This window comes from Ruditapes philippinarum, unplaced genomic scaffold (assembly GCF_026571515.1).
Source record: "Ruditapes philippinarum isolate M1 unplaced genomic scaffold, ASM2657151v2 ctg3091_1_1_1_1, whole genome shotgun sequence".
Classification (NCBI taxonomy): Eukaryota; Metazoa; Mollusca; class Bivalvia; order Venerida; family Veneridae; genus Ruditapes; species Ruditapes philippinarum.
In genome coordinates, this window is record NW_026860740.1 from 2,180 (window position 1) to 146,358 (window position 144,179).

A 144,179-nucleotide genomic window follows, 5' to 3' on the forward strand; every position below is an offset into this window, starting at 1 on the left:
TTCCTTAGATGACTTAAAACACTTAAAAAGTAGAAACATATGCAAAAGATGATTAAAAAATTTTCTTAGAATTAAATCGAAAATATTTTTTTTTTATGCAATTCTCAGCCCATTTTGAGCTAAAAGCATATATAAGCCAATGTCTTTTTTTTGGGTCATTTGCTCAAAATTGAATATTCTAGAAAATTGGAGTGAGCAAATTATCTGCAAACTTAACCAGACTTTCATCAAATGGTACGCAAAACCTTGAAAAATATATTTTCAGTCCCATCATGTAAAAAACACACACTCAGTTGAGTCCCTGTAAATTTTCAATTTCTGTATGATAACAATCTAATGTAAAGCCTTATTTTAAGTAGCTGATTTTAATCAGATTGATTAAATAGTGGCCTGTAAAATACAGACATGAATAAAAAAAAATCTTCCTGACAAAACTTATTGTTCAATAAGTTTGCCTGTTTAGATAATAAATTTTTCCTTAATTTTAGATTAAATTTTAAACAGAATTGGTGTTGATAGAATCTGATACAGTATTAAAGCAGTATACCTCCATATTCCTGTTATTTTTTTGTAAAAATTATATCATTTTACTATGAGAAAATGTTGTCAAGTATTAGTTTATCCAGAATTTATTTTACTTTGATAAGCTTATTATAAGACACACAATCTGTTCCTTGAACCAACCAGTACTGAGCAATGAGTGTAAAAGGTTCATGCTCAAGGAAACAACTCAGTTGCCCCTGACCGGGATTGGACCCATGCGGCTTGCAATCATTAGATTTATAGTCTGACGCATTAACCACTTGGCCATGCAGCACCTGACAAGTATCAGCTGAATTTATTAAATTGACTCCTTTTAAGCTTCCATATTATTTACTATTTACTTTCAATTTTGAGAATTTTGATTAAGACAAAAATTTAAAATATGTTAAAAGAGGCAAAGGCTTATTACTTTCGGTACCAGCATAGTAAAGGCTAAAGGGCACTTAATTTCTTCAAAAATAACTTCAAGGGTGTCAACAATATACAGAAATTCTCAATCTAAGACATTTAGAAACATTGTAAATAAAAGGGGTCTAAATATGGTGATGAAAATAGCAAATCAGGTCAATATACAATGTCATGTATATTGCATAAAACCTGAAAAATATCACTTAGATTATATATTAATATATGAATAATTTCATTTTTCTAAAATTTGATGTTCTGAAATTTTTGTACTCTGATCTGGAGGTGTGAAACTTTAAGATATATATGTTCTTTGTTCAATTGGACCAGCAAATATATCTCTCCTGTTTTTTTTCCAGACCTTGAATGGTGTGACCATAACGTATAGAATCTGTCCGTAAGTGAGTGATACAGTACGGGGACCAGACTTAAAGATGAGCAGTTTGGTACCAGGTCCGATATTTGTTACTACCGGATTGAACCGGAATTCAACTCCGACACCACCAGATACAACACCAGCACAGTTAGACAGGAGATACCGCAGGTATGATACTCATTACAAAGCAAAATACACAATCTAAAATTATAATAGACATGGTCCTCGATATTTTGCAGCAGAGTATAAAGTTGCATTAAAGATTGTCTTTCATTTCTTCAGTCTATCTTTGTGTCACACTTACATTTCTTATAGCACATATATCTTAAATATTTGGTGGCTGTACTTTTTATTGTCCTCTTCTCTTAAGTCAAGATTCATGTTTTATAGGTTAAGGTCATTGTCACTAAGTCTAAAAATAGATGTTCCTGTTTTTTGCTTGTTCTGATGATCACCATTCAACTAACTGAGCAATGTTTAATTTTTTCAAGTTGTGTGATTGAATCATCCATCATCCCTGATTCAAGTTACATCAAGTCAGTGATTTACATTTTAAACCTCAAGTCATGTCAAATGAATTACGTTTTAATCTCAAGTCATGTCAAGTGATCTACATTTTAACCTCAAGTCATGTCAAGTGATCTACATTTAAACCTCAAGTCATGTCAGGTGATCTACATTTTAACCTCAAGTCATGTCAGGTGATCTACATTTTAACCTCAAGTTATGTCAAGTGATTTACATTTTAACTTCAAGTCATGTCAGGTGATTTACATTTTAACCTCAAGTCATGTCAAGTGATTTACATTTTAACCTCAAGTCATGTCAAGTGATCTACATTTTAACCTCAAGTCATGTCAAGTGATTTACATTTTAACTTCAAGTCATGTCAGGTGATCTACATTTTAACCTCAAGTCATGTCAAGTGATTTACATTTTAACTTCAAGTCATGTCAGGTGATTTACATTTTAACTTCAAGTCATTGTCAAGTGATCTACATTTTAACCTCAAGTCATGTCAGGTGATTTACATTTTAACCTCAAGTCATGTGATTTACATTTAACCTCAAGTCATGTCAGGTGATACACATTTTTCTCTGAGCTAGACCTAAGATATATATTTTTTCTGTTTCAAGTCAAGTAATTTACATTTTTCCTCATTCAAGTCAGGTTATTTATATTTTCCCTAGATTTGATTAAAGATTTTTTTATCCTGATTCAAGTTGAATGATTGACATATTTCCCTGATTTAAGTTACGTGATTTCAGTTATTTTCCTTGTTTAAAATTGACTGACATTTTTTTTCCTGTTTGAATTTTTTTCATGTTTCAAGCCAGGTGATTTACAAATTTCTCAGATTTAAGTCTGGGGGGATTTTTATTAAATCTTATCAACAAAAGTTTAGTTTTACAGTTCAGAAAAAGAGCATTTATTATCATTAATTTGAACCCTTTTTAAAATTTTATCTGTTTTACTTGATAATATGTTATGGGTATTTTTAATGCAAGCACAGTCTAATTTTTTTTGCCACTTCCAAATATTTTTTTCGTCATTTGCGGAACTGGAGAATTTCAGCTGAAACCCTGTCTCATAATGTTTTGTTTTTTTAAACTGATAATATTTTTTAATATGTTTACTTAAATACCATGACCACTAAGCAACAATGATTACACTTCCTTTAAAATGCCCCTAAAAAAAAAAATAAAAAAACTTCATCAAATCATCCAAAAATCTATGAACTATGCCACTTAGACTACCTGGTTCAAAATTTACTTTACCAATGATGGCTTATCATTGATTTCCTTTAAATGGCCTTTTATAGACACATTTTGGTTTGTTCAATAGTTTGGCGGAGTAAATTCCACAATTTGTTTGTTTTTGGTGATTGTCACTAAGATGAAAGGTCAGTATTCATAACTGATTCACGTTTTATCAGACCTAACACTTTCAGTGCTCATTGATTCTACTCTATATAGTTCACTTTTATCAGCTCTATGGTAAGTTATATACGCTGATAAAAGCAGATACGATGGCTTATATATGTACTTTTCTGTATAAGTTTTCTCTAACTTCAAGACATGGTGATTCGGTCTTGGTTTGATTGTTTTAAATTTACATTGATAAAAAGATTTTAATAAAAAACAACCGATTTTGCCATTTGTTTGATTTTTGTAAATTTACATTGAAAGAAAGATTTAAAAAAACAACAGATTTTGCCAGTACATGTTTTGCATTCCTCAGTTGACAAAAAATTGAGGGTTGACTAAAAACTGTTGTAAGTCCTTCTTCTTTACATATAAGTTACTGCAGTTTTGCGGTCAACCCTCATAATTAAGGAACACACCAAACAGACATCTACATTGAGACGCCTACCTTAGCGCAAAAAATAAATATTATAAAATAAATCATCAGATTATATTAATCTTTATATGATAATATATATATGAGTATACACATTATCATTTTAATAATTACCGGTTCTCAGTACAATTATATACTTTTCGAAAGATTTTTTTCATCGAAATTCCAGTAGAATGTTCTGAATTCGAAGCAGGATATGTTGAATTATTACAAAATATTTAGCACAATGAATATTTTATTTGAAGTGATCATAAATAAGTCAAGATCATTTTTGTACTAAAATACAAGCTAAGATATCTCATGCAAAAGTACAGGACATTCAATACAAATTCACAGCTCTGAAAATTAAAATTTTGAAAATTATTCCATTAAAGAAAGGATCACGGGGGACAACTATGCAACATCAAATCATATAAAGTTTAATTTAATTTTCAGAGCACATAAAAACAGTAATGACCTAAACGAACAGACTCCATACATTTGTTGGTACAATTTTATGATATGGATATGTAAACCCCTCAAAATCAGAATGAACTTTTCCAATTACAAAGTGGGTCAAAACCATTAACACAAATTTAGCAGTATACAGGGCCAGGGGTCAAAATGTTTTTAATGCATTTAATTGTTAGAAACAAAGAATACATTTCCTTTTTTCTTCATTGATTACAACTAAGGTATTTTGAATCAACATTTAAATCATATAAAGATATAACTAAAAAATGAATCTGAAATTTTTTTATAACATTCAAAGACATTTTTTAAAAATATTTTCTTAAGGTTTGTGTACACGGCATTTAATAGAGCTTTCAACTTCAGTTTGCAATGTTTACATATGTAATTTAAACATTTCTTTAGATCTATTCTTACTAAAGAATGTACATTTTTTGCAGTAACAGATTAGATTATTTATTGATTACATGTGTCGTTGACTACAGATAAATTAAATAAACACTTTTATGTGTAGATCGATAAAAGACCTATTCAATGCTATATTACCGTAGCCGATTTTTTGATGTCACGATTGTCAATGCTGTGATTTCCTCTCGACATTTGAATTTGTCCCGTCCCATGTCATAGAGATTAGTAATGTCACATAGTGTAATTTGATACATGTAATTAGAATGTCCGTAGGAAACCGTAAGTGGTTGGGCGGTAAAAAATCAATCTTATCGCCTGCCTGATTGATATACTGCATTATTCGCAATTAGCGTTTCTGAAAAATTATTCCGTTATCAAGCTCTCTTGTCAAGATAACGTCTATACTGGATTATTCTTTTCATTTGCACATTTTTGTTTTTGTAATAGTGCAAGAGTATAAGATCAAAGAAAAATTCAGTTCTATAGTTGCGACAGAGAAGGTGATAATGTGGCAAGAGTAACTATCAAAATGGATACACATTAAGAAATTAAAGGACTGTTTTATGTCTTTATGCTAATTTCGGGGCCTAAAGACTTGCATGATTTTTGTTATATTCTTTTCCCATTGAATTATAACAATAGTAGTAGGTGGCTAATCATAAAATCTTGATAGTACAAATAAAACAATAGAAAGTGTATTGTATTTCGTTTTGAAAAATAAAAAAAGGAGAAGTTTTGTGGAATGGTAACGCATTAAGTCATTACTTAAATATAGTGCACACGTACATGTTCAAAGTGGAAATTATTCTGTAGCTAGGGGATAGTTGTTGTCAGGCAGTGGCATTTTACTCTGACAAACTACAAACGTTATGTCAAAATCTCCGTTGAAAATTCACGATACGTAAGTACAGTTTTATGATCTGTATTTACAGAAGTAAATCTTATTGAACAATATAACTTAATTGCTGTCATCTTTTGTTACTACTGGTAGAGTAAAGGAGGTTTTCTTTTTAGCTGTTTAAGCCTTAAGATTACACTTTGATGCAATACCAAATAAAAAAATAAATAAAAAAATAAAAATCAAATAAATTTATAATATATACAACAGGTTATGAATTAGCATAGTTATTTGTTGACTTGAAAAATAATTCAATCTATTGAGGAGCCAGAAAGCATAATTTAAATCGTATTTATACCACTTTTTTTGCTTTTATCCAAGTCCTTACAAAACTTTTCTGTACAACAATTCACAATTTATGTGTTTTTGAGTTTTGATATTTATCAGTTGAGGTGAATTCAATAATTTTCATTTTGTTATGCTTGAATGTTTTATATCTTGATAAGAAAAGAAATTGAGATTGAAAAATTAATTTGATGTTTTATTTATGATATTTTGTATTTGTGCTTCAACCTCTACAGATTTTTGAATAGCATAATTATATATTGTGTAGTTTTGAAAAATATTGAAAAGATTTATTTGTACAAGTCACATTGAAAGCCTGCATAGTTTCAAAGACTATTAACCCCTCAACCTTCTGTATTTGTGTAATGGATTTGCCCAACTTTTAATTTGGAACAGTCCATTCATAGTTTAAAGGATTTCAACATAAAAATATTTAAAAAAATGTGCTACTAATGGTATAGAACCTGACCACGGATGTTCAGACTGGCCTGGGAATGGTACAAAACCTGATCACGGATGTTCAGGCTGGCCTGGAAATAATACAGAACCTGACTTATAATGGATATTCAGGCTGGCCTTGAAATGGTACAGAACCTGACCATGGATATTCATTCTGGCCTGGAAATGGTATATAACCTCACCACTGATGTTCAGTCTGGCCTGGCAATGGTGCAGAGTCAACCATATACATTCAGGCTGGCCTTGCAATGGTTCAAAACCTGACCACATATGTTCAGGCTGGCATGGCAATAGTAGAACTTGACCATAGATGTTTGGCTGGCCTGAAAAAGATTTGAATTTGTGCTAAATCTTAAAAAGTCATGATATTATGACATGAATATTATATTTTTCAGAACTGACTTCAATGGTCACGAGTGGCCATGTGATAGTCCTGTATCTAGAGCATATGATGTAGCTAACACCAGTACTAAACTTATCATACTCAACAACAAGTACGGAAAGGTATGTAGTCTACATCTTCCTTACATAACAAAAATCTATCTTTCCGTAACAAAAACAACAATAATGGACTTAAATAAGCTTTTTAAGGAAGTGTTGTTATGACCCTCTCCTCGACGTCGGCATTGGTTAACCTTTTCATTAACTTCCTGTTTCACAGCTTGGTACACATTTTTATTGTCATAAAAGGGCGGCATTTCAAAACAGTATATAATCCAAAAATTATTTTTTGCCAAGTTATGCCTTTTTTTCAACTAAGATTTTCTGTGGGGACAGGTCTTGTTTGAAATTTGAACAGTTAATTCACTAAAATTAAGCAATTATAAATAATAATTTCTGAATTTTGAAAAAGTGACCTAGAAGGTCAAGGTCATTATAATGTCAAGGTCAAGACCATAAGTCTAGTCTTTGCTTCAAAATAAGGTTTTCTTTTCCAGAAGTATGTTGTATTAAAGACTTATAGGCTGATGCTTGTAAAGATAAGATGGAATTACTAAGGTGATGGTTTTCCATAGTGATACAAAACAACTCATACAATTGAATAGAAAAAAACAACAACAACAACAAAAAAACAACCTGATAATGTATATTGATTTGAAGGCCATACATATTTTACATTTATAAACTAAGAGATTATAAAAAACAAACAAATTAAGCAACAATGAAAAGAAATTATTATGAAAGTGAAATTTCCATTGTCATGTTTTGTTGATTTTATTATATTTTGTTGAGTTTTCATTTTTGTTGCAGAAAGGGACAAGATTAAGGGGCTATTACACAGGACCTCAAAAACCAGAAAGGTATTTATTGTTTACGATTGTTACAATATGATATACTGAGTATATAAAAATCTTGTAGGCTAACAGATTTACATTAAGCCATATGGAATCAAAAGTTACTTAAACTCTTTACCTGATGGAGTTCTAAGTGGTCAGCCTTAGCCACCAGTATAAAGCCAGGCTACCTGGATCCGGTTGTTCAAAACATTGGTTAGTGTTAACCAGTGGTTAAATTCATTATCCGCTGGTTTAAATTTGTCTGTTGGATAAATTCTGTTGCTCAAAACTTATCCAATGGATAAAATGCGTTATCCAGCGGTTAACTTTAACCAGACCTATGACCACCGGATAACGCCCTTAACCAGTGGTTAGTAACATCATTAAAACAGTAAAAAGCATTAAAACTTGTTTAAAACCAGATTTTTCTTACAAATATATGTTTATATTTCTTAACTAGAACATTTCATATTAAATGCATATGATTAAATTGAAACATTTCTGAAAATGTGCTTTTAGAACCCTTTTTATCTAAATTTGTTGTTGTTGTAGTTCAGAAAATTCAGTTAAACAGTCATAACTTTCTTATTCTTTAATAAAACATACAAGTGTCAGTACTCATTTTCTTAGTTAGAACATTACTCATCTAATGGAAGTAATTTCAATTCAAAATTTGAAAAAAAGTAGTTTTTGAATTTTTTCTTATGTGTGTCTAAAGGAAAAATAAATCTTTCAATACTTTAAGGCCTCTGATATACTTTTTGTTTAATTCCAAATACAAGAAAGCACAAAACATGCAAAATTATTTTTTGGGAGCTTTTTGATTCTAATAATGTATTATTCATCAAAAAATCGGCCATTTTGTTTCCAGAATCACTAACCAACCCTGTTGCATCGTGGTACTTAACCAGCGGATAAATACGCTATCCACTGGTTAGGTAGCCAGTGTACTAACCAACTGTCGAACAATGAAATTTTATCCACTGGATAACTGGCCACTGGTTAAGGATTTAGCCAGTGGATAAGCTATCCATTGGTTAATTTTAACCAATGTTTTGAACAACCCGGTCCAGCAGATTCATGCAGTTTGGCCAGGCTCTATACTGTTGGAAGCTCAGTTTTTGTACTTTGATGTTGAAATCTCTTAACCTATTCATTGACTGATCCAAATTAAAGCAGGACAATCATAGCAGGTAAAGGTTAAAATAAACAAGTACCAGCCTCTATTAACAAAATACATGATTGTATTCTGACGCAATATGTCGCAAATGAAGCCCACAACAAAACTAAGGTCCTAAACATATTAGTTTACTGGCTGCTATGCTAGTTAGATATAGAACCTTAAGTGTAATATTGTTTAAAATGGGAGTGAAAAATCATTATATATGTTGAGGTAAAAATAATTACTATATTTAGGTTGAGACACACAACCCTTAACCTTTAACCTACTAAATTTATCAAATGGACTTGTCCAGCTTCTATTTTTGGAACTGTCCATTATCAAATCAGGGGTTATCAAGATGAAGATTTAAATTTAGCCAATAGAATAGAACCTGATCGGACTATAATGTAGTGCAGGCTGGCCTGGCTTTATCTTGGTGGCAAAGGCTGATCACTGGTTCAAACAGGGTAAGGGTTAATCATTAGGCCTTTTATTCACCTAATAATGAATGTGAATTGAAGTATTTTAAATATTTCCATCCATTGAATAATGATGAAATTTTAATGATATTGATTTGAATGATGATTACTTTCCCTCACTTCAACTGAGGGCAACCTGACCCTAGGTAAATTTACCGTAAAACTTCATTTAAATTATTGAGATATACTGAATATGTGAGCACTTTCACAAACCTGTTGAACTTTATTAATATTGACATTTATGAAAAGTGTTATAATACCAGTGAATAAAATGACATATCAAGGGTCGACTGCAGAACTGTTGTAAGTCCTTCATTATTTCATATAAGTTACTGCAGTTTTGCGGTCAACACTCAAATTATATGTTCTAGCAGCACGCTGTTAAGTCCATGTAGTATTAAAGTGTAAAATGTGCATACTAATGCAAAATCTATAAACATATGTCTTTTGTCAGTCGAGTACAGATCCTTTGCATAACTGTTGAATGCATAAATAATTATTATTTTATTATTTAAGTTAAATAGTTCGACTAATCGACTTAATAAATATGCTTCTCCGTTGAAATCATGTTGATGATTAAATACATTAATAGAATTATTCAAACACTGAAAGAAAAGTAAAAATAGTTTTTAAAAAACTAAAACAAAAGCTAAAGAAATAAACATTGTAAATAAATAAAATATATTTTAACAATAGAAAACTTCTGTATTGTCTGTAAGCGTGACTTATTTTTGTACATTTTTGATATACATGCAATTATGTTTACTATTAACTAAACATTTTATTTTGCCACCTTGTGTCACATTATATATTTGATGCCATGTCTGTTATGTGTTTATCATTTTGATGAAGGTATCTAAAAAAATTGTAAAAAGTAAAAAATTGGAAAATATAAAATATGTGTTGTAGTTGCACAATTTATGTTTGAAACAATAATTAAAAAACATTTGCCACCAGTATCATAGCCAAACCTATTTATTGATACAGTTGGACCATTGGACAAGTCCATTCTATTCAATCTTTTGGCTGATCAGGTAGATAACTATAATAAGGGTCCATACATTGTTTTAGCTGTGCTCAGGTTGTGTAATTAGATATATAACCAACAAGATTTTTTTTGGCTTTACGCAGAATTCTTTTATATGGAAGGCCCACATTAAATTCAAGAAGACTTGAATATGTTTTTATAGTTTGCTAATGGGACTCTTTCAGGTTATTATGACCCTTTTGATATATTATTACAATAAAAACAAGATCTGTACTTTCATTTGAAGTTTTTTTATGACATGTTAATATTTATTTAGATAATAAATGTGAATTGTTAAGTCCTGAACAAACAGTATTAGTGGATGCTCATAATAAAAGAATTAAAGTGGGACATAGAACTATTGAAAATCTTCAGTGCTGGAAGAATGGTTACCACAAAATATATCAAAGACATATGAAGTGCATAGTTAGTTTGAAAGGGCCATTAATGCTCTAGCATTTAAAGTTTGTTTCCTGTGCCAAAAACAATTTAATCGATTTCAGCTGTTTCATTCATATATCTGCATAATTTTTGTAATTGATTCATTTAAGCTGTTCATAAATCAGCATAATTTGTGTAATTGAGTCCAGCAGTTTGATTCATTAAATCTGCTTAATTTGTGTAATTGAGTACAGCAGTTTTGTTCAGAGCTCTGCATAATTTGTGTAATTGAGTCCAGCAGTTTTACTCAATTATTAACTCTGCATAATTTGTGTTATTCAGTTCATATATCTGCATGATTTGTGTACTTGAGTCCAGCAGTTTTATTCATAAATTTGCATAATTTGTGTAATTGAGTCCAGCAGTTTTACTCATAACTCTGCAATATTTGTATAATTGAGTCCAGCAGTTTTACTCATAACTCTGCATAATTTGTGTAATTCAGTTCATATATCTGCATAATTTGTGTAATTGAGTCCAGCAGTTTGATTCATATAACTGCATAATTTGTGTAATTGAGTCCAGCTGTTTTATTCATAACTGAGCATAATTTGTGTAACTGATTCCAGCTGTTTTATTCATAAGTCTGCATAATTTTTGTAATTGATTCCGGCTGTTTTATTCATAAGTCTGCATAATTTGTGTAATTAATTCCATTTGTTTTATTCTTTACTCAGCATAATTTGTGTAATTGATTCCAGCAGTTTATTCATAAATCTGCATAATTTGTGTAACTGATTCCCAGCTGTTTTATTCATAAGTCTGTATAATTTGAGTAATTGATTCCAGCAGTTTATTCATATATCTGCATAATTTGTGTAATTGATTCCAGCAGTTTTACCCATAAATCTGCATAATATTTATAATTGATTCCAGCTGTTTTATTCAGAAGTCTGCATAATTTGTGTAATTGATTTCAGCTGTTTTATTCATAAGTCTGCATAATTTGTGTATTTAATTCCATTTGGTTTTATTCTTAACTCTGCATAATTTGTGTAATAATTGATTCAAGCAGTTTTATTCATATCTTTGCGGACTACTCAGCATAAGTTGTACAATGGACTTCCCCTGTCTTTGAAATTGATTTGAAAGTGTTCATTGTTGGTTTTAGGGATTTTGATATCAAAATAATATCTAAATAGAGTAGTCAACACTATAGAGTGTTGTGAGACATTAAGGACTTGTAGGCTGGCATCACTCAGTATAGGTCAGGTTGAAACATTTGGTCATTTAGGCAGCATCAAAGCTTTCATGTTTGAGAATTTCACTTCATTTGTTGGCTCAAACTCTGAGGCCCCATGCAAATTTGTTTGAGATCTATCATGGCACAAGATTGAAGTATTATCATGTATAATAAGATCTCATATTATAGGGGATAAACTTATATTTCAATGTTGTTTTTCTACTCTGAAATGCTTTAATTTGTTTTTAATGTTTCATTTTTTCTTTTTCTTTTCAGACATGTTGATCCAAATAGACACAGAGGTAATTAAGTTACAATACTGGAAATAGAAATTTCATGTTGTTTTATAGTTTAATTAAATTTTAATATTAATTCTGCATAAAGCTATGTGAATGCAAAATTGATCAAACTCAGTGAACCGAGTTAAATTTAATGAAAGATTTATTTAAATCATAGGAAATTGTTGCTTATGCTGAAAATGTGATTGATTTGCCATGGTTTTGAAATCAATCAGTTTAAGTGGCGGCATGGCCGAGTGGTTAACATGTTGGATTAGTAATCTAATTTTCACTAACCGCATGAGTACAAACCCAATCAGGGGCAAGTTGTTGTTTCCTAATTGAGCAAGACACATAACACTAATTGCTCAGTACTGGTTGGTTCCAGTTACGGATTTGAAAGTGTGTCTATAAGCTTATAGCTTCCTACACAATCAAACTAAAATGAATTCTGTATAAACCAATCAGTTTGGTATGAGTAAAAGCTCTTTAAATAAGGGAAGTAACTTTTGGCCTGCATTTTGCACAGTCCAATGAAACCAAAAGTATGTTAAACTTCCGTTTAACAACTTATGTTATGTTCATACTGTGTTAATTCTATATTTCAGCGGAGTCACCTAGAAATCCAAGATTTCACACAACGTGTTTTGATTCTAGTTCACCAAAATTTGAGCCAACCATAAAGACAGAACTGGAATGGGTAAATTCAAGTCACAGACCTCCAAATGCGTTGATAGGTAATGATTCCTAAATTTCCTTAACTTATAATTATCTCATTCGTTCAAATGCCTGAACCCTGATCATGCTGAATTTGTGAAATGGACTTGTCCTGATTTGGAACAGTCCATTATAAGTATTAGGGATTTCAATATCAATACATGTATAATGAAATAAAGCAGCCAACAGTGCATGCTGGCCTGGGTTTTTCCAGATGCCCTAGGCAAGTCATTGTCACATTAAGAACGAGCATGCACGCTGGCCTGGGTTTTTCTAGATGCCCTAGGCAAGTCATTGTCACATTAAGAACGAGCGTGCACTCTGGCCTGGGTTTTTCCAGATGCCCTAGGCAAGTCATTGTCATATAAAGTACGAGTGTGCACGCTGGCTTGGGTTTTCCAGATGCCCTAGGCAAGTCATTGTCACATTAAGAACGAGCGTGCACTCTGGCCTGGGTTTTTCCAGATGCCCTAGGCAAGTCATTGTCACATTAAGTACGAGTGTGCACGCTGGCTGGGCTTTTCTAGACGCCCTAGGCAAGTCATTGTCACATTAAGAACGAGCGTGCACTCTGGCCTGGGTTTTTCCAGATGCCCTAGGCAAGTCATTGTCATATAAAGTACGAGTGTGCACGCTGGGCTGGGCTTTTCCAGATGCCCTAGGCAAGTCATTTGTCAACATTAAGAACCGAGCGTTTGCACTCTGGCCTTGGGCTTTTCCAGATGCCCTAGGCAAGTCATTGTCATATAAAGTACGAGTGTGCACGCTGGCTGGGCTTTTCTAGACGCCCTAGGCAAGTCATTGTCATATAAAGTACGAGTGTGCACGCTGGCTGGGCTTTTCTAGACGCCCTAGGCAAGTCATTGTCACATTAAGAACGAGCGTGCACTCTGGCCTGGGTTTTTCCAGATGCCCTAGGCAAGTCATTGTCATATAAAGTACGAGTGTGCACGCTGGCTGGGCTTTTCCAGATGCCCTAGGCAAGTCATTGTCACATTAAGAACGAGCGTGCACTCTGGCCTGGGCTTTTCCAGATGCCCTAGGCAAGTCATTGTCATATAAAGTACGAGTGTGCACGCTGGCTGGGCTTTTCTAGACGCCCTAGGCAAGTCATTGTCATATAAAGTACGAGTGTGCACGCTGGCTGGGCTTTTTCCAGATGCCCTAGGCAAGTCATTGTCATATAAAGTACGAGTGTGCACGCTGGCCTGGGTTTTTCTAGATGCCCTAGGCAAGTCATTGTCATATAAAGTATGAGTGTGCCGCTGGCTGGGCTTTTTCCAGATGCCTAGGCAAGTCATTGTCATATAAAGTACGAGTGTGCACGCTGGCTGGGCTTTTCCAGATGCCCTAGGCAAGTCATTGTCACATTAAGTACGAGCGTGCACGCTGGCTGGGCTTTTCTAGATGGCAAGTCATTGTCATGTTGAAGAACTTGAGCACTGTGTGACTGTCAATAGGAACTTATTCTATATACATTGTTAATATTAATATTTTAAAAAATTTAAATGAACCTTTAATATCTTCTTTTTTATTGCCATGTTTATAAAGACAGCAGTAAGTTGCATTTTTATCCTAATTTTTTCACAAAATATATTTTTAACTTTATTAATATTTTTAAAAAAATGAACATTCTTGCACCAACTGTAGAATAAATTATTTTTGTTCACAGTGTTTTTAGGTTGCACCTCTGTAAAAAAAAAAAACAACTCACTATTAATTTAAATAATGCACCAATTTCTTTTAACCGTTTGTTTCTATTGTAAACAAGTTACATTAGGTGAATGATGTTGGAAACTTAAGGGTTAAAAAATGTGAACATTCAGCATCAGTAAAAGTCTATTTGGATATTAAGCTCATCTAAGGGAGAGCATTTTTGGTATTTAGACCTTTGATTGTTTGGATTCTTTTTGGAGTTGTAGTAGAAGAAAATATTTTTGTGGCAATTTTGCTTGATAACAATGTTATTTATTGGAACACATTCAAAATGATCAATGTGGAAAAATTATCAGTCACATTTTGGATAAACTGGTCAGTACTGGGATAATCTAGGAAAACTTGCAATGTAGGCAGTCAGTTTATTTTGGTGATACTGTTTGAAACCTGCCCAAGACAAAATGTTAGTATAAGTTAAATATAGGTAAAAGATACAGGAAAACCTGCTACTTCACGTTTGGCCTTTGAAGGAAAAGGTTCAATTTAGTTTGAATTAGTGTATTAATTGTATTCCAGTTACAATTATCTTATTTAATAAGAGAAGTTTTAAAAGTTTTATCACCATATTTCTACCGTGTTATTTAATGGGTAAAGGTTATTTTAAGATAGTTTATGTAATTAATGTGGTTTGCACGCATTTCATCGTATCTAAAAATAACACTTTTGACAGTTTCAAACCATTTATAAAAAATGTTCATTAAAATAAGGCATGCTGCTTTCATTCGTATAAGTTACAATCATTTTGTGGTAAGACTTCAATTTTTAATCAACTAAAAGTTCTAACATGATCTGTGACAAACAAATACACCAAGGTGAGTGGTGGCCTAGTGGTTAAGGTGTCTGCCTCTAAAGAGATTGTCAGTTGAGCCAATACTGTAATCACTACCATGTTTCCAGACATGACACCAGTACTGGTTAGTTCCTGACAGCCGACATGGGAATGGCTCAAAACCACCTTCGGTCTTTTTCACTTTTATGAAGCTGAAGATGTACTATGCTCAAATTTTGATTTAAAAAAAAAACCCTGATAATTACTATAAAATAAACATCTTTCTTTTGAATACACATAGAGAAAATATGTTACATTTTAAACTCTAGCTATACACACTACAGGTAATCACAGTATGATTACAAAGTGTCATAAAAAACCTGGCAGTTTTTATAAGAATAGACCAAATTAATTTGATAAGTAATAGAGAAATGCAGCTTCCATCATAATATTTACTTATTAAAATTAGACATATTCAGGAAGAATTTACTAGATTTCAATAAATGTTTGCAATAAAAGTATTTTACCTAAAGATGAGCATAGTATATCTTTAAAAAAATGTGTAAACTTAACTAGTTCACTAATTATAACAGGTGCTCTGTTAAGTTTGAGTGATGACCATTGCTCGGAATTGGATCTACCAGTATCTATAGGACAGACAGACGGACGGATAGATACTGTGTCTGTCAATTTATCTAGTGTATTTGATATGCCACTGGAAAGACCTCCAATTAAATCAAAGAAACTGCCTTTGCATAAAGGTTTTTTTTCCATTCCAGAGTGATTTGATGTTGGAATTTTGTTGCGATAATTTTGTAATAACAGTTATGCATTTTCATCTTCTGCAGTGGTAGCAGTTTTTGTCTAAAAAAATCATGATATCTAAAGCAATGCATTGGTCAGTAACCCCAAAACTGGCTTCAGGGTAAAGAAAAAGAGAAATAGGGGGATGGGGGTTAGAAAGGAAACTTGGATGAAAATGCAGTTATGTTTTTCGTAAGACTCACTAGAACCAAAGGTTCAGGGCGAGTCTTTTAGTTTATGTTGGATGCTTTTATTAACTTTTTGATTTCTTCAGCATAATCATTTTAACCTGAGTAACTGTATTAATTTTACTGTGGTAACAAAATATTTCATATTTGTTCTGTAATATACAGTAAGTCCCCATTTAGTGTCAGGGGAATATCAAAATATTGAAATAACGCTGTCAAGACAGTATCAAGCCTGGTCAGACTACATTGATGTGTGGTCAAGTTGTTATTACTGTTGACATTCAAAGGGTTACCAACAAACTGATGCTTATGAACAGGCTCGATCAAACCCAGCCTTTAAACATTTTTTAATTTTGCCTTGTTGGCTACCTTTATGGTTTCTATTTTGAGTAGTTTGATATGATACATTCGAGGAAGCCTTGAAGAATAGTTAAAGACCCTATAACACATTTTTTTATGTTTTATATCATAAATATGTTGCTTAAATGAAGATTTATCAATATTGCAAGTTTCAAAAAGCATTATATGTAAAGATATATCCGAATGTAACAGTTCTTGTAAATAAAGGGAGATAATTAGAAATTTATTTTTGATAAAGTCTATTTTAGCCAGGTTTTTTCAACAACAAAAAATGAATGCATTAATTTTAACGTTTAATTATCATGTATATAAACATTTGCTGTACATATTTAACATATTCTTGGATGTTTGGAAATTGTTTTAGAAGAATAATTATATACAAATATTATAAAACTTCACTTAACTGTATGTACATGTAGCATCCTTAATTTCAACATAGGCTCTTAATAGCTTTTCTTTTATCATTCATGTATATCTAATATTTGATCCACTGGAGCCATAAAATTAGACAGAATTATGAATATTTTTACGATGTGTCTACAGTTAAATGGTGCATCAAGAACATGTTCTGTATAATGAATAAATTTTACCAAATTCAATGCTCATCATGAATAATTCAATGGATACTTGTATAAAAGCTTTGTTTCTTAAAAAAGGTGCATATTTACATGAATGTGAGTACAGTTCATATGCATGTTGAAGTTTTATTCAACTCTAGGATTATTTTACAGAAACTTTAAGCTTGTATGTAGTGTACAAATATATGCACTCAGGCAACATCTTCTAGTGATTTTGCTATATTTCTTATTTTACACGTTGTAGATTCCATCTTTGATGTCACTTTATTAGAAATTTTTACACATCTCGCCTTTTCCCTTTACATTGTAAAATACATGTATTAGTTCTTAACGTTTGATTCACCATCTTTGATGATTGATTGATTGATTGATTAATAGATGTCGCTTTCCAAGCACACCTTAAATTATGCCAGTTTTTTGAAAATCTGTTTGCTTATATCTCTCTTATATCAAGAATATGACGACTAGATTGTCATTTGATATAAACTTTTATGGAACAAGTTTTAGGGGAAATGTTATAAATCCAGTCTGAGTTATAAGGGTGAGCTTTAAATAGAATTTTTCTGACGGGCGAGTTTCGTAAAAGTTTATATCTCATGACAATTAACTCATGTTTGATTCTTTTTATCACATGACTCTATTTTACCAAAACTATCCGTTCATTTTTATTTAGTGACGCGACTGTCACAGTTCATAATTATGTGATATATAAAGGCATACATAATAATTGCATAGGAAACAAAGGAAGTCATGTGATAAACGTGTATTTCATTGTAGTTTGTAATTTTTGTAAGATAATTTAATTTGTCTAAAGAATTTTTGATCAAGCTTATATCTATCAATATTTTTTAGCCTAAGAGAATATCATAAAGAAAACAAAAGTCATCTCTGTTATATGACTGTAATTGTCTCCCTTTGTAATTTTTTTCTTTTCATGTACTTGAAATGTAACAAAAGTAGAAGAAATAGAATAAAAGTGAATCTAATCGTACAAAAGATAACAATGTGAAAATAACAGTGGTCACTTAAGTTTGGCAAGTTTTTTCGGAATCAATTAATGTTAAAGACTAAGTTTCATCAAACGGGAACAATATTGTACAATAATGTTATATACATTTGTTCATGTGTTTGTTTTGCTGGTAAATTATTTAGTTGTATTTAGTCAGGGTATTTTTGAAAATTGCATGCTGAACAAATCTGTATGTGTGCCTTTTGGAAAACTTATCTATAATAATCAAAATATATTTTTCTTCTAAATGCATGATCAATGATTCATGTATCACCATATAGAACAGATTTTTACTGTCTTTTTTTTCCGTCTGCTTGACTTTATTTTAGAAGTTTAACTGTGTTGCTTTTATAACTCTGTGTATGACTAATTGCACCATTTTTTATCATCTTTATGCACATATCATTATTTAATGACGTATAATTCAATACTGTAAATAAAATTTAACTAAATCTTTGGTTACTAAAAATTAAAAATAATAGTGTAATTTCATTGGTTATAGAGATCATTTCTAAACATTCACTTTACATTTTTTCTAATTCCACACTCTTCATTACACATTGCATCACTATATACTGTTTTTAATATGTACAACCATTTAACTACTAAAGATAGAATACCAATGGATTAGCCAATGAAAGATTTTGAGACAAAATAATTTTTAAAAAAAGGACGCCAAAAAGTGCTATTTTGTCAGTTCCTGGAAAAAGAAATTCAAAATTGAAAATAAGAAAGATGAATCTGGAAGTTGTGAAAAAAATTAGAAATCTGCAATGAATTTCAAAGTCATGAATTCAAATGGTTTTTTTTGTTTTTTTCAGAATGATTTAAAAAAAAATCAAATTGCAAAATATTTATTTTTGTTTGCAAGACATTTTCTTGACTTTGCAGTAACTGTTTACTTTGAATTTTAAAGTCCTGTGCTTTCTTCATACATGTTACGTATTTCAGTTTTGCATTTTTTCTTTGAACATCTATTGACAAATCTATTCAAATAAAGGGACAAAAATGGCTTGTACTTATAATCATAGCATTACAGTAATCCAGTGGTATTCTACATGCATAGTAAGATTATGTTAATTAATCTACGTCTCATTGTATTCTCTTTTTTTGTTCAGCTCGTCATTCTGTGAATCCAAGACGTCATGCATCATGCATGGCAACCCCCGACTTGCCATACGAAGATATAAGATCTAGGAGTCGTATGTCATTGCCGCCAAACAGATACTTCACTAATAGGTATGATTATTTTTCACTTTTTCCCCCATTATATTTATAATGGACTTGCCCGTTTTTTAATTTATGAATGGTCCACCATTATTTTAAGCAATTTTAATAATAAAAGGAATAAGATTGAGAGTCAGGTGGCATAATTATGTAAGTCATTATATCAACAGGCTTTTGTTTTAGTTTATACCAACTTATTTAAGTTTGATTGTGTTGGAAGCTATAAGATTATTGAAACACTGTCAAAACTTTTCCTGGAACCAACCAGTGTTATTTGAGCAATGAGTGTCAAAGAAACAATGGCTTGCACCTGACGGGGCTTGAACCCGCATGACTTGCGAGCATTATTTAGATTACTGGTTGGAAGCATTTACTACTCAGCCAATTGCTCATACAAATTTTTTTTTTAATAAAATGGAATTTTTTATGTCGTATTCATATATGTCAAAATAGGCAAAGATATGTCTTCCGTCTGTAGAAATGAGGTAGAAATAAGATGATTACAGAGTCAGTCAAGTCATATTCTAAATGTAACATGTAAAGCCTTTAAGTATATTGTTCATGATTAAATTCTGATACATTTCTTAAGCTCTTAATGCATTTTTATTGCTCATAAAGATTGATATTCTGAAAATATTTTACTCATATGGAAAGGTGAGGCAGTTTATAAGCGTTCAAAATTTATTTTGCAATATTTGTATATCCATAAAACTTTCAAATTTAACACTTTTGCAAGTGTTTTATCAGCCTGGCCTTGAACAGAGCAGTTTATTTCAGACAATGATAATTTATCTCAATATTTCAGTCAGTTTTTTTCTCTGTTTATAAGTGATTTGTTATGTATTGTTTGACTGAAATTGAGCTTATGTCTGCTTGCAGATAGAAATTGATCTATTTTCTATTAAGCCGACAAAGATCCGGCAATATCTTTAAGGATAGATAGACGGCTCTAAATTGCGATGTTTTTCATAAGAATGCAGATATAAGTGCATATCGATTTTAGTTTGATGAATGTATTTTCTAATAGATGTGGGATTCTTGAAGAGATAAGACTTAAACCTATGAAATGCATTATTTTAAAAAATAAATTACTTTAAAGCTGCCCATCTCCACATGAAGAAAATAGTTTTAAAAATCTCAATGCTAAGAAGGGGAGGGGATTAGGAGTTTGACCACCCCTCCCATCTCCCAGTTTTCCTTGAATCCCTCTGAGATTTAGGTATCAATCTATGTTTTTTGGTAAAAATCATGGCAAATCTTATTACCAACTGTGCTCTCGAAAACTAATAAAATGTCAGCTTTGGACATGAAACTTCATAGAATGATAGACCTCATTAAGAAAATGTGCAGTGTACAAGAACCGGTACTCTGAATTTCTTATTTTTGAGTTATTACTCTTTATTAATTTTCATACTTTATTTTTGTGCAGGCAATTTCTCATAAATTATAAAAGATATGGACTTGAAACTTCATAGAATGATAGATCTTATTGATGAGAAGTGCAGTGCATAGAAACTGCTGCTCTGCACTTATTATTTTTATATGCCCGAAAAAATTTCGGGCATATTATGTTATACCCCCTGGTGTCCGTCCGTCCGTCCGTCAGTCCGTCCGACTTTACAGAGATGTACGCCCGTCCGTCCGTTAGCAATTTGGTTTCCGGAGCATAACTTTAGTTTCATTTGGCCCACAGTGTTCAAACTTCATAGGATGATTGTCCATATTGGGTAGAAGATCCCTATTGATTTTGGGGTCACAAGGTCAAAGGTCAAGGTCACTATGACCTTAAAACTGAAAACAGTTTCCGGAGCATAACTTAAGTTCGATTTGGCCCGCATTGTTCAAACTTCATAGTATGATTGTCCATATTAGGTTGAAGACCCCTATTGATTTTGGGGTCATACGATCAAAGGTCAAGGTCACTATTGCTTAAAACAGTTTCTAGAATATAACTTAAGTTCAATTTGGCCCACAATATTCAAATTTCATAGATTGATTGTCCATAATGGGTAGAAGACCCCTATTGATTTTGGGGTCACAAGGTCAAAGGTAAAGATCACTATGACCTTAAAACTGAAAACAGTTGTCGGAACATAACTTAAGTTTCATTTTGCCCACTGTGTTTAAACTTCATAGTATGATTGTCCATATTGAGTAGAAGACCCCTATTGATTTTGGGGTCACAAGGTCAAAGGTCAAGGTCACTATTACCTTAGAACTGAAAACAGTTTCCGGGGCAAAACTTAAGTTTCATTTGGACCACAATATTGAAACTTCAAAGGAGGATTGTTTTGTGAAGGAGGTAATACATTATTTAATTCCCATGTCTTACAAATGCTTCATCTTTACTAAAAAAAAAAATCACTTTCAGGCATATAATGCTCCGCCTAACGGTGCTCTTGTTTGAGTTATTGCCCTTTGTTTATTTTCATATTTCATTTTTGTCCTGGCCATTTCTCCTAAACTGTATTGTTCACAAGGCTACACATCAGACTCCCGGAGTTCTAGTTTTTCATAAAATTTTGTATCACTCTGGAGTCAAGCCACTTTAATATAAAAAATTTAAATCACTGCTTTTTTCTACTATGTACAGTGAGTTCTCTGACATGAGTATAGGTGAGAAGATTTACCTGTGGAGTATAGAGAAAATCTACAACATGGACAAGATGAAGCAGTTAAAGCAAGAACAATATAAAAAACTACTAGATATGGAGGCCAAGAAAGGTGTGTTCATTTATAACAATATTTTTTATAACCCTGAATTTCTTGAGTGGACTTGTTCAGCTTTCTTATTTTATGACTAGCCCATTATCAATTTTGGAAATTTCAAGATGAAAATTGAAAGTTAGAAAGTCAGCTGTACCACTAGAACCTGGTCAGTGAAGTCTGGCTGACACCTATACTGGTAAAAACTGCAATTTCAAGTCAAATGAATGACAAGTTTACACAGTTTAGTTAGCATCTAGAAACATTGCAGTAATACAACATCTACATCTTAAAAGTGAATTATTTGAGCTAACTTTTACTGCAAATATTATAGTTCAAAAGCAGAATTTAAATCAAATTTACTGACTTTGATTTGTATATTACCATTTATGCCATAACAAGTATGCCCTGTTTTGTTTTTAATGGCCCGGTATGCCTTGTTTTGTCTTAATTGATTATGCCTTTTATTGACTCAAGTTTGTATACTCTGTTTTGATTTTGGCACTGTCTTTTGTCCAGCAGTCAACCATATAACATTGTGGCCAGACTGTACAAATTACTGTCCAGGCTGACCTGGCTGTATACTGCAAGTTAATTCAAGGGGCTGTATATAATATATGAATATTATTGACTGGAAATTAAGTTATCTCCCTTTATTTACACTTCCGATTATTATCAAATCTATGAAAAAAACATAGTTAAAGAAGTTCAGTTTTCAATTTGTAAAAACACTTGTAATGGCATAGACCCAACATACGACATTTCTGTAATGTGCAACTTGATGATATAATAAATTGCCTTAATATGCAATCCAAAAATGAATATACATGTAATTAACCTTTTACCATTGCTCTGCTTTGATACTGGAACTGACTATTGCCTATTATACAATTCAATGATTAGATTTTAATGAAATAATATTCTTTTTTCAAACATACTGATTGATGATTACTATTTGTTGCATACATTTCTTACTAAACTGTTGTTGTTTTTTCCCACAAAATTCTAGGTTACCACGGTTACAAAGAATATTCCAAATATATGCGATACATAAATAGTGCTAAAGATCGCAGCTATGGAACTGGGACACCGTCAGACAAAAGGTCAAGGTCAGCTTGTTCACCAAGGTCACAAAGGTCAAAGAGTGCCACTAGTCGGACAAGTCCTACAAAAACTGAAAGGTATCTTTTATTAATAAGATGAAATTTTTATGTAACATGGGGATTATTTTTGAGATTTTCTGCAAGTTACTTTCAACTCCCGGATTCTGTATCATTCCAGATTATATTACAAATAATATAAAACATTTGACCTTGAAAGTTTACCTGAAATTTGGATTTTGATATAGAGAGTACTTTACTGTTTGTAAAATAATTTAAAAAAAAAGTGAAATATAAAGTTTTTGGACAGGTGTAACATGATTTGTTATGTGTACAATACTTGGAGATAAGAATTCTAATGTATGAATATTGGAACATATCTAGTTTAGCCAACCCCAGAAGATAAACAATATCAGCATACTTGCTTATTTTGGGGGCTGCTGCCCCGAAACCCTTGCTTTTTTACATAACTATATGTATTTTTAAAACTACATCAAAACTCGGAATAACACTTAATACAGAATAACAGCATAGTTACAGATATGTATTTGAACTTGATTATTTCAGGTGTTGGCTTAAACTTTATCATGTCCTGAATAATCATGATATACATGTATCTAACATTGTATCAGGGAGCTCTATGATATGATATATGTGTATCCTTGTGATCTTCAAAGGAAAAGCATTCAATTATAGACAGTTTCAGTTTCATGATAACATCAATACACTATCCTTGGACCCCAGATTGTTTTCTCAGAGTGTACTGCGTATCTATTTTCCAATTTGTTCATAATCTGTTCAGAAATTAATGCATACCTATGTTACCTATTTGCCAACTTTGCACTCATATAAAGTTGGGCATGTGTAATTGTATATTCAGACATATTTTGAGGATAGTTTAAAAAAAATGTTTACTTTTTTGTGCCCCCACTTTAGTGGCGGGCATTTAGATTTACCCTTGTCTGTCCGTCCGTTCACTTTTGTGTCGCACGTAACTCAAAAAGTATTTGACCTATGGTCATGAAACTTTACAGGAATGTTGATCAGCATGTGTAGTTGTGCACCTGGGTATTTTTGTCTGGATATTTTTAGTATTTTCAGAGTTATTGCCCTTGACTTAGTAAAATTTTGCAATTTTCAACTTGTGTCGCATGTAACTCAAAAAGTATTTGACCTAGAGTCATGAAACTTTACAGGTATGTTGATCAGCATGTGTAGTTGTGCACCTGGGTATTTTTGTCTGGATATTTTTAGTATTTTTAGGGTAATTGCCCTTGACTTAGTAAAATTTTGCAATTTTCAACTTGTGTCGCACATAACTCAAAAAGTATTTGACCTAGAGTCATGAAACTTTACAGGAATGTTGATCAGCATGTGTTGTTGTGCACCTGGGTATCTTCGTCTGGATATTTTTAGTATTTTCAGACTTATTGCCCTTGACTTAGTAAAATTTTGCAATTTTAAACTTGTGTCGCATGTAACTCAAAATGTATTTGACCTAGAGTCATGAAACTTCACAGGAATATTGATCAGCATGTGTTGTTGTGCACCAGGTATTTTCGTCTGGATTTATTTAGTATTTTTAGAGTTATTGCCCTTGACTTGTCGCAAGTTACTCAAAAAGGATTTGACATAGAGTCATTAAACCTTATGGGCAGGTTGCTCAGCATATTTAGATTTGCACCTGGGGTTTAGCTTGTGGATTTATCCAGTATTTGTAGAGTTATTTACCTTGACTTAGTAAAAAGATTGATAGAACAGTAGCGCGGTGGGGGCACCCGTGTCCTATGGACACATTTCTAGTTTTACTTTATTTATATGACAATGTTTTAGGTCTGAAGAAGATCATCAAGAAAAAGAAAACAAACAAGAGAGACCAAAAACATCTTTAGGCCATTCTAGACAGGAACCTTTGAATGACAGCAAACCACCTGCTGGTGATACTAAAAATAGAATATCTTCCGCAGATAGCCGTAAGTCTCCATATGGTAGCCAAAAAAGTCTACAGAAATCTCCTTCTTCTAGTCGTAAAAGTTCTGCTAAATCTGCAAGGTCAAATTCACAAAGGTCATTAAGGTCAAGGTCAGAGAGTAGGGCATCAAGTGCATATTCTGCAAAGAGTGTTGGAAAAACAAATGGTGACCAGTCTGATTCTTCATTATCAAACCTTGATAGTGGTAAGCCTCAACTACACACAGAAGGAAAAGATAGACCGAAATCAAGATTGGGCCACCCAAAAGCAGACAGCTCAAATCAGAGTGATACAGATAAGGAATTAGAGCTTCCAAAAGGGGGAAAAGGAGAGGTTATACATTTTGAGGGTGTAGACAGGCCAAAATCACGACTAGGTCATCCAAACGGCCAAAATACAGATAGAGGTATAGCATTTAGTTGTATTTTCTATGTTGCCATATTTAACTTCATTATTTCTCCTGCATATAGAGTCTGTGTGTCTCTCTTTCTGTCTTTTTCAAGTCCTTTAGGTTAATCTATGAATTTATTATCTGATATGTTTTGCTTCCTTATTTCATTCATTTAAAATTTATTTATTTCAGACTGTGATGAAGATTTCAATTGTCCTATAAGATAATAGGGATTTCTTTTTTAAAATTAAGTTGATCGATTAGTATTTTAACACTTAACCTGCTGGTGGCAACTGATTCTACCCATGGGAACAGTGCAGACCAATATCAGCTGGCACATATGTGCCGTCTGATAATAGTCTTCACTGTTCATTATTTAGTAAGTTTAAGTAAATATTTTGAAATTTCCCCTAAAAATGATGAATGGTTTTGTCCAGAATGAAAGATGGACAAGTCCATTTAAGATATTTAGCGTGGTTAGGGATTTCAGTATCAAAATGCTTACATACATTTAAACACACTACCGAATTGCGTCTGTCACAATCAAATTGCATCTTGTCAGACTTCATTGCATTTGGTCAGACTTCAAGGATGTACATGATTGTAGTCCATTTACGCCTTGCATGACTTTATACTGATTTTATAGGTTCAAAGTCATTGCAGCTGGCTCATTAATCCTTTACCTCCTGAATATATTAAATGGACTTGTCCTGCTTCTGTTCCTGGAGCTGTCCATTTTCAATTTTGGGGATGTCCAGATGAATATTTTGTCAGGCAAAAGTATAGAGCCAGTGTTTGGCCTGGCTCTTTTCTGGCTACCGGTAATCTTTTCCAGCAGGTTAAAGGTTAAGATAAGCCATTTTTTGCCAGTCAATTGATTACACATTCAGCAGAACTCATCATCTGATTGGTCAATTTAAATAATACTCTTTAATCTGGAGGTAACTTTCATCCAAATAAATTCTTTTGTTGGTTATTGTGAACAAAAGATTTTAAAATCGAACAAAAGACACAAAGAATGGTAGAAAGATGAATCAGATGCTGGTGTATATGTATATGTAAAGTTTCTGAAGACATATTTATGTAAAAAAATATTTGCAAAATCATAACTGTCACATATTTATGTATATTTAGTTTTATTATTATCTTTATAATGTGTACACAGCACCATATTTATTCCATATACACATTTCTCAGGCAGACATTTCTCATATTAGACTAGGACAGTTATAAATTCAAAGTAATTCAAGACTATTTCAATGTTTAGTTCTCGTAACCTTGACACCTACCTGAAAATATGTGTATCATGAATATTTTAAAATCTTCAAACATACAGGCAGTTCAAAGGTCTGTAAGACAGTATCAAGTTACTGTGAATGGCAAATAGTTGTTAAAATATTTCGCTCCTCTATAGATACTAATTTAGGATTTATCAATAAGAAACCCTCACACTGTTTAAAGGTAAACAAATAAATAGATTTTGAGTTCACTGAAGTGCAACTTTACATTATTATAATAATGTAAATATTTACAAAATATGCATATAGCACTATTGGTTACACTATTTTAGAGGATATTGTTAAAAAAAGTGAATTTGGTCACATTTTAACAATGCATAAATGTTATCACATAATGAATATAATTTTAATACATTTTTAAACTCTTCAAATATCTTTTATAAGTTTGATTTTTGAAACATTTGTTAACTAATAAAATTAAACTAATATGAAGGTGTATAGCTATATGTTCTCAGAATGTCTGGTAAAAGTCAATTTATAATACTGCATGTTTGTAACATCACTTTTCATTGGATAATCATGATGTTTATATCATCAATATTCCGGCTTCTATCATTTTTATTAAGTAATTTTTTTTTCCATCAAACAATCTAATTCTGCCGAAAAATATTGTAAAATTTATTATTTAAATGTCTGGCATGTTACATGATGGTGTATAAATGGTTGTTTGCAATATAACCTAGCACCTAACAGCTTGGGTTATATAAACTTACAATCATTTATACTGGGCCATATTACAAACCAGTCAGGCATCTTTATAACTAATACTGTAAATTCACTTAATTTTGTGGGAATGCAATTTCGTGGTTTTGTCATAAAGATCATTTTTAAGGATTCTTGAATTTGTGGACTGGTTTTTTTCTCTCTTAAAGGTTAAAAGTAAATAATGGGATACAAAGTAACCTTACATCAGACAAAATAAAATTTTGTTGGATCTTAATTTCAAACATATTCACAAAAACTGCGAATATTTGCTCCCCACGAATAAAAATGATTTTACAGTAATATATGGAATAAATATTGTGTACATATATTTCACAATAAAAATATGGTAATATATCACACAGATATAGCATGAATTATAAATAATCTTTACTACCATTATTTTAGAACTTTAGGTAAGTCACATCACTGTTATAGTACTATCAATTAGTGAGATAGTCACTTTTGCACAATTGGTCTTGGGTTTTGATTTTTTTTTTAATAGTTCACTTTTACCATAATTCACTGAAAATAATTGTTTCTAGCTGTTTAATTAGAAAAATAAAATTTCCTACTATAAAATAGTTTTGAATAAAGGAAAACTTATACCTAGAATATGTTAATTGCCTTAAATTGTTGCAATGAAAATAGAGTTGCACTCATTTTTATAAAAATCTTTATAGACCCGCAATTATTTTACTAGAAAATGAAAAGATAAAACTTATTTATATAAAGTACCTCAATTTCTTTTAAAGACAATTTTTGCATATTTTGTATTAAAAATGAGCAGGACAAAGTTTGAGATAGCACACAAACTAAGGTTATAACTTTACTAAATCAACTGATATTAAAACTATTATTTACTATTATTAAACAATTATTACCTCCCTTTAACTATCTGACTGTTTTAGCTTGTAGTACAAATACATATTTCACATTCAGTTACTATATAATAATATTTTAATTGAAACCACAGCTTTGTAATTAAAGCCATGATGAAATGTAGATTTCTGTTACTACTGTAATAGCGTGGAATTGAAAAATTGTCTGTGACAGTCACAAAAAGTTTTGAAATTTGGGGAAATTGTGCAAGTCATTAATGAAACCAAGTCTGCATTAATTCGGTCAGTTAACCCATTACTTCATATACACGCCTTTTAACGCCTTTTTCACCCCCCCTTTTTGTTGTCTCAAATGATGAAAAAATGCCTTATTTAGGCCCCAAACACTTGTTTTTGTTTGAGAAATGTTGTTAAAAAAAGTGACCTCTTTTTCGGCGCGGCCCCCCAACCAAAAGATACATCAGGGGGTTGCCAGAAGGGGGATGTGCCCCTTCTGTTTGGGGGGTTTGAAGGGGGGCGGAGTCCCCCTCATTGCCAAGAAAAAATTTTGGACTTGGGAGAGGCTGTAAATGACCCCAGATTGATCATAAGGTAACGTGTAACCAACGCTGAAAAGCATTTGACTCTATCTCAATCCATTGAGAAAGTGCAGCACTTTGAAATCAATTTTGATGGAAAAAATCAACGCAAAATAGTGATTTTTGGCAATTTTGAGATGTCCCCTCGTTGCCATGGTAACAGAAAATTTAAGCCTGAGCATGTTGTTGCAAGTGCAATGGTCCAGTCAACATTTGTGCCAAGTTTGATTAGTGTTGAAGCAGTTTTTATAGTATTATAGCAATTTGAACTTGTAACGGGAGACTTTTCAATGAAAACAGCCATTTTTCACAAAATGCTCATGAAGTAATGGGTTAACTTTATTGTTAGACATTTTAGTAGAAAATATAGTTTTTGCAGATGATCGTGCCTTGTGTTTTTAAACATACATAAAATGACAAAGTGTCTATGTAAAGTGTTTACATGGCAGATTATTTACTTTTATTAATATGTCTGCCACAGTTTTTCTAAATTACAATGTTTTGTGATTCAGGAATAAATCACATAAAAAAAAACAACAAAAACAAACAACACAGGTACATGAAAATTTAATGCTGTTTTTATTTCAGTATTCTATGAAAAATTTCAAAGACTTAGTCTGACTTTTTTTTCATAAGTCAAGATTATACTGTGTTATTTTGGGCTAATGTAGGGGCTAACTTTACCTATGTAAAAGAGAGATTCTGACCCAAAACAGAAATATTAAAGAATTCGCTCATTGACACATTATTTAAACTAAGAATTGGTTTCGACATTCCAGTATGGTTATATTTTTTGTGTAGAATGTATTTGAATAGAGCATTGAATTTATGTGAGCTCTATTAATATAGCCTTGAATCTGTATAACTTTAGATTTATATTTTCTGTGATTGACGTTTGTCTAGAACTTGCATATATTTTTTCTGAATGATCAGGAAGTCAAGTTGAAACAGAAGTATTTGAATAAACTACATGCTCCTATGGCAATTGATCGAGAATAAATTAATTCAAACAATGTAAGTCTTATTTATACAGAAACACTTTATCAATTTTTAAATCGTATTCCATATGAGCGATTTAAAAGAAAAGTATCATATGACAGGGTTTTTCTATTATCTCAGAATTGATTGCTAACATATCAGCTTCATCATAGATAGTTCCATTGATTGCTCTCAAATTCACGTCATTATTTTAAAAACGCATGCAATGTACATATAGACACACTCGAAAGATTGGAAGTTTTGAATCAGTATGTGTGTTAATTAAAACTGCTGAAGCAGGATTATAAACAGTTTTATGGAAGGATATGTGATATTATAGTGTAATTACAGATAACTTTCAGAAATACATGTACTATTTTTATGCCACCGCAGCATCTGCGATGCTGTGGCATATTGTGATTCACCTGTGTATGTGTTTAAGTTTAATACAGCAATGTAATACTGTTAAATATCTAAATTTTTATCAAGTAAGAGTACCTTTATTTTGAATCAATTAATATAATATGGCCTATGCATCTGAACATTAGACACATCTGCACATTTATCTTTCATTTGACATGCTGAAATATGACCTTGACCCCCAAGACACTCCTGCCTTATGGCAAAGTTCATTGTGGCAATTTAGTTCAATTGTATGGAAACAAAAGAAAAAAAACCTTATGTTTCTATTATTCAGTGTTGAATTAAAGCGGTGGCATAGCATTTTTTCACAAATGGAATCTTGTAATTGTAACATTTTTTATTATCATATTAGTAATACTATGCATGTTATATAGTCATGAGGAATAATTGATTTTGAAAGATTATCAATTATTGATGCCTATCAAACAGTTTTATGAAACAGTCAATATTTCAACATTTGAAATAAATGTTTGCTGAAGTCTGTACAGTACATATATTTTGATTTAAAGGCAAGGCAAAATTTTGATACTCAACTTCAAGATGTTTTTTTTTTCATATAAATTGGTCATATTTGTCAGTTTGTGTTTTTTATTAGATTATCAAGTATATATATATGCAGTCATTAAGGATCATCACATAAGTTTTTATTTCATTAAGACTTGTAGTCAATGTTATAAATGTAGTAAATGTTATAAAGACTTACTACAACGAGCTCTCTTTAAGTCTAATGAATGTCAATCGTTTGTCTTTAATTTGCCGCTGTTTCAAAATTATGTGGGATTGATTAGTTGCGAAGATATTGGTATTTAACTGGTTAGTAAACTGGTTAGGTGGACTGAATGCTAAAATATGACCAGAAAATTGTATTAAAATCAATGTTAAACTGTTCAGACAAATTAATGCAAAGGATGTTTTGGTTAAAGGGAAAGAAAATTTTTACATACCAGTACAATCAACAAAATATATTGAAACATAGTAATGGACTCTGTGATAATTCAAGTTTTTGTTTTATGTTTAACCCTTGCGATTCTAATTATCTTAAAAGGACTTGAATGTCCATTTTTCAATCTAAACACAAAACTTTTTATAAATATTTAGAGAAAATTTTGAGATGTTAGTACTGATGGAATAACAAACAGTGCAGACCATGATCAGACGGCACCGTTAGTCATGGTCTGCACTTGTCGCATGTTTAAATTCAGTCACCACCAGAAGGATTAAACACTTAACTTTAAATGATGAGGTTAATTCTGTTTAAGAAATAACAGTATGAGTGAATCACTTTCACTTAACACCCTACCAATATAAGTTTAATAACCACTTCACTAACTTAATAAAGACACATTCACAATTTCCCAAAACCATCTCACTGTGTTATAAAATTTAGGTACCTTTTTACTGACACAAAATTTAGTGAACAACATTTTTCTGCTAATGCAATTTATAGTAAACTGACATAATTATTCTTATAATTATATGTAGATAAATTGTAGCAAAATACTTGTTTACATTAAATATAGCATGATTTAGTATGGCTTTCTGACATCAAATATTTCACAATTGCTTTTATTTTGAAGCATGTTTTTAATTACAAAGTAGAATGCATATTTTATAAAAGATGATTGCTTGAATACCCAGATCACGTTGCAGTTTTTATTAAATGAGCCGCAACATGACAAAACAAACATAATGGGTTTGCGACCAGCATGGATCCAGACCAGCCTGCGCATCCGCGCAGTCTGATCAGGATTCATGCTGTTCGCTTACAAACCCTATAGCAAGTAGAGAAACTAATAGGGAACCGCATGGATCCTGATCAGACTGCACGGATGCGCAGGCTGGTGTCGCAAACCCACTATGTTGGTTTTGTCATGATGCGGCTCAAATAGTCAATATTTACTTTAAAGCTCTAAACTCTGAGAACTGCATGTGCACTGTAAAATGCAATGTCTATTAAATGGTGAATGTTTAAGTTGAACTTTCTAACACTGCAATGCACAGAAATTGCAATATATGTTACAGAGCTTTTTTTCACAGGTATAATTGAGTAAGGAATATTTTACACAATATTTTTGCAAAATGAAAAGAAAGAACTTGATGTGAAATGAATTGCACGGTTTTATACAATTTTCCTGGGAGGTAAACACATGTTAAATGGACCTTCTTTTGATTCAGAAGGAAAAAGGCCTTTAAGTATTTAAATTACATTTAGTCAACTTTTACGTCTGCAAGCTTAAATGTATTTAAAAAATGCCATTTTGTGTCAAATGGTAAATGTTTGAAAGTAAAAATTTTAAACTTTGATGGAAAACAAAATGGCTGTTCAGAATAAGGTATAGTTTTAAGAAATAGGATATCTATGTAAAGATAAACATAAGCTATAAGGATCATAAGGGTATTGTTTTCATCATCACTAATTATTGATGATCTTTAGACATGTCAAGATATTAGTTACTGTGGCAACAAGTAAATATTTTGTAATTATATCTATGTCAATGTCTGTTTCACATACTTCATTATGCTTAGGTGACAAAATTTTTAAGAAAACTATTAATACTGATAAACAGTGATATGAATCCTTACTTGAAACGGATTTACATAGTACTTACAGTATTTGGTATGAAAAATTTTGAAGAAAAAAAATGCTTCTGTTATGAAATTATTGTAATCCTAAATCTGCTGAATTTTCTCTAACTTCCATTATTTTATGTTTGAAAGTTTATTATCAATTTAAGGGTCAATTTTGAAAATATGAAAGTAAGCTTTACATAAGTCTGTGGTATTTATTCAGGTGGCAGCTCCTGTCTGAAATAATGCACATTGGGGCACATGTGGTACCTCTTCCATCAGTAAAGCTGGAAAGTCACCATATGACTTTTACAGTGTTGGTGTGACTAAAAACCAACCAAACAATAATAAACATTGTTCAGCCAACAATATACATCCTGATAGCACTGCATGGCTTTGCAGACAGGCCTGACACTACTACATGTAATTTCAAAGCCTGTTTAGTTTCTGCATCAGCATTAGTTTATATTGTTATTATTTATTACATTGATTGTAAAGATATACATGTGGTTTACATAATTTTAGAGTCTTGCACATGATAAAGACATAATTACGATCATACAAAATCACCCATCATAAAATAGAATCTGACAGGTATTGAAAAAAAAAATTAGGCGCAACTGTTTCCAGATAAGAATATTGTAACTTTCTTTGACAAAGATTTATTGTATGACTAGATATACAAAGTTAAATGTTACAGATTTCATGAACCAAACAGTAAGCCCATTATTATAAAATATTCAAATACTTTTCTCTTTGTATGTTTTCAGACTCCCTTCACTCATCCACACTTAGTATTAAATCTGACACCAGCAGTTATAGTCATGATAGTGGTGTAGAAAATGGTAGAAAAGAAAAGAAAAGAAATCAATCATCCGATAGCAGCAGTATTAGTTCATTAGAAAATAGGAGAAATAATCAGGATCGAAGACGTAAGACCGAACAACCATCTGTACAATCCAGACCAAATCGGATAATGGGAAGCAGATCGAGCGTAAGCAGTAAGTCGTCAGCGAAAAATGACACGGATAATAAAAGAAATGAAAATCAAAATAAAGGACATAAAAGTAGTGAAAAGGTTGATAACAAAGATAAAATAGGGAAAGATGTGAAAGTTGAATCTGCAGGGAAAGATGCCAAGATTCATAAAATTCCAAGTGCCTCTTTTGCTGAAGAAGGTACAGTTAATGATGAAAAAACAGCATATAAAACTGATGACGAAAAAGTGACAGAACAGAAGAAAGAAAAAGAAAAATCAGATGCAGAAATGAAAAACTCTAAACAAGCCACTATAAATGAAGAAGAAAACAAAAAAGATGATACAGTTCAACCTGACCAATCTGACAATAGTAAAAATGATACTGAAGTTAAGGCAGAAGAACATCCTGTTGTAAAAGAAGAAAAATCAGAAGATAAAAAAATTGAAGAACAAGAGGAAATCAAGGATAATGTAAATGATAAAGGAGACACTGACACTGACAAAAATATTAATAAAAAAGAAGATGATAAGATTGATGCAAGGGAAACAAAGGCTGGAGAAGACCAATTGGATAATGATAAACCTGACACTGATATAACCATTAAAGTTGAAGAAAAATCTGAAGCAAAGGTGGAAAACACTGAAACCCAAGAAAAAAATAATGAAACGCAAGAAAAAGTAAATGACACGCAAGAAAAAATCCATGGAACACAAGAAACAGAGCAAGAAAAGGCCATAGATGAGGCAACTGATAAAGAAAAAAATAGACTTAGCAAACAAGATTCATTTGAAGAAGAGGATGAAGACAGAAAAGTGAACAAAGATCTAGACAAAATTGAATATTAGAAAACTAACTATATTGCTGCTTTTATTTAATAAGCAAATGGATGTAGAATTATAGAAATCAAGATATGTTCCAGATTTTTTTTTGCTTGAATGTTATAAAATTAATAGAGTTCTAGTATAAGCTGTTCACATTTCATCAAGGGAGATCATTATGATTTAAATGTAAAACAAACATTGCTTCACTTCAGATGATTTATTATTTATATTGATGGAATTAGATGGTTGAATTGCTATAGTTTTTTTATTTTATATCTTTAATCCTTTTTTCAACATAATAATTGTCTGTTTTGTCTTGAGGTGGGCTCAGTTAAATAAGTTGTGTGCTAATTTTCCCATTGCTTGTTGATGCATTTCATTAGTTGTTCTGTTTTTTATACATTTGTTTTTCTATGTATACTTTTGGTCCTTAAGGAATCCTTTAGTGATATGAGAACTGTAAAAGAAATGCAAAGCATAGCAAAAACTAAAATGTTGCAGGCTCAAGTTGCGTAACAGGTTGGTCAGATTTACATATTTTTTTTATATACGAATACTTAAAGAAAAGATATTCTTGTCATAGATTTCATGAAAAGGCTTTAATCTGTTATCACTATCAGGTTATTCCATATTTTTTATCTATCCTGAGCTTGGGATATTGATTTTTTACTACAACTCTCTGATGGTAAATTATTGTTAAATTTTTATATTTTTTGATCATAGCGAAAATTTCTTTATGTTTTATCATTATTTCTTATTTTCTCCTTTAGCTAAACTAGCATTTTAGAGATATTACTGTTACATTTCATTTAGGACATTTTTAATTTTATCATTCTGCATTTTTCTTATGTGCCTTAAAAGGTATTTTTTGTCTATAATGTGTGTGTGACTGCTGAAAGATAACAAAATATCTAAATGTATATGCTTAGCTTTCTTGTTTACAGATGAAGCCTTGATATTTTGAATATTTTTAGTTTTAATTGAGAAATTGCAAAATATGATTTTATAATCTACTCTGAACAGTTAGATATACATGTATTATTAAACCCTTAATCAGCTGAATATGACAGTTAATGGTCAAGTAGTTTCAAACCACTTGCCCCTCTCTGCTTTAGATTTGAATACAACCTGGACATTGGATTTTTTCATTTGAGGAAGCTATCTATCTACTATGCCCATGACTGCAATAATGTATGGAGGGGCCCCTGAGGTATTTCTCAGCCAGTAGGGCTGGTAAGTCGCCATATGACCATTACTGTATTGGTGCAACGTAAACCTAATGGAAAAAAATAGAAACTGGTTAGATTGCACATTTGTGGCAGGGTAAGGGTTTACAATGCAACAACCTTTTTCATTAAGTTCTGAATGTTTTGGATTAATTGTTTTTTTTTTATTTCACTGTTATTTTTAGTGTATGTGTTGTCACCCTTATTTTGAGATATGGCAAAAAATGTTATTTTTTATTTTGAAGACGGCTTAAAACCAAAGACGCTATTTAAATTTCAAGAAGGAATCAGTTTGCATTATATTGGTAGTGTTGGTTATAAATATTTATGACAGTTATATGGCACACTTATAATAGAAACAGATGCATGGTTATTTATAGCCCTAGGCCAGAGATATTTAACAAAATACTACATGTATTTAAAAATAAGGCCATATAACCTGTTAGAATTGTTTTTTTCAACAACAGTTATAATTTTGTATAATTACTTTATCTTAATTTTTCCTTTTTTTTTATTGAAATTGAAATTTTGTTATAAATTTACAGCGGTGTATGTAATTATATACACACCATGACTTTCCACGGAAAATTGCTGTTACAAACATGCATAATTATAATAACCAATGAATTTTTTTGATGGAAATGTTAGATATCATCAAAGCTTCAGCTGTGATTTACTTAAATGTGTACATGTGTATATTTTCAACTTTTTTTATTAAATCAAACAAAGTCAAGTTTACAGTATTTTCATAAAATATAGTACATTTGTACTGTTTATGTATAGCCATAGATAAATATATTATTTTTTATTTACACAGGAAATATTTACTTTTATATACCTTATTTCCTCCATTATAAGGCGGGAATTTTTTCTTCCATTTTGAAGACAAAAAGTGTATTTTCCATCTTATAAGCATCAATGATGTTGGCTAAAATTGTTCTTACTTTAAAATTTTGATTTAAGAATGCTATTAGAATGCTATTTTCCTGTGGGCATTTTTTATTACTATTTAAGATATATGTAAATTGTATATTCACAAAGTGCCCTTTTAGCACCATTTTTAGCTTGAAACAAAATTAATTTACCCCTTTTATTCTTCTGTATCTATAATACTGCCTTGTTCACAAGTCATTTATTTGGAAAGGTCCATTATCAATTTTAGGGGATATCAAGATGAAATTTTAAAGTATAAAGTAAATTAGCCAATGGTAAAGCGCCTTGTCAAGAAGGTGCATGTACATATGTACGTACATATATGTATATGTAAATGCTCTGTGCATATATACATATTCTGTACATATGTACATGCTCTAAACTGGTGATGAAAGCTGTAAACCTTTTGTTCAAGCAACTTTAGGTTAAAGATTGGGGCAGCAAACATAAAAAAAATTTGTATTCTATGGTAACTTTTTATCATTTGTTGTAGTTTTTTTTTGCCAATTTGTTGATATGTAACTTTACATAATAATCTTTACAACAAGTAAATATTTGTGACTGAAACTAGAAAAAAATGTTCATATTTTATTTGTTTTCTATGTAGTATTTGATATATACTGTCAGATTGACTGTTATTTGCATTTTTAACTTTTATGTATTGATATGAGCTGCGTCACGACAAAACCAACATAGTGCGTTTGCGACCAGCATGGATCCAGACCAGCCTGCGCATCCGCGCAGTCTGATCAGGATCCATGCTGTTCGCTTACCAACTCTATTAAAAATAGAGAAACTGATAGCGAACAGCATGGATCCTGATCAGACTGCGCAGATGTGCAGGCTGGTCTGGATCCATGCTGGTCACAAACCCACTATGTTGGTTTTGTCGTGACGCGGCTCATATAAGATATAGTATTTGTAAGATAACTTTATACTTGTAAATTATTTGCTAGAACTTTTGAAATAAACTATCTCAAATATACTTATGTGGTTTTATTTCATAATATTTAAAATTATTATTTTAAGGAACCTATTATAGATTAACTTTTGTATTCAGATGTTAGTGAAAGGCGAAACACTTTTTTAATCTGTGGTATTTTTGTAATGGTTTCCCCCGGTGTTGCATTTGGAACTCCATTCAAGGCTAAAAGAGTTCAATTTCAAAATACAACAAGAACTACTGCACACAGAGAGGGCCATGCTTGAATATTTTTTCTTATATCCAAAGGCAAACACACCAGAAGGACATTGCAGTGAATGGTCTTGTGTACAGAATTGAATCAAAATTTCATATTTGTCCTTGACACTTGACAGTTAAGGTCATTTACAGATAAAGGTCATATATGTCTATGTAATCATTGAGGTTGTTTGTATGTATCAAATCTGCCTATTAATAACAAAGTTATGGCACTTTCAGCAAAATTCATTAACTTGGAACATGACAATCAAGCTTGGTCAAGGTCACAGCAAATGATCTGAACTCACAACCTAAACCAACCTCTCAACTAGATGATCATTTACCTTTATCTGACATAATAATTTAATAAAGAATCAAGCTACATGTACCGGTATCTATTTAAATTTTATCCACTTCTGGATAAGCAGGAAAATTTGGAAAAAGGTTTGAAATTATGCTTACATTGAAACATTTTACCAAAAAATGGCATACAGATTTAATTATAAAACCCAAATCTCTTTTCAATTAGTTATTTCTGCATTATGTGAAGAATTCCACTGTGATCCAGTCACTGTATAGGACATATGGTGACTTTCCAGCTTTAATGGTGTATGAAGTCCTCCAGTTCTACGTGTAACTTCTATGCTTCATTATTTAAGGTATAAACATGCACCGGAGTAGAACCATCAGGTAAGCTACATTTATTAAGCTGGATAAACCAGACAGGTTTTTCAAAATTGTTGGTATATAATCTCCCTAAATAGTAAAATACAAAGACTGGATGTAGCCTGGGTGTGACGGTTAACCTCAAAATATTTCCAGGAACAAGTTTTATTTGCATCGGTGATCCAAATATGATCATTTTCATTGATTTCACAGAATACAGCTCAAAATAAATTTTCCTCTTTCAAATGACTATCAAAATGAGATCAATGAGTAAATAATTAGTACAAAACTAATCATTGCTTAAAAAACTTATTCCGAATGACTCACTTCAAAATGCAACTAATTTCTTATGGACAGACTTTGGTAACTTTTGCTGGTAAAGTTAATTAAAAACAATCTATCCATTTTTTTTTCAAGACTAGTGACTAGTATGTACTAGAAATACATGCACATTCATTTTTAGCCTGAAAAAATCTCAGAATGTTTTTTATTATAATTTTTGTAGAGAAAATATAATATTTCTATGAATAAAGAGGATGCAATGGTGTTAATTGAATCTGCCAATACAACCTGTCTTGTCAATGCAACCAGTTTGGTCACAGTCTGCATTGTTAGCTACGGTAGTCAGAATAATTTTGAAATTTTCCTTAAAATGATAAATGGTTTTGTCCAGGTTCAAAGATGCACATTATCATTCAAGATATTTTGCATGATAAGGATCAATATAAATCTATTACAACAAAAATGAATAATTTTACATACATGTATTTATTATTTTTCACTTTGTACTCTTTAACAAGACAAAATATACATATCATATAAAACTCATTTAGAAGATAAACATTTAAATAATTGGACTATCATTTTTGACATCAAAAATATTGGAGAGCTTAAAATTGGATCTTCCTAGTTTTAACAAATTTTATGTTCATTGGTTAGCCGACTATCCAATTGCTACACTGGGATAATATTTAGGTGGTGTAATCACTGGTTGAACTGGTTTACACAAAAAAACGCTTAATTTTTTTGTGATACTGTTTGTGAACAAGTGAACAATTGACCAGGCAGTGAATAAAAAAGGCCGGGCTAAACTTTTCACTGCTAAAAACTGGAAAGGTCCATTACCAAAGCAACAGGATCACTTAAACACATATAAATACATTTATTTATACTGATGTGAATTTTCAAGTTGATTTTGAAACAAGTTAATTTTAATATACAGAGTATTAACAAAATACTCTTAAAATTCTGAATTGATTAATGTTATTTTACAACACAAACTATTGCACACTTCTCCCACTGGATCTTTTTGTTACGTAATGAATATCAAGACATTTTTTTTGTCAACATAATTGTGAAATTCCTTACAATCTGATAAAGACATATTTATCGTTTACAAGCTAAGAAACTTAAATAGAAGTGGAAACTTAATAAAAATGTACGTAAGTAAAAATGTTGACTTTTGTAACCTTTCGAACATTGAATGAAGTTACAATATTGTTACATGTAAATTAATTTTATGATTTATTGCTATAAAGCTATTACTGAAAAAAGACTACCAGTTGACATTCATATTGTACAGAATGTGCAACTGTATAGGTTACGGTACTCACTCGAACCCTTAACCTGCTGGAGCCCAGACGTGTTAAGCCATTACCACCAGTATAAAGCGAGGCCAGTCTGCACGTCTGTGCAATCTCACCAGGCTCTATATTGCTGGTAGCTCAATTCTTATAATTTCATCTAGAAATCCCTTAAGCTTAGAATGGACTTTTCCAAATTCAAAGAAGGGCAAATCCATTACACAATTTTCAGCAGGTCAAGGATTTAAATGTATGTTGGAAAATCTCACTTCATAAAATAAGTAGACAAAAAAATAAATTTAACAAATTAGAAAAAAATGTAACAGGCAGATATTTCCTGCAAAATTGGATTCATCGTTAATAACCTCAAGAATAAGCTAATGAAAATGTGACACAATTTTTAAACACTTCTTATAACATTGATCCCGTTTAAAGTTTCACTTTAGTTGAATACGCCACAAGTTAATGTCTCAATTTTATGCCTGTGATTTGCTCTGGTTGCAGTTTTTTCAGTTTTTCTTGTACTCTATTCTTTCAACTTTGACATCATCATTAATCAGTTTGTAAACATAAGCAACAACTGTGGACTGTTGTATATCTAAGATCACAAATGATGGGACAACATTACTGAAATAAAATAAACAATAATAAGAGTAAAGTTTGACAGTGAAAAAGCTTTGAAATTGATCCGTTTTAAGTCATCTTTTCCAAAACTATCCAGTGTTAGTATCCTATGAACATCTATATGACTTGAACTCATAATTCCAAGATTGAGAGGTATAACAACTTTATAACTAAGCCTAGGAAAAACTGCTTCCAAATTTTCATTGTAAAAAAATAATTAGCAAATACCTTGCAAAGAAAATATAGAATTAGATTACAAAACCCAATATTGGCACACAAATACAGTGTAAGAAATTAGGTTTTGAATCGACTAGGCTCGTCGGACTACCAAATTGGAATATTCAGTAGCCCAAAAGATATTTCACTAGCACAATTCATTTGTTCAAAACAGTTGTTTATATTGCCTCTGAAAATACAGTAGCCTGGTCGGGCTTGTTACTGTGAAAAGTTGGTAGCCCGAGGAAAAATCTAGTAGTCAGGGGCTATCGGACTACTGCTAATTTCGAACACTGCAAATATTCTTCCACATAAAAACTGAAACAATTCTAAATCTTTCGAAACATGACCCGAAGTGCCATTCATGGGCATTATTTCTGTCACAAATGGGAACTTGAGTAGAACCACTACTACCCTTAAACTAACTGGACAGCTCCTTCACATGAAAGAAGACATAATCTTTAATCGAGAATATTTATCCCCTTGTCTAATCAAAGTTCCTTGTGGATTCTAACACACACACAGTGATAGAGGGCAAGTTTTTCTACAGTGGCAAAAAATAGTGAATAACATGACAATAGTCAAATCATATCAACAAAATCATTACACATGTCTTTCCTAGCACACAATTTAACAATCACATTATATAAACTACTTAAGCCCTCTTTTTAACAATAGCTAACTGAATGTAAATTTATTTCAAGTTCTTTTTATTACCTCTCCGTTGGGCTGTAGGCTCCAGTTGCCGACCCAGGATTTATGTAAAATTTGTTCTCATGCTCATATGCTTCAAATTTATGTGTGTGACCAGAGATGAGTATATCGACATCGAGCTGGCGCTGTACCATAGCGAGGCTCTCGTTATCTCCCCAGGGTACCACCTGATGCCCATGACACATACCAATTCTAAACTGTCCTACTGTAACAACTTTTTGTTCAGGATAATTCAAGTTCTACAAATGATAGGGAAAAAAAACAAGAATGTTTTTAAGTTTTTTTTATAACCTGGGTCATTAAACTTCAAAGTGATGTTGTCTGAATGCTTTGAAATGACACGCCAAAATGAGTGAAGTATATCCTCGCAATTGCTACTTCAGGAAAAAAATATTTAAAGTATAAAAAATGTCCAAATATTCACAAGACAGGGGTAACTTTAACACCATCATTTTACCCTGTTACTGAGTAAGTAATATTTTCTGTATACATTTGTGTGGCAAACTCTTGTACTTTAAGATAAGTTTAATCACTTTTACACTTAACAATTAACATTTCTTTTATTGATGAGAATACATGTAGTTATTAAATTTTCATCAAGACCACCAAATATTGAGGCAATTGCTCCTTCAAGCACCAAGATGACTATTTCATTTTACATTATTATGTTAAATCAAGCTTAACATTTGAATTCTCCTATGAAAAGTCAATTAAATTGTTAATTTTTTTTTAAAATCAAAAAAGTTATACATGTATATTGCCATTACCCTCTAAAAAAATTACATGCAATCTTTGAAAAAGGCTTACATATTTTACAGAAAACATGACAAAAGATATATCTACAAGTCATCTATAATTTCACATCATAATATGTATTATTATGTTATACACACCTCCTCAAAGTCGCCCCTTACAACATGTACATCACTCGCCAGTGTTTTTAGATAGTCAAATGATTCTTTAGTGCACAAGTTTCCAGTACATAAGATGTGTTGTATCTTGCCAGGAACCAGCAACTTCTTGAACTTGGCTGGTACTCCAGCACCTCTATGTGGAATGTGAAGATCTCCTAACACTAAAACCAACTGTGGAATAAAAGAAAATTCACAATTTAAGACAATGACAATATTATACTAAAACTAGAGCTATATGAATAGTATATTTATTTTTTGATTAAAACACTTACTATTTATTCATTAAAATTCTTATTAAAAACAAAAAAGTATGAACCATATATAATACTTTTGATGGTTAAGGATAGACTTTTTACTTTATTTATCTCATGCTCAATAGAGTATTTTTAACGGACAAAGAAAGATATATCTATTGTGCTATGTTTGCATTTACAGGTATGAAAATATGTCTCATTTCAAAAAATGCGAGAGCGAAATGTTGACTGTGACGGGAAATATGCTATGGCGAGTTTTATGACTTGTAATAGAGTGCTAGATAGTTACTTTATTCTTGATGATCAAGGGGAAATTATTTAATGATAATTTGACTATTATTTGCAATACAACGAATGCCTGTGGGAGATGGCAGTTAAACTGGTACAAAAATATCCTATGCCATGTTCAGTTTCATGACTGAAAAAACATGTTATATAGAGATATGACTGAAAACAGATGTCATATATAGTCTTATATTTTATCTTTGTCTCTGTGTCATATGAGTATTTTTATAATTTATCATGTTAGGTTGACACACCCCCTAGGACCCTCACAAAATTATTTAAAATCGTTATTAACGTCGGCAGTGACAACTCTAAATCTTTTGATGAACAGTGAAAAGACAAGCCTATGTCACAATATCACATGTCTAGCCTTTGTTGCTAATGTAAACGTAAATTGTAAATAAATCTAAAAAAGTGAAAAATTACCATTGTGACAAAATTCTGGATTTGACACTTCCGCTTCCGGTCTTGCCAAACACTCGTTTGTGAAATTGGTTTTCATTGGTAGTTCAACCAAAAATTGACTAATCACAAGAGTGATCAGAAATGCGAGTTTGTGATGTAGAATGGCGCGGCTGCAAGAAAAGTTTTGTTTTGTTTAAAATCTGAAGACCTTACTAGATCTAATTGACAGTGGTTCATATTAATTACTGAATGATGTCTTTAGTTGTCAACCTATTCGAAATGTAACGAAAATGAAGTGTATTATTCCAGGGAATAATATCAAAGGTACAGGCAGTGATGAAATATGTTTTCGCGATGCCCTTATTTGTAATTCTTTTATTTCCAATTTTAGTCAGCTAGGCCCTAAAACTAATCAGGGACCAAGAACTTTTCGGCTCTTGACAAAGTCTGCATTGGTAAATTGGGCATATATTACTGGAGTAGTGACGATGTCCTAAAATCAACAGTATTTCATCACGGATTTATATTACAGGGATCAGACACTCCCAAATAACCCTATATAAATGCTTAAATATCTTGTCGTGCATCCGATAAAGGTACATCGATCGATAATTTACCGGCGCTAAGCGTAAATGCCCGTTTGCAACGGATACCTACTTTACAAAATACCATATAGCTTTTCCATTTATTATCCGATTTTGGAAATTTAAAGTTTATTTTGAAGAAAAATACTTGTTAAATTCAAATATCTAATTTATTTTTTAAAGGTACAGTTTATCTGACCGCAACGACGATTAAAAAGTTAACTTGAAAAAAATCCGGGGTAAATTTACATTTTTATATAAAAAGTAGGTATTTGAAATTTATTATTATGGTAACATAATAAATTCAATTTCAAAATAAAAAATAAGCCGATGTAAGTTATTCACAGATGATCAAAGATGCAATATTTAAGATTAATTGGGTAATGTAGTCAAATTTATTAACGCACAATTGTTTTACGGGAAAGTATTGCGGGCTTTACAATTCGCTCAACACGTGAAGAAAATTTATTTATTTTTTAGTACAAAATATTGCCGAGATTTTAATATTGCCATATTCATAGAATATTTAAATTTCCTTCATCATTTATATCATTATTATTTTTTTGTAAATCTGTTTTCAAAAGTCGGTGCAGTGAAGAAGATAATCGTCAAAACAATTTTAAAAGTACTCTCGTGTGGCTGTCTCGATTCCGGCCTCGTATATTTTAAATATTCTTTTTATTTGAATGCCTGTAGAAAGATATTATTGATATATTTTAATGTAACGCTAGAAAAACAATAAAAAATCTTAACAGTTTGAGTAAGTATTATGCGAAATAAAAGTAACTTTTGATTATTTTTTACACAACGCTTAAATTTCTTTGAAGTTTAATTACTTTTGAAGGGGGTTAATTACCAGGTAACAAGTGATAATTGAAAAACTTTATTTTCAAACTTTCATTACCAGGTTACATGTGATAATTGCAACACTTAATCTTCAAAAACAAATAGTATTTGAATGTATATTTTGTAAGTGCGCAGTCTTTAACTACAGTCCATGGTATGTGTGGTAAGAAAATGATTCTGAAGAGGATATATATCAATACAATGTAAATCTATTTTCTTTATTAACATTTATAAATGAAATAGAAAATATACAACTAAATTTGTATAGCCCTTTCTTTGAAAACTAATTAGTATAAACATATGACAAATAAATCATTTAACGTGAATTGTGAAGGATAACTATGAAAAAAATCTGTTTCAAAATAAAAAAAAAATATTATAAAACAGCTGTTCCGTATGCAAATAAAAGTTTCTTCCTTGCCAATCTAATGAATTAATCTATATATGAACGCTTGTCTAGAATGATCTGAAAATATATTTAATACACTTAATAGTAGAATATTTACTATATTTATACTAATTAAATATACAGGTAATCAAATAAAAAATGTACAAATCATTTGGAAATAATTCACAGAAATAAAGACAAATTTCAAATATAAATTTCTTCAAAAGTTTTTAAGCAATCAAGAAAATTTTTTTTGCAATGCACCCATTAAACCATGTAAAAAAGAATTATCTGAATCGCGGTTATAATTTGTGCTTGAAGTTAAAGGGGGTCAAAGTGTAGAGAGTATGCCTAAACAATAGGCAAATATTTTTTAAATTAGGTACTTTTTTAACTAAGCGTAGCATCGTTCTATCGGCATATTTTAATATATAAATACTTTAGCGACACAAAATAATACTGTATCGATACATTCATATGTATATAATTTTTCACAAAGCTACAATAACACCACATACTCTTGTGAAAATCAGTCATATTTCGCACTCGGCGCGTTCCGCCATCTCACATTCTGTCCACCTTTATCCTACGTGCGATTCCGCGCATGCGCGCGACGAGACTTTAAGCTAAACGGAAGTGTCCGATCCTTGTAATATAAATCGGTGATTTCATGCACCACTTCCATTTTCAATCGCAACACCTCGATGATTATTCTTAAGCAGAAAAGTTGCGATTGTTCTGTTATCTGAATACCCTAGCTATTATCAGAGTAACATTAAAAATGGCAGCACCACATTAGAATTGACACTGAAAATTCCACTAATTTGTTTAGAATTCTATACTGATTGGTTTAGAAATTGAATTCTATAAATCCTCGAGTGACCAGTTTCGACGCCCTTAAGGATTGTTTTGTATACGTCTATAAAAACTATGTGATTGTATTGTATAAAATGTTTTAACTTTTTTAAAAATCTGTAACCTTTATAAAATGGGTAAATTTAAGCTGTTTTTCGAGCTATTCCTTTTCATGAACAATCCTACTTTCACTTCATCCAGGAGCGGCCATTTTTATTGAGATAGTCCTTCATTGAAAGATATTGCATTTTCTTTTTTTACAGTTTGAGGTTTATCAGAAAATGCGAAGTCTTTCCATAAGTGGCTAATTTCCCATAGCACAAATCGACACGCTTCTTGTGTCGATTTGAATTTACCGGTAAATTACAAATTAAATGCTATTTATCACAAAAAGCAATTGATTGCATATTGCATAAATGACGGAAGCATATTTTCCCTAAAACTGTAAAAATATGCAAAAATTACTCATGATAAGTAGTTTATTTATCCATATATTTAAGAAGACACATTTTGTGTTGACCCCCATATTGGAATTTCCCAGTCATGCTGTGACGTCACTCAAAAAACAATAGTACAAATTAGTCTGAATGAAAAAAAATTCTGTTGTGATTTTAGACGCTGACAGGTGCACTCAGTAAAAATTTCATCTAAAAAATTTGGTTCCAGTAATCACCGTATTGCGTAGTAGACACCAATATGGAGGCTGTTTACACGATTTTTACACGGGATTTGTTTAAAATTTGAATAAGTTGTTTTTGAGAAGGAAAATACACATTTTTGGTAGGATTATGAATACCAAGCATTATTTGTAACATTTTACATAGGGAGTTTGAATGATTGTGCATGTTTATTGTTTTTCATTTTGCTATGGACTTTTAAATAGATATATTTAGACGTTAAAGCGGATTTGACCCATGTAAAAAATAGCTTCAAATCCGCGGTTACGTCTAAATATTTGGAATATTATTGAGAGTGCTGTAAATCAACGCCATTGATTGGCTTCAACGCCATTGATTGGCTAATTTAACTACACACTACAGGAGACTGTATACCATAATACTTTTACTTACGTTGTTCACCAATATCAAGAGCGTAGACCTGCAAAGTATCAACAAGTGAAAAATAGTTTATCCTTTATTTCTTTTCATAAATAAAGCATAATTATATGTGGTAAACGCTATTGTTGTATTTTTACAGTGGTTTGGGTGGTTGCCTTAGTCAGTTGACCTCCACTGCTGAAAAAATATAGGTTGGAAAATAGCACCTTTACTTTCTTTGTCGAACCTGCAAAAACAAGATAATACACTTAGTGGAGCTACTAATTAAAATATGGCAATTCATTCCATCCAAATAAGATAAACATATCCAATTAATTTTCAATTAACATTCATTCATCGATTAATAATTGTAAAAAAAATCTGCAACGCATACAGGTTGCTTTAGGGTTTAAAAATGCGCCAAAAATAAAACTGTTGGGTAATTTTACTGCCATGTGACCTGAGAATAAGGAAATGAGGTCAGCAGACAGGGAGGTATTTTCCAGCCCATTTTTTTGCAAGGAACATGACATAGTAAAGTGAGGGTCAAAATTACATTAGTGAAAACATACAATAATGTCTTGAATAAGGTATAACATGCTAAATCTTACCTTTGGGTGTCTTACTTACTACATATTGTTACCTAACCAACTAGAGGAATCCCCTTTTGCTAAAGCATAGTACAGTAATGATGTAAGCGGCCGCTTACGTCAATATAAATGGCGTCGAAATAGGGCAGCGTAAAAACGGGTCACTCAAAGATACTTTAATTTTTATTTTATTCCCTTTGAAATATACGACTATAGCCGGGCAAGCCTTCGCAGGGTGGTCTTTTAGCCTTTGACTTCCCCGTAATAAGATGTTTTATAACACTTTAAATTAGAAATTGTCAGTTAAAATATATACATGTATGTCGAGTGACCTATATATTTGTCCTAAAGTCAATAGTACTTCTGTTTTTGTCACAGAGTATCATCAGGAGTCCATTCAGAAAACAATTGGAATATGTTCTAACATCAAAATTAATTAAGAATTGGAATTTTCTTGAGAGAATAAATTTCAATGATTAGCAAGCTGAAAATATGAGCTATTAAAAATTTGGACAAAATAGCCTATGCATTGTATTTTCTGCTGGTTATCTCCATAAATGAATTGCTCAAAAAACATTATCACACGGGTTCCTCATACAATTAACATGGTATGTCACTGCAATTTGGTACTGTATTATAATGTATATGATATTTTCTGCTGATTTTTATCGGTAATCACTATTCACATATAATATGATATATAATATCTATTATTGACATACAATGTAATTGACAGCAGAGATTTAGCTCTGTGTAAAAAGCAATTAAAATCAGAGGAATTAATATTTTATGGAAAGCATCTGCAATAAACATGTACAAATGTTTCCAACAATTATCCTTCTAATTAGTGATGGAAATCGGATGAAATTTGTCCCAATCGATCATCGGTTCAGTCGGATGGGACATAATCGTTAACTTTCGAATAAAGTCGCGTTAAAAGAAATAGGAAAGTAACATTTCTTACCAAGGCACTTGATTATATTTAGTAACACGAACTTCATTTAGCACTTTTCAACACCTTAACCTTATATAGTCATAATTTTACGAAATAGATTTTATTTTTCAATGGATGTCAAATAATACCATTCATATCACATTATATTACTATTGTTTACATCATTTATTGATCCTGTTCAACTCTAAGATGTCTCTGAGTGATTTTTTTGCGATCGGCGAGATGTTCCTAAAAGAAAATTACCGTCAGAATTTATTCCCTTTGATACTTTAAACATTTTCGACGACGTCGTGGAACAAATTTTTGTGAATCGATTATTGTCGTTTTACATAACTGTAACTGATTTTCGGCGACTTGCGACAATCGGAACATCACTACTTCTAATAATCTATTTAATAGTCCAGATTGGCATTTATAAAATCAACACCAGTTTTAAGAAAAGAAACTGTGATTAATAATGTGGTGTTTTGATGTATATGCCAATTACACAAAACTCAACACAAGACCTCTGCTGCGATCAACTAGATTATTGGGAAAAACTTGCAACCTGATGTGCTTATGACTGTTGACAAGTGTGAAGCATCAACTTTAGAGTTAACATATTTAGCATACTTTCAGCAAATTTTATGCACTTCTGAGGCACAATATCAGACAGATTTGAAAAAAATTGTTCGTTATTTTAATTTTTATGTGCAAGATTTTTTCTTTTTAGTAGGGCCGGGAATTATATTCGAATATTCGAAACACTACCGAATATTCGAACATTGAAAAACGAATACGAATATTCGAAAAAAAGGAGAAAGGTTTCATTTTTTGTCATTAATTTCAATCAGATCGTAAATTAAACCTTTGCCCTTTCCTTCACCAGGTGTTCAAATGTTTGTATGACGCGTGTCAACAATTATCGCCAATTAACTGTGAAAACTTTGGGGTATAGTTGATCAAAAGGGCACCCGTTTCACAGTTTGCAATTTACCTGTTGAACAGTTTATAATGTAAATTTTTCCGATTTTAATTATCTAATTTATAGTTTTCTGTGTTAAAATCTTTCCTATTAATCAATAATTGTCTTAAATTTTGTGAATAAGAATAAATTGGCACGCATTATTCGGCGCGTTATGAAAGCATATATGAAGTGTCTAAATTCTGTCAGAATATATTTATTCCGTAGACATTAGACTCCGTGTGATATTTACCTCGTTATAGCTTAACTTATCTTAAGAATATTTTAAACTTTATCTAAAATTATAAATAAAAAATATTTAATACAAGTTAAGTTTCAATATCATTATGTGTCTTTGGGGATAAATGGCTACGATGATTCATATTACTGTCAGTCAAGTCACGTGAGTTACCTCCCGTTAATAAGACAGCGGTCAGGTTTACTGAACAAAATGTAATCAAATTATGAATTTATTTTAAAAGTAAACATATATCTCGATTTACACTATAAAAATTAAAAAAACTTAGACATAGCAAAAAAGGTCTTTTTAATCGCCGATTATTCCAAGCATTTTAAAGTAGTATATTATTCGACGCAATCAATTTCGGATACGTATACGTCAAAGAGAAATATTGGAACAAATGTTGTAAAAACGAATATTCGAATATATTCGAATATGGAAAACGAATATTCGAACATCGAATTCCTTATTCGTTCCCAGCCCTACTTTTTAGTAATTTTTATGTGATATTTAATAATTGTCCCCCGCCTTTTCGAAGAAATAGTCTCAATAATAAGACGTTATGTCATCCACAACACCTGCTCCCCTACCTCTAAGGTCAAGGTCACACTTAGAGGTCAAAGCTTAACATGATAGGTTTTTAAATTCCGTGTTTCATTTTATTTTTTAACAGATTCAGAGCAACAGATAAGCTTTTAAAGTGAATTGGGTATTACTCCATCATTTCCTTTGGAATTGGGTATTGGCTCCATTTAATTGGGTATTCCAAAACTCGATACCCTATGATTTCAAGATCAATTGGGTATTCAATTATGAAGATATGAATTTTATGGTTTCAATATCAATAAAATTTAAACTGTTTTAAAAAGAAAATAGGAGATTAACAATTTACTAGAACTTTTCACAATTGATTTATTTTTTATATAAATATAATATTTTTAACAAGTTTGTTTTCCGACTGATTTTTTTATTAGATCTATTTACGACTGTTTTGTTTCAAATCATTTTCCCTTTTGTGCGACCCCATATTGCTTTCAAAGCGTCTCTTGATACAGCTGGGACCTATTTATTGACGGTCTCCGCAAAATCAACGGTCTCTGCCGGTCTGTAAAGACCGTCGACCTGAGTAGACAAATCATCAGACTCATGCTTTATTGATATGGCTTAGTCAGTCTTTGGAGACCGGGGACCGTCGAAGACCGGAGACCTTTGATTAGTTAGCATTGATTCGGGAAGATTCGGATAGCATGCATATCGATATAATTTGTCCAAAACTACGAGAGTACGACAGATTTTGCGGTGATGAAAATGACAATTGTGTATTTTATTTTTTTTAATGGGTTTTGATATGCGTTCTTAAAAAATCAATTGGGTATTTGATAAAATTAATTGCGTATTTACGCAAATACGCACCTTATCTGTTGCTCTGCAGATTTATTGTTGCATATGCAGATCAAAAATTGATCATAATTTTGGACTAAATGTCCTGAGATCCATACCTCAATCTTTTGAAATAGCACAATTTTATGCTTCATATAAAACTTCCCGAGGCGGGGGACCTTAGTAACTCTGTTACAAATTCTTGTTATATAATGAAAATGGGAATACTTTTATTTTATTTCTTTATTATTTTTTTTTTGTAGTTTTTGGAAGAGGAATTCATTCTTTGTCAAAGATTGGAGAAGAACTTTACATTGAGCCACTGGAGCATGGTGTAAGTACTGGTTTTAATCCAACAGTGCATTGTTTTTTCCCCTGCTTTGGGAATGGTGTTGGTACCGAACAGATTGGGAAAAATCCATTGGTTTGACTAAGATAGGGAATTTTACATAAGATACAAATATACATTGGGAATTTCTTTTATCCAGGAAGACATAAAAATTATGGATAATATACACTTTAAAACCATGTATTATTAACTTTAATGATTATTTTTGCTACTTGAGGTTGAAAAAAAAGAAGATAATCATAACAATTGTACATAAATAATGTTTAGGTGTGAAACACAAAAGACGTAATGAACTGGGTACTAATATCACTCATGTGGTTATACTTGGTTTTTATTTGTTTGGGTCGTCAGACCAAACAAATAATGGTAGCGAAATTTCAGACTCTTATGCTGTTAATTGCAGATGCCAAAAGTGGTCCGCTTTTTTGAAGCGGTTACTTCCCTTTATATGTAACACTAAGGCCGAAAAATTCAGGGGAGATCACTGCGTAAATATGGTCACATGACAGGCGCATTAATTTTCAAGCAAAATAATTCCCGAATGGTCGAAGATTTCTAATATTGTTTTATTCTTTATAGATATACATGCTTATAGTAAGCGCCATGATTATTTACACAAGTGTTAAACAACAGTTAGCGTCGTTACAAACCCTAATTTAGAATAATATGGTTTTCTTCAGGCCGTTAACATATAAATTCACCGTGGCCGAGGGGTTTGCGCGCTCGCTTAGGAAGCGAGAGGTCTGGAGTTCAAATCCCAGTTAAGGCAACTCATTTTTTTTTCAAATTGTTTAAGTCAAATAAACATTGGATTGAATATCAGTGTTGCAATTAGTCTTATAGCCAATCTACTACAATTAAAACGCTGGAAAGCATTGGTGGCACTATACAAAAACAAATTGTTTTATAATCTCACAACCTTCACCTTTCTGACATTCTGAGACCCAAACAAATTCAGCGCCTTCTGTGCTTTGATTATCGTATGTCACTTATCAATATGGAAGCATCCATTACTATTTTGTTTTCCTTTAAATTTGCTGATTTTTTAGAAAATTTTCCATGATATTTTGGAATTTATATGTCATTAATTGGGAAACTTACTGTCTATTTTCTATTGGGAACGGTGCCGTTTTCCAGTATCAGTTATATATGGAAAAAAAACACTCTTTACAAGAAAGCCTCACAAAGGTATAAGTTGAAATATGTATGGTCCCAAGAATAAGTTCAGTGACTGTTGCAGGTTTTTGTAATTGAATTAATTTCAAAACAAGGTACATATTAAATCTTAATATAGCCTTTAAGGGCATTGTATAATAATGTTTAAACATTTTCATCACTTTTTTATTTGCCATTTTTGGCATAATACATTTAATGATGTAATTATCCTCGGAATTTAAATAGTAGTAGTATGTTGTATGTATAATTTGCTAAATTATTTTGTAACATTTAATGATGCCCAGTCATTAAAATATTAGGTCTATGATACAGGAGCAGAAGTCCTCTGGCATGTGGATACCCATGTATATTTGATTTTAGCAGTATGATAAATGTATGCCAGTTTACCTTTATCAGCCCACTTTCTATTGGAGGTTTACCACTACCATTAAAGCTGGAACGTCATCGAAGTCTTTATAACAGTATTTTTGTATGTCCAAAAAAATAACCTGGAAAAAACTAGTTTAAATTAATTAAAAGAAAAAGTCATGAGTTACAAAATTAAAAGATAAAGTTGTGAGTAAGAGTTACAAGGGCTAGAGTGTAACAGCATAAGTTATATACTTAGTAATAGTGATAATCAATTTCAAATGATAATTCTTTGTTTTATTTATCCTTTTTAGCTTGCTTTGAGGACAGTGAATTCATCTAGGTCAGCATATGCTTGTTTTCTGTTTGCTCCAAGCTTCTTTCAGTACTATGATGATGGATCAGGTGATATATCCTCGCAGGATAGTGACGACACGCTTCGGTGTAAAATTGCTATGAAGGTGAGAAGACTACAATTAATAATTTAATAGTAAAAATGGATAAATTTCAGAGAAGGATTGACATTATAAATTGTCTTTTGGTTGGATTCATAACAAAACTTTTAAAAGTTTGTCTCATCTTAGTGAAAATTGGTTATTTCTGTTGGCACATCTGTTTCATCACATAAAAATGAAAACCCTGCAACAGCATTAGATTATTAATGCAGACTGACAATTGGGAATTTTATGCCTATCATTTGGGTAGAAACATACATTTTGATAATGGGAATGCATCTGTGAAAAAATCCCTGTTCCCCATTGGTTGTCAATTGAAAGAAAAAATTCTTGTATATTAAACAGTTATGAAAATGTTTTAATGAAAAATATACCTCATTATTTTAGATATATTATGGTTTAGATAATTATATTATGGTTTAGATATGATATGTTTTAGATATAATATGTTTTAGATACGATATGTTTTAGATATAATATGTTTAATATATAATATATTTCAGTCTATTCTGACGGTGTTCAGGTCTTTGTCTACATTAGAGAAGTCTGTAGAAAGATGTAAAATACGTCTTAATATGAAAGATTCCAGACTAGTATTTCAGTTATACTGTAGACATGGTAAGTTTGTTTTGTATGTACTGTGTTGTCCTAATATGTGGAAACAGGATCCATGCTCAGTGATTTTCCTGCTTATATCACAGACTCTGATAAAAAGCCTCTTCCCAATTGCAATTTTCTTTAAAATCGTGCAGTTTTCCAAAAAATCTTAACATAAACCTTCTTTTTTACTTCCCAAATTAGCAATTTTAGCAATAGTTTTTCCCAAAATCAACAGGCTAAGGCCTCTTCCCAATTAAGTGAGAAAAATCACAGATGCTCTCAGGATGTGGGTAAACAGTAGGCTGGGTGATAAAGGTAGCCATTTTAATATACATGTTGTTGGTTTGAATCCAATGAAAGACGTTGGATTCTTTCATGCATGGAAGCTATCCAGCTAGCTTACGTCCCCTCAATGGCTTTATTTAGGTGCCTGCTCATGCTTGAAATAATGCTTAAAGGGATATCAATAGTCTTCCTGTACCAGTAAAACTGGAAATTCACCATATGACCTTTAGTGTCAGTGTGACCTCAAACACAACAAAACAAAATCAGGATTGGGAATTTTAACAATGCTTTGTGGATGACTAGGAATTTATAGATAGAAATCTTGACTAAGTTTGTCTCAAGCCAACAAATGAAACAGGTGACATATTTAACAATAGTAATCATTTTTACTTCAGCATTTTTAATTAATTTTTTTTCTCCAAGAATTATGAAGTAAATATTAAAGTTGCTGGTATGTTTCTATTAAGATTTATAAAGTCATTTTTTTTTCATGTTAAATTTTTCCAGCTATTTATCCAGAAGTTACATAATGCAGGGTCAGTGCCAGTGAACTAGGAGGTTTCAGTTTACTAGCACATCTTTCAAAGTTTACCATTAGATTATTTTTGTTTGTAATTGAAATTATATTTACTATCTTGATAGATGCATGGATAAATGTTTTAAGGAATAAATTTTCAGTGAAGTCGAGGCCTTTGAAAGCCTTCTTTTTGTATATAAAACTTTTATATCAAATAAAGAATTTCAGGTTTTTAGTTTTACACCTTTTTAATCCTAATGCAATATTATCATATATTTTAGGTATAGTGAAGACACATAACTTGGCATTTATAGAATGTGAGACATTACAGGCTGTTTTCTCTAAGGATATGTGTCCTAATGCTTTAACTGCCTCGTCAAAGTAAGCTTCTTCTTTGTTCTTTTTATTAGTTACTTGAACTCACCAGAATGCAGTAATGGGTAAACTGCTATTAAACTTACATGAAGTTAACCCATTATTGCACTAAGGTGATGATATATATTGAATAAATTAAGTTCTTAAGATATGATGTAATTAACAGCTTTTTAGCCTAAACAGCTGGTTCTACCAGTTTAAAGCTATTTAGCTGCACCAGATAGTGTAGTTAATTTGAGTACTCCAATGTTGAAAAATACGCTTTAAATTTTAGCACCCAAAGCTTGTATTACATTAACAAGAGCCTTAATGTTAACTTTGTGAAAAATCTCATTGCCCTACAAAAACAAAAACAAAAATTTTCAGGATAACTGGGTTGTCATAAAAAAGTTATGTTTTAAGAGGTCCTTTTTGGTTTTATCACATTCAACATAGGAGGTTTTTCAAGACAGTCAATAGCCACCTCTTAATGACATTTCTGTGATAAGTCACAAATATACTATTATTAGTTTTAGAATTTTTAAAAACTTGATCAAGCAAAGTTCATTGTCTTACAGTACATGCTTCATAATTAATTTTCTCATGCGACCTTGGTCCTTAGAAATCAACGGGGAAAAAAAATATGTGTTCCAGATATAAGTACATTGTGGATTTTGGTACTTTTAAAAAAATTTAATTTTGATTCCATTTGTTATTTCGCAGGTTACTATGTGATGCTGTGATGAACTTTCAGAACAATCAAGAGGAGGTAACTCTGATTGTTAGTCCAGAAAAAATAGTCCTCAAGAACTATGTTGATGATGAGCCAGGTATTTTGACTGCTTTTTGTTACTTCTATTAAATTTTATTTTTTGTAGTATTCCATTTATAAATAGCTTTAATATTTTTGGCCAACTTTTTTCTCTTCTTATTATATACCAAATTTTGGTCTCAAAGGCTGATTGGTTACGATACCAGACTTCAAACCACATGCATCTCACTGCTGTGAGTGCAAATCAAGTCAGGGATTTCGGGTTTGTGGTTCTACTTGTATACCCACTCATGCCTGAAAAAGTGCAGAAAGAGGCACTTGAGATCTTTATCAACAAGCTTTATTGATGTTGCCATATAACATAATGGTGCCAATGTGACATAAATAATCAAACCTAAAGAAAAGTAAATTCTAAAAAATCCATAATTAATATTTATAAGGTCATCCATGACCAAGTGGTCAAGGTCTTTGACTTCAAATCAATTGCCCCTCACTGCTGTGCGTTCAAATACCAACATGGACTCTGGATTTTTCATGTGAGGAAACTATCCAGCAAGCTTACAGAACATTGGTAGTTCTACTCAGATGCCTGTTTGTGCTTGAAATAATGCATGAAGGGCACCCCTCAAGTCTTCCTCCACTAGTAGAGCTTAGAAGTCACCATATGACCTAAACTGTGTTGGTCCACGGTGAAACCGAACAAAAAAAATAAAAGTAGCCTTATATTTCTTATGCAATTATTGTGTGTGATCCAGATGGCTTACAGATTTGAAAAAGGTAAAAAGTTCACCCAAGAGGCCAACCAATGTCCAACCCTTGGCCTGCTGGCAGCAACTGGTGCTACCCATACAATCAGAGTAGAACAAGATGTACATGCTGATCATAGTTGGCACTGATTGCTAATCAGTCAGTATATATTTTGAAATTATCCCTGAAATGATGAATGGTTTAATCCATGTTGAGAGATGGACAAGTCCATTTAAAATATTTAGGATGATAAGATTTACATATTGCATGGAGTATCTGTGGGTTCTGCTCCATCAGTAAAGTAGGAAAATCACTATCTTAATCTTAAAAAAATAACAATAATGTAACTTAATTTTGTTGTTTGACTCTAGATCCCACTAAAGTGATGCACACAAATTTGAGCCTGGAGCCAGATGAATTTGATAACTGTCAGATAGGAGTTGATACTGAAGTCACGTTCTGTCTGAAGGAGTTAAGGGTATGCTTTAAGTTAAATAGTTTATCAAGTTCTATAAAGGCCCATTACCCCTGTCTGTCCGTTAGCAATTTGGTTTCCGGAGCATAACTTAAGTTCCATTTGGCCCACAGTATTCAAGCTTCATAGGGTGATTGTCCAAATTGGGTAGAAGACCCCTATTGATTTTGGGGTCACAAGGTCAAAGGTCAAGGTCAGTATAACCTTAAAACTGAAAACAGTTTCCAGAGCATAACTTAAGTTCCATTTGGCCCACAGTATTCAAACTTCATAGGAAGATTGTCCATATTGGGTAAAAGACCCCTACTGATTTTGGGGTCAAAGGTCAAGGTCACTATTACCTTGAAACTGAAAAAAGTTTCCAGAGCATAACTTAAGTTCCATTTTGCCCACAGTATTCAAACGTCATAGGATGATTGTGTATATTGAGTAGAAGACCCCTATTGATTTTAGGTTAAAGGTCAAGGTCACTTTTACCATGAACATGTAAACAGTTGGCACATAACTTAAGTTCCAGTTGGCCCACAGTATTCAAGCTTCATAGGATGATTGTCCATATTGGATAGAAGACCCCTATTGATTTTGGGTCACAAGGTCAAGGTCACTATTACCTTAAAACTGAAAATAGTTTCCGGAGCATAACTTAAGTGTCATTTAGCCCACAGTGTTAAAACTTCATAGGATGACTTTCCATATTGGGTAGAAGACCCCTTTTGATTTTGGGGTCACAAGGTCAAAGGTCAAGGTCACTATTACCTTGAAACTGAAGAAAAGTTTCCAGAGCATAACTTAAGTTCCAGTTGGCCCACAGTGTTCAAACTTCATAGGATGATTGTGCATATTGGGTAGAAGACCCCTGTTGATTTTGAGGTTAAAGGTCAAGGTCACTTTTACCTTAAAAGTGAACACAGTTTCAGGAACATAACTTGAAGTTCCATTTGGCTCACAGTGTTCAAACTTCATAGGATGATTGTCCATATTGGATAAAAGACCCCTATTGATTTTGGTGTCACAAGGTCAAAGGTCAAGGTCACTATTACCTTAAAACTGAAAACAGTTTCCGACGCATAACTTAAGTTCCATTTGGTCCACAATATTCAAACTTCATAGGAGGATTGCTATTTGAAGGAGGTAATACTTTATTTAATTCGCTTGTCTTTACAAATGCTTCATCCTTACTGAAAAAAAAAACACTTTCGGGCATATAATGCTCCGCCTAGCGGTGCTCTTTTTTGTGTTATGTTATAGTTTCCAATAAGTTACTCAGTTACTCATAGGCCATAATTATAGTAGTTTGTTTATATTCTGCTACTTTTATGACAGATTAATTTACATCCAGCGCTACATTCAACAAGCAATCAGCATCTAAAATGTTCTAAAAAGCATTATTTAAACATTATAAGACTCGGGTTTGCCTTTTTTAAAGGACGGAAATTTATTCATTTCTGGCGCATACTTTAAAGTAACATAGACTTATTTAATATATATGTGAATTCTTGCAAAGATACTAGGTATGTCTTAAACTACAAATTAATTGTCCTTCCTTCAATTCAAGTTCATTATATAAATTTAGCCTTATTTTGGGTTTAATATGGAAGTAGTAGTAGACCTTTTATAATATAATTTATTGTTTACAGGCAATCTTAGCATTTTCAGAAGCAACTACCCTGCCACTCACCCTGCAATTTGAAACTGCTGGAAGGTTAGTGTAAAGATCCCAGTTTATCCTACCTTTAGATCTTTTTTTCACACTTAACATTTCTGACAACATTTTTATTTATTGATGTTTATGTACTTTAGATGTCACTTCTAACATTGAATAAGATTGGAGATGGATTTGAGTCAAAAATGTTTCTGCTTTGCCTGCAGAGTTTGAAAATTTGTATTGATTGTGTATAAAATTTGTATTGGCTGTGTAAATCTCAAAAAAAAATTTCAATCCTATCATGTCAAATAATGAAATCATTATAACAGACATATTATTCATTGATAGTTCTTCTGTGCAGTACTATATTTAAGAACGATACATGACATTTTACTTGTGTGAAACTAATAAGATAGAAATTTGGCAATGAAATATGTGTACTTCATCTATGGTCTGAATCCCAATAGGAATATAAATAGGAATGTTCTGTAATGAGGAAATAAATAGAAGTTGTCTATTTGTGAAAAGAATACACTTGGGCTTTTTGGAACTTCTTTCAGCATTTAAGCTGGAATGTAGCCATATTACTATGGCATTGTTGATTTTAATTTTAAAAAGTAATTTAAATTGAATTAGAAAATTAATTGTACAATTTCAGACCAATAGTGTTTACAATTGATAGTGACAGCACATTTGAAGGTAATTTTGTTCTAGCCACACTAGCTGATCAACAAAGTCAAAGCCAGGCTCCAACACATTCCAGGGCACCAAGTACACAGAAAAGGTTTGAATCATGGATTTTTATGCCCCAATTTTGCTTCATATGAATGTAATTTCCAAATTCTGGGGTTCAGATCACACTCCCTAAATTGTGAGGGGAAAAACATGTTCGTAGACTGTCCACATTCTTTGGTGACAATGCTTCAATAAAGATTTCACTGGAATTACTGCTTATAGCAGCAGTTTAAAATTAAAGTGCTTGTTTAAATTTGTCATTTGGACTTTGTTTTTTTATACATAACCTGAAATAGGGAAATCTAGTGTAATGCAAATAAAAATAACAACCTTTTGCATATTAAGATTTAGCATATGAGCCATGTATGAGCGTATGACAAAACCAACATAATGGGTTTTGCGACCAGCATGGATCCGCGCAATCTGATCAGGATCCATGCTGTTCGCTATCAGTTTCTCTACTTGTTATAGAGTTTGTAAGCAAACAGCATGGATCCTGGTCAGACTGCGCGGAAGCGCAGGCTGGTCTGGATCCATGCTGGTCGCAAACCCATTATGTTGGTTTTGTTGTGACACGGCTCATATGTAGAATCTGCATATTAAGACATATTCATCTCTTGCAATATAAGACATGGCATCTATGTAGTCATGGAAAATACTCTGCATATATAGGCATAGCATTATTCGACATTCCTTGCAAAATTAGACATGGCATAAGATGGCATTATTTTCATATTTAGACAAGTCCCATGTAGGCACTTTGCATAATATAATTTACACATAGCAAGGAATATATTATAGATATTTGCCTTTTCTTCCATTTTACAGAGCACAATCACGATCATCCAAGGCAGTAGGAAATAGACAAAGATCATCATCAATGTCTCATACCAACCCTGGTAATAATGGTGATAGTATACAATCTGCAAGGAAAACTGGGTAGGTACATAATCTACAGGAATTTTAAGTTAAAAGATGTTTACAACATATTCCAATGAAAATAAAATGACAAAAAGTTTATGCCATGTACAACATTCACACATGGGTAGGGTCTAAGTAATAAGGTGATATTGTAAAAAATGAATGTAAAACAAAGAGTTAAAACTTGCTATGCAATCCATACCTGACATCTCTTTCGTCCATGTTACATGTAGTTCGCAAGGAAAAGTTATAATTGGCAACAAATAATTAGCTGCCAAATAAACATTAAAGCAGCATGCCCACAGATAAGCAAAAACATTTCAAGAAAAATCAACCTCAGAAAAATGTACTAAGATTTTAAGAAAAGAATCGAGTAATAATTCACATGCTGTGTGCAATTTATGTCTAATTTTGTAGTATTAATCTCTATATTTCTACTGCTTTACTAATATCATTCTGGCTATCCATATGTCACACCAGCAAAGTATATAACTAATGATATATTACAGAAGTAGCACTGACCTTGATAGATCACAGAGACTGGAATCAGCGTATGATGAACTGATGAATGATGATGATGACTTCGATGAAATGATAATACAAAATGACACAACTGTTACAGTGCAAAATAGTGATAGAACTAAACAAATTGACCAACAAAATAAAAGACAACATATCAGTGGTGTTTATTCTGTACAAACTGTAAGTTCTAAGGGAGACAACATAGTGAAACATGTCCGGAGTGACTCCCCAGTTGCTGGATGCTCGAAATCAAGTGAAGAAAGTCCAGTTATACCAGTTCTAGGCTCCAAAGTAAAGGTAAGGTGACTTAGATAGCCTTCAAATTTAAACTTGGTTTGAGAAAGCAATTCTTTTTTATTAATAATTAATATAGAAAGTGAACTGTAAAATAATAATTATAGCTATCGTGACCGATTCTCTGGGATATATAAAAACATTATAGCATTTGTCACTTTCTAGTATGGTAGCCATGATTTTGAAGAGGGAAAAAAAGGCTTGAGCACTCCTTATATTCCTAGGTTGAAAATTGACAAATTTTTCTAAGCTTGCTTTACACCCTCGGTAATTGTTGTTAATACTTTCTTTCTCTTTTAAAATCAACATAAATTTTGTAAAATGTATTGTAAGAGGCATCTATATTTATTCATTTTAATTTTATGTGTTAGGTTGAAAATACTATAGCTTTATGTTTGAAATAATACAAGTATATGATACTCTCTCTTCACAGATTTGTGATACCTCTGTCACAGACGTTGCTATAGGAGACGATGAGAACCAGGAAGACGAAGATGAGCCGGTTCCTGGCACACCACCTGCTAAAAGAGTAAGTTTATGAATCTTTACATATCCTGTCAAAATTTGTTCTTAGGTCGGTCTTTTGAGTCCAATCTTATATAGAAAACTACCAATAAAGACAGGCATTATTTACAGGGTTGGTTCAGTCTTAAAAAGGGCTTAAATTTGTGTCCTTTTCTTTAAAAGTAGGTAAAAATGAAAAGTGCTTAAAAAAGTTCTTTAATTTGATTACTATCATGAAAAGTGCTTAAAAAGTACTTAAATTTGCTGCAGATGTGCTTAGAAATTGTTGAATATCATAGTATCTGTAAAAATTGACAGTTAACAAAAAAAAACTATCTATGGGTTGAAGAAAAGTTCCTTATATCATTAATTAAAAATTACAAATGTGCAACAATTTGTTCTTGAAAAAATGGGAAAACTTACTTAAAAAGTGCTTTAATTTTGGCATTGGATATATGTACGAACACTGAATTAAGGTCAAATACTCTAAGAACAGGTTGGACTGTACTTGACATTTTCTAAGCGCTGTAACGCCTGGTCATGTGAAGAAATGAAGTCACATTAACCAAAGAAGGTATTCACTGAAACTAATTCATCTTTAGGATCATACATGTATGTCACTCACTAAAAAAATTTAAAATCAAGTACTGGTAGTGTAGATTTTATGCTAAACTTCTTTATGCTCCCCCCCCCCCCCCCCCCCCCCCCCCCCCCCAAGGGCAGCATATTGTAATCACAGTCCGACCGGTAAGCTTGACCGCGCTTAATCTCCAAAACAGCTTTGGGGGGGGGGGGGGGGGGGGCATTTCAGTGAAACTTCACCAGGATTGTGTCACCTTGCGTAGTTTTGCATAGTATCTTGATTTCCTGCTTGAATTTTTATTTTGGCACAGTTATGGCCCCTTAATGGTTAATTTTCAAGTAAAATAAGCTTGTCTGCAATTCATCACCAAAACCATTAGGGTGGATTTCAGTGAAACTTTACAGGATTGTTTGTCACCATGCCTAGATGGGCATTTTTTTTTTGGCACGGATATGGCCCTTTCATGGTCTATTTTCGAGTAAAATAAACTTGTCTAAAAACTTCCACTATAATCAGTTCCTGAATCCTGACATAATAAAAGCTGTAATTATCTCCCCTTTTTGTCACCATAGTGAATGTTTTAGACTGAATATGATCTTAGTTTTGATACATTGGTCAAGATTGTTCTCTCTTTTAGTTTATTTTTACAATAGAGGTATTTTGGTTTTTGGTTGATTAACAATTCCCCTTTAAAAAAAAACAACAACAACTTTTTATGATTTTTTTTTAGTGATATAAAAAATGTACTTTACCATTTAATATAGTGTTTTATAATGATATTGGCAATTGCAATTTTGGAATGAAAGCTCACTTTCTCTTATAAATACAACATATACGCCATTTAGCACAGAAATATTTTTGTATCATCATATAATTTATTTATTAGTACTTCTGTCGATTAAATCATGTTAATATTGTTCATTTTAGTTCCGGTCATTATTTTTCGGAAGTTCACAAGCAAGTCAATCACAGACACAGTATCAATCCACGAATCTGTCAACGTCGCGAGTATTAGCCCAGGATTCTGACGAGGACTAACGTGTTGTTCTTTATAGAAACATATACCTTTGCCATGTTAAATGAACTTGTCCTATCATTCAATCTGGACATAACCATTTGTCATTTTTAGGGAATATTTCCAAATATGTACAGAGTGTATAGCCAACAGTGTAAACCATGACAAGATGGCATAGATGTGCTGGCTGATCTTGGTTTGTATTTGTCACATGGGCAGAATCATTTGCTGCCAGCAGGTTAAGAGTTCAATACCCAAGATTGATATGCTGTGTTTACTAATGGAATTTGTTTCAACAACAGTGAAGAAAATATTATTTATATATAATATTATGATTTTAAATAACACTGTTTATATATGATTTGTTAATTATTTGCTGCTGAAAATTAAAAAAAAAAAAATACTCCTCTAAATTAGAAGTTCTTATATATTTGTTTATGTTGGATTTTTTTTCAAATTGAATGGTAGACATTTCTGAGTGTATAGACTATCATGCCAATGGCCCAAACACAAATAGCCAAACCTAGGTTTGTTTACTTATTTGAACCATACATCTTTATACTGTGTCTGGACTCTGGAGCATCCAGTTATCAGGGTTCCCACGCTGTCCGGGAAAACGGGAAATGTCCGTGAATTTGAACACAGGAGCTCCCGGCCTTGAAAAGTCCGGGAATTAGTGTTGATACATAAAAAAGTCCGGGAAGGTACGGGAATTAGTCTGGAAAAGGGGAGGTAAATCAAAAAACCAAAATGGCGGTCTTTGCACAGTATATTGACTTCCGCATCTTGAATGTTGATGATTTTCGATTTACAACTGTTTTGGGAGGCCAAGTTTGACATTTATGAGATTTATCATTTATTTTCTGGTTACTATGGCGGTTTTGTTTGGAAAATCTAGGAAGACCTTCACAAATCAACCTCAAGTTTGCTTGATTGGCCTGGTTGTTTCCTTTGGCAAATTTTTGTATCCTAATTGCTCACTACCATGCTAAAAGCCAAAGGTAAATCAATATAAATGTCACAGGTTCATATACGTAGTACGGTACATGTTTATATGTGTTATTGTTTGTCCTATTAAATGTCCTATAGCTTTAATTTTCATCATACTTTTCATTCATCCCCATATTGATCATATACTAACCACCATTACGGGCCTCTCTATCTAACTTTCTACTTCATTGATTCACTACACTACGCATGCGCACTATTTTGTAAGATTTTGACGGCGAGAGCCGCGATTTTCGAATGCTAATAAAATTATTTGAAAGCGCATAATTTGTGTATTTACAGGTAAACTGGTAGATTGTTTTGATGCTCTGATTCATTCTTTCCATTTTGTCATTCATCATTTTCATTGATATTTTGTATTTTGCACTATTTTGTAAGATTTTGACGGCGAGAGCCGCGATTTTCGAATGCTAATAAAATTATTTGAAAGCGCATAATTTGTGTATTTACAGGTAAACTGACCCTCTGTCCAGGTCCCAAGTACTTTAACCCACAGCGTCCATCAGAAACCCCCTTATCTTTTGGACTGCGACATAAAATAAAAAAATAGTATTACATGCATGAACTATTGTCAAGGCAGAGCACAGCCAATTGGCCACACCATATCTGGGTAGCACAAAATACCCAAATATAACAAAAATATACTAAAAATAAATGTGTTTTACTAAAAAAGTGCTGTTTTAATCATGAATACAATATACACTTCACTACAAGATGTAATGAAACATACCCTCAATATACATTTTTGAACCAAAATATACCCAAATACAGTATAACTCCATTAAAGCTATTAAATTAAAAAAATAATACGAATGAACTTGTATGAAATTTCAACAAAATTATACCCTACAAATTTAAATGTAGACAACAAATATTATCATATCTTGCAAGTACATTTGCCTATTCATTAATGAACCTAACAGTTAGATAAATAAGCAAATGTCACTCTTTTTCTTACAACATCTGAACTGCCAATTTCAATGGAATGATCGAAAGTTATAGTTGGCTAAGTCATATTATTTTGTAAATATCAATTCATTTTTCCTCATTAAATCAACATTGTATACAAACCAAAATGAACATTGCTATAATTTAGTGTGTTTGGGTATTTTTTGGGTATTTTCATGCTGCCGCCATATTTTGTAGATGGTTTAAAAAATTGTAAGATCAAATCAAAAAGATATGTCATTGAAATACAAAAAAGAATCCCTAAATAACAATCCAAAATGGCAAAATTGGAAAATGTTGTAGACTAGGGCTTGATATATGGTACTGGAAGTGCACCCCGTAGCACTGGCTTAAGCAGAATACAATATTTTAACATGAAAGTCGTGAAATTTTGAATGTAGAAACACCTGCAGGCAGTTTTCATATACCCTTCAGTGTGACATGCTTTTGCCATTCTATGAAGCCTTAGTGGACTGAGGTCAAATGTGAGGTTACTAATTAAAGTACTATGAATATCTGGTATAAAAAGTGATCCCTTGGAAGCATTAAAAACGGCAAAATTACATGAAAATTGCAGACAACCTGCAAAAACAGTTGCTGTCACAAAGTACATTTCATTATTTATAGACACTGAATGTATTTCTTAGAAAGAATTAGATTTATGTCATGAACTACATGTATTATATTTGTGTTATTAAATGTTGTTCTAAACATTACCATGAACATATTCATAGGACAAAAAATCAAATACATGTAGCTTGAAATTTAATCTTCTAAAAAGTCCTTAAAAAATCAAAAAAGGTCCTTGATAAGTCCTGGAAAAGTCCTTAAATTTTCAAAATATCTAAGAGTGGGAACCCTGAGTTATGTTCCATTTTCATTCTTGTACAAATTATTTCAAGCATTCCCTTTTTATGGCAACTAGAAATTATAAGGATACTGTTTGAAACAATGCTTGGAGGGTATTTAGGATGTGAGGAAGGTGTTGAGGGAAGGGGCATATAAGTAAGAATGTGTTTAAAGCATGGACAACAAAAAATATATATAAATCCATGAACCCAAGGGCAGGGCTGTTATTTGAACAAGCTTGATAGAGGTCCACTACATGTTTCATGCTAATTATCTAAGCTCCAGCCTTTATATTTTCATAGAATATGATTATATTATATATGTATACAAGGAAAACCTATGATCCCCCTGACTGGGCCAATTTTGACCACAGGGCTATTATTTGAACAAGCTTGGTACAGCTCCACTAGATGATGTTTCATGCCAAATATCAAAGCTTTAACTTTAGTGGCTTCAGAGGAGATACTTACAGTATACAGACTACCCAGATAATCAGGCCGGCCTGACTCCTGATGGCAAAGGCTAACCTTTTAGACTCCAGCATGTTACGGGTCAGAACTTTGATTTAAGAAACCAAATACATGTAATAAAAACAAAGATAACCGCCTCCATGGTCAAGGGGTTAGAGTCGATGACTTCTAATCCAGGTACCTCTCTGGCGTTGGCTCGATCCCCGGGAGATGCTTTAGTAGTTTAGCACGGAGGAAGGTAGTCTAGTACTGGTGTAACTCTCCAGGAACGATGGTTAGGAAACTATCCGCCTATATGACTGAAATACTGTTCGGAAAAGGCGTAAAATGAAACAAACAAAAACAAAGACAACAGAACACAAATATTTTTCAACTTTTATTTTATGGATACAAAGTTCAACCACTTTTATCTTAGGGAGAACAATGTCTGTAACAATCCTGTTTAAAATACAACATCTCCTATCTTAAAACAAAATGTATATCAACTAATTTTAACATGTACATTAACATATGTAAAAAATATCTTGGTGTTCAATACAAGAAAGGCAATGACACCTCTAAATTAAAATAATGGACTTGCCCTGTTTTGAAATTGGGAACAGTCCAATGTTATTTTTGAAGAAATTTTGGTATTAATAAAAATAAAATAATTTTTTTTTACAAAAGGTTTGGCTGGTGTGACTATACTGGTTGGAGAGATAACTCCGACGCATAGATAACCCCGACACTTGATAAATATAATTGTTTTTGCTTTGTTTTTCAACAAATAAGCACATGATCACCTAACAGTATAGGAACAGGACAGAATGTGATGATTTGTTATAATTTGGTAGACTTTTTAATGTTTTTCAAATAACCTAAACTTTTTGTAGGCAAAAACTGCTTCAAAACGTTCTTTTTACTAAAAATTACAGTAAGGTAGTTAGAAGTGTATTGACCACACAGGCCACTGACTTGGGAAAGATTTTTGAAAAATTGTTTAAATATTTACAAAAAATAGATAAACCATATAAGATGTAAAAATAAATTATTGATGCTGATTTTCCAGTCATTTTTTACTTAAAATTTTAAGTGTCGACTTTATCTACTGTTGTGGGTTAAAAAGACCATGTTTTGCATACCTCATTCAAGACCTTAAAGAAGTACCAGATTCCATTTTCATACATAGTTTTTGTGGTGTAATGTAAAATCTTTGAACTGAACTTTGTTTAGGTGGTTCAATATTTAAAATATACTGGAAGATAATTAAAATATTGCAAAAAATATGTGATTTAGTGTCGGAGTTATCTCCCCAACCAGTATAGGTAAAATATGACTGTGAATTACTCTCGTCTACTGCTGGTATTGAAACTAAGTTTAAATTACCTTGCTGTCCATTATCAATTTGGGGATAGCAAGATGAACATCTTGTGTTAAGTCAGCCAACAGTTTAGAGGCCAGGCCAGACTGCACAGATGTGCAGGCTGGACTGGCTTCATGCTGATGGCAAAAAAAGCTGACAATTATGTGAAATTAAACGCTAGTATTCAGAAAGAAAAAAAATATTGTCTGGCAAATATTTATCGTCATACGGAATAAAATAGATAAAAACGCTGCCTAACTAAATTGAGGCAATAATCTAATCGTAAATTTACTCGAACAAATAAATAAATAAAAATATATTCAATAATTACTTAAAACACATTATAATTCATTGATATACATACATGTTATATAAGTATAGTAATCCTTCACTAAAAATAACGGTACTGGTATTCTTTACAAATTTGGGGAAAAAACGTAACAACATAAAATAATGAGCTATATGAAATTAAGTACTTTTCTTATAATTCCACCAGTGAAAACTCTTAACCATCCATTGCTTTTAAACATATATAATCTTCAGCATCTGTTGCCATTAATGACCAAGTTTTCATATTTATCAATGAGAATGCAAAATGAACGAAAAAAAAAACAACTTAAAAATTCTGGATACTATGTACAAACTATGAAAACAAATGTCCATGCCATGACAAAACCAACTTGGTGCGTTTGCAACCAGCATGGATCCAGACAAGTCTGCGCATCCGCGCAGTCTGATCAGGATTCATGCTGTTCACCTATTACAAACTTATAAAGAAACTGATAGCCAACAGCATGGATCCTGATCAGACTGCACGGATGTGCAGGCTGGTCTGGATCCATGCTGTTCGCAAACGCATTACGTTGGTTTTGTCATGGCATGGCTCTTAATTTAAAAGAGAATTTCAACCTGAATTTAGTATTTTTCAGGGTTGCTGCCAGAACGTTTCAATAAATATGGAAAATATCAACATGGGTTAGGAAATAAACTACATATATATAAATAAATAAACCTGTAAATTTGTGTAAAGGCCAGCCTTTTTGAAAATTAAAAGAAGAAAAAAACCTGTGTAAAGACATTTTGCAAAGAAAATATTTTAACAAAAGAACAATGTTTAGCTCTGAACATCAATAAATGAGGATATTTGTACCTGTTCTGTGAATATGGTCTTTATCCTGCTAAAAATGTGAAATTTTTTTAAATGTGAAATTTCTAAGATAATTACACACTATGCAGTCCATATTTACCAAGAACAAAGAATTTTTTTATTTTGTGTTGTATTCTACTTAAGTATCCTGATGACTTCTAAAAATTTACTCCAAATGACATGCAATGTAATCAATAACATTGTGAAAATCTTTATCTACAATACATTCCTCATAGCTCTTCATTTGAAATGTAAAGAACGGAAACCAAAATTCTATATCTCACTCACTTCCAAGCAATGTGATATGAAGTATATCTCACTATATACATTTTTTTTTAATATTTGGTCAAAAACCTTAAGACAAATAAGTTAAAAATTAATCAAGAAAAGGCAATCTTGTTAAAAAGTTCAATGTGAAGCGTGAGCAAATTGAATGACAAATAGAACATATTTACTAACAAAAACCCACACATAACGAATGACCAATGAAATATCAAATGAAAATAAATGGATGACATGTAGGGAACAATAACACCTATTGTATCAGGAGATCAGGATGTACTGGTAGGAAAAATTATGACAAACACATCTACAAATATTCAACTAAATGCAAATAAGGAAAGATAAAAATAATTAATCATGTCAAAATATGCTTTTTTACTTTTTTAAAAAAAATTTAATACCTTAGTATACTTAAACGAATTACACAGATCAGCAAGGACCAAAATATTTCTAAGTTCAAGTGAATAATTCTTATAAGTTACACAAGTTTCTGTTCTGTATAATAATTCAATTAAAAGACAAAAATTTAGTTTTCTGCAATATAAGAATAAAAAAAAAATCAATGATCTGTACAACTAACTTACCTATCGAGGGTTGACTGCAAAACTGTTGTAACTTATATGAAATAATGGACTTAAAACAGTTTTGCAGTCACCCCTCGCTATGTGAAACAGATGTGAACATTCATTTATCACAACAAAAAAGTACATAATTATATACATGTGTACCTGCATCTATCACAATAAAATCTTTGCACCAAGTTTCCATTTTTCTTTTCAAAGTGGTTTCATGTGCTAAATACAAAAAATGTGCACTATGAATTATAATTCTTACAAGTTGGTGATATAATAGTAAATACAACAATAAATCATATCATTGAGGTTTTCAATATTGCAAAATATATATACAACAAACAGCCAAATATTAACAGAAATATAAGTAATGACAGAGTTACTCCCTTTTCTTGAGGTTTTTAGACACGCTCAGTTTGGAAATAATTTTTGGAATAAATGTACCATTTGATATAGGTCTAGACCAATTACTTGGGTGTAAAATTTCATATTATTCACTTACTCTGTTTTTCAAGAATTCTTCTTGTGAAAAAATGACCCAAAATTTTAAAGCATTGCAATTCTTTCAATCAAATCGGGTGAAGAATAGCTAAGTATGATTATCAATTTATTTCTGAGTATATTTCTTAATAATCTTTTCTGTTTGAAATGCCCCAGTTAATCAATGTCAGAAATTCAAATTTTATGTTTTAAGCTTTACTGATCCTAGTCCAGTGCCTTTAAGATGACTCAAATTGAAGGATGTTACTTTTCAGTTTCTCACATGTGTATAATTAAATTAACTGGTAAAAATGATTTTTTTTCCTAAATTAAATAAGCCGTAAAGCTAATTGCTAAGTATAAGAACATATTAATTAAAACTAACTTCTTTCTGTCAATAAACTGGATGTAGTTTTCTGATAAAATCTTTCTGTAAGAGTTCCGTTCATTTCAACTGCATTTAATATAAATGCTCCCTCTAGATCCACATACCAACTTCTGAGAACATATATTTCAAATACTTTTAAGTGTACTGACAAAAATACAAAATATTCAACAGAAAAAAAACAACAAAAACACCTGACAATTACAGCTTCCATTCTTAAATATGTATAGAAAAAAAAGTTATACATTCACTCTTGTATCACAGATAAGTAAAATTCATGAACACAAATATTCAGTGAAAAATAATGGCAAATGCTCCATTTATGTGACAATTGGGCTGTGGCCGTTAAACCAGGGCTTTAAAAATGCAAATAATTCAACACAATGAATTGATAGTTTTGTTTCTTGTGTTGAAACTATTGAATACATACTAATAAAATTATTCAACTGTTTCAAAAAACACAAGTTTAACAGCCATTAGCCCTTGGAAAAAAAATTACATACAAAATAATGGCATACAACAAATTGTACTTCATATATACAGAATTTTCTCTAATACCTATTTACACAATGATATTACATGTACATACTTTTTCAGTATAAATATTTACACTGTCTTTTCATCTACAAACCAAACCTTCTCTTGATTAATTACTTTCATTTTCTAATACTCTTAGTCTGAATAGTAAACTAAGTTAACTAATATATCTAGCACCTACAATACATGACTACATGTGACCTTAAGAGATTCTCTTAGTGAACAGAATTACCCTCAAAGCAGCATCTCTCCAAATTCTTGTCTCCAAATTATCATAAAAATCGTAAAATGCGTACAAAATAGTTTAAACAATAGTCAATGGAACAAATTCAACTTATTTTCTTTGGGTTGACTGGGTTCAAGTCGCACCACTAATGTAAAGGTCAACTGACGACTTTCCAGCTTTTCAGTTGTTGGAAGACCCTAGGTGCCTCTTCAGTATCAATTCAGATGCAAGTAGAACCATCAACCTGTAAGCTAGCTGGATAGCTTCTTCACATCAAAGAAGGAATCCAAAGACACCGACGGGATTCGGATCCACAGCTGTGAAGGGCAAGTGATTTGAAATAAGAACTTTAACCATTTTGAAAAAGTGGTAAAGAGCTTGTCTAAGGCATTTGCCATCCTTTAAACTTTAAAAATTGTCTCTGAATATCAAAATATTTTTTTTTAAGTAATTTCTTTATTCATACGAAAACCTATTTTCATAAATCCTTTTTTACTTTTTTCAGTGCATTATTTCAGTAGGCCCACCTATGTTCTATAAGCCAGCTGGATAGTTTTCACATGAAAGAATCCAAAGTCCCTGTTGGGATTCAATCCCACAGCAGTGAGGGGCAAGTGGCTCAAAGTCAACGACCTTAACCAGCTGCCTTAACCACTCGGTTCAATATTTGTAATTGACACCTAACCTTGCTTAAACTAACTTTAAAAATAGAATATCTGAATCATAAATAAACAAAGATGTACGAACAAGCAAAACACTTCACAACAGGAAATAGTTTCACAAGTGCCGGCTGTATTGACGAAACACACAAATTTCTTAACCTATTGCAATATTGCATATTTAGTGCATATATCCTTATCTAAGCAATATCTATTTAGAATTAACTACTAGAGAGAAAAAATGTTGAAGCATTTAACTATTTTCAAATTAAAACAATCAATTTAATGCCCTTTTTCAACTACAAACGAAATTTAGCAAATAAAACAAATTTCTAAACAATGGCATAAAGACAACAAAATCTCATTTTAACAAGTTATCATCTTATAACATTGTATCTAAAAATTTAAGTTCTTTATCTTTTCGAATGTGTCCATATAAATATATCTTAAATAAAATGTTTAATAAATTAACATGTTATGAAAAATTCAATCTTACACAAGAAAAGTTAAAAATCATTTTTCAAGATTGTCAACTTTCCCTTATTGGCACTTATCGTCTGTCTATAGATTCTCTCATTTTAAAAATTTAAGAATCATCTTTACTTAATGTTCTATCTCTCCACAAAAAACACCTATAACTGCATAGTACATTGTACATATAAAGCCTCGCCCTGTTTTCCTATCCCCTGCTTACAGCATAACACAAACATTTGCCTAATGTAAAATTACAAACAATTTATGGTCTAGATGAGTTGTGTCCCTTTTCATAAACTAGATGGCACTGTTGCTAGGTACCCAGGTCACATGATACCGTGGCAACTAGAACTGTAATATCGTCTGGCTTACCACCTGTTAAAAACATGAAACAAAATGAACTTCATTTTTACTAAAGAAATTATTAATATTTTCCGAAGACACTAATTTAATTTTAAATTTTTTCAATAAAATTTTACGAAAAGAAATTATTCTCCTATTTTACTAAAACAGACAGATGTTTTTATTTACCGACTCACTAGTTTAACTTTCGTGATTTTTCAATAAAATTTCCATGTCCAAGCAATTTCATTATTAATTTTCATCCAGACATTACCAAAATAAAACTTAATGCCATGAAAATAACTATTCATTACCACTGCCATGAATTTATCAAGCAAAATATTTTTGTGCATTATTTCAGGCACGAGCGGGCAACTGAGTAGAACCACAGACATTCTATAAGCTAGCTGGATAGCTTCCTCACAATGACATGGAAGAATCCAAAGTCCCTGTCAGGATCCGAACCCAAAGCAGTTAGGGACAAGTGGTTTGAAGTCAACAATCTTAACCACTCGGCCAAAGACGCCCCTCTAGTTTGAACATATCGTTATAGACATATATCATATATAAATTAACATACCTGTAATAGGTATTCCTGCATTTAAAGCTGACATTGAGAATGGGGACATAAAGTCTGGATCTAGAGAGAGATCCTGGGCCTTCTGAGCGATGTGATTGGCTGATACTTTACTAGAGTCTTTATGATCCTGTAATTAAAATCAAAGATGTATGATACATGATAGTCTGATATGACATTTGATATAATTATGATACATTATCAGTGGCTATTTCAGCTTACATATTCAAATGAAAATTTTCTTCAAATTATGCACTTTTTCAAAAAATCTGAACTTACACCCCAAATTAGCAAAGTGAAATTTTTTCTCAAAATATGAGAGACTAAGGCCTCTTCTGAACTTTATGAGAAAACCCATTGATTATATTCTTAAATTCAAAATTTTTATAGTTTGACGAGTTTGTTCAAACAGGAAGTTTAAATTTAGAATTTTATGTTCTTTTTGATTGTGTACAAATCTAACATGTAGAGCGGGGTCGGGCATTTCCGAACACCTAAGGTTCGCTGCTTATAATAAGGAGCAGATGTCTAATTCCGAACTAATAATATTATGCACACATTGTCTGACCTTTAACCTTTCAAACAAGACATATGGCATTTGCTCATGATAAACAGTAAGTAGGAAAATCGCGCCAGAAAAACTCTTGTGACTGCGTGCATTTCCGAACAGTGCGGGTCACTCGAACACAAACGGTGTCTATTTCCGAACATGACGGGCTTTTTAAAAATAACTAATTTATCTAATTTCGTTTAATCTAAACAATTTAAACAAGATAATTCATTCAATATCTTTAAACATAATTATAACAACAATATTTAATTGTCTTAAACACAAACGATGACTCGGAGTATGGATGTGACCAAACACAACCAGAGACGATATGTATCTATCAAGTTCACTGTTTTCGATCTCGTGCAACTATTTTTCAGCAGTACAGACACTCAAATGGGAAACTTGCGATGTCTTCCTCGTCCATTCCACTGAAATCAATGTCTGTGCATTTCCTGTGGAATAAACGAGGGCAGTTGTCACACGAGATCCATACCAGCGGGTTATCGTCATTGTAAAGTTCACCGCACTTGAAACATTTCATTCTGTCAATGTCACATTCGTATTCCGAGTCGTCATTCGGTTGAAAATCAGACCCCGAATCGGAGCTGCTAGATACGTCATTTCTTTTTCGTTTTGCTAAATGTTGATTTACTTTTTCTGCTAGTGCCTTTGTTTTTAGTTTTTCTGCTTTCTCAATTTCTCTTTGCCGCTTTTTTTCCTCCCTTTCTTTTTGTTTCCTTTGTTTTTCCTCATCTTTCTCTTTGCGTTTTCGTTCACGTTCTAGTTTTCTTTCTTGCTTTTCGCGTTCATTTTGCTCTTTAAGTGCTTTTTTTTCTAACATTATCTTTCTAAATGCCTCACCAGTAACTGCCTTCGGCAACTTAATTTTTTTAATCGTTTTCTTTTCAGTTCTGGGTTTTGGCATTGCTAGGTGTTTCGAAAATGGCGATTGCTGCAAGGATGTCTGTGGGTTCGCGACAAACTGTAGATCTATCTGTTCGTCGGGCTGTACAGCTTGACTCACATCCGGCAGTGCAACTTGCTGCACTTCCGGTAGTGCAACTTGCTTCACTACTGGTTGTACAGCTTGCTGCACGTCCGACTGTACAGTTTGCTGTATTTCCGGTTGAACAGCTTTCTGCACGTCCGGTTGTACAGCTTGCTGCACGTCCGACTGTACAGTTTGCTGCACTTCCGGTTGTACAGCTTGCTGCACGTCCGACTGTACAGTTTGCTGTACTTCCGGTTGTACAGCTTGCTGCACGTCCGACTGTACAGTTTGCTGCACTTCCGGTTGTACAGCTTGCTGCACGCCTGACGGTACAGTTTCCTGCACTTCCGGTTGTACAGCTTGCTGCATGTCAGACTGTACAGTTTGTTGCACTTCCGGTTGTACAGCTTGCTGCACGTCTGACTGTAGAGTTTTCTGCACTTCCGGTTGTACAGCTTGCTGCACGTCCGACTGTACAGTTTGCTGCCCTTCTTGTTGTACAGCTTGCTGCACGTCCAGCTGTACATCTGGAAGTAAGTCAGGCTGCACATTCATTTGAACCCCAGCAGGTGTAGCTTTTGGTGCGTTAAGCTTTGAGCTGTAGATTGTCGATGGTTCCATTTTTGCTGTTTTCAGAACAATGTCTCTATTTAAAGGGAAAAGGCCAGCATACTTAAATGCCAATATTGCGTTCTCAGTGGTGGCTGACCGTTCCCAGGCGCCCTTAAATACTTGAGCAAAAGTCCTCTTCGTAACTGTATTCGGGATATTCTCAATTTGAAAATCTCTCACAGCCTGACTCCAGTTTTCTTTTAATACCCCGAAAACCCGAAGATCAAGCGGCTGTATCAAGTGTGAGGCGTGCTCAAGTAGACAAAACACGTGAATGCCATTTGCCTTACAGACATCCGACACCTCTAAAGACACATGTGTTGAGTGGCCGTCAACCAATAGTAAGATTGGACGTTTGACTTGACGCTCGTCTAAGTCGGGTATAAACACGTCCGTTATCCAGGTCAAAAATAATTCAGACTCCATCCACCCATTCGGAGAACGACCTATTGCAGCCTCCTGAAAACCTTCAAGAATATCAGCCCTCACACGCTCGCCAGGATATACAATCATTGGCTTTATGTAGTGTCCAATAGCACTAACACAGGCCAACACAGTTATTTGAGTTTTATTACTACTTGTGCAGTTATAAACATTTTTTGCCCCTTTCATGGCAATGATTCGTCCACTTTTAGGACATAGTGGAAACCCGGACTCGTCAGCATTATACAAACGAGACGGATCAGACAATAGGCATGTGTCATTCAACTCATTGTTTACAAATAACTCTAACTCTGAGAACCAATTTGAGATTTTTGATGGCGTTATCACTGCTCTTTCTTTTCCGAGCTGCATGGGCGCTCTTTCCGTCAGCTCAGGGTGACGCTTGACGAAGCCCCTGTACCAATCTTTGCCGGGTCGATTGTCTTTAAAGGGCGTCTTACGACCATCGTCATCAAGGATCTTCTTTACCGTGGTCAACAGTTCCTGCCTCGTCCTTCCATAGCCGATCCTGGACATGCTGACTGCCCATTCTGCCAGGCGGGTCTCCTCAGCCGGCGAGAGGACAGTGCGGGGACCTGTTTTGTTTGTTGCGTATCTTCCCTAAAACAAGTAGGAGTGTGATATGAACAAGGATAATAAACAATAGTGCACTGAGAACCATTTCATCAATGATAAAATTAATCTTTTACTGTCATTTATAAAACAATAATAATTAAACGAAAATAAATGGCGTTTTAACAAATTACTAGCTAGAATTAGGAATTATATAAACTGGCCTGCTTTGTTCGCAAACTACAATGACCCGATGAAACGTACTTATTTATTCATAAAATTGTTCTAAATACCTTGATTTTATCATGCAGAGTCGTTTTCGGTATCCCGTACGACTTGGCCGCACAACTTAACGTAAGGCTCCCACCCTGAACAAGCTTGGCAGCCTCTGCCAGCACATCCGGGGTATACGACTTTGCACCGATAGAACGGCTCATGTTACCTGTGAGATATGAATGAATGAGTTAATTTATTAATGAATTATTTTTTCATTCATTAACCAACTTTTTTGATTGTTTAATTTATTTATTGATTAATTATTTATTAATTTATCTATTTATTTATTTATTTATTTAGATTTATTTATTTATAATTTACTTAAACTATTAAATACAAATTAGTCCTCTAGCCTTTTTTTGATGTTTGTGTTTTCTTATTTGTTCGGAATTAGACCCTCGGTTAAAAAGTGAGAGGATAATTCCGAACAACCACGTGGCAAGATCTACGTCTGTCTATTCTAGAACATTCTAATTTAGATGGGTGGGGAAGGGGTACATCTACATACTTTCATACATGTTTACATTTAAACACAAAATACAAAACTTGCATCGCTTATCTACGTCAGCAGTCTCCTTAGCATGTACGGCTAAATATATGACAAAATTTATAGGACTTACCTCGATGATATCTTTCGCTTTTAAAGATGACAGGACGACCTTGGAATTGTAAACAACCGGAAGCAAACAATTACGTTCAAATATTTCGCGCCAAAAAACTTTAAAAAACGCAACCTTACTGTTATTTTTACGACCGCATATATATTGTTCGGAAATAGACATCGTTCGGCAAATGACGACCCCGCTCTACTACAATAAAATACTTTGTGTTTCAAATGTCTGTGAAGAAATACAAAAATACCAATCGTAAAAAAAAATTTAACAATAAAAATTTTCTTTTGAAACATGGTTTTTGTCCTACAGCTTTTCTAAATCCAGAGTTTAAAATATACAATATACATTACTGGTACATTAAAGTAACATCTATTTACTGATACAAGCGTAAAAATTTTACAGTTTCCTGCCTCAATCATTTATAAGTACTAAGTCATTGTTCAAAGTTTGCAAGAAGGTCATAAGTAGCAAAGTCTGCCCCCTTTCACTTATTACAATATTAAATTAGAGATGCGCTGTTCTTAATGAAATGCTGCAAAAAAAAAACACAACCTAATTGATACATCATTTAAATGAACTAAATAGGACTGTCAATGATAGAAAACATTTTTGTAACAATATATCAGAACCCGAGTATCAAAATAGATTGATAAATAATATTATATAGCTAAAACTGCTTGTACAATAAAAACCATACATGTCAAAAATGTCGTCATCAAAACAAAAGTATGTCGTTATTTTTTGTTTTTGTTATTTTTTCTCACTCACCACTGACAATTAAATTTAGGGTTCAAGTTAGCCAAGAAAAAACAGGGAGAGAAGTGATTTCTCCTATCTTACAAAATCTAGAGAAATATTTCCACTAGACAAAGGAGAAATGTGTCAATATTCTAGATTGTGTTTAATATTGAACTGAATTTGAATATTGTTTATATGCATGTACCAATATCGCTATTTTTGAATACCAATCTAGATACATGTAGCTGATTAAAGCTGAATACTGACAAAATATTGAAATGGCAATTTTCAATGACAGCACTGGAACTATAATAAACAACATTTAGAAAGATAAATAGGCAGGGAACTATGGGATATTATACCTTGTATTTAGAAATGTAATCAAGAATCATGTCTTCATGCATGTTGTCAAATAAACCGTCTGTTCCCATAAGTAACACATCTCCTTCCTCTACTTTATATGAAGTCTTTGCTGCCATATCAATTCTGAAACAATTCGTAAAGTTCAACATTTTATAAATTAACAATGACATTTACTTCTGACTATACTGTCGAATTTGCAGTGAATTATTTTACGCTTGCTCTACATTGAAATATTTTAAAACTGCTCCTTTTTGTTGCTGGGTTGACTGACTGATTGATTGATTGATTGATTGACTGATTTTATTCAGGTTAAAACACACTTATATGCAATATACACCTACACATTTTTACAATGAAAGTTAGTAATAAATAATTTTACTTTCACATGGGTTATAACTTATAAGTCACACTGACAATGTTTATGGTCATTTGATTAATTTTTTAGCAATTATAGTGGAGGAAGACCTTAGCTTCCCCTCAAAGCAATATTTCCAGCACAAGCAGGCATTTGATTAATAGAACTATCAACGTTCCTTAAACTAGCTGAACAGCTTCCTCACATGAAAGAATCCAAAGTACCTAGTGGGATTCAACAGCGGTGAGGGGTACATGATTCAAAGTTACTTTGTCACATTGTATTCATTTTACATTTTGCTCCTCAATGTAATTTTGTTAACATTTGCTCCTCAATGTCATTTTATTACATTTGCTCCTCAATTTAATTTTATTATATTTACTCCTCATTGTATTACTTCACATTTGCTCCTCAATGTAATCAATTTACATTTGCTCTTATTTTTATGATCTTAAATTTGCTCCTTATTGTCAATTTTACATTTGCTCCTCATTGTACTATTTTTACATTTGCTTCTCAGAGTAATTTTATTACATGTGCTCCTTAATGTCTTATTTTACATTTGCTCCTAAAGATCTTATTTTACATTTGCTCCTCAATGTATTTTTTACATTCACTACTCATTTGTCACATTGTATTCATTTTATATGTTGCTCCTCAATGTAATCATTTTATATTTGCTCCTCAATGTAATCATTTTACATTTGCTCCTCAATGTTATCATTTTACATGTCCTCCTATTATATGATCTTAAATTTGCTCCTTATTGTCAGTTTTACCTTTGCTCCTAATTGTATTCTTTGGTTTATACTGAATTTATTTTACTGGATAAAAAGGAAGAATTCAAAGAAACCACACGTCAACGCCGGATAAATGTTAACAAAATTTTAATAAAAGATCTACCGGTTTCGAACCTATCTGGTTCTTCATCAGAATTTATTTTAGTTCGATTGTGTAGGAAGCTATAAGCTTATAGACACACTTTCGAATCCGTTCCTGGAACCAACCAGTACTGAGCAATGAGTGTAAAGTTTCTTGCTCAAGGAAACAACGACTTGCCCCTGACGGGGTTTGAACCCATACGGCTAGCGATCATTAGATTACTAGTCCGACGTGTTAACCACTAGGCCATGCCGCCACTTTGTATTCTTTACATTTGCTTCTCAGAGTAATTTTATTACATTTGCTCCTGTCTTATTTTACATTTGCTCCTGTCTTATTTTATATTAATTTTGCTCCTAACTGTCTTATTGTACATTTCCTTGTAACTGTCTTATTTTACAACTGCTCCTCAATGTTACCATTTTACATTTGCTCCTCATTATATAATCTTAAATTTGCTCCTTATTGTCAATTTTACATTAATTTTACACCTCATGGTATTTTTACATTTGCTCCTCCTTGCAGAATTTTATATTTGCTCCTCAATGTACTATTTTTACATTGGCTCTTTATGTTATTATTTTTACATTTGCTCTTTATTGTATTATTCTATTACTGGTCCTCATTTTCATCTGTTTAAATTTGCTCCTTAATGTATTAAATTCTTTTTTCAGACGATTTATCAAATTCAATAATACTTTTGAACGAGTACACAACAATCATCCATCTGAGTTTTTAACTCAACCTAAGGTTCTATTATATCATTTATCCTCTATGCATTATCTGCTATGACAGACAAAATGACAATATATAGAAATAAACCCTACAAGTATGATATAATCAATAAAATCATTGACAAAATTATTCCCCTGATCATTGACATTCAAAAGAGCTTTTAGAGAAAACACACTGTCAAGCATATATCATTTAAAGACAATATCCGATCTTGACAGCACACATAAAAGCAAATTACTTGCAATTTTGAGATGGTTGAGTTAAACTTTTTTTCCTGCAATAAATGCTGAATGAATATGGTCGTGCGTCAGTAAACTTATTCCCACAAAATCTGCATAAAACAGAACTAAGCCTGTGTGTGGGTTTTGTTTTTTTGTTTTTGTTTTTCTTAAAAATGAAGACCTTTGATTTTTATCCAATTTTCAAGGGCGAACAGACACTTGTGTAATTTTAGTGTCACTTCAGTCAGGTACATGTATACATGTAGAATATACTTAAACAAGTTAATAATGTTGGAATACCACTAATGTGAGCAAGCAGTTTCAAAGCTTTCACCCACAATAATGACAGGTACTGTATATGCTACCAGTATATTGCCAGGACAGCTTGGTGTAGTCTATCCAAGCTTTAATGGGCTTCTCTATCTAATTAACATCCTATATCTAACAATGGATAGTTTCAACTCAAATACATAGCAACTGAAGTCCACTACATTACTAGGTGACAGTTAAGCTACTGAAACTCTGTGATTAGCCTCTGTCAATAGAGCCAGGCCTTTAACAGTTAACCAGGGCTCTCGTTTGATAAAATTTGGGGCCGAATATCGGCCCCATTCCCCCACCAAAAAAGTATGTTTCTTCCTCTAAAACCGAAAAAAAATCTCCCTTGAAATCCCTGGAAATTAATATTTAACAGGCATAGAAAATGCCGATCAGCGAATATATATTTTGCGAACGGCAACCGGAAATAGGTACGTATTCCGCGGACAGCAATCAGAAATTAGTATGTATTCCATGACTGGCAACCAGAAATTAGTACGTATTCTGGGAACGGCTATCGAAAATTAGTATGTATATATAAATAAAATGTTCCGGACAGTTTTTAGCATTCCAACATGTCGCACAATTTCAAGTTTTACCGAAAAAATAAAAAATCCCCTTTAAATGAAAAATATTTGAAAATCATGCAAAATTCCCCCTCTGCATGGACCCTGGCCCCAGTCTCAAAATGCTAACGAGAGCCCTGGTTAACCCATAACCTACTGAAACTCGGTGATTAGCCTTTCTTGCCAATCTTTAGAGTATAGAGCCAGGCCAGCCTCTACATACATCTGTTTTAGTCTGACCAGACTCTCTCTATACACAATTTGTAGATCATTTTTTGTTCTTTGACACTGAAATCCCATAACCTTCAAATGGGCTGTTCCAAATTCAAAGCAGAGCAGATCCATTACACGAATTCAGAAGGTTCAAGGTTAAAACCAGTCTTTGTATTTCTATAATAATTTACCTATCACTGAGTACTAGTCCCTCCTGCTCTGGTGGTGCTACTGTCAACTGGAATGGTGTATTAAAGTAATGTTGTTGCTCCTCGGACCGGTGCACTACCTCCCCATTTCTAATTAACATAAACCCACTATCCCCTAGATTAGCTGTGTAGATTGTGCGCTCTGCCTTGTGAAGTGCTACAACGCAAGCTGTACTGCCACCTTTAATAAAAAAAATATTACATAAAATGTAAAGATCTATCAATTAAAATGAAAACTCATTTTCATTACATAATAGATAACTTTTCTTATAAAACTTATAAAGTATTTTGAATGAATTTTAGAAACGAAAGCGATTTTATGTTTTGCGATTTTAAAAATATATTTGAAAAGGGAGAAATAAGAAAGTTCTTAACAATTCATTATTGTAGGCTCAAACAGTTAATATTGAAATGTGTCACAGGGTGAAAAAAAATGCATATCCCAGCTGTGACCCACCTACAGAAAATGCTATCTGGTCACCCCACCTACAGATAAAGCTACCTGGCCACTTACATACTTTCTCCCAAATAATATTAAATATAAAACTTAATTTTTGAAATAAGTAAAAATCTTTCATCATGTTTTAGGATAGTCTGCAAATAAGTCACCCTGTTCAATTCACTAACAAATCTAATCTCCTTAAATAATTAATCATAAACTTACCTATTAAAGGATATTTGTGTGCTAAAATTTCTTCGTAACTATCCTGGATCAAGTTGGCTGGTGACTGAGGTTTGAAATGACCATTTGCAACAAGACGTTCACATACTCGCATCAATGAGGTAGAGAATGCTGATGGATCTATCCCATAATTTCTCCAACCCCCTACACCATCTGCAACTCCTGAAATTAATATACATTAATACCTAACTGTAACGAAAGTTAATTATTTGTTAAACCCAGGATTAGTAAAATTAAATCATAAAAAAGATGCTGTCATGCCTCTATTTTCTCTTTAAATATTATATATGACTTATACGACTATGAGTAATGAACTGACATTCTGGTAAGATATTATTTCTACTATTCAAGTATTTTAACATTTAATACAAAAGAAGTTGAAAGTTTAAACATATAAATTAATATTATTCTAAATAACACATAATCAACTCTATTAGTATTATCAAGAAATCAATATTTCATTAAAGTTTCTATTTAAATATAATTGCAAGAAATTGATATCATCCATTATCAAGTGAGATCTGATGCACTGCAAGCTCAATGACTGTCAGTGTGCTTAATAGAAAACACAACTTCCCTGCAGGAAAGTTGATACAGGGGGGGGGGGGGGATCCCAGAACATTCATGCAGGATGCCAGGAATCATGGTGTACTTGGTGACATGGTCAGTGACATATAATTGGTGATCATTTGTTCAATGTTACACCTTGAATGTCACTTTGACAGTAATCATATAGAGTGGGTGTCATTAAACACAAGGTGACCATGGGTCACAGATAGTAGAAAACAAAATGACAAGGTGACAAATTATGTATGGCCTAGGCTAGGTCAATGACCTGCACTGCAGTAACAAGAATTTTTCAATTAAATTATTAATCAAACTCCTGTTTAAAGTCCTTTTATGGTAAATTATCATTGATAATTAAAAGATACAAAAGTAAATATATATACATAAACAATCATAGATAAAGATGCTCATTTTATCAATTTTGTTTATTTTATCAATTTTGTTTACAAAATGACATGGTCACGTGACTAATGTCAAAATGTATAACGTCAATGATGCGCACAAAGAATTATAACACAACATCAGTTACCTAAAACATCGGCAGTTTTATCTCTCGCAATAAAATATGAATCATCACCAAATGACCATTTCCTTTGCCCAGTTCCAGTACCACAAGGTGATAATGATTTAGAAAAACCAGAGCAGCCCGTAACAAACTTTAGCGGATCTAATGCTGGTTGTTTTGTTTTGATTTCCGTCTGAACATTCGACGCAAAAGCTCTGAAGAAAACGCGTCCAAATAATCCTTGCATATCAACAGATTGTTGAGAAACAGTCCATTCAAATAATTTCCCCCTAAAAGATACCGAAAATTATGGATTAGGAACAACCATTTCGTTTCATTCTGCCACCATCTTTGTTATTCTACGAACGACCTCTACCGTTGTATGACCTTGAACAAAGGGGATTAACTCCTACAAACATAAACAATTACAGGTTTCGCGGTACTAAGATTTATTTAGAGCGCACCCAACTGTAATTCTGTCTTTAATATTATGATGCATAACTGTTTACGATACGGCGCACTTGTTTATTATCCATTAAATTAAGTAATCGTCACTGGGAAAGTCCCTGTCCTTTAAAATATCTTTTCACACCTAATTAAAATCGACAGTGACACCAGAGACATAGATAACTATGTCTCTGGTAACACTGGTTAGATTTTCATGTTTATCATGCTTACAGTATGCAAATTATAGAAAAATATATAAACGGGCACTTGCAAACACGGCAATCATCAATTTGTCAAGAAATATGAGTCCCGGTTAGATGAACAAGGAATTTTTCTAAGCACTAAATGAAGTCCTACAGATTTGGCTACTTGACTTTTATCCCACCACATGTATTCATCTATCCAAATTATACATTAGAATAAAACTGTTTATCACACACCCGTGCCGATTTTGCGACTCTGTAAAAATGGTATTGCACGGCCGTGCATATATTTTGACGTGACGTCATTAGCGTAATATAAACATAGTGAAAAGACGCGCTAAATGTTAGCGTTATACTATAGGCGCGTCAATGAAAAATTACTCTTATTTCACTTTAAATGGTCTTTACTTTTGGTATGTGATAAATAGAATATTAAATTCGTGTAAGTTCATTACTGAATTTATTGCACTCGTTGAATAAATTAATATAATGCTCGCCAGAGGCTCGCATACTCGTTCAATAAATTCAGTATTAAATTTACATTCATGCAATATCCTCTAATTTTGAAGTCAGATATCACTATTTCTACTTAAGTTTTATCTCCTAATTTGTCCCTTTTGTCTTTGAAATATTTTAAGGACCATACTTTACCTGATCATGGACCCGCAGATTAATTGAGCATTGGGCTAGGAAATTACTTATTTAAAAACATTTAGAAGCTTGCATGTTTTTTCATGCAATAAAGTGAAAATGTAGGGAAGCTTTTTCGGTAATGTATACATAGTCTAGAATTGAAAGTCACCATCATTTAATCATGCAGTTCGCAAATGAACACATATCATGTACTAATCTTTCAGAATAGAGTGGGTTTTTTTTGTTCCTTTGGTTCGAGAATTTTGTTTTGCTACATTCATGTATATTTTAATCATTATGACTATTATTTTCGGTTAATGTGAAATGAGTTAATGTCTTCAACCAAATATCTATTTGCATGATGTAAAAAGTGGGTGTTATAAAGAAAACAATTTAAATCAGTATCAAGTGAAAGAAATTTCCACAAGTTGGCTGTACGTATACACAGGGCTATTCCTAGCTGGATTGATGATCGATTGCAATATGTGCAAAACTATAATTGTTCTCATTGATGTTTATGTTTATGGGATCTTTGAGATAAACTTAAAAACTACAACAGTGTTTATCTTTAGAATCGTTTTATTCCTTTTAATGTTTTATAATCAAGTTTGCACAATCAAAATGTGATCATGGTTCTACTTAATATAGGCGATCTAATGTAAATAGTGGACACGCATATATTTTTTAAAAAAAATCTGGAAACAAAGTGATCCCTCTCAGTTACAAGAGAACTGCAGACTCGGTTTGATTGAGTCTGTACATGAGGGATAATGAATAAGTGCAACATCCCTCATGCCCCGTAGTATCGACTTGACAGTGCTGGCATCAATGATCCCGAAGGACCAGAAAAATATAACAACACTGAAGTGAAGTACGGGGCAAATTTTTACAGCTGCCACACAGCACTTGACACCTGCTGTTGTAAGACGCAGTTAAGCACAGAAAGAATATATAATATAACTTTCCGATATCATAACATATTAGAAATAACATGTAACGATATATTGGTCAATTATTGGTAACTTTTTATCTTTATGCTCAACGATTTTCGTCGGAAATTTACTTTCTTCTTTTGTCTGCAACATGTAAAAAACATATTTAACAACAAAAGGATGAAGTCCGGAGGGATTTTAACAGGTGTCAGACTGTCATAAGGCACTTAACACCAAAATAAGAATTAGTAAATTAAAAAAAGGAGATTTTTCGAGAGCAATAAAAACAAAAACAAATAGTTGCAAATCGGAGACTCAAATTTATTAATTTTATCTAACCTCTATTCACTTTTTTATAAAGTATAAGCCAAAGATATGAATTTTGGGCCAAAAGTAGGTCACTGTACGAGAACCAATTTAAATGTACAGTAGCATAAGACAAATAAAAAAGGACGAGGTAGCCTTGAAAAGGGCTTTAATGCCAGCAAAGAGTATCGCCGTTCAAGCCGTCTAACCGTGGCTGACACATTCTAGTACTCTCTGCGTCGTCTCTGTCTACTTTGTATAGAGCTACTTGTCTTGGCTTCAGTCCAGGCAGCAGCTGCTGGTCCGCAGGTACAAGCTCCCGTCTTTCTTAGTTTACGCCATCCCAAGTTAACGAATCTTCAACCCCCTATGACTTTTCTTAAACGTGCACGTACCAAGGAGAAGATAGAAGATGATCAAAAAGCTGAAAATATATGTCGTATTGATAACGATTCGCCCTATATAACGATTTAAGCCTTACTTGAGTGACGGTTTTGCCCAAGATAAGTGAGATAAGTTTCTCAGTTATGCATTTTGAAAATAATTACTGTTAACTTTTTTGGTCATTTCATACTATGAGTCTTATGAGGTTGTATTATAAACACCTACTTACACAATAAGTTACTGAATGGCGCCATTAATTTCCCTATACTCGCCCCTTGGCACATTTTGAAAAAGTATGGTTACCATAAATGATTTTAACTACAAGAATAGCAATGCCATTGCACTTTTCTCTTTGGTAATTATAATGTTCTAAATTCGGAATAACTTAAAGTTTAGAACAAATTTCTACTTTCAAGAATTATCTTCCTTTCCTGGACCTGAACTTAGTGAATACTTACGGAAGCGTCCTGGTGCCAATTCATAATGTTCTATAAAAAAATAAACTCCTACGTAGGAGATAAAAAAGCCTAATTAGGAGTTTGTAACTCCTACGTAGGACTTTTAAACTCCTACGTAGGACTTTATAACTCCTACGTAGGACTTACAAAGTCCTACGTAGGACTTTATAACTCCTACGTAGGACTATATAACTCCTACGTAGGAGATAAAAAGCCTAATTAGGAGTTTATAACTCCTACGTAGGACTTTTTAACTCCTACGTAGGACTTTTTAACTCCTACGTAGGACTTTATAACTCCTACGTAGGAGATAAAAAAGCCTAGTTAGGAGTTTATAACTCCTACGTAGGACTTTTTAACTCCTACGTAGGACTTTTTAACTCCTACGTAGGACTTTATAACTCCTACGTAGGAGATAAAAAAAGCCTAATTAGGAGTTTATAACTCCTACGTAGGACTTTTAAACTCCTACGTAGGACTTTATAAGTCCTACGTAGGACTTTATAACTCCTACGTAGGACTTTAAAACTCCTACGTAGGAGATAAAAAAGCCTAATTAGGAGTTTATAACTCCTACGTAGGACTTTTAAACTCCTACGTAGGAGATAAAAAAGCCTAATTAGGAGTTTATAACTCCTACGTAGGACTTTAAAACTCCTACGTAGGACTTTTTAACTCCTACGTAGGACTTTATGACTTTATAAGAAATGCATACAGAATGCTTTGCAAATCTCAACATTCCAGACCGGTATATCGGCGAAGGAACAAGACACTTAGCCCCCCCCCCCCCCCCTCAAATCTTAAATATAGAGGACATTTCACCTTTGGTTCATACAGAATTTATTTAAGTTTGATTGTGTAGGAAGCTATAAGCTTATAGACACACTTTCGAATCCGTTCCTGGAACCAACCAGTACGTACTTAGCAATGAGTGTAAAGTTTCTTGCTCAAGGAAACAACGGCTTGCGCCTAACGGGGTTTGAACCCATGCGGCTAGCGATCATTAGGCTACTAGTCACACGGCCATGCCGCAACACTTCACCTTTTAATAAAGTGTCTCAGGTTTCTAGAGTGTACAGTGTCTTAGGGTGAGGTGTCTGTAAGCATTGGCGATGTATCCCGAAAAATTGCTTTACAGCTATTCGAAAAAAACTTACTCGACATCAAGCATATATATCAAAATTTGAAAAGGCTTTAATGGTTACGATTTCAATACAAACTAGCTGAACAAAACGAGCAATTTATCCATTTTCGGCCGTTTCAAATGATTAAATCCTTATAGGGGGCAGGGGGGTAGTGAAGTGTCTTGTTCCTGCTCCGTAAAGTTTAAGAAGATAACGGTTTGCGGAGCATTATGCATGCATATGTTTAATAATGAATTACATTGTATATCCTACTTTGAACAAAGTTTAACCCATACATTTTGTGTACATGTGTATAATAAATATAACTAAACGTACATAATACAGAATCATCGTTTAATATATGCAGAGAATGACAAAATCATCTCTGGCTACAGACTAAAGGTATTTACTAAAGTGGCTTGCCACAATTACAACTTGACACATATGAGCCGCGCCATGACAAAACCAACATAGTGGGTTTGCGACCAGCATGGATCCAGACCAGCCTGCGCATCCGCGCAGTCTGATCAGGATCCATGCTATTCGCTATCAGTTTCTCTACTTGTAATAGGGTTTGTAAGCGAACAGCATGGATCCTGATCAGACTGCGCGGATGCGCAGGCTGGTCTGGATCCATGCTGGTCGCAAATGCACTATGTTGGTTTTGTCATGGCGCGGCTCATATAATTTATTTTCCTACATAATATGCTATCTTAAGTTATACTCTAGCATACATGTCCGTCGAACTCTGTGCTTTCAGTTCTTTGATATGTATTCTACGTAGGAGTTATAAAGTCCTACGTAGGAGTTGTAAACTCCTAATTAGGCTTTTTTATCTCCTACGTAGGAGTTATAAAGTCCTACGTAGGAGTTACAAAGTCCTACGTAGGAGTTACAAACTCCTAATTAGGCTTTTTTATCTCCTACGTAGGAGTTATAAAGTCCTACGTAGGACTTAGTAGGAGTTATAAAGTCCTACGTAGGAGTTTAAAAGTCCTACGTAGGAGTTATAAACTCCTAATTAGGCTTTTTTTATCTCCTACGTAGGAGTTATAAAGTCCTACGTAGGAGTTACAAAGTCCTACGTAGGACTTATAAAGTCCTACGTAGGAGTTATAAAGTCCTACGTAGGACTTACAAAGTCCTACGTAGGAGTTTAAAAGTCCTACGTAGGAGTTACAAACTCCTAATTAGGCTTTTTTTATCTCCTACGTAGGAGTTTATTTTTTTATAGAACATTATGAATTGGCACCAGGACGCTTCCGTAAATACTTGATAGAAGCCTTTTTGTTTTTTTAATAATTTTCATCTTCTACAAATAGCAAAATGCAGACCAAATATGACTGTGTTATATATACTATGCTCATCATTCAGTAAAATATTCTTATTACAAAGATTTATTCAAATCTAAAGGGTCTCACTAGATATGTCTAATTTGAATAAGAAAATGCTTAAACTATGATTGGGAAGCTGCATTCCATACTTTTAATGGTCCTTCCTGAAAAAAGATAGAAAAAAAGCCAAAACAAAACCAAACACTAACAACAACAAAAAACCTTTTTTTAAATGCCACTATAAATTCATAATGTATTTACCTGTAATGTGTAGACTTTTAAACATAACATATCCTCACCGTGTGTATTAAAAGACTAAAGACTGAGAATTTGTATAATAATTGTCAGTATTTTCAAATATGAAGTTTTGAGTTTGCATATCTTTAATTTAAAAAAAAACAACAAAAAAACAACAAAAAAACAAAAAAACAAACAAAAAAAACAAACAAACAAAAAACTTGAATCTCTTGAAATCTTCCTGTTCTAAAATTGGAATGTTGAATTTAGAGAGCTTTTCTTTTCTCTTATGGTGAACATTTTTACCTTTAAGAAAAAGATTTTGCTCTTTATTAGCTAACATTTAACACGGTCATTGTTTATCATAAGTTTAGCTAGTTAGTGTCTGTGTGTTTAGCTCTACAAAATATGCAATGGACTATAAAACCAGAACTATAAATGTTTTATATATTTGCTCTATGACTGCCGGATGTCCTCATCTAAAGACGTATCAATTCAATTTTGTGAATAAACTTTTGTGGTAGTTTTGGATTTCGGTAAATTCAATGGATTTTGGTGTATACTATACCGCGCCATATCTCGTGCGTTATTTCATTTCCGGTTGAATTGTACGCATGCGCAATTGTATTACACTTTTCGAGACAAAATACTTGTGTGCTTCAAAAATAAGACGGATTTCCTCAACATTCTCTGCTTTGAATTAGAATTTTTCATTATCTAATCGGAAAGGTATTGTCTCCCAATTAATTCAATGTATTGTTTGAATAAATCACCCAATTGTCAAAGCTTATGGTAGACTCTTTTTACGAAATGTCATCGAAACGCCTGAAGAAACATGGCGGTCAACAGATAAATTATGACTGAATAATTAGGTGGATTAGTAAAATGTTACTTTTCTGTTTTCTTACTGGGTAAATCTTATGGTTTATCACAATACGATCTAAGTGTGTAATGATTGTGTGATTCTGCAGAGGTTCCTGAATGAATTTATAGGTAATTTCTTCAAATCGTGCTCTGTTTTGAATAAATTTCAAACAGTCTTAACAGATCAATGGCACAACTGTCAAATTTGGATGCAATGTTAGTCTTTTATGTGTTATAAATATGAAGACTAGTATTGAAGTATTTCATTACTTTGGCAAATAAGTGAATGCTTGATAAAGATTCTAATCCAAGTGTAATCGCTAGCTATTTGTCATTCTTTCACTTCACCAAACTTTATTCACTCATGGACATAAAATATAAATAAGGCAAAGCATCAAAGTGACCTATTTGACAGAAATTACAATACATTTCATTATTATGATGGTGACTGCACACTTTACTATACATTATAATTGATTACAACACACTTTGGTTCCAACAATTCAATCAACATTAGAGTCAATTTCTATTTAAATGTTAAGATTATTGTAAAATATATGTTTGAAAAGAAATTTATGTTTTTGTTATGGCAAATTTGCTGTTAGTTATGAAATATATGCACATGAATTAACTTCTCCCAACTACCAAACATTAAGTCATTTCACCTTGATTCTTTGTTCAAAAAAATAATACCAAACTCTTATACGAACAAATCGTATCTAAATAGATGAAAAAACTTTCAATAATAAATTTTTATGTCTGTGTTTACTACCTACAAGTGTCCGGTCCATAACTTTGTCATTTATCAAAGGAATCTGAAATAACTTGGCACAAATGTTTGTTATAATAAGATGATGTGTCATGCGCAACAACCAGACCCGTACCTCTAGGGTCAAGGTCGCACTTGCTCATTCAAGGTCAACATTGTCTATTTGAGGGTATATGACGTGTCTGGTCCATAACTTTCTTATCTTTGAAGGGATTTTGAAAATACTTGCCACAATTGTTCACAATAATGAGACAACGTGTCATGCGCAACAACCGGTCACCTACCTCCAAGGTCAAGGTCACACATGGAGGTCAAAGATCAACATAGTCTGTTATAGAGTATATTTTGTGTCCGGTCCATAACTTTTTCATAGATCAAAGGATATTGTAAATATTTGCCACAAATAGTCACTATAATAAGAGGATGTGTCATACACATTTTCTGCATCCCTACCTCAAAGTTCAAGGTCACTCTTATAGGTCAAAAATTAACATAGTCTGTTTTAGGGTATACTTTGTGTCCGATCTAGAACTTCTTCGGGTTTTGAAATAACTTGGCACAAATTGTCACAATAATAAGAGGATATGTCAAGTACAACACCTGCACCCCTACCTCCAAGGTCAAGGTCACACTTAGAGGTCAAAGGTTAACAGAGTCTGTTATATGGTATATTTTGTGTCCCCCATATAACTTCTTCATAGATCAAGGGATTTTGAATATACTTGGCACAAATAGTCACAATGATAAGATGATATGTCATGGTAACACCTGTGTCCCTACCTCCAAGGTCAAGGTCACACTTAGAGGTCAAAGATTTACATAGTCTGTTATAGGGTATATTTTGTGTCCAGTCCATACTTTCATAGATCAAGGGATTTTAAAAATGCTTTGCACAAATAATCACAATAATAAGACGATATATCAGGCGCAAAACATGGGTCCCTACCGCCAAGGTCACACTTGGTCGTCAAAGATTAACAGTCTGAAATAGGGTAGATTTTGTGTACCATCTATAACTTCTTCATAATTCAAGGGATTTTGAAAATACTTGGCACAAATAGTTACAATCATACAACGATATGTCTTGCACGACACCTGCACCCCTATCTCTAAGGTCAAGGTCATACTTAGTGGTCAAAGCTTAACATGATAGATTTTTAAATTCCGTGTTTCATTTTATTTCTTTAAAAAATTTATTATTGCATTTGCAGATCTAGCATTGATCATAATTTTGGACTGAAAAACCTGAGAGCGATACCTCAATCTTTTGAAATAGCACAATTTAATGCTTCATATAAAACTTCCCCGAGGCGGGAGACGTTGGTAACTCTGTTACAATTCTTGTATTACAATTAGACAGCATTGCAGATAGCACTACTTGATCAGCTCTGGGTTTATGAAAGAAATACATTATTATTTTATATGAAATGATTTGTCAGCACTTTGCAAACATTTTAATAAATACACCTAAACATTCAACCAATGATATTTATTTACATTGTCAAACAAACTGACTTGAAATATTATACTTTTTGAGCTATTTTATCAATTCTGATGTGGGACTACAGGGATATTTTTGGCTTATTTTATAGTCGATATTTGGTCACATTCCCAATTGAAAATAGTATATTACAGGGTTCTCACTAGGACTTTAAAACATGGAGTCCATGGACTCCCAACCCTGAAAAAGTTGGAGTCCAAAAGCGCGTCGCAATTAATATGTTACAGATTAGTTATTGAATGCTCACAATAGCATTGCTGATATTTTGAATCTTCAAGAGACTTTCAAACTCAAAGTTTATAGTTATTCACAACAAACTCTGAACTACATAGTATAATTATTGTTTTGTTGTTAATATTTATTTTGAAATTATTTCATTATAATGCATCAACACATGGAAATCGTTTTTTATTTTTCACTTTTATACCAAATCAAATTTTATTCTGGTAAAATAAGTCCACTCTAAAGACAAAAAGTTTATATTTGTAAAAAAAACGTAAATGTATATAGGCAGCGTTTAGGGAAATGAATAGGAAAATCGTGTACAGCTTCACACAGTGTGTAAGAGATTCATCCGATCGACAATTATTTTAGCAAATATCTTCAAAAGGGGGCAAATTGAAGATCGATATTTAAAGATTTAATGTTGATTGAATAATAAAGGAACAATTCATTCACATGTTTGGCTTGGAAACTGAGAATTTTTGCAAAATTTTAGGGTTTCTGGCGAAGTGAAATTGTCGATGTTCGGGATCAATTTTCGGATAAAATCTAAATATCAAAGAAAAGCGTATGTGTATTTTGGTTTGTTGTCCTGGAATTTCGTCGCAATATCTCAAATTCTTAATACTCTTATAGAATGTTTTTTCAAGAATGAAACGAAAGCAAAATTTTGCCTAGAAAATGCCGAAATGTCTAAAATATTCGACAATAATTCAAAATTACACTCATTTGTAATTTGAGAAAACAGTCTTTAACTTTGCGGCGTAAATAGTCAATATTTTTATCCTTTTGTCGGTAAAATTTGCTAATTTCCAATTAACTGTTGATCAAATATATAAAATTATCATCTCGTGTTATATCTGGTAATTACACCTACAGCGTGCGTACATACATAAGTCTGATCAATGATCGAAAGCGTTATCGCTGATTGGCTAATCGCTTCACGGGTCGATGTGCATAGGACCGCTTACCTATAGCCTGACACCCGCAGACGTATTTGTGAATTAGTGGTTGTAAACAGTCGGTAATGTTTATGCGTCCCCAGGCAAAATTAAGCGTACGTGGAATCCTTGCTCTGAAATATTTGCGTCCAGCTGTAATAAACATGCGTACCGGGACGCCGAAATAAGCAAATAAGCGTCCCCGAGAACTCTGTATTATTTTCCCAATCAACAGGAAAAAATTCTCAATTGAAAAGTTAGAAATAAAAATATCGAATAACAAATTCTAAAATCTTTGAAAATAAGGGCTTCTTCACTGAAATATTGAATAACAAATTCTAAAATCTTTGAAAATAAGGGCTTCTTCACTGTTATGGTGTTTAAATGTTTGCAGATGCCATCCTAGACAGTTATTCTTTGTAGTCATTTAATCACTGCAAAATTTCAGTCATGCAATTTTTCCCAATTTTTAACAAAACGTAGCTGAAATTCCCCATTCCATGGGTATGGGTCATGTAACTCATGTTCCCAAAATCCTTGAAAAAAAAAACACCCTGGATTATCACACAAGTTTGAAAAATCTGCACAATCTATGGGAAAAAACATGAATGTCGCAAATGCGTGTTTTACTAACCTAGAATAGACACTGCAATAGTAGATTTCAGCCAATTTCATTAACTTTTGGTCCTCTTTCTATTTGACCCTAAGACTATTTCTTTTAACATGATTCCCTTAAAGTAGACATCTTGTTCAAGTTTTATTCATTATAGACTTGTAAAAAGAAGTCTACATTACAAGTGTAAAGAAGGATTTCTTTTTAAAGTGCAATCATAATAAAGAATGTTCATGACTGAAATGCTTCCTGGTCTCTTGTATTATGACTCATCATAATTTACTGTACACAAGTGTTTACAAAACAAAATTGAAGTTGAATAGCTACCAACTTTTATATATGTTAAGTATTAATTCAAATTTACATTTGATACAGAAAAAGGCTGCTTTTGACTACAGAAGTCTAAGGAATTTTAATATTTTTTAAGCCTTATAAATTATAACTGAGTGTATAAAAAACTTAAGAAGCGTTTTCTTGCATAGCCAGTGAGTGCTTTGAAGGGGCTTTTCATTTAGGTGAAAATGACACACTTTATTTGCAAAAGGGGGACACAAAATTTTATGAAAATTGAATTTTAGGGGAAAACTGTATGATTCAGATTCAGAAGGGAAGCAGCCTTTAAACAGATGCTGCTCTAGAAGGAAAAACAACCCTAATAGCAGGTCTACTGTAATTTATGGCATTTAGTATTTTTTCCCCTACTAGTCCTGAAGTCTATTTTATTGATTTTTGTTAATAGAAAATATATATTGGTAATATGGGTAATGTTTGGAAAAAAAACTACCACCCACATAATTGTAAATATGTACAGAACACTTGAAAGCTATTATGACATTGATTTTACTCCTTATGTCACATTTAAAAGACCTACTATCTGTACTGGTATTTTATTTCTATATTTGAGGAATGTTTAACTTTTATGGAAGGAAGGTAAAGAAATTTTATTTAAAGAGCAAACATCATAATAGTTTGGCTAGTTTCTGGCCCTACAGCAGACTCTTTGGCATTTATTATGTCTCCCCCACCTCGGGGGGAGACATATTGTTTTTGCCCTGTCCGTCCGTCAGTCCGTCCGTCCGTCAGTCCGTCCATTCTTCGTTTCCGGACGATAACTAGAGTTCCTTTTGACCTACAGCCCTCAAACTTCATAGGATGATTGGTCTTATAGAGCTGATGATCCCTATTGTTTTTGGGGTCAGTAGGTCAAAGGTCAAGGTCACACTGACCGTTGGTCAATTTCTCGTTTCCGGATGATAACTAGAGTTCCTTTAGACCTACAGACCTTAAACTTCATAGGATGATTGGTCTTATTGAGCAGATGATCCCTATTGTTTTTGGGGTCAGTAGTTCAAAGGTCAAGGTCACAGTGACCGTTGGTCAATTTCTCGTTTCCGGATGATAACTAGAGTTCCTTTTGACCTACAGCCCTCAAACTTCATAGGATGATTGGTCTTATTGAGCAGATGATCCCTATTGTTTTTGGGGTCAGTAGTTCAAAGGTCAAGGTCACAGTGACCGTTGGTCAATTTCTCGTTTCCGGATGATAACTAGAGTTCCTTTTGACCTACAGCCCTCAAACTTCATAGGATGATTGGTCTTATAGAGCAGATGATCCCTATTGTTTTTGGGGTCAGTAGGTCAAAGGTCAAGGTCACAGTGACCGTTGGTCAATTTCTCATTTCCGGATGATAACTAGAGTTCCTTTTGACCTACAACCCTCAAACTTCATAGGAAGCATCTTCTCATACAACCTTAACAATAGAAACCATCCATAGACAGCCTTCATTGAAGTGACTACCGGGTATTTACATTATCTTATCTCCATTTCCATTCCTGTTTCCATTCACAGTTATTCTCAGCAGTGGGGGAGACATGCGCTTTTTTACAAAAGCATCCTCTAGTTGATTATTGGTAATAGAGTATTTTATTTTGGGTTATTGTCAACTGTCAGTCAGGATAGATAGAAGATCAATAGTGAAATAGCATTATAAGGGTGCCATCATCTTTTCATTTATTTTTCATTTATGTTTTGTCATGTAATGTCATAAATAATTTTTATGCTTTCCAAAGTTTTTAAACAGAGTATATAAAACTGTAAATGGTGATTTTTCCTTTGACCCATATGCTTAACCATTTCCTACATTTACATATTAGATATTTGGTGAGTTGGTAGATGTTTTCATATAGTGTATTTACATATTAAGAAGCATGACAATGCATTTAAAGCCTTAAGTCTTCAGGATGAGGGATTTGATAAATCTATTAGTCTGAATCTTGCTAAGGTGGGAGATACTGCCTATATATTATGTGCATACAAAATGCACAAGATCTTGTTTTGTAGTGCAAAAAAAAGCTGTTTTGCAAACAGTTTGACTAGAAACCTGACATACTAGATGTTGTTGGCTGCTTAATTTTAACATTTAGATGCTAGAGAATAATTTCAGTATGCAAAGATACCACTCATGAAATTGTTTTGCAGAATGTGTTCTTTTTTTCCTTTGCATTATAGTAATCTATGTGTATAAAAATGTGTGTAGCATTTATGCATTGTTTCTGCTATTAGAGTGAGTAACAATTGATGGTATTCATCCATTGATCCATTTCAGACAGGACTGGAGGATTTATAAGTTTACCATCTGAGTCATCAACGAATTGAAATGATGTCAGAAGTCAATAATATATTCTTGGCATTATGTGACATCATGTTTAAAAATAGTAACACAAGGATATTACTTGGATGATATAAGTTATACTAAATATATTCCCTAAATGTAATAATTGACAGTGAGCATAAATTAATGCTTGGAAATGACAAAAAAAATTGCAGAAAGTCACAAAAAGTTCTATTATGATACATTTAGGGCAAGGCAACCTGATGTTAAACACGTGAAATCTGCATGGCTCTTTTACTGTCTAGAAATCTCTCTTGTTTGAACTTATACGTGTACGTATAACATCATCACTGTCACATTAGCTAAGGATAACAAGTCACACAATGAATATTCCCTATGATAATATATGTATCTGGAGTAAGAGTTAAAATAATGGTATTTAACAAATCATGTAAAGTTAAATTGTTCTTAAGCATTCAAGCTGGTGTAGAAAACATGATTATTTTCCTTGTTTAACTGGCATTTATTGAATATATTTGTGGGAGAGTTTATATTGCAGTAGCAGGGAGAATTTTTATTGGGAGGTGAAGTTTCCTTGGAATGTTTTAGATCAATATTGATAGAGCAGACACACAGCATCTGTTCTACAAATATACATGTCTGCCGCTTCTGTCTGGGTCCTTTAATGCCAAAACTATTGCCATTTTGTTGCTTCTGGCTGTCTTTTGAATGCAAGTGTTCCATACGCCCTGTGCAGTTGTGTTTCTTGGTATTAGTTGATAAATATTTCTTATGATTTACTAGGGGAAATCTGCATAATGCCAGAAGCATGTTTTTCTTTTTCAGATTTAAATTGATTTTTTTACATTTAATTTATATTATACATTATATAAATCAATAATTTTTTTAATAAAGTTTAATTTTTTAAATCTAAATTTATTATTTATTGTAAGGAGGCATTTATTTAGATATTGTATTATTTTTGATCAAAGATATGTATGTTTATTTGTTAGACAACTTTGAAAATTTATGTACACAACATAAAACATTACAGATCTAGGTAGAAAAAAGTTTAAATCTCTAAAAAAGATCTGCTCTTGTCATTTTATCGGCAGCTACCTATACTTTTACTCTCCTTTGTGTTACACTAGATGAGATTTGCAGATTTGTTTTAGTAATTACAATAACAGATTATAGCCTGGTCTGTTTTTAGCATTTAGTTAATTGTAACTCCAGTAAATGCTTTTATAACTTTGACATTTATGATCAGATCATTAGCCACTGAATCACAACTGGTAGTGTAGCAGTTATTTGATTGACAGTAGTTAGCATTTGATGAACAATCATTTCTCAGTTATAGAAGGTCAAAATTATTGTTTGAAGTTGATATATTCTAGAAAAACAGTAAATATACCTGAAAAACAGTAACTTTACAGGGTTCGGTTCACAAAGAGCAGTGTAGACTTCATTTGATCAATATTGATCTTATATGCCCCTACTTTGGTTTGCCATTGGCAGACTGTCACACTGTTCATAAGTAGACTGACAAAACAGTGAATTTTGGGGGCATCCCTGTCTTATGGACACAGTTCTAGATTTTAATATGATTTTGGAAAGCCAAAATTATGTTTTTGATTCTGTATAAAAAAGAATAATTCTGTATTAAAAGAAAAAAATAACCCGAAAATTTATCACCTGTGTATGATGTACATTGCTGTTTAACTAACTCGCTTATGCTACTAAAAGGTTAAGCAGTGCCATACATGTAGTATGTCAAAATAATTTATGTCAAAATAATTTATTTTGAAAGTTGAATTTTAAAACTTTTCTCACTAGTTGTGCACATTGAATGTACTTTTGAGGACCTAGAAGTGTGAAAATATATATAAAGCTGGTCCCTCTCTTGACTATAAGCAGTTTGTTTATTACTAGGAAAGGATAACCCTATCCCTAACAATAGTAGCCTGTAACAAAAATCATGGTTGTCACCTGCTTGGACGGCCCGGGCAACTGAATTTTGAGTTTTCAATACTGATATCCATTAATTTACTGATGGATTTAGTTCTTGAAATTGGAAATTTGTGAATTTTGATGATAGTTTCAACAATATGCACGAGTTTATTTGTGAAAATATGAAAAATCATGACATACAGTATCTGTTATTATCATGATTAAGTCCAGTAAAGTACAATGAAATTTTATGTATGTTTCAGGATGGCAGTGCACTGGTGATTATTGTAGTTGTTAGTGAAAGTATCAAAGATATATACAACCATGGTGTTGTCACAGAGGCAGAAAGATGAATTGTAAGTTATACCAAACAAATATCTATATTACTAGTCTATCAAATTATAAATGGTGCCAACTGTGAAAGAATTATTGTTCAATATTTATATGTTTTTTGCAATCATGATAACTGGGTGTTTTCACCATGATGCCAGCATATAGCCAGGGTTTTTTTTTTCCGCAATTTAAAACAGAAATTTTCAATAGCAGCCTAAAAACGGAAACTTTTATTCACCTTCTGAGAAATATTGAAATGACATGCTATATGATCATACACATGCTAAAAACCATAAAAAACGTACATAACTACATAACTGTCATATGTATAAGTTAGTTTTTCAACTTTTTAAAGATTTCATTTTTGTTCAAAATGCCAAATATTTTTTCCAATTTATATGATCCCAAAATAGTTGCAAAAGGCCTTAAATAGACCTTTTTTTAATTTTCTGCAATTTAGATATTGATAAAAAAATGTCCTGCTGAAGAAGAAATGTCCTGCTCAAGAAGAATTCTCATACTCGTGTGCTGGGAATGATATTGTATAAATCCATTCTACTCAACAGCAGTCACTGGGGCTTTCCAATTGCTTAATGGTGTAAAAATAGATGTTTCAATGTAAATGTCTACAGCCATTGCAGAGATCAATAAATTCTCTAAAATTGTCTATGATTGTTGATTGAGTGTCAAGAGAGATGTACTACATGTACATGTTGTTTTCTGAAATGTAACAATACATGTAACTATCATTTAAGCTACTTTTAGTAGGGGATTTAACCCATAAACTGCTGGAACAGAAAATGTTTAGCCTTTGCCACTATTATAGAGCATTAGTAGTTCAACCAGACTCTAAACTGTTTGGTTGGCTAACTTTAAATTTCAATTATGAACTCCAAATATTTATAACGGATAGTTAAAACAAAACAAGTTGATCCCATTTAATTAATTCAGCAGTGTGAAGATTTTATCTAAACCAATTAAAAAAGACCTTAATACTGGTCTAATGAAAATTGTTCTCCTTCAAGTTTGTAATGTTAATAATTATCGGACATGGCGCTATTTGTCTGTGTAGTTAATTCAAAGAAATCAGTTGTGAAGTATTCTCAGTTTCATATAAAAATTACATGGTTGTGTATAATAAACTGCTGTTTATTAAGTGGCTCAGGTTATATAAACTTACAACTATTAATGCTTTGCCATGTAACCTGTGGGAAAAAAAAATCTTATAAACTAATGAGTGTTGTCATTTTTCTGAGATGCTCGGAGCCTCCCTTTTTTTGGTGGTCATTTTTGGTTTTTATCACATACAAAATGATACAACAGAGATTGTTAAAAAATGAGGAAACCCAAAATGCATTTAAGACAAGTCATTTTGCCATATAGCTGCCTCTTAATGACAATCCTGTGATATCTATAATGACGTTCTCAAGTGGTAGAAACTTACGTTTCAGGAAAAATACCGACATATTCATAATTCAAGGAAGATTTCTCGTGTTAACATATTAAGCAGCTCAAATGTTTCCGCCTACAAAATGTCTCAGAAGTCCAATATAGATTTCTGTGGAATGAACAATCAATATCTCCCGAAGCTAGACAGAAATAATTATTGTTCTAAGATTACGAAATGAGGACACAAAACAGCTGTTTATTTTTGCACATGCATGCGGAAGATTGGCTTTGTAATACTTATTGACATCTTAAACATATGGCTATTTGTAACGGTGTCCAAAATTGGATGTCATATTTCCTTTTTAAGTTTCTCTTTCAAATAGTTATGATATATTGACAAATGTAAAAGTGTAAGGAAAGGGTGTTTAAATTCGATAATTGGGAGAGGGTGGGGGGTTGGGGGTGGAGAATATTTCATTCCATATCCAGTATTGAAGTCTCCTAATCTGTGAAGTCATAAAGTCATGCTATTGAGGAGTATTGAAATTAACATCTTGTTACATATTGAATGTCTTAAAGTTAAAAATTTAGACCTTATTATATATCAAGATTAAGCAGTATTGTTACGCCTACAATGAAAAGCAAATATTTTACTACGGATTAAGCACACTGAGTAAATATTGTCAATCAATATTATATTATGAATTGTTGCCTATTCTGCTATATTTTGATGTAATTAGCCAGGTACATGTTAACAATTTGAGAAAGTTCAATATTTGGTTTTTGTTTCAATTTCAGGAATAAAGCCATAGCTGATTACCTTAGCTCCAATGGCTATGTTAGTGCACTCACACAATTTCAGAAAGAGGCTTCTATGGTAGGTTTTGTTTAGTAAAATTGAATATATGGTTTTAAGTTTGGTTTTTATCAAGATAATATATATAGTTATGTCATATGAAATCAATAATACGAGTATTCAAATTAAAGGTTCAAAACACACTAATATTGAATTTTACCCATTGCATTATACAGAACTTGCATTATTTTACCTTACCCACACAGAGCTTGTGTATATTGAAGTTCAAATTTATATTTTAAGACTGGTTATTTTAACCTGTAATCTGCTGCATATTATGCAATTGATTTCCCAAACTTTGAATTTGGAGAAGTCCATATAAAGTGAAGGGGTTTTAGTATAAAAATACAAAAATTCAGCTACCAACAGTATATAAATAGAGCCTGGTCAAACTGTACAGATTCAGTGTTTTTTTCACTTTTGGGGGAAGGGGGTCGGTGCCCATTGGAGGGGGAAAAATGCAATAGGAGGGGGATTTTTATACGGATCTAAAATATTGATGTGTCACATGATAAACTTGTTGGGATACCAGGAGTAGCTCCCCTTACCTATATGAAAAACCTTGCTTAACAGTAAGTCTTACAGGCATAAAATAAAGCATTTTTCGGCAGTTTGTTGCAAAAAAAATGATATTCATTGCAGGCAGATTTGGGCTGCCATATTATAGGGGGAAATTTCAGCTTTGAGGGGGGAAAAAAACATACTATTTTGAGGGGGGAATAGGGAGAATTTCGCCGAATATTTTGGTGAAAAAAAACACTGAGATTGTGGGATATGCAGGCTGGACTGGCTTTATACTGGTGGCAAAGACTTACTTGCTTCAGTTTAAGAAGGTTAAGGGCTTAAGTTGAGTTTCATCTTTATAAAATTGATAAATCATTATGGGATAGGTAGTGTTCTGTTACATTATGAAAAAAAACAATCAATTTTATGCTTCCTTGAACAATGAATATTACTAATTCATATGTACTACACTTAAGGAAGTTATGAATGATTCTGGATATATCCAGGCTCTTAAACGTTTAACTGGAATGCATCGAGAAGCCACACATGTTTTCATACTTGTAATTCATGTTTATTTTACTACATTAACGTAGTGATTTTATTTCCTTTTATTTTCAGCCAATGGAAATAGACAAGAAATACTCTGGTATCTTAGAGAAAAAATGGACATCAGTCATAAGGTTACAGAAAAAGGTAAATGTTTAACCCTTTCCATGCTGGAACCCATTGTTCAGCCATTGCCAACAGTATAGAGCGAGGCCGGTCTGCACATCCATGCAGTCTGACCAGGCTCTATACTGGTGGCTCAGTAGCATAAAATTTTAATCTTGACATCCCAAAAATTGATAGTGGACAGTTCCAGAGTTGGAAGCTTGACTTGTCCATTAGGAAAATTCAGCTTAGATAGGTGACAGGTTAACGAAAGTAACCCCTACATATAATTAGCTTAAGGATTGTCATTTATTTTCCCAAGATAGTCTGTGTTGAAACAATCCTGAAATAATACTGGGAGGGGAACTTTGAGTTTTCATCTACAAGTAAAGCAAAGACATAATCATTGCCTTTCTAAATAAGGCTTTATTGTTACAGTCTTTTTGCATCGAAAATCATTCATTAGCAGAAAAAGTGTCGGATTCTGATTTTCTCTTGGAATTTATTCTCTTAATTTTAATGAAGAAAATGTTTTGTTATTTCTGTAATTTATTGCAGAACTCTTCTTTTTAATGTAATTTATAGGTAGACCACCCTGGTAGTGAGTTGCCACAGAAAGGTCTTATAGTGCCAATGAATTTTCATCGCGTTTCATCGCGATTATGCTCTATGAAGAGTGAGGCAATTACTGAAGATGATGATGATGAACTTTGATGTAGATTTATAAATAAGTACTAAGCAGAAAAACAACAAAACAATTGTTTCTATGTATGAAAGAGTGTCACTACGCAATATAGTTTGACTGTATTTCAATTGGAATCTGGGTTTAATTTGTATTTGTTTGTAATTTGTAGGTCATGGACCTAGAAGCCAAACTTTCGGAAGCAGAGAAAGAATTTAACCAGGGTGGCCCGACCCGTGATAAAAGAGATCCGTCAGAATGGATTCCTCGACCCCCAGAACGTTATTCCCTCAGCGGCCATAGAAGCCCAGTAACGAGGGTAATATTTCATCCCACCTTCAGTGTTATGGTGTCTGCCAGTGAAGATGCAACAATTAGAGTAAGTTTAAGTATTGATGTGTTAAAAAACATGACATGTTATAAAGCAGCATGCCTCCAGATTCATGCTAATTCTAATGAAAATTTAGAAAATTCATTTAAATATTGTGAAGTGAACAAAGAAAGTTATGTGCACATTGCAAACATAACCTACAATCTACGTTAGTGGCTAAAAAGAGGTCAAAATATGCAAAAAATAGTCCTTATTTAGTTAGTCACACAGTAGAAATATGGTGATATATACTGCAAAATCAGTCATTTATTGCACATTACATGTTAATTGTTACTAGAATCTTTTACTTTTGTAAGAATCTTAGTAAACTTTTCTCTGCTCGATATATATTTTGACTCATCTGGAGGCATGCAGCTTTAAGACCTTGATATGTTACAGTGATTAATCTAGATGTGCGTCTTGCGTAAAATACGCATAAAAATCGAAAAAGACGCACAGTTTCAAAATATGTGCGTTCAATCTGACGCATGCAAATCAGGAAGTTTATAATCCAAAATATCACGATTAGTGATTTCTATGTACAGATTGATTACTTTAATTTCATAAGTTGAATAATTTTTCAATTTCTTCAGTTGAATAATTTAATTTCCGATGATAACAGGTGCAAGACTAATCCCTTTTGCTTGAAACGTTAAATCCCAAGCAATTGTTGCTTGTGATCGGTAGCCGCCCATTATCGGCATTAGCCAATCAGAGCGTCCATTTTGCATAAGAGCGATTCACCTACAATGGTGAAATATGCAGACATTGGCGCTAAAAAATGAGATGGGCACAGGAAAATCGTCAGCAAATGGCCAAAGGCGCATCTAAAATCTGTCCCAGACTAATATTGTATGTTATTTAGTCATCCAGACAAAACTGGTACCAACAGCAACAGGTTACCCATTCCTCTGTAATTACGCATATTCTTGAGTTTATCCATTTCCCTATAGCATTTTTCCAAGTTATCTACTTACCTAATCCCTTTCCCACCTACTACTGCATTTCTACAACCGTAAATTTAATCCAATAAAGCAAACAAAAAATCATTAATCTACTTAATATTTTAAATAATTATCGGTAACTGAAAAAAAGTGTTGCTATTTTAAGAAATGCTGTAAGTTACAGTATAATCTGACAGGTGTGTAATGATTTCCCCTAAGGTCACTCAAGTTCACGCGGAGTGTAAAAAAAAAATAGATGTCTATTACGTCATCAGAATATTTGACAGGGTGATTAACCAATCAGGGTAACATTGTGCATGACTTTTTTTCATGATCAAAAGGTCTGTCTGTGTATGCTTTCTACACAGAGGCATACAAGGAGCAATAAAAGTCGTCAGTATGTAGAGGGACATTTTGTGCAAATTACGAACAATTAAAATGGATAATGCACAGTATTAGACATAAGTAGTAAGAAAATATAAATTATGCAAATTAGATTTTTGAGCAGCCAATAAAAATTGTTTTGCCTGCAATTAATATTAGCACCAAAAATAACTTTTTTATGCACTTTAATTACTTAATCGCTTGTTATAAAACATGCAAATCATGTCAAGGATCTGCTATTAAAAAGACGCATTTATTTTGCTACATGACTCATTGATTTTGCTACAGGACTCATTGTTTTCAAACATGTGCGTCATCCGACGCATTGTAAGGAATTTCTAGATTAATCACTGATGTTATAGGTCATGACATTGTAGATTTGATTTAGATTTTGAAATTAAAGTCTTAGACTTTTCATGAATTATGTCTTTTACAAAGGCATTATGGCTGATAAATCAACTGACAAACTGCAATGTTTATGCAGGTTTTGTGAAAGTTTTTAACAACGCATGAATGTTGAATTAAAATGCCAGTATTTGTGCAAGCTTTTCTGACATAGATAGCTTGTTTCATTTTGTAGTAAAATTCTTCCTCATAATGTCGAAGCTTAATTGATTTGTCATGAAACTTGAAACAGATTAATTAGAACTTTCAACATGGTGATTTTGCATGCAAGTTAAATAAGATCAATATATCTCAAGTTACATATTGTTTTGCAATGCTGTTAGCACACATGATTGTGTCTCAGTGTGGGTGCTTTAATGGAATTTTTAACTGTTGTCACATTTGGTTATAAAAGTTGCTGAATAGACAAAGATTATTTTTGTGCATGAAGCTGTAAAAATTTCCGCTCGACTTAATTTTCCAAAAGTACTAGAAGGGAACTGGTTGAAACTTTTACATTTATTTGAGAGCATAATAGGTCACTGACCAAGGCCCATAACTCTTACATGGATTTGAACAGAGTTATGGCCCTTTTTGAAGTTTAAAAATTCTATATTATTAAGGCTAATGTTTCACTATCAGACAAGAAGAATAGTCAAGCACACCATCCAATAGCTCTTGTTATTGTTGTATATATGTATTGAGGAATGATTGTGGTGGAAACTTGGAAAGATTTTTTTTTAGGTCAACCTTCATGCAATTCCTACTTCTTGCTTATGCATTATGCAGTAGCTTGTTTTCTCTTGTCACACATGTAAAAGATTCTTCTTATCAATTTCCCTTGGCCAAAGATATATTATGTCACTTTGTTTGAGCCCGCTTGTGGTGAGTTTGACATAGTTGTCATCTGGATTATGCTTGTCCAAGGCGTATCTCCACGATTATTAGGAAGAATTTTATAAAACTTAGTACAAATGTTCACAAGAATCAGACAGTCTGTCACCAGCAAGAACAATGTGGCTAGGTCAAAGGTCAATGTCATTCTTTAAGGTCAATTTTTAAGATGAAAAAAAAAATGGTCTCAAACAGGTTTTCCGCACCATAACTCTATCACTAGGTGATGGAATTTCAAATAACCTGGCACAGATGTTCAACATCATGAGAAGACATGTCCGCAAGAACCGTGGGCTAGATCAAAGCTCAAGGTCAGATTTGACAGTGGGCTCACAGGTTGCTCTTGGGAATTTAGTATTAACTTGGTATCAATAGAATTGTAGCTTATGTTTTGGTTCTTTTTCAGGTATGGGATTATGAAACTGGGGACTACGAGAGAACTTTAAAAGGTCACACAGACTCTGTACAAGATGTTTCGTTTGACCACACTGGAAAATACTTAGGTAATTTGGTAATTTATTTATTAAACATTAGAAGTGAAGACTAAAATGTACATGAAATTGCCCACCAAATAAAATTCATCTTCTTGCATAAAACAACGGATTATACAGCTATGTAAATAAAGATATTTTGTGAAACTGTGAGTACTAGTGATTTTGTTAACAAGAAAAAGTACATATTTATAAAAAGCCAAAAGAAACAGAAAGGTCTTTATTACCATTATGTAAACAAAACAAAATTTTTTGGATAATATACATTCTGAACCAAAATTTGTGTAAAGGGCCTAACTAGTGACCAGTGTTCAAGTTTTATACAGAAATTGTAGTTTTCTCCAAACATATTTATATATAGATATATATATATGATTGTTTTCTGTTTTTACAGTATCGTGTTCAGCTGATATGACAATAAAATTATGGGATTTTCAAGGTTTTGAATGTGTCAAGACAATGTATGGTAAGTTATATATTATTTAAGTGAACTTTATGTCAAGGTGCCTCCTGTATAAATATAACTGTCTTTTGCTAAATTTTGCTAGTTAGTGTTTGATTCTGATACTGCTGAGTAATTGGATAATCCTGATACTTCTCAGTGTTTGATCCTGATACTGTTCAGTAAGTGTTTGATCCTGATACTGCTCAGTGTTTGATCCTGATACTGCTCAGTGTTTGATCCTGATACTGCTCAGTAATTGTGTGATCATGATACTGCTAAGTGAGTGGTCCTGATACTGTTCAGTAAGTGTTTGATCCTGATACTTCTCAGTGAGTGATCCTGATACTGCTCAGTGAGTGTTTGATCCTGATACTGCTCAGTAATTGTGTGATCATGATACTGCTAAGTGAGTGGTCCTGATACTGCTCAGTAAGTGTTTGATCCTGATACTTCTCAGTGTTTGATCCTGATACTGTTCAGTAAGTGTTTGATCCTGATACTCCTCAGTGAGTGATCCTGATACTGCTCAGTGAGTGTTTGATCCTGATACTGCTCAGTAATTGTGTGATCATGATACTGCTAAGTGAGTGATCCTGATACTGCTCAGTAAGTGTTTGATCCTGATACTTCTCAGTGTTTGATCCTGATACTGTTCAGTAAGTGTTTGATCCTGATACTTCTCAGTGTTTGATCCTGATACTGTTCAGTAAGTGTTTGATCCTGATACTCCTCAGTGAGTGATCCTGATACTGCTCAGTGAGTGTTTGATCCTGATACTGCTCAGTAATTGTGTGATCATGATACTGCTAAGTGAGTGATCCTGATACTGCTCAGTGTTTGATCCTGATACTGCTCAGTAAGTGTTCAAACCTGATACTGCTAAGTAAGTGTATGATCCTGATACTGTTCAGTAAGTGTTTGATCCTGATACTGCACAGTAAGTGTTTGATCCTGATACTTCTCAGTAATTGTTAGATCCTTATACTGCTCAGTAAGTGTTTAATGCTAATACTGCTCAGTAAGTGTTTGATCCTGATACTACTTAGCAAGTGATTGATCCTAATACTGTTAAGTGAGTGATCCTGATACTGCTCAGTAAAAGTGTTTGATCCTGATACTGCTGAGTAAGTGTTTGATATTGTTTTTACTCAGTAAGTGTTTGATTATGATAAGTGTTTGATCCTGATACTGCTGAGTAAGTGTTTGATATTGTTTTTACTCAGTAAGTGTTTGATTATGATATAATTATGAAAAAATCAGCTGTCAACTTTTCATTGTTTTTATGTAAGATAACAAACAAAATAAATATCAGTAACATGTTATGTATTTGTTACAGGACACGATCACAATGTTTCTAGTGTATCCTTCATGCCAAGCGGAGATTTTATTGTATCTGCCTCCAGAGATAAAACCATAAAAATGTGGGAGGTAGCCACAGGGTATGTACAGTATACTTAGTGTTAATTCTGATTTTATTTATAAATGCATACATGGCCAATTTGGCTAAGATCTGTGGTCAATCAATATCCCCCTTACTCCACTGTATTAAAAGTATTTAAATATGTACAATTTTTCTCATATGAGGATGCTTACCAGGTAGCTTCTGGTTAGTTATGGGTTCTACCAAGGTGCCCATAAGTTTCCAAAATACTGCTGCCTTCATATACATATATTTATTCCAAGCAGAACACTATACAACAATAGTGATAGAATTAATTGGATTGTTGTTAACAGGCAAAGTATTGTCTGGCTGATTTGAAAAATGAGATTTTGTCAGATACTGCTTGCTGTGTTAATCAAGTAAAAGCAGTTAATGGGGGGAAATATGTGAAGATAAACTGTTGCAAACACAGCCGTACTGCCTTTAGATGAAATTATTTAGAGATACATATAGGTTTTACTTTAACTTTGTATACATGTAATATACAATATTTCTGTAGATTATTTTGAACTTTGGTTTTAGCTTTAGTAATGGTAATGATTCTGTTATATTAAAAAAATGTATTTAAAACCTGCCCTTTGTAAAATAATCTGCCTGAAAAAAAAATTCTGTTTTGTTTTGGGCTTGATTTTGTGTGACCTTCAATAAAATGTTTGTAAATATACATACAGGTATTGTGTAAAAACATTCACCGGGCACCGTGAGTGGGTGCGAATGGTGCGTGTGAACCAGGATGGTTCACTATTAGCTAGTTGTTCTAATGACCAAACACTACGCGTGTGGGTAGTGGCCACTAAAGACTGTAAAGCTGAGTTACGTGAGCATGAACATGTCGTAGAATGTCTTGCTTGGGCACCAGAGGGCGCTTGTCCAGCCATAAATGAAGCGGCTGGTATTGATGTGAGTATACTTTCATTTAGTTTCTTCCGAAGAAATTGGTAATTAACTTGTTAGTTATCCAGGAGAGCTGGTAAGGTGGATTGACCACTGATACATGACCTAAATAATTGTGTAAAGATCAGCGTTAAAAAAACAAAGAAATATTCTTAAGTTTATTGAAGGAGAGTTTGATGAAGTTTTTGAAATATGTTATAATCCAAGGTTATATAAAGAATATCAAAGCAATGGTATTTTAAAAAAATTCTTAGTATAGTTGAATTTCTGCATTATTGAAAAAAATTGCTGTAGGAAAAGCATCATCTTAACATACTCTTTTTACCCAAATTCGATCTTGAGATGTTAAAATGATATTAGTTTTATGTGAATGATTGTGCCTTAAAAAAAATTATTTGATAAAAAATGATGAGTAACAACAAAGATTTACCTGAAGCCCTTATGTGACTATTTTATTATTTGACTAACATACTTTTTTGTTATTAAATGCTTGATTTTAGAACAAGAAAGGACGAAGTGGACCATTCTTGGTATCTGGTTCCCGGGACAAGACAATCAAAATGTGGGACATCAGTACTGGACTATGTCTGTTCACACTTGTATGTATACTTTAAAAAAAAAAAATTTTTGTCACAACCAGCTTGATGGTTAAGCAATAGGCATGTTCATATTTTCTTACTTTTTTTAGCAAAATGAGCATTGTCAGCAATGATATGAGTTTGAAAACCACAGGTATAAAACCAAGGGGCAATCCGAGATTCTTTGCATGGGTCTGTACTCTCAGTGTGGGGGATGGGCCCTTATAAAGCTTAGAACACACACATAGTATCTTTGCAGTCAGGCTGTTGTCTTTTAAGTCTTGAAATCTCTGAAATAGGTAACAGACAGACACAAATTCTGAACCAGACAAGATTGAAATCTATGGTTAAAAGTTGAATATTATTTTATAGTTTAAGAAGTTTGTTGGTGTTAGGTTAAGAATATATCATGGTTTTGCTCAAAATTTGTTTTCTTTGCTTTAAGTTGGTTGACTTAAGTTTCCACAAAATAGAATAATATTGATATTTGAATAATAAAAAAAACTCTTGAGAACAAAAATAAGAGAATATTATTTACAGTTTTTATAAAAAAAATCAGTTCAGGTTCTGATTATAATTTAATAAGAAGAAAAAAATATTTTACATCTTGCATTATTATTACACATTATACAATTACTGTTTACAGGAAGTAAAAACTGATTGAGTGAGCTGTATAATACATGCAACATGAAGAAACAAGGTTCATACCACCTTAAAAAGTCCTTAAAATCCATTGGTGGCCTTTAAAAGACCTTAATTTAAATCTGGCCATATATGTTCTTAATTCTTATGTATGGGTCATTGAATTTAATTTTCTGAAAAGATAAGAAAACTTCTCTATCTGTATATGTAACAATGAAGTAAAACAGATGCTGATTAATTTATGCCTTTGTAGCAATGGCAGTGTAGTCAATAATCAATTTACCACCTGTGTAATTATGAACAATGTAATAAGTTATTTTAAAGTACTTAAATTTGAAACAAAGATTTCTGTACAAACCTTGGAAAAGAACATGGCAATCCCTGGTAGCTATTTTTTTCAGAAATAGGATTGACAAAAGTTATTCTTGTATAAAAATTCCTTTGGGAAATAATCTTTCATTTGAGGAGAAAGGAGTGAATTAATGTGAAGAGAAGTGAAAATATACAGTTGTCTTTCATGCAATATTTGAATAATTTTTTTCTCCCCTGTCAATAGGATGGTCATAATTATTGTGTACCAGGTTTAATTTTTCACACTACTCAGGAAACGTCTTTATATGCATTACTTTATATGTATATACAGATGATCAAGATAATTAAGATAATGTGTTTCAGATAGTTGAAGTAAAGTTTTGTTAACCATGATAATTAAGTGTGAAGGTTTGTTTGTCCTTTTGTTACAGTGTATAGCTGTCTTAAAAGCAACAAATTTCTCTCATGTTCTACTCGATCAATAAATCAATAAGTTGATCATGTTGTTTCTATATATAAGTTGGTCATGGTAATTTGTTAATTATGCTCTTTCCTATATATAGGTTGGTGATCATAATTGGATAATAATGCTCTTTCCTATATATAAGTTGGTCATAATAATTGGATAATAATGCTCTTTCCTATATATAGGTTGGTCATAATAATTGGATAATAATGCTCTTTCCTATATATAGGTTGGTCATGATAATTGGGTACGAGGACTGGTGTTTCACCCTGGAGGGAAATTCATAATCAGTGCTTCAGATGATAAAACTATACGAGTATGGGACATTAAAAATAGAAGAAACCAGAAAACGTTAGATGCACACCAACACTTTGTTACATCTCTAGGTAATATTGTAAAATATCTTTATTTTTAGCATTTTCTCCCTATAATACTTGAAATAACATTTGAATGAGAAACAGTTTGATTTTGAATTTTATAATATTTTGTGAAAATATATTTCATGTTTCACTCAAACGAAAAAAATATCCTCTCAATATATCAAAAAGGCAGATCAGCTTGATAACTTCCATGCAAAGATTTTCTTTTTACCAAATGATTGTTACATAGCTTATTATTATATTTCAGACATGCATCGGAACTCGCCGTATGTGATAAGTGGAAGTGTAGATCAAACGGTCAAAGTTTGGGAATGTCGCTAACACCAGTAAACATAAACAAAAACACTGTAGACACTGTTATACATATACAGGCTTCCTGTCTAGATAAAAACAGACAAGTTGTGTTAAATTTGAAACTTGCTGTCCATCAACGGCTATACATGTATATTTAATCTAGAGGGTTTGAAAAATAAACAACAGACAACAGACATGGCATATAAAACCAAGACTCATTGTGATAAATTCCTGATAACCTGTATGTGTACAAAAGATGTCCTGGATTCAAGAATTACCAGTCGCCCAAAGTTATTCAAAAAATAAAAAAAGGAATGGAGATTTTTTTAAACCGTTGGCAAGAAAATGCCAAGGAATGGTCGGACGATTTTTGGGACTGTATATGTCGGAGGAAAGCATTTTTCGTGCATGCTAACTCTTACATGATCTTAAAAGCTTTGTAGCTAATTGTTAAAGTGCTGATATTAGTAGAGATACCCATTACTGTGGAATTACTTTATTACGTTCCCAGCTTCAGTTTTTAGAGTTATTTTTGCTTGCCAACACGAGGCTCGATGTGTTTTATTAGTGTTTTTCTCTCTCTCTCTCTCTCTCTCTCAAGTGTGTGCTATTGACGTTACGAATGTTTGTGATTTTAGGTAAATGGCAGTCATTCCTGTACACATCATGCTTCATCATTTTTGTTTTTGTGTGTTCTAGATGTTTTTATGATGTAAGTTTTAGGCAGATAACCAGTAATTTCTTGGAAATTGATCGCTTTATTGATTGATGATAGCTCATTTAAATGAGATATGGTGGTGATGATGAGTAAACCCTTAAACTTTACTGTATCTTACAAATTAATTGATTATTATTTTAAGCAATTGATTAATATGAAGTCATATAGTAAAATAAAGCTTTTGATTTTTTTTCATGAAAAAAGCAATTAATGTTAAGCAATTGATTAATATAAAGTCATGAAGAATATAAAACATTAAATTATTATGTGAATAAGAGAATTGATTGAACTTAAGGTGAAGTGAAGTCATTAAGTATTGTAAAGCAATTGATTATTCATAAAGAAGCAATTGATGAATTAATGTAAAGCAATTGATGAATCAATGTAAAGCAATTTATGAATTAATGTAAATTATTCAGTGAATTAATGTGGAGAATTTATAAATTAATAGAAAGCATTTGATATATTCATGTAAAGCAATTGGTGAATTAATGTAAAGAGATAAATATGGAGTGAGGAAATGAAATGATCAATGTAAACTTTGCTGCATTTAAGTTATTTTCAAGTACACAAATTAAGTCTGAAGTAAATCATTTTTGTTTACTACTGCCAAAGAATTGGCAGTTTGTTTACTTGACTTTGTTATTAGGTATATGCTTGTTTTTGATTTAAAAATAGAATTACAGGAAGAAATGGTTTAAAGTAAGTTACAGATATATTTCCAGTTTTAAGAAATATTACCATTTTGTGATTATTCAGCAGAAATTTTTTGTAGAATGTCTTTCTGAAAGGTATATATAAATATGTATATAGTGCCAATATGAATCTTGCGTTTAAGTGCTCCTTAATTTATTTTCTCGAATGTTTTGAAGTAATATGTGACATACAGGGTACATATGAATTACTATGCTACATGATAAGATGTCATTCAACACTGGATATTGACTGTAGGTGTCTTTGTGTAAGTTATATTGGTCGAAAAAAAGAAATAAAGTCTTGTTAGTTTGATTGATGCACCTTGGAAGGTTTAGTTCGGAAGATTTTGTTAGAGAAATCTGTGGCTTCTTGACAGCAAAGAACTTTGATGCTGACCAGGGCATTCCGATCTGTCCATTCTAGTATAGGTCATTTGCTGTCAGTTAGCTTGATTAAATGTTGATAATATTAATTGATTATACTGAGCACTTAATTGAATGTTAATTGATTGAGGTACCTGTTCTGGTGACTTGATTATTCACAGAATTGAAAATTTGAGATGAAAGCTTCAATGTATGTCATATGTATGTCAGTATTATGTAATGTATTAAGAGTCTTTTTTTAGAATGACATTCCTTTGATTTTCTGACCTTTGAACTTTTATGTCAATCTCCACCAAGTGTTTTTTTTAAATTAATGGGTTATCAAATGTCTGAATAAATTACCAAGGATGAGCTGAATGTATTAAATCTGGGCTCAAGGTTATAAAACGTTTTTTTCTGAGTTCTGTCTCAAATCTCAGGGTTTTCATTGGACAGTGTACTTTCTGTGGCAATTTCTGACCAATCAAGTGCCTGAGATCTGAGGTTGAGCTTTGAGAATTTCTTTATAACCTCGGACCTTTGTCACATCATTTTGAAATAGTTTGTCACTGTGATATCGTTTCATCATTTCATAATAGCAACTCCCTTATACCGTTATCTTTGCATAAATGGGGGAAAAATTGTGGGTGGGGTAAAGAAAAATACAACTTATAAATAAATAGTTATTGAAGTATTAGATGGTTAGTCAACGTGTCAAGAGGTTGCAGGTCAATTGATTTTAGAGATTTCTTTCATATTTTTTTACGAGAGAGTACTACTAGTGTAAACATACAATAAAAAATACCTCTTGTATAGAACTGGTAATGTACAAATAGTGTGTACAATACGAAGCTATTGTATTTATTTCTAGTCCCCGACTTTTCAACCTTTGGGTCATAGGTTGTATTTAAATCTAGGTCCTGACTTTCAACTCTTGGGTCATGGGTTTCAACCTGTAGTGATTGTTAAGACAGTATCCTCAGAAATAGTTAGTGTTATTGCGGGGAAAGGAACTTCTAAGTGGATCAATACACATAGTTTTCATCACAATATTAAGTTAAAAGCTGTCATGATTAAAGTTTAAAGTGATAATTGTGTCAAGTAAGTAGTTTTGAAGTAGACGGAAGAATCTCGTCACATAACTTTTGAATGACTTTAGTGGTTCAGTGCAATGGGGAACTGTCTCGATTGTTTTTAAGTGGTTATTTACAAATAAATCTGTTTATATATTTACTGTTATTAATGAGATGGTGTGTTGCATGTACTACTTTTTTTGTACTGCTGTAATTTCTATGAAGTAAATCGAATCCATACCTATATAGCTAACCATACTGCTTAAACTTACATTTACAAAGGGAGATGAATATTTGTGTGCTTGACTTAAGGTCTCTGATTCTACTCCCAAGCCTTCTTGGCGGAATAATGCACAAAAGGGCGCCTTTTAATATAAGTATCTTTATTTTTTTCTCCAGAATTTTAAGCTTTCTCGGAAATTTGATCATACAAGACAAGTGAAGAAATATTTTATTGGTTAAACCGAGGTAACTAATCTAACAGGTTTGTTTAGATAATGTGTCATATAAGTTATTTATTTTTGGAGATTAGCACTATAACTTTAAAGATTGCAGCTTAAGTGAGTTGCATTATGGGTAAATTATCATTTTCATGACATAACATTGTGTGAATGAGTTATAGATAGATCTCTGTTTTGAAACTGTGTGACATTGTGAAGTGTATAAACATGGATGATGATGATATAAAATGATATATTAATTTGAACCATTGTATGAATATATAATATATGATTTTATATTATGGTATCCTTTCAGATATATTGTGTAGTTGTTTTTGCAATGTGACACGGCTTTATTTCAGAAAGCGAATGGATGTCGATGAATTTTTGTGGAAATGTGGTGCGACTTTTCCTAGACATTCTAGTATACATGTTTTTATTATTATTATATATTGTTGCCGGGTGTGTTTTTAATAATGTAATTATTATATAAAAACTGTTACTTATATATACTAGGTCATGCTTTAAATAGATATTGCAAATTATTGAAGTCCATATTTAATTATATAGATGTTGAGTGTACGGCATATATTGTACATGTATACAAGCTTTTAACGGCTTGTAATATAACTTAACAGATCTGCGTGTGATTTAGTGACGAGACTTTATTACTATTCCAGACACGTAGTTCTGGGATATCTTTATAAATTGGGGGTAATTTAAAGTCTCCAGAAATGTTTTGCGGTGGGTTGGGTGGGGGGAGGAGGGGGGTGTCGGGGAAGGGTGTTTGAATGTAACCAGGACATTTGTGAAATGTGATCACTTATTCTAGAACGTTTTATGTTTTTTGATATGTGATGTAGTTAACACGTGTAATGATATGTATAAATGTGTTTGTTGTATGTCTGATGTGTAATGTTCACACGTGTTTGACAGAAAAAGTCAACACAGTTTGAAAGCAAGACTGATATATTCCTGTGATATTTATAATAGAATGAATGGTAAAACGAAATAAAAAAGAAGTATGTGTAAAGAATTTTATGAATATAACCAAGTCATTGTACATAAGCTAGCTTACAGAACGTTGGTTGCTATATTTGGGTGCCAGTTCATGCCTGAAATAATGCAGGGATGGGCACACACAAGTTTTTCCTCTACCAGTAAAGCTGAAAAGCTGTCAAGTGACCAACAGTGGTAGTCTGACCTATACCAAAATATGATTGAACAAAAAAGAAGATAATTATGGAATTTGATCATTAGAGATTAGTCTGTGTATTAAATTTGTGTTGAATCCGATGCCTTTTATCTCGCTTATTTAGATATATATATAAACTGAATCTCTGCGCTGAAGGAGCTTTCAAATTGTTTGACTTTTATGTGAAACATTCGCCTGTTGCATTTATTGACACTTATTTTACATCCGTCCATATTACAAAATATTGATATTCAGATTGACCAGAATGAAAGGTTTGTGTTATAAAAAAGATGTTTTATTTGATTTCTGAAAGTTTGTCCAAGCTCATCACTATGTATGATCATATGTTGTCATTTTGACGTGAATTACCCATGTGCAATATATAGATATTTATATATTTATTTAAATGAACAAAGTCTCGACTCAAGGCATTAGATTTTGTGTTTTTACCAGTATTCATATGTTTTTATGTTCATTTTGTTTCTAATTTAAAGTTTTAAACGTTTGCTGGCCGTATTCAAAATTTGTAAAAGAAGAAGTTTGCTCAGTAGTTTTACCTTATTTAGGGAAGCACACGAGTCTGGCATATTTGACAACTCTGTGACTGTTTGAACCAAAGACTTACTTATGTCTTTCAGTGAAAGCGTATAAACTTGCAGCATATAAAATAAAATAATTTTCTGCCATAATTCGCCAGCACTTAATTTGTTAAGGCAGCATAAATAAACAAAAGTCTGTGATACATTTTAGTTAATTGCTTCAAGATATAGACATGAATATTTTGTTAAACTGCCTTGTTAGTCTAGTTGAAAACAAAACACCATTTTATTGAATCGACCAAGTATGTTTTTATTTATTCTTAAATGAAATAATGAGTTTATTGATTATTAATATATATTTTTTTTGTAACAAACAGCACTTGTGGGTATTCTACTCAAGTGTCCATATTTTCATATATATGTGTAACCCCCATATTAAAAAAAAACCCAAAACAAACCCATTATGGCCTAAGTCCTACAATGGTTGTGTAAATTAAATCTTGCCTTTTACAAAAAAAGTGTAAAAATTATTTAATATTTATATAAAGTTCTTGTGTTTTTCCTCTTTTTTTTTTTTCAAAGAGTATATTTGAGCCACGTCATGACAAAACCAACATAGTGCGTTTGCGATCAGCATGGATCCAGACCAGCCTGCGCCTCTGGGCAGTCTGATCATGATCCATGCTGTTCGCTATCAGTTTCTCTATTTGTTATAGGGTTTGTAAGCGAACAGCATGGACCCTGATCAGACTGCGTGGATGCGCAGGCTGGTCTGGATCCATGCTGGTCGCAAATGCACAATGTTGGTTTTGTCATGGCGTGGCTTTATGATCATATATAATCGAGTCAAAGAATATACCTCAGATGGACACAAATGTAAAATATGTTCAGTATTTGCTCCAGTGTGTGATAATTACCATCTATGGCATTCACTTACATGTTTATTACTGGAGTAATAAGTGCAATATTCATTTATTTTGTTCGGAGTTAACATGAACTTTACATTGTCAGTATAATGAACAATGTATTAGTTATTCTCAGTAATTTGACTATGCTCTGAATAAATGTTGCACTTTTTGCTCCAGAAGAATTGCATATAAATGTCTACAAAAAAAGAAAATTGCTGTGTTTAGCTAGGTTCAGTTTGTGTATCAATGTAATTGTACATTATTACATTATTTTATTTTTTCCAGACATTTGGAAAAGTTGACTCTTGTGCAATACATGACATATCCTATTGTATTGCACAGAAACATAACCATGAACTTTTGTTTAAAGTCTCGTTTCTTTCATGCCATGTCACTCTTAAAAAGTCGTCAGTAGGACGTTAAAAATCTGTAGAACTTACACAGATTGTTTTACGTAAAATATACACATCTCCGAGATATTCTGTTGTTGTGCCAAAGAATTTATAGGAAATATAATTGTTAGATATTGTGTATAAGTCATTGATGGCAATTGACTTCTTTTTCCTACTTAATTTTTGAAGTAGTTTTTATGCAAGGTTAAAAATATAGTAATTTTACCGAAAATTTGAAAACCAGCATGTATAATTTTGAAACAAAGATCTTGACCTGAAATTAGCGAGAGTTTAACCAAAAAACTTTGTTTTTGCCATTAAAAAATCTAAGACTGTATCTATCTTAGTACATCATTAAATATTGAATTACTTAAAAGATGTTATTACTTTACAGTAGCTGAATTTCCTACGAAAGGGTAGTTAAGAAATCTCAAAGAGAAAAAGGGAGGGGAATAGGTGCTTAACTGGGAAATACAGCTAGAGTAAGGTAATTGGTAAATAATTCTAAATTGTTGATTATTGTTTGTACGGTATATATCTTGTTTTCTTTATATAACATTATGTAATTTATTATTATTATTTTTTTTTTTGCGTCTTATATGTCCACCTTAAAGCTAACTCTGTATGCACTTAAGATATTTGTGATTATACTGTTGACGGATCTGAGAGAAACGTTAGCTCTGTCGAGAAAGAATGCTACATGACTTTCGGAAATTTTCAAAAAAAAAAAATTTTTTGCCGATTTTGTTGTAATAGAAAAAAGGAAAACTAGTAATGCAAATTAAGATTGTTTTTAAAAAACACAAGCAACATTTATAGAGGTGATACTCTTGTTTATCAGAATGGAGAATTAATATTGATTGGAAAAGCCCTTCTTTCTTATAAGCCTATTTAGGACTGAACTGTTGATTTCGTTGTCAACATTCAGTCCTATTTTGTCCAAAATAGGTTGGAAAGAGGGGAGTTTTCTCTTCAATAATGTTGCTATTTTTACGATGATGTAAAAAAAAAAAAAAAGAAATATGCAAGGAAAATGAGCATATGTGTGAACAAGTATTTTATAGATGTGTCATCTGTTACAATATAATGACATATTTCTTTAGTCAATAAATGGCTATAAATATATACTGTGTTTGTCTTGTATCAGATATTTTGTTAACATTTGCTAGGTCTTTAAGCAGTATTAAATGAGTATTACTTTATGTCAATGCATATTTTGGAAGTGCCAAAATACAAAATATGAAAATATGCAGCTGACTGCCATTGTAATGGGGAAAGGTTTTATTGTCAGGCCTGCTTGCGGAGAGCTCAACATAGTTGTCACAATTGCGGTTTGTTCTATGTAAATCCGTCTGTCAGGATTATGCTTGTCCAGGTCTAAACTCTGTCAATAGTAGGTAGAATTTCAAATAACTTAGCACAAATATTCACAGTAATGAGACAGTGTGTCGAGTGCAAGAACCTTAGTTGCTAGGTGAAAGATCAAGGTCATATTGTAAGGTCAAATGCAAAAAGAATGGTCTCAAACTTCTTGTCTGCACCATAACTCTCACTAGCTGGTGGAATTTCATATAACTTGGCACAGATGTTCAACATCCTGAGATGGTGTGTCTAGCGCAAGAACCATGCGGTTAGGTCAAAGGTCAAGGTCATGCTTGAATGTCAAATACAAAATGGTCTCAAACTTCTTGTCTGCACCATAACTCTGTCACTAGCTGGTGGAATTTCAAACAACCTGGCACAAATGTTCAACATCACGAGATAGTGTGTCGAGCATAAGAACTGTGTGGGTAGGCCAAAGTTCAGTCATACCTCAAGGTCAGATGTTACAGCTTGCCTGTTCATAGTAAAAGGGATGTTGCTGTAACAGGTGCAATACTTAATGTTAACTGTAATGGGAAGGAGTGGGACAAGTTATTGAAGTATCTGCCTTTTCACTTTTGAGTGTTACAGCCCTACTTTGGACCATGTCCCTATATACAACACTAAACACATTCCAGTCACAAGTACTGTAGGAGACTAGATCGGTATGAAAAAGTTGTCTTCACAATCATATTCATATAAATATAATAAAAGCTTTACCTGAAGGAAGTAAAAGTGATTTGCCACCAGTGTAAGGCCAAGCCAGCCGCATTGTCTGTGCAAACTGACATGGCTCAAGTGTTGTATGCTCAGTTTTTGTATTGTCACTATTGACAGCTATTATCATTGTAAAGGGGCAAAATATGATAAAATTATAGAAGGGGCATGGCTTACTTTACATACAGAGGTAAAAAATAATGCTTATTATTAATTGAAAGGGGAAAGGCTTAACAAAATTTGAAGGGGACAATCCCTGCTTACTACAGAAAGAGGCAAGACTTCATAAAAATAGAACAAAGGACAAGGTTAGTTATCAATGGATCTTTTGAACAATGTAGTTTTATGCAAATTGGCAGAATGGCTATCCAATTGCTATACTGGCATTATACCTTGTTTTTACAAAAGAAATCATGTCTTGTTTGCTTGATTTTACACCTTTTTCCAACAGTATTTCAGTCATATAGGCGGGTAGTTTCCTAACCATCATTCCTGGAGAGTTACACCAGTACTAGACAACCTTCCTCCGTGCTAAACTACCAAAGCATCTCCCGGGGATCGAAGTCCCACGCCAAGAAATGATGTCTTTGTTGTACTGTTTGTGAGCAGTTGACCCAGCAATGAATGTAAAAGGTGGGGCTAAATTTTCACTGCTAATAACAGTAAAGGTCCAAACATTTTTCTATTTTCATGAAGCCTTGTATACATGTATCTTAATAAAATCTTGCCCCCTTGTTCAGAGCAAACTTCTACATTTATTGGAGGATTTTAATGTAACTTGGCACAAATGTTCACCATTTTAGGCACGCATTAGGATTCAGTTGAAATCGATATTCTAGCATGTGAGTACAAGCACAGACCCGTGCCAACTACATATAAACTAATATCTCTGGGTGGATATCCATGCTGACAAAGACATCCTTGGACATGAAATATATGTACTTCAAGATATCATATAGGTTACCAAGACAAAAAAACAAGATTAACAGACAAATGTTTTATTTGCAAATTTAGTATTGGTTACCATGGTATCCAGTATCATTAACCATGCAACTTCCAATTACAAAAAAAAGATGTGTTACATAAAACATACATGCACATACACAAGAAAACTAACTGTACCATTCATTTCATACATGTACCACATGATTTCTGGTATTGTAACATAAAAATATTTAACTAACCTTCTATCTTAACAAATTTTTTTTTTTTTTATATTTTTCCCCCTTTTGTGTGTGTTATGTTTTTATTACTGGTATTCATTATTTAAGATTCTTCTGGTAAAATGAAGCTCAAGAGTTATACATGTAACATTTTTTTTTAAGTACCCAGTGTTTTTATATAAAAAGTGAAAAAAAGTCATTCAAACAATAATATAAAAGCAATTTCAAATGGTCCTTAAACAAATCGACACAGGATGCCCTTATATTGTGTTTGTATAAAGTTTCAGAAAAAGATAAAAAGAAATATTTCATCAGCAAAACTAAAACAAGAAAATATACCAAACTACTGCAATAAAAAAAACAGTTGACCCGAAAATATATATTTTCATTTTCAAACAAACAAACAAAAAATACGAATTCAAATGACAAAGTTGTATTTTAATATATTACATAAATCTTTTAAAACTTCATTTATAAAAATGACTCATATATTAAGGGTACTACAACCTAGATAAGCAATACACCTATATCTACCTACACACATCAAACCAGAATAAATGTCTCCACTAACATCTAAAAAGAAACAATACTGTCTTTACTGTCACACATATCGGTGAAATATATTCAATATCACTGGCATATCAGTGAAATATTTTTAATATCACTGGCGTACCAGTGAAATATATTAAATATCACCTGCATATCGGTGAAATTTATTTAATATCACTGGCATATCAGTGAAATATATTAAATATCACTGGCATATCAGTGAAATATATTTAGTATCACTGGCATATCAGTGAAATATATTTAATATCACCGACTAATTATTTGCTAAAACTACCTCTGTAAATTCTCACAAAAGAAAAAAATCTTTTTCAATGCAATGAATTCTTTTTCTAATATATTTCATTTGCCCTATAAACTTGTGGAAAGTTTCATTTAAAAAAAATCCAGAACTCGGCGAGATATAACCTGTATCTAATCATAGTATAATAATGTCTGTATTTAATCAAAACACAAATCAAGACTACAACTTACATTATGCAAGATAGTTTTTAAACAAAAATCTCCAGTTAGCATAAAATTCCAGAATAAATCTTTAACATACTCTTTTATGTACTCTTTAACATATTCTTTTATGTACATCATATTGACTTGGCCCTTTTTCTCCAAATTACAATACAATACAAAAAAAAAATAAATATTATAATAGCAAAAACTATACAAAGACCTTCACACAATATCAGGAATATTTCAAGTGGAATTTGGCCGAACAGGTAAGTATATGATACTATAGCATGCAAAATAAAAATAAATCATAATACATAAATGTTAGTATGTAAAGAATTTATTGTGATAGTTTATTATTTGTAGACAGAGAGATATATAATCATTCTAAATTCTTAATTATGTAATGTTTACAATGATATACACGGATCAGACTTCTTTCCTTAAAAAAAACAACAACATTTCTTTGCTTGCTTTATTTCCAAAATGTAACTATAAATTTCACGATTTCGACTATTTCTTCCAAAGCGCATATAAAACAAAGTCTATGAAATATGTTGGTCACATAGACTTAAAATTTAGGAACTAAATATTTTTTATTTACCATCATGAATTTTTCTTTTTAAACATTACACATGATTCATAGACCTATTTACCTCAAATCATTAACTTTATACAATCTATATTTATTCTCTGAAATGAAAACCGAATATTGAGATCTACCTAAAAACACATGCAAGTTTTCCGTGACAGTTACTTTCTTGCAATCACAATACTACAAGTTGCAGTCTCAAGATTATAAACTTTTCATAACCTCTCGCTTGAATCTCGGGAATTTCATTGGTTACAGTAAATTCTGTGCTGGTTTTCGACCAATCAAATGCCTGAAATCCTAGTTTGAGATAAAAAAATTTGTTTAATAATCTTGGACCCTGGGATATCTAAGTCACAATATCTATCACAGCAAAGTCTATATATTGAGCTACGAACTAACATAATAATCAAATACCCAGCGTTACCATCAAATACCCAGTGTTAAACAAGTTCAAATTCAACAAGTGTACGAAATAAAAATTTAATTTCTTCATTACTCACAAGCATGCACGTTTATCCTTGGGGTAACTTGACATTATGACTATATGGGGGTGGGGTTAAGACATTATAAAACACTTATATACACCAAGTCTTGTTCATAAACATTTATATATTTTATTTACAAGTATCAAAAAAAGTAACATGACAAAAGAAACTCTTATGATATCAACTAATGTCTATATATATCAAAAAACAAACAAAAACAAGACATGAAACTAAAACAATTTACTTCGTCAGAAACATTAATGCATGTAAAATCCATTTACATGATGATGAAGTAAAGATTTCTATGATTTTATTATATATGTGATACATAGTGATTTGATAAAATTGATATCATCCACTGTTGACAGTGTGAGATTTTTCATATTTCATCATTAGGTACAGTATAATTTCAAAAAGAAAATTTGTTTGATTTAATGAAGTATGAATACTTGGAAAAAAGACATATATACATGTATATGAAAACTACCTCACTAGTGAGATATATTCTATATATTCACTAAATATTTCATATTTTTGGCTATTTTTCTAGATTTCATAGAAATAATAAGATAAATCATTTACCTTTCTTTTTTTACCATTTTTTTATTTATTTATTTTTTTGCAAATTTTTTTTTTCCTTTCTTACTTTTTTTTTGTACTGGGCTTCAATTACTTGCAGAAATTTCTGAACAGACTTGTTCAATTTTCAGATTTTAAAAGCTTAGGTGTCCTTCCATGCATTATTTCAGAGAAGAATGGGCACCCAAGTTGAACCAAGGACCTTCTGTAAGCTAACTAGATAGCTTCCTCACCTGACAGAATTTCCTCACCTGACAGAATCAAAAACCCAAAGTCCCAAACAGGATTTGAAACCAAAAGGGTGAGGAGGTAAGTGATTTGAAGTTGGAGACCCTAATACCACTCAACCTTTACTTTTAGAACATATTAAAACTCATGTCCCTATATGACTTTTAAAACTAATGGTAAGATAAAAAATCTGGGTACAACGTGACATGACCCCTTGGAAGCATTAATCACAACAAAATTACATGAAAATTGCAGACTTTGTTTGATTGAGTCTGTACTGAAAAAATAAGACCTGTTTACAAATATTATACCTGCACAACTTAACAACAGCCCAGTACTTTTATGTTTTTTTTCTTATTGCCAGCATATATTGAAGGCAAAGTTATATAAATATGTGTGTAGCTGTCAACACTACTATACATGCAACACATATGGAATGATCTATACTCTAAACACAACACATATATACATGTACATAGATATACATGCTGGGAGAGGATACAGGTATCTACACAATTCACTCCACCAGTATATTAACAATGTTTCCTTATCTACGGTTTTGTTCTATGGTTTTCACCCACAAAAGTAAACAACAACAAAATCAGAACATAATAATTATAAGCACTTTTATACCACACTTACTGCTCTAGTTTTACTAGAAAAGTACAACAATTACTATATGGTTCAAACTTTTAAGAATATCTTCATGGCATATCATTATAAAAGACTAATCACCTAAAGAAAAACAGATTCCGAGCAACTTGTACATTCTCAGTTAGTTATTTTACTTTTTACTATCACATTAGTTGAATTTATAATTATGCCCAGTGCCAGTTTTGAAAAAAATAAATTTTGATTCAGTTCAGTTAACAGATATCTAAGCTTGATTACCAACTGAAACAAGTACATTACTCTTGTATTGAACCAACTGGATAAAGTTTCCTGTTTTACATTCTATTCCAGATGTCGAAACAAGATTTGACCGAATGAGTGATAGTAAAATAAACTAAGGAGCATTCCAAATAAAAATACATCATTTTTGCCATATTTACTTATAAAACCGAAGAACCAGTAGTATTTGGATTGTATCATCATAACAGCACATCAATCTCAAACTTTATTTATGAAGCTGTTGACAACACTATTTTTGTACCTGATCAACATACATGTACATACACTTGTTTTAATGCAAGAAAAATAATAGATCTAACTTGTTTCAATGCAAGAAAAAATAGGAAGTGCAAGAAATTAAAGTGCCTTAATGAAGGAGTTAAAAAGCACAAACAAAAACTGAAATATGATTATGAGATTTCAAAGACCTTAAATAAGAACACCCATCAAATATCTGTTATGAGATTTATAAGACATTAAAGAACATAGTAAAATCGTCATAACTTCAGGAAATACCTGTGGAGAGTTAATATATATTAATTGTCCATTTATCTAAAGTTGTAACCAAAAAAAAAATAAAAATAAAAAAATAAAAAAGTAGAAATGGGTATCTGTGAGTAAAATAAAAATAACCCTTATTTTTTCACATATGTGAAGTTTTGGTGTAAGAACAGAGATTTTATTTTCAACTCAGCATTCCTTTACAACGATCTCGCAGTAAATAAATTATAACCATAAAATGTTCAATATTTCATTCCTATTATAGGTCACCAAAAGTATGTTCATGCTCAACTTAAAAGATATGCAGTATATTCAAAATATTTAACTTCCAGTGAACAATTTAACTTTTTTCAAAACATTTAAATTTAAGGAAAAAATTCAAAATATTTCTTCATTTTAAAGAGGAAAATTTCAAAATATTTCTTCATTTTCAAGGGAAAATTTCAAAATACGTAACCACTAAATAGTGAACAGTGCAGTCAATGATCAGACGGCAGGGATATCCCTGTGTACCTTGGTCTACACTTGTCACATGGGTAAAACACCAGCAAACTAAGGATTAAATAAAGTAATTCTTTTACATAAAACACGCAAGGCATTACACAGATTGCAAAAATTTCTTACATTTCTTTAACTCTTCAAATATCTTTTTTTTCTCTCTGAGTTTGAGGATTTGAAAGTTTATACTTTTTGACTGTCCTGGAAGTGTGTCTCTTTAGTTTCTAAATAAAGCACCACTTGTATCACTAATGATAATCTAAAACAACAATGCAGCAATGACATGAAGCACTTTTTTCCAGTTCATCCATCTATACACAAGAACTGAACAAAGGTATCTTCCAGATACTGTTATGCCAGTTACCGTCTGCCATTTGTCTGTGAGAGTTACCATCAAAAGTAAAAACCAACCTATATTTATCTCTCTTTCATTACAGTGAAGAGTTACCAAAACTCAAAACAGCGCTTAAAAATTTCAATATCACACAATTTATATCAATTTTTTATTTCATATGGATCACTTTGCTTGCCTATGTATACAGGAGTTTATCACTTCAAAATCATAATCCCTCCAGATTTCAATGTCCGACGGCGATTTCTTCCACATGTACCTCGCCATTTATCAACTGTTTTTCAGTTTTGGCAAGATCGTCTTTTTCTGGGGAATTGACATTGTCAGATTCGTTACCACTATCACTAGCTTTACTCTCTGAATCTTTTTCTCCCGCTTTTTGTTCTGGTTTCTTTCCGATTTCTTTTCTGAGCCTTTCAATTTCATCAGGACTGTAAAGAATGATAAAAAAGGCAAAAATTTATAACTGTTCAAGGATGTATTCAATTGACAATTCATTGAATTTTTTTTATCCAAAGTAATTGTGCAATTATAAAACTGTTATTCTAAAGATATTTGTTAAGTTATATGACACAGTAAATATCCTATTAGTTACATAGTTTTTGTGGGCAGGTTATATGACCCATTTAATAGTATCCTATTAGTTGTAAGATTATATGGCCTAGGATATGTTATCATGTTATATAAAATTTTGGAAGGTTACATGGTGTAATATAAACTGTTGCAAATCAATTTCTATGTCACTGAAGCAACAAAGAGGTATATATATATAAAAAATATATATATATATAACAACTGACTCCATATAACCTTTAAAAGTCCATATAACAAATTATGAAATACAAAATCCTTGCACAATTGCTTTCTTAGATAAAATAAATATTATTTCATAAATTTACAGTAGCCTTGAATACAGATAATGTTCAAACAATGTTGGTCCAATGAACATAAAGATAACAAACAGGCAGTATGATTAATTCAGTAACAATGTTTAATTCTTTTCTCTCAATATTCATTAAAACAATTCAGTAAACTTACCTAATTTGTACAAAAACTATTCCATTGATTACATTCAACATCTCCATTACACTGTGCATGGACGGAGTTTGAATCTGTGCAATAAAATACAAAGTTAGGATTGTGAATATAAATGCATCTTGAAGAAATTTACATGTGCATGTATGAGTCAATTCATTACAAAGTCACACTGTCTTTCATGATTTATCTGTGAAGTGGTACATCCCATATGCATCATAATCCAACAATACAAGCTACAACAAGACCCCCAAGTAGAACCAATTTCCTTTCAAAAAGCAAACTCAGATAACTTCCTCACTTAGAAGAAGTTCATGTCCAAAGCAAAATTGAACCTTCACCTATTGTTCCAATATAAGAATATTGGATACAACCAACAAAAATCTGAGTAATTTAAACCCAAATGGTGCATCAAAAACTCTAGATACCACATGCTACATCACATCTGAACCTAGCGCAAGTGCTTCAATATTTGTGATCAACACCACTTCACCATTTAAACGCCTTACTTTTAGTTAAATTTAGTTGAAACCTATTTAGTTTGATTGTGTTGGAAGCTATAAGCTTATTGAAACACTCTTGAATCTGTTCCTGGAACTAACCTGTACTAAGCAATGAGTGTAACGTTACTTGCTCGTGAAAACCATGGCTTGCCCCTGACAGGGTTTGAGCCTACACAGCCAGCAATTCTTAGATTGCTAGCCCGACGCTTTCACCACTCGGCCACGCCATCACACTTACTTTTCATGTTACTTTAACTTGAAAATATAGCAAATAAATCACCTGTAAACCAGCCAGGGATGTGACTTTTTCTCCCTTTACGATTTCATTCATTTTTTTCTGGAAGACGACGGCTTGTTGTGTAAGATGTTTGAGGCATTCGCCACTTTCCTTTGTTCTTTCATGCTCCTCTCCCAGCTATATAAATATATAACACCATCATCATTACTAACGTTACAATGGTATATACAAAGATGCTTGCATTTTCCAACAAGAGGGCCATGATGGCCCTGAAGTCGCTCACCTGTATATAGGCCCCCAGAGCGGGGCCATTTTAAACATCAGGGCTTTTATTTGAACAAACTTGGTAGATACCCATTAGTCTACCTATAAGAAGATGTTTCATGCTAAACATCTAAGGTCTAGCACGTTGAGTTTTTAAAAAAAAGATTTTTTAAGTTTTAACTATACACATATAGTTAAAAGCAATGAAACCCCTAGGGCGGGGCCAGTTTTGACCCCAGGGCTTTAATTTGAACAAACTATGAAGACATTCACTAGAAGATGTTTCATGTTTAATATCTAAACTCTAGCTATTTGTTTTTTTTCAAAGAGGATTTTTAAGTTTTTGCTATACACATATAAGGAAAATTAATGTCCCCCGGGGAAGGGCCAATTTTGACCCTAAGGCTTTTATTTGAACAAACTTTGAAGACACTAACTGGAAGATGTTTCATGCTTAATATCTAAACTCTAGCTATTTGGGTTTTTTCAAAGAAGATTTTTTAAGTTTTTGCTATACACATAAATAAAATCAATGACCCCCGGGGCGGGGCCAATTTTGACCCAAGGGCTTTTATTTGAACAAACTTTGTAGACACTCACTAGAAGATGTTTCATGCTTAATATCTAAACTCTAGCTATTTGGGTTTTTTCAAAGAAGATTTTTTAAGTTTTTGCTATACACATAAATAAAATCAATGACCCCCGGGGCGGGGCCAATTTTGACCCAAGGGCTTTTATTTGAACAAACTTTGTAGACACTCACTAGAAGATGTTTCATGCTTAGTATCTAAACTCTAGCTATTTGGGTTTTTTCAAAGAAGATTTTTTTTAAAGTTTTTGAAATACACATATAAGGAAAATCAATGACCCCCGGGACAGGGCCAATTTTGACCCCAGGGCTCTTATTTAAACAAATTTAGTAGACACCCATTAGAACATCGTTCATGCTAAATATCTTAGCTCTAGCTCTTTGGGTTCTTTAAAAGGAGATTTTATAAGTTTTTACTATATGCATATAGGGAAAATCAATGACCCCCTGGGGCGGGGCCTTTTTAGACCCCAGGGCTTTTATTTGAACAAACTTTATAGACACTCATTAGAAGATGTTTCATGCTAAATATCTTAGCTCTAGCTCTTTGGGTTCTTTAAAAGAAGATTTTATAAGTTTTTACTATATGCATATAGGGAAAATCAATGACCCCCTGGGGCCGGGCCAATTTTGACCCCAGGGCTTTTATTTGAACAAACTTGGTAGACACCCATTAGAAGATGTTTCATGCTTAATTTCTTAGCTCTAGCTCTTTGGGTTCTTTAAAAAGATTTTTTAAGTTTTTACTATATGCATATAAGGAAAATCAATGACCCCCGGGGCGGGGCCAATTTTGACCCCAGGGCTTTTATTTGAACAAACTTGAAAGACACTCACTAGAAGATGTTTCATGCCAAATATCAAAGCTCTACCTCTTTGGGTTTTTTAAAAGAAGATATTTTAAGTTTTTTCTATCAGTTGCCATGGCAACCAGAGTTCTGCATGGAATTAAATTCTTTGAACAATTTTTAAAGGTGACCACCAAAGGAACATTCCCGTGAAGTTTGGATGAAATTGGCTCAGCGGTTTATGAGGAGATGTCATTTAAAGTAAAAGTTTACGGACGCCGGACGAAAAGCGATCACAAAAGCTCACCCTGTCACTTTGTGACAGGTGAGCTAAAAATGGTAAACTTATGTTGGTAAAAGCCATGTGTTGTTTGTATGTTTTGAATAGTTACATTTTTCCCCCAAGTGAATCTAGCAAAGTGGCATGCATGAGCATCAGTAAATTATTTTTCATTCAATTCAACTTTTCAATTTCTATAATTTCACATGAGAAAATGTGAAGTATAATAATAACAGACTGATGCACTATGGTTTGTTTTTTCCAAATCATACCATCACTGTCAAGTTCATTTGGCAAATTTTTGGCTCTACAGATAAGTGGCAAACTTTGGATATGCCTCTGAGCATTCCTTTTTGGCACAAGTACTCACACAAGCTTCAAACACAAAAAGAAACATAAAACTTTCTGTAAACTAACTGACTCAAAAATGAATTAGGTTAATGTATCAAAACATTTTCAGTTAACAGTAAGTCCATCTGACACTAAAAATGGGATTTCAAAATTTTTTGCAAGCTTCTTGTATATTACCATTTGTCTATAGATTGTATATGCCTCCTTTTCACTGTTTAATGCTGCCCTGAAATCTCCGCGGCAAGAGTGTGTCCTAGCAACCAAATGGTAACTCATGGCAACCTTCAAGCTCTTTGATCCATAAAATCTAGAAAATTAACATAAAACTAGAAAATTCTGTACAAGTATAAGCCACAGTTTTTAACTATATCAGGGTTGTCATTAGGAAGTGTCTAAAGAAAAAATTTAACTATTAATGAAACATTTAGCTATCTCTGGGGGATCTTATTTCTACTGACATACATTTATTCATTTTGAAATCCAATAATTACAAATGTACAGAACAACTGCAAACTTACACCATGGTATGTTATTCCTAAATCAGTTATCAAAATGGTATGAGGCGCTACATAAAACAGTTATTGGCTCTAGATGTATTCAACATTATGAAAACTGGAAAGTTTCAGTCTCACTTTAGCAAGGATAAAACTGTTCAACCCTTTGAACACTATGTCACATTATGCCATCAGTATAGTGACAGGCCAGCTTACACTTGTGTAGTCTTACCAGGTCTTTTAATTACATTGTATTAGATTCTTAATTACTGTATTTATCAACCCAACAATGCAGGGCTTTTTTACCCTTCTACAGCAAGAGCCATTAGAGGGCAGCTTCCCCAAGAAAAAATTCTTTCGAATCATGCAGTTTTCCCCAAAAATTTAAACTGACAAAGTTTTTTCATACCCTAATACAAAAATACCATATTATTCCCCCTTCCCCCCAAAAAATTAGGGGAAGGGCTGCTTCCCCAGCCTGTGTAAAAACAAACCCCTGCATTGACAATGGATGGTTCCATAGTTCAAAGCAGGACAGGTTCATTATACAAAATTCAGGTTTTAATCACAATAAAAAGAAAGGACATATATATCATTACCTTTGGTAAAGTTGTAAGGCATGTTCTAGGAAGGTCAGAGAACGATCATATTCCTCAACAGCATGTAATATCAATCCAATGTTACTCTGTAAATATCAGTTGAATTTAAATAAGTATAACAGTTGCTTATTTCTTTATCATTTATTTTTCTTAAAGCAAGTTTTTCCAATTTACTTCTGTCATATCTCGACAGTCGATCCACCTGATAACTATTCAATAATAATTAATTACAAATTTCTCTGCAACTAACTACTAATTACTACTGTAAGACCTGAAATAATAAATCACATATTTAATTTACACACATATTTTACAAGAAAGTAAAGCCTTGTCATTTGGACGAGACAAATATTATATTTCATCTGCATGGCACATGATTACCCTGTATATGCACGATTTTATTGTATTTCTCATCATAACTCCACAAATAGTTGAGAAACTGACAAAAACAGATTCATTTCCTAGTACAAAAGCGATAAAACTTTATACTTACATCTATGAGACCAGTTTCCGGGTGATTTTCACCGTGACAAAGCAGAGCCAGGTACCGTGTTCTGTACATCAGACGTAGAGCACTTGACACTTGATTATTAGCAAAACAGTACAGCGCAAGATGTGCCTGAAATAAACGCAAGTATAAATGTTTATATCAACTTAAAAACTATACATTTAGCTTCTAAAAGATACAAGATACCATTTATAATACAATGTTTCTGAATTACAGTTGTATATTATACAGTACATGGATTCTAAAATTTTCAAAAACTACACCATTATATTTCATCATTGTGTAGGAATAACATACAACTGCAAATAAGTGCCTGTAAGCTGAAAATCACAATTTGAGCTGGAGCATAACCAGGGACCCTCCATATTCTAGCTTACTATAGACCGAGTTGCAACTTACATATTCTGTGATAGTGTTTGGATGATCAATTCCGAGCACTCGTTCACTCATCAACACGGCTCTCTGCTGATAGCTCATCGCCTCTGGATAATCGCCCATGATATAATTCAATCTGGCGAGAAGACGTAGACAGGCAGCAATCTCCGGATGCATGGCTCCGTACACATTATTGAGAAGATTGAGAGCTTCACATATCAGGTCATATCCTTCCTTAAGTGATCCTTGCTGTATCTTAGACTGACCACTTGAGAAAAAGTGATAAGCATCTGATGCCTGGAAATAACAAAAATATAAAACTAAACATATTTAAAAGTATTACTGAACATGAAAAAAAAACCCACTCATTTGGAGTTTGAAATGGCAAACATATAATAACTTATACAAGCAGTTTCTAGATGAACCGTTTTTATCAGTCAAAATAAATACCATGAAAGGAAAAATGGGTTAATACACCATCTGTCATTGACAATAAACCGTCTACCATGATATACTGTATACCAATGGCTACATACAATATGTTTTTTTTTTGTTTTTTTTTAGGGTTGAGTGTTAAAGTCACACGACAGTATAGGTCATACGGGAACCTTCCAGCTGGTTTTACTGGTGAAGGAAGACCTCAGGTGCCCCTTTGTGCATTTTTATTTCACAAACGATATACAACACTTACCCTGGGGTGAATATGTTTAACAACTGGAAAGACATTGACTATATCATCTTCAGCGAAGATTGCCCGACTTCTAATCTCGAGGTTATACTCTCGTAACAAGATCTGTACACCAACACATTGACAGAATGAACGTAGTAGTGACACTTTCTGTATTCCGTACTTCTCTACTGCTGAGTCAATCGAATCACTGAAAACGAGAAATAAATTCTAAAAAACATTTTGTTCAAATTTATAACTTGAATACATATTTCCTAAAATATTGATTGAACAGACTTGATTTGAAAGATTAAACGAGCATATTTATCATGCTGTGTTGGATAAAGCATCTTTTAGAAATGCAATTTTGTTACACTTTTATTTGCTTGAATAAATAAATTGATGATTTTGGCTTTGGCCGAGATTAACAGTATATTTATGAGGTTTTGTTACTCACAAACCTATGTGTTATTTATCTTATTTTCCTGAACATATACTTTATTGGGACACTGTTTCTATAGGTTTTTATTTTTTAGATTTTCACTGTGAAAATTTTTAGTCACATTTTTAGTCACACTCCTATTGGCCTATGGGAAATTAACATTTACAAAAATAGTCAGGGGTAATATTAAATATCAATTAACTAGAGCTGTCAAAATCTCACCATTCTAGTGTGTAGTGGAAATACTCGTCAACCTCGTCAATGATTTTCTTCCACAATGATTTTGGTGTTTCGTTGACCCACTCTGTGTTATCTATACTGATAGCTATACCCTTGTTACGTCTCTTATTTTTCTTTCTTGTTCCTTTACCCTGAAAACATAAATGTTTAATTGAGTTGTATGGATTCACAGCAACAGGTGCATAAAATATTGACCAATGTAATCGAGTTTAACAAAATTTATATTCTTCAAAGGCAAAGGTAAACACTATCTGTAACAGTAAATTTTCTATGCTATTTTGTTGGAAGTTGTTCATATTTTTATTATTGAACTTTTTACAGCTGAATTTAATTGGTTGCTGCAATTTTTTCTGTAATACCGGACATGGTCTAGAAAGAGTGTTTTGATTTGTTTTAATCCCCTCATGAAATTGTGTGGCGACCAGCGACATAGCTGTCCTTCTAATCGACTGGATATCGGAAAAAATCAGAAGGCTGATAAATGTAAATGTTACGACCGTGGGTGTCCAAAGATGGTATATTATTTACAGTACTACCACGATATCAATAACTAAAACTAGACTTGAACTTATTGTATCTGCATCTTGTTTTCCTACATCTCTTATCATACACTGCAAAATCATTATTATTTGTGGGGGACTAATTTTTATGATTATAGTGTATAGAATAATCCAACAATTTGAAAATCCAATAAAAAATTTAATTTTGTCTGCTATAAAATTATTTTCCATGACATAACATGCATTTAACTTTTTAGTAACATAGACAATCCATGAATTAAAGATCCAATGAAAATGTCCTTTGTGACAAAACTACAAAAATTTATGCCCCACAAAATCAAGTGAATTTACATTATTCGATTTCAAAATGTATATATGAATGATGGGGCCAGTGTTGGTATATCCAAGCTACATACCTCATCCACTGAGACTCCAGGGTGTGGTGTCGGGAAGGATCCAACCAGGCAGTTCAAGAAATGACTGATAGCAGCAGATAGTGTTGTCTGATCTATTCCCTGCATGTGGATCTTGTATAAATGTTTGGCTGCACGTGTGATCATCTCCGCAATACATATAGTCTACAAAAAATATGATGTCAGTGAAATAAAAACAGTATTTGTTTATTTGTTTGTTGGACTTTAAGTCATGCCGCCACCAAAAGATAAATGGTAACTTTCTAGCTTTACTGGTGGAGGCAGATCTTAGATGCCCCTTTGTGCATTATTTTAGACACAAGCCAGCTAAACCATCATTAGTTAAACCATCAACCAAGTCAAACCAGGAACCTTCCATAAGCTAGCTGTATAGTTTCCTCGCATGAATGAATCCAAAGTTCCTGATGGGATTTGAACCCACAGCTGTAAGGAGCAAGTGACTTGAAGTCAGTGAGCGTAACCATTCTGCACAAGCAGTGTAATCAGTGATAAAATGCCTGATATTCACTTGTTTGTTTTCCTAAACCTGCTAAATATTTTAGTTTTCCCTTACTTTTGGTTTATCTTTAACCCTACATTGGTGGGTTCTAGCCAGTTTGCAACAGATTTTACTTCTCCTATCAGTGTTTTTCTACTGTTTTAAAATAAAATGTCTAGGATCATTAAACTGTGAATTTTCATCCTATGTAAAAATGTAATATCTTTATTCCATGTAAAAAAGTAAACTAGGGAAAAAGTCAATATAACTAAAACTTACATAGATATAAGAAACAGATTTATATTTGGATACAGTCTCTGCAAGCTTGCCCAGGTAGCGCATGTTTACACCACGAGTGTGCATTGCTTCTGTCAACGTGGCGCCATCTATTGGTGGAGATGAGTGATCTAGGCAATCATTTACCTGGAAATAGTAACAAATAGTAATACCCCTTTACAGTTTAATACTTAAATACTACACAAATGCTATGGTTGGTATTCTATATACAGCAGTTTACTTATTCCTAAAATGTTTACTATTCTCATCAGATTATCTCTAGTTGCAGATGACAGTTATCCTATGAAACGCATTTATAAAGACCAATGTTTTTTTGTTGTTTTTTTACAATGTTTTTATTAATAAATATATCAATTTTCAAATATCAAATTTAAGCAAAAATAATATCTTTAATTGGTAAGACTTTAAATATACAAAACAACTTACAAGAGTAGGTATTTGGTGCAGAACTAGGAACTCAGCAGCCTCTTTCACTGCTTGTCTCTCTTTCTGTAATACTGCAGACTGAAAATATATAAACCATATTGAGACATATTTGAGCCGCGTCACGACAAAACCAACATAGTGGGTTTGCAACCAGCATGCGCATTCGCGCAGTCTGATCAGGGTCCATGCTATTCGCTGTCAGTTTCTCCACTTGTAATATAGTTGGTAAGCGAACAGCATGGATCCTGATCAGACTGCGCGGATGCGCAGACTGGTCTGGATCCATGCTGGTCGCAAACCCACTATGTTGGTTTTGTAGTGATGCGGCTCATTTCTTAAAATTCTTATAAACACTGCATACATGTATATTATCACCTCATCTTTTAACAGATCATGAGCCACATCATCAGACTTCGAGAAACACCAATAGCTGATCTACACAGACATAATTGAAGGGTAAAGGTACTCAGTGTTCCAGGATCTCTGCACCTCAACAACACATACAATCACGCTTCATCATATAGCACCAGTGCTGGTCAATTCAAGGAAACACTTGACATTAAGAGTGGTTGAAATAATATCTAGGCTAAACTTGAAATCAAGTTACAACAAACTTGTTTCACATTTCTGCAAGGATGACTCATGCATAATAAATATTTACATAAACTGATGAATTTTTGTGGCTTATTTTTCATGGCAGAATCAAGTTTAAGTTCTTTCAGGGGGAAAAAAAGTCTTATATGAGGATGTACATTAAAACCTCCCTTGAGAAGTTGAAGCTGAGGTTGTATCTTATAAGTGGGTGTGTGCGGTGAGTTCATTGAATTGTTGTCATCAAGGCAATGTTCATCACTGATATGATAATTTGCACGATCTTTTATTTGCAAAATACAACAATTTAACAATGATCTAACTTAAAACTATGGTGAAATCATACCTTCACTTTATTTATATTTAAATTACGAAGAATATTTTACAGCAATTACCATATTACACACCATGGTAAACTAAAAGAAAAACCAAATTTTCAAATAAAATCATACTAGATTTAAAGAACAGTGACATTTGAACTGTAAGAGAACGTACCTCAGGATCAGCATGTTTGACATGTTCTTGAAAGACATCGGGGTTAAAGGTCAGATTGAACTCAGTTTCACTAAGAGATCCTACAGCTTTAGCTGCCTTCTTGACTATATCCTTACTGCTTTCCTCAACTGTAAAATATAATGTCATTTATATACATGAAATAATCAAACATCTGTATGTTACACACAAGATATCTTTGTTTGATTGGTTGGATTTTATGTCACACAAACACAGTATAGGTCATATGGCGACTTTCCAGCTTTAATGTTGGAGGACGACCTCAGGAGCCCCTCTGTACATTATTTCAGGCATAAACAGGCACCTGAGTAGAACCACCCACCTTCTGTAAGCTAGCTGGATAGCTTTCACACATAATCCTTCAACATTGTAAACCAATCCATTTTACGTGCCCCAAATGATTGATGTAAGATTGTCAAAATTTATCTTTATAGTCTTTTGGACATCAGTGGAGCTTCTCATATTTATCGATTCAATTAATTACCTGTTTGATTTTCTTTGTCAGTAAGGGCCTCAACAATTTTTTTAGCTTCCTCTGTCTCAGCCTCGGCCATGTCTTTATCATCAGATTTCTCCTTCTCACCTGGAACAACCGTCTTTGTTGCTGCTGAGATTGCCTGCAAAAACAACCCGAAAATAAAATCTAGTTTAGCTGACACAGTTTGTTAACGATTTTTGTTATTTTGCTCTTATTCTGTTTTCCAATGCGTTATTCTGAATTTTGTTGTAGTTTTGTAAATAAGCATGTACAAAAGCGGGGGTGTGGGGACAGCAGCCCTAAACAAGCAAGTGTGATAGTCTTATTAATCTTCTGGGGTCCTTTTGGTTACATCACAATATTTGACTTTTCAATGAATTTCTAAAATATTTTCAAGAAATAGCATGCATATGGGTGTGTTGCTTTAAAATGACTTGTTGACAATTCAGAGATATAACATGGTAATGTTAAAAGTAACATGTCCATGTAGACCTTCAAGAATATTGGTAAATTAAGAAAGTAGACATCATAAGTGTTATATTACCTTAAGTTTTGATTCTTTTTCAAGGTCCTGAGAGGCTTTTTTGTGTATCTGCATCTGTTGAAAGTGGTAGGCCGCAGTGCGTACAAATGCTACGTAACGATTTCTGAAATACAAAGAGTGCTCAAACATATCAATTTTGAAAAGAAAATCTAAAAAGACAATCTATCATACCCAATATATATCATGTTGTTAATTATAGAGAGAAAAAAATTTCACAGCAGTTATAGGCAAGTGGTTGGAAAACAGAAACCTTAGCTCATATCCTGCTGAAATTGTGAAATGAATTTGCCCTGCTTTTGAAATTTTAACAGTCGAAACATTGAAAATTTAAAGGAATTTGATATCAAATTGTGCTATCAACTGTATAGGGCCTAGTCAGACTGCATGAGAGCGCAAGGCTAGCCTGTTTCCTTATAGGCAGCAAAGGCTTCTCACTGTCAATTCAATCAGGTTAATCAATCAACAACCAGATATAAATATATACAAATATAGATAAAAACTACTTACTCTACAAACGCTTCAACAAGTTCCTGTCTAAGACAACATAATTTGTGTCTGTGTTTAAGAGGATAACCATGATTTCTCATATCATTAGATAACTCGTCTGGTGAAACTGTAATCAAAAACATACAAACAAAATTCAGTAAAAAAATCTATTGAAATAGTTTTACAGGTCTTTGGTCAGTCACCTATGACCATGAACATTTGAGTTGCTTTTGTTGGTTTATACATAATTTATTTTAGTTCCATTGTGTAGGAAGCTATAAGCTTATATACACACTTTCAAATCTGTGAAACCAACCAGTACTGAGCCATGAGTGTAAAGTTTCTTGCTCAAGGAAACAAGACTTGCCCCTGACGGGGTTTGAACCAATGCGGCTAGCGATCATTAGATTACTAGTTAACCACTCGGCCATTCGGCCACTTAGTTGCTTTTGTAATGGGCCCTGGTAAGTCATGTCATGTATTATCAAGGCTACAAAGATATGTTTTAAAGTTTCAAGAAAACATCCTTGTTAATAAATAAGATTTGTAGTTGCACACAAAACCTGAACTTTGTTTGCTGGTTTGGTTTAAAAGCCCACAAACACAGTTTATGTCACATGGCGTCAAAACATGAAAGATGATTCTGGCTAACTCCAGGTGTTACAAACCTAAGGCAACACCTGGGGTCAAAACCACCTCACCTACTGAAGCTATGAGATGCATCAAATCCAGTTGTTCAAACAGTGGCTGCATGCTCATGAGTCATGACAAAACCAACATAATGGGTTCGCGACCAGCATGGATCCAGACCAGCCTGCGCATTTGCGCAATCTGATCAGGATCCATGCTGTTAGCTATCAGTTTCTCTACTTGTAATAGGGTTTGTAGCCAACAGCATGGATCCTGATCAGACTGCGCGGATGAGCAGGCTGGTCTGGATCCATGCTGGTTGCAAATGCACTATGTTGGTTTTGTCGTGACATGGCTCATTTATTTCACCTACCTTCAGAAAAGTTAACATCTGGAGGGAACGTCCTCAGCAGATCTAGAACGTAATGTCTCTGATCGTTACCCACAATTCCCTTACACTCTATAGATGAATACAACTCCACTTCCTCCTCCTTCTCATTCAATACCCTATATTAACAAAACAACTATTTATATACCTGTGATAAAGTATGATCTGGAAAGACTTGTGTTGATTTAACAAGAGGGCCATGATGGCCCTGAGGTCGCTCACCTGTATATAGGCCCCCCAAAACCCCCCCCCCCCCCCCCAAAGGTTGCAGAGCCAATTTAACCCAAGGGCTTTTATTTGCACAAACTTGGTAGACACCCATAAGAAGATGTTTCATGCTAAACATTTAAGCTCTAGCTCATTGGGCTTTTTAAAAGAAGATTTTTTTAAAGTTTTCACTATACACATATAGTTAAAACAATGACACCCCTGGGGCCGGGCCAGTTTTGACCCCAGGGCTTTTATTTGAACAAACATTGTAGACACTTACTAGAAGATGTTTCATGCTTAATATCTAAACTCTAGCTATTTGGGTTTTTTCAAAGAAGATTTTAAAGTTTTTTGCTAAACACATATAAAGAAAAAATCAATGACCCCCAGGGCGGGGCCAATTTTGACCCCTGGGCTTGTATTTGAACAAACTTTGGTAGACACCTATTAGAACATGTTTGATGCTCAATATCTTAGCCATAGCTCTTTGAGTTCTTTAAAAGAAGATTTTTTAAAGTTTTTACTATATGCATATAGGGAAAATCAATGACCCCCCCCGGGGCGGGGCCAATTTTTCACCCCAAGGGTTTTATTTTTGAACAAACTTGGTAGACACCCCAATAGAACATGTTTCATGCTAAATATCTTAGCTCTAGCTCTTTGGGTTCTTTAAAAGAAGATTTTTTAAGTTTTTTACTATATGCATATAGGGAAAATCAATGACCCCCGGGGCAGAGCCAATTTTGACCCTAGGGCTTTTATTTGAACAAACTTGGTAGACAACACACTAGAAGATGTTTCATGCCAAATATCTAAGCTCTAGCCTCTTTGAGTTCTTTAAAAGAAAAAGATTTTTAAGTTTTTACTATATGCATATAGGGAAAATCAATGACCCCGGGCGGGGCCAATTTTTCACCCCAAGGGCTTTTATTTGAACAAACTTGGTAGACACCCATTTTGAGAACATGTTTCATGCTAAATATCTTAGCTCTAGCTCTTTGGGTTCTTTAAAAGAAGATTTTTTTAAGTTTTTTTAACTATATGCATATAGGGAAAATCAATGACCCCCGGGGCTTGGGGGCCAATTTTGACCCCAGGGGCTTTTATTTGAACAAACTTGGTAGACACTCACTAGAAAGATGTTTTCATGCCAAATATCTTAAGCTCTAGCTCATTTGAGTTCTTTAAAAAGAAGATTTTTTAAGTTTTTACTATATGCATATAGGGAAAAATCAAATGACCCCGGGCGGGGCCAAATTTTTCACCCCAGGGCTTTTATTTGAACAAACTTGGTAAGACACCCATTTTAGAACATGTTTTCATGCTAAATATCTTAGCTCTAGCTCTTTGGGTTCTTTAAAAGAAGATTTTTTAAGTTTTTTACTATATGCATATAGGGAAAATCAATGACCCCCCGTGGCGGGGCCAATTTTGACCCCAGGGCTTTTATTTGAACAAACTTGGTAGACACTCACTAGAAGATGTTTCATGCCAAATATCTAAGCTCTAGCTCTTATGGTTTTTTAAAAGAAGATATTTAAAGTTTTTTCTTTCGGTTGCCATGGCAACCAGAGTTTTGCATGGAATTAAATTCTTTGAACAATTTTTAAAGGTGACCACCAAAGGAACATTCCTGTGAAGTTTGGATGAAATTGGCTTAGTGGTTAATGAGGAGATGTCATTTAAAGTAAAAGTTTACGGACGGACGGACGGACGCAGGACGGACGGACGCCGGACGAAAAGCGATCACAAAAGCTCACCCTGTCACTTTGTGACAGGTGAGCTAAAAAGTGATAGATAACTTTAATATTTAATATATGTACTTGTATTGCTAACCTTACTACTTAATATCATGCATAAATATGCCCAACAAAGAAAATCCATTTCTTTTATATAAAATGTGTGATCCATAACGACTTGGTTGATATAATGTACTGACATTAAAATTTAGTTGAATTTATTATTTTAATAAATCACTATTCATTATTTTTCTTCTGTTTAATATAACAGCTAAAAGTTTAACTTTTAAAGAATGTAAATCAAAAGCAAAGGTCGACTCACTTGTGAGGTCTTATTTTTAGTTGACTAGCAGATTTTTGTAACTGAAATACAAATAACACATATATTGTAATACAAGAAAATAATAGGCATCTAAACCTTTCAAATGTACATGTATCAGGAGAACAAAATTAATTTTAAGACATGCTGTAGAAGGACTTCATGTGATTTAATTCCATAATAACAATTTCTTTCATAAATAAAAGTTCAAGGTCATTTCGAGGTCAAGATCATATATCAATTTGTCATATGGTTGAATTAAAAAATCATAGCTAAGGTAAGTCGTCCATTTGCAGACAAAGACAACCTGACTGCAGACAAAACAATACTGCCCCTACAGGGCTCGACATTAACGGTTGTCCGACTGCCCGGGACAACTAAAAGTTTGGTCCGGGCAAGTTATTTTGAAAAGCACTTGTCCGACAGGGCAAGTGACATTGACAAAATGCATGTACAAAATAAATAGAAAAAAACATCTTTTCATTTATAAACATCTGTCAAACAAAAATACACCACGAATCATTATCAATTATGTGAATATACTACGGTCATGTACATTTGTTGATATAGGAAACGGAAGCAAAAATATGAGCAGGCGCCGCGGTAAGGTAATTCCCCATTCTAATAATAGATTA

At 32.7% G+C, this 144,179-nt stretch overlaps 7 protein-coding genes across 7 annotated transcripts in view; 3 read left to right on the top strand and 4 right to left on the bottom strand.

Annotated features, from left to right (window-relative positions):
- Positions 1–1,307: 1,307 nt before the first annotated feature.
- LOC132713217 (dentin sialophosphoprotein-like) lies at positions 1,308–37,903 on the top strand (the record flags this gene model as incomplete). The annotated part of the gene is given in 11 exon segments (XM_060695705.1): positions 1,308–1,492; positions 6,581–6,689; positions 7,437–7,486; positions 12,031–12,056; positions 12,641–12,769; positions 17,243–17,260; positions 19,292–19,412; positions 21,994–22,124; positions 23,116–23,287; positions 25,040–25,584; positions 33,729–37,903. Coding segments are annotated over 11 exon segments (2,466 nt in total). The 3' UTR covers positions 34,784–37,903.
- A 1,610-nt stretch (positions 37,904–39,513) lies between these two features.
- On the bottom strand, positions 39,514–43,931 carry LOC132713219 (vacuolar protein sorting-associated protein 29). The gene is made up of 4 exons (XM_060695707.1): positions 43,781–43,931; positions 42,795–42,986; positions 41,905–42,140; positions 39,514–40,974 (listed from the first exon to the last, which is right to left on the bottom strand). The coding sequence occupies exons 1-4, from the start codon at positions 43,781–43,783 to the stop codon at positions 40,857–40,859; spliced, it is 549 nt and encodes a 182-aa protein (XP_060551690.1). The 5' UTR covers positions 43,784–43,931; the 3' UTR covers positions 39,514–40,856.
- A 71-nt stretch (positions 43,932–44,002) lies between these two features.
- On the top strand, positions 44,003–64,178 carry LOC132713218 (cell cycle checkpoint control protein RAD9A-like). Its single transcript, XM_060695706.1, has 13 exons — positions 44,003–44,083; positions 51,842–51,912; positions 53,766–53,912; positions 54,410–54,524; positions 55,590–55,689; positions 56,386–56,492; positions 57,553–57,659; positions 59,294–59,358; positions 59,960–60,085; positions 60,865–60,975; positions 61,467–61,776; positions 62,207–62,302; positions 63,788–64,178. The coding sequence occupies exons 1-13, from the start codon at positions 44,050–44,052 to the stop codon at positions 63,896–63,898; spliced, it is 1,500 nt and encodes a 499-aa protein (XP_060551689.1). The 5' UTR covers positions 44,003–44,049; the 3' UTR covers positions 63,899–64,178.
- Positions 64,179–70,311: 6,133 nt separating this feature from the next.
- Positions 70,312–84,956, bottom strand: LOC132713221 (protein phosphatase PTC7 homolog). The gene is made up of 6 exons (XM_060695710.1): positions 84,594–84,956; positions 83,480–83,659; positions 82,798–82,996; positions 79,316–79,439; positions 74,177–74,303; positions 70,312–73,629 (listed from the first exon to the last, which is right to left on the bottom strand). The coding sequence occupies exons 1-6, from the start codon at positions 84,814–84,816 to the stop codon at positions 73,568–73,570; spliced, it is 915 nt and encodes a 304-aa protein (XP_060551693.1). The 5' UTR covers positions 84,817–84,956; the 3' UTR covers positions 70,312–73,567.
- Positions 74,646–78,395, bottom strand: LOC132713220 (uncharacterized). Its single transcript, XM_060695709.1, has 2 exons — positions 77,619–78,395; positions 74,646–77,373 (listed from the first exon to the last, which is right to left on the bottom strand). Exons 1-2 carry the CDS (start codon positions 77,760–77,762, stop codon positions 75,100–75,102), a joined length of 2,418 nt encoding a protein of 805 aa, XP_060551692.1. The 5' UTR covers positions 77,763–78,395; the 3' UTR covers positions 74,646–75,099.
- A 6,258-nt stretch (positions 84,957–91,214) lies between the features above and the next one.
- Positions 91,215–120,881, top strand: LOC132713222 (lissencephaly-1 homolog). The gene is made up of 12 exons (XM_060695711.1): positions 91,215–91,356; positions 100,363–100,455; positions 102,620–102,698; positions 103,800–103,874; positions 104,687–104,893; positions 107,897–107,993; positions 108,376–108,447; positions 109,763–109,865; positions 110,539–110,767; positions 111,262–111,360; positions 112,989–113,145; positions 113,387–120,881. The coding sequence occupies exons 2-12, from the start codon at positions 100,424–100,426 to the stop codon at positions 113,458–113,460; spliced, it is 1,224 nt and encodes a 407-aa protein (XP_060551694.1). The 5' UTR covers positions 91,215–91,356; positions 100,363–100,423; the 3' UTR covers positions 113,461–120,881.
- A 1,936-nt stretch (positions 120,882–122,817) lies between these two features.
- The window catches only part of LOC132713223 (clustered mitochondria protein homolog), a 38,845-nt gene continuing 17,483 nt past the window's right edge, over positions 122,818–144,179 (bottom strand). The window contains exons 15-32 of the mRNA XM_060695712.1: positions 143,548–143,588; positions 141,262–141,395; positions 140,280–140,385; positions 139,773–139,875; positions 139,235–139,367; positions 138,733–138,860; positions 137,647–137,724; positions 137,203–137,346; positions 136,428–136,589; positions 135,494–135,642; positions 134,854–135,040; positions 134,187–134,459; positions 133,773–133,898; positions 133,280–133,365; positions 132,364–132,493; positions 129,957–130,091; positions 129,177–129,250; positions 122,818–128,569 (exon numbers count right to left, since the gene is read on the bottom strand). Coding sequence (XP_060551695.1) covers positions 128,365–128,569; positions 129,177–129,250; positions 129,957–130,091; positions 132,364–132,493; positions 133,280–133,365; positions 133,773–133,898; positions 134,187–134,459; positions 134,854–135,040; positions 135,494–135,642; positions 136,428–136,589; positions 137,203–137,346; positions 137,647–137,724; positions 138,733–138,860; positions 139,235–139,367; positions 139,773–139,875; positions 140,280–140,385; positions 141,262–141,395; positions 143,548–143,588 — 2,394 coding nt within the window. The 3' untranslated portion in view covers positions 122,818–128,364. The remainder of the gene's footprint in view (positions 128,570–129,176; positions 129,251–129,956; positions 130,092–132,363; positions 132,494–133,279; positions 133,366–133,772; positions 133,899–134,186; positions 134,460–134,853; positions 135,041–135,493; positions 135,643–136,427; positions 136,590–137,202; positions 137,347–137,646; positions 137,725–138,732; positions 138,861–139,234; positions 139,368–139,772; positions 139,876–140,279; positions 140,386–141,261; positions 141,396–143,547; positions 143,589–144,179) is intronic.

Bases quoted from the DNA above. Each gene is read 5' to 3' on its own strand.
- LOC132713219 (XM_060695707.1), bottom strand. The intron at 42,141-42,794 runs GTGTGTATAACA...TATCATTTGTAG, and splicing joins TAAGGGGCGACTTTGAGGAG to AACTTGAATTATCCTGAACA. The intron at 40,975-41,904 runs GTAATAAAAAGA...ATTTTATTTCAG, and splicing joins GCCTACAGCCCAACGGAGAG to TAATGTTGTCCCATCATTTG.
- LOC132713220 (XM_060695709.1), bottom strand. From the start codon at position 77,762: ATGAGCCGTTCTATCGGTGCAAAGTCGTATACCCCGGATGTGCTGGCA. The intron at 77,374-77,618 runs GTATTTAGAACA...TACTTGTTTTAG, and splicing joins CTCTGCATGATAAAATCAAG to GGAAGATACGCAACAAACAA.
- LOC132713221 (XM_060695710.1), bottom strand. From the start codon at position 84,816: ATGCAAGGATTATTTGGACGCGTTTTCTTCAGAGCTTTTGCGTCGAAT. The intron at 82,997-83,479 runs GTAAGTTTATGA...TTTTTATTAAAG, and splicing joins ACACAAATATCCTTTAATAG to GTGGCAGTACAGCTTGCGTT. The intron at 73,630-74,176 runs GTATGTTAATTT...TGTTTTTAACAG, and splicing joins TGCAGGAATACCTATTACAG to GTGGTAAGCCAGACGATATT.
- LOC132713222 (XM_060695711.1), top strand. From the start codon at position 100,424: ATGGTGTTGTCACAGAGGCAGAAAGATGAATT. The intron at 107,994-108,375 runs GTAATTTGGTAA...CTGTTTTTACAG, and splicing joins CCACACTGGAAAATACTTAG to TATCGTGTTCAGCTGATATG. The intron at 113,146-113,386 runs GTAATATTGTAA...ATTATATTTCAG, and splicing joins ACACTTTGTTACATCTCTAG to ACATGCATCGGAACTCGCCG.
- LOC132713218 (XM_060695706.1), top strand. From the start codon at position 44,050: ATGAAGTGTATTATTCCAGGGAATAATATCAAAG. The intron at 54,525-55,589 runs GTAAGTTTGTTT...CATATATTTTAG, and splicing joins TCAGTTATACTGTAGACATG to GTATAGTGAAGACACATAAC. The intron at 57,660-59,293 runs GTATGCTTTAAG...TATTGTTTACAG, and splicing joins TCTGTCTGAAGGAGTTAAGG to GCAATCTTAGCATTTTCAGA.